The 144,179-nt window shown below is 32.2% G+C and overlaps 5 protein-coding genes and 1 non-coding gene across 6 annotated transcripts in view; 4 read left to right on the top strand and 2 right to left on the bottom strand.

The window, feature by feature from the left end:
- Window positions 1-6,627, bottom strand: part of LOC123708806 (cytochrome P450 9e2-like) — a 9,084-nt gene extending 2,457 nt beyond the window's left edge. The window contains exons 1-7 of the mRNA XM_045659702.1: window positions 6,427-6,627; window positions 5,238-5,440; window positions 4,539-4,702; window positions 4,103-4,240; window positions 2,119-2,321; window positions 1,774-1,909; window positions 49-141 (exon numbers count right to left, since the gene is read on the bottom strand). Coding sequence (XP_045515658.1) covers window positions 49-141; window positions 1,774-1,909; window positions 2,119-2,321; window positions 4,103-4,240; window positions 4,539-4,702; window positions 5,238-5,437 — 934 coding nt within the window. The 5' untranslated portion in view covers window positions 5,438-5,440; window positions 6,427-6,627. The remainder of the gene's footprint in view (window positions 1-48; window positions 142-1,773; window positions 1,910-2,118; window positions 2,322-4,102; window positions 4,241-4,538; window positions 4,703-5,237; window positions 5,441-6,426) is intronic.
- Window positions 6,628-11,228: 4,601 nt separating this feature from the next.
- On the bottom strand, window positions 11,229-11,300 carry Trnae-uuc. Its single transcript has one exon. It is a non-coding gene; the product is annotated as a tRNA-Glu (tRNA).
- Window positions 11,301-12,186: 886 nt separating this feature from the next.
- Window positions 12,187-12,986, top strand: LOC123708978 (15-hydroxyprostaglandin dehydrogenase [NAD(+)]-like). The gene has a single exon (XM_045660039.1). It carries the CDS (start codon window positions 12,229-12,231, stop codon window positions 12,979-12,981), a length of 753 nt encoding a protein of 250 aa, XP_045515995.1. The 5' UTR covers window positions 12,187-12,228; the 3' UTR covers window positions 12,982-12,986.
- Window positions 12,987-19,466: 6,480 nt separating this feature from the next.
- Window positions 19,467-20,304, top strand: LOC123708321 (15-hydroxyprostaglandin dehydrogenase [NAD(+)]-like). The gene has a single exon (XM_045658989.1). It carries the CDS (start codon window positions 19,499-19,501, stop codon window positions 20,240-20,242), a length of 744 nt encoding a protein of 247 aa, XP_045514945.1. The 5' UTR covers window positions 19,467-19,498; the 3' UTR covers window positions 20,243-20,304.
- An 819-nt stretch (window positions 20,305-21,123) lies between these two features.
- LOC123708497 (alcohol dehydrogenase 1-like) lies at window positions 21,124-21,972 on the top strand. The gene has a single exon (XM_045659242.1). It carries the CDS (start codon window positions 21,216-21,218, stop codon window positions 21,969-21,971), a length of 756 nt encoding a protein of 251 aa, XP_045515198.1. The 5' UTR covers window positions 21,124-21,215; the 3' UTR covers window position 21,972.
- A 38,216-nt stretch (window positions 21,973-60,188) lies between these two features.
- On the top strand, window positions 60,189-118,865 carry LOC123708583. Its single transcript, XM_045659363.1, has 6 exons — window positions 60,189-60,344; window positions 86,706-86,875; window positions 106,686-106,863; window positions 107,882-108,021; window positions 116,866-117,097; window positions 118,368-118,865. Exons 1-6 carry the CDS (start codon window positions 60,311-60,313, stop codon window positions 118,466-118,468), a joined length of 855 nt encoding a protein of 284 aa, XP_045515319.1. The 5' UTR covers window positions 60,189-60,310; the 3' UTR covers window positions 118,469-118,865.
- Window positions 118,866-144,179: the final 25,314 nt, after the last annotated feature.

Here is a 144,179-nt window from a genome sequence, read left to right as displayed (position 1 = left end):
AGTTTAGACGTTGCAATGAATTATGTTAAAAAAAAATCAAATACTTACTTCGATTGATATGTTTCTTTCCTACAGCAGATTCCTCAACAGTTGCAAAGCCTGCATCACGTTCCTTAGAGGTTTCGTCGTGATTTAAATGCCCTTAAATGAAAAACAATGTCAACCAGGCACGCAATGGAAATACTAATGTCAATAATATTTGTGTGTATTCATGTCAATGGAATCAGCTTGGAGATACGCATAATTCTAAAGTACATATTCAAGTTCACTTTGACCGCCTTTGTTGGAGTCAAACATACAATACATAGAAAATAAATATTTAATAATGGTGGAGCGAATACACATCGGACGGAGATGAGAGCAGTACTCCATGTGGGGCCGAATTTGCGCTTTATATAGTTGCAAGTGATGGCCCGGAGTGATGATGATGAGTCCCGCTTTGTTGGCACATACTGGAGCTGGTTTTCCTTCCCAAACACTGCGAAGCTGAACGTCATTCGATATGTCAACGCTTAGTATTCCAATGCTGGCTCTGGCTTTAAGGAAAGTGTCTTCGAGTAGCGACAAAGGATATCCATAAGCCTCCAGGCATTGCACGTGTCCATGATTGTCAGCATTTTATTTTATGTGACTAGCCCACCTGTTATATTGCTTCCACATCAAATAAACAAGATAAGCAATAATTATATCCGTGACTCATTGATCCATTGTGATAATTATGATTTTCACGTTTTAAGACATGGGTATGAAAAATTATATGTTTTAAACTCGAGCTAACAGTAGTTAAGTTACTGGCATATAAGTTAATAATTATGTAAACAAAATGTAAACAACTCTTAAATTGTAATTTTTCATTCTCGATTCCGATAATGTCCAATAACATAAGTGTCACTTAGATTAACGAACTCTTTTATTAGTCAAGTTGGTTTTTTGTTAGTGTTCTTAGTTATAAGCTTATGTTTTAAACAATTATCCAGCATAAAGCAAAGTGATTTATTTGAATATATCCATACAACAAACGCCTCCGAACTTAATTATCGTTAGGTTAGTTAAAAGGCCGGCAACCCACTCGCGAGCCCTCTGGCATTGAGAGTGTCCATGGGAGGCGGTATCACTTAACATTAGGTGAGTGTCCTGGCCGTCTGCCCCCTGTTCTATTAAAAAAAAATATTTTTCCAAGAAGGTAATATTTAAAATAGGGTTAAGAAGTGACACTAAGGTGATTTGTTTACTATTTATTGCGCAATGCTTTGAGTATTATTTATCGAGTACTCCACACGTTGTTAAGCTAATGGAACTATCTGCTATTGTATTAGATAAAAATGCACTTCATACTGACACCTTGTTCAAACAATGAATTTATGAGTTGCTTGATTGCATAGAAATTCACGTGTAAACATCATTTTCTACGCAGCCAGATGTGGCGAGAAAAGGTTCACGAATGTACATTTACTAGGAAAACTTCTACAATGACTTTTGCACATCAAATTTTAAACGTCCTGGGAGAACAAATTTAGCTAATTTGTGACATATATCATTCATCATAGAGATGAGGCCTTAAAGAAAAACATGGAGATACGTCTAATACGTCGTTGTAATAACATTATTTCTGTTTCAAAATCACTTTTGCAAATCAAATAAAATCAGGCAAAGATTTTATATTACCGACGATAACCTTATTTGAATGATAGCAAGTGTAATAATTATTGTTTTGTAGGTAATAGGCCACAACGGTGACTTAAACTATTAGGAAAAACTAGTCTGTGGCAATACCTTTCTTGGCTTCCATCAGTAGGTGTATCATGTCAGGTCGTAGTATATTGTGAGCTTCCCTGTTTCTCATTGTATCGATTACTAAACTTCTGAAGAATGAAGTTGTTTCTTTAGAAAATAGCGTCATTTTCATCCACTGAAACAAATAATGTTTCCTGTTACGATTTTTTAACAATATTAAGCTTACAAACATGAGAGCATTATAATTATAAACAAATTAAAAGATTTTTTTTGCGGGACATTTGCCGTAGGTTATATAGTTGTTCTTACAACTAACGTTAACATATACCGAAACCATTGAGCGTTGTCTACAGAACTACCTGCCTAAATGCCTTTCCCGCTTACCTTAACAAAGGTGGGAAACGCGCTATATGCAAAAAACATAATCATCTGTCGCATTTTGAACTCAGCAGCATTTCTTCCCATTTCAAAAAATTTTGTGTCACCATCTGCGTGAGAATCCACTTTGAGGCCAAAAGCACATGTAGCTATGACGTCATTCGCGTAACGGCGAGTCAGGTCCCTGCAGTCTATTTCTACTGGTTGACCTATAAAAGATTTCGTGGCTAAGATTTGACCATTACTAACTCGATGGCAACATAGTACTACAGCAATGAAATTAATATTGAATACATTCCTTAAAAAACTGACTCCAAAAAGCAAAATCGTAAAGAGTAAAATTTATTAATACTGTCAATAGTCTTTAAAATGTAATTTTATATTAAAACATTATGCAAATACGTTCGCCTACGGGTTACTTAAGTTTTATTATTAGTTGTAACTGCGCAGTTGTATTTTGTTTGCAAGATATATAATTATATTTACATAACAATATACAGTAATACGACGGAGAGGCCTAATTATGTTAGATATTGGATCTGACTTTGAACTTAAATTACCTGTAGATTTTTCGTAAGATGAATTGATACGACGGTATATATCTACAACGTTTAGTACGTTCTTGCAGTATTTTTTGTAAACGTGGAATAAAATTCGCACATTGTTTACCATGGTTATTATTTTGATGCACGCCGTTACCATGATAACAAACACGGTACTGATACCCGTTTTATATTATGAGGCACGTTTAACGATTCCAAAAGGCCTACCTATAATTAAAAACGATAAGGCTTACTACCGAAGTCTGAATTATCTTTTAAATAATACAATAAAAAAACAACTCGGTTCGCAACTATTCAAAATCGGAAATTATTGCTTGTGCCAAATTTGCACTTAACGTGTTTTATTAAAAGATCGTAGAGCAAACGTCCAATAAATATGTTAATATTTGTTAGAAATTACATACTTATTAATAACAAAATAATTGGTCCCAATAGATTGTTAAACAAAGGTCTTGTCTACCAATTAAATTTCCGACCCGATGAAGAAGTCAGCTTTATTTATAAAACATTTTTTTAAGTGAAGCTGACTTCTCCAGCAATTGAGTAAATTATACCATAATTGTGTTTTTATGTTTTATTTACGATATGTTGACCCTAGGATACCTGGCTACCTGGCATAATAACTGGGTAATTAATTTAATTTTTGTATAGGTCATGAGGCAGTCAAGCAGGCGGGTAACTAAAAGTTAAGTGTTTACCGCCAGCCATTGTATCTTCTATCTGTTCTAAGCGTCGTGAAACAATGTGTTTAAGAATGAATTACAAAACGCAAAAAACCGAAACAATATAATAACAAAATAAAAACAATAGCGATAAGTCCTGACAAAAACCTTAGTCGTAGTTTGTTCAAGTTCAAATCAAGTTTATCGCAATTTTGATTATAAGTGGGCAGATTAAATAACACTGCATATTTACGTGCTCTTAGTACAATAGTTACTAATTTTAACCAACTACATACTCCAAGGAAGAGTTATCACGTGTTATTTTTTATATTTTTGTAAGTTCATAAACGAAGGAAATAAAGATGCACAGTGTATTTTAGATGTTATGCGATCACTACATTTTATTTTTCATATTACTTGATCAACGGTTACGGCACATTAAGCAGTAACTCTTCTATAATGCGTATGGAATTCTTATGAACAGAGACTGATTTCCCGACGTATGTTGCTAAACCCAAGTAAATTAATATTCTTCTCGTTCTTCACAGTTCATAACTGGTTAAATGGAAATCAGAAGCAGTGATTTCAGTCGCCTTCAGCTACCAGCCATTTAATGGTAATAATGTAATCTTAAAACATGTAAACGTACAAAATTCCCTAATAACTCGAAGGATGGAAGGCTCTAAGGATTGCGTTAGAAATAAATATTAATCGACCTATATGGTTTCCAAATGCAGTTTTATACAATTGCTAATGTATTTTTACCTCCGTTCGCTTTGATTTGCTTCTTCAAGGCGGCCATCATCTGGTTTCCTACCTCCTCCATAAAAGGCACCATCACTCGAATCTTAGAGCTGGTAAAAGCTGGACTCAAAGTTGATCTCATGTCTTTCCATTCATCGCCTGTAATTGTAATAAGAAATATCTTTATATATTATTAACATATAATTCCTACATAAATATAGGTATATTTTTAAATGTTCAAGTGCAAAGTGAAAATATTAATACGTTGCGCATTTTTTTACTCCTACGAGCCGGAACGAAATGATGTTCGATTCTTACATAAAAAATACTACGACCTTACGATTAGAATACTACTTTTAATATGGGTACTATTTATTCAAAAATTTATTTTAATTAACTTAATGTTGATGAGGCAGGGGTTGCAGATTAATTTATTGTATTATTTAAAATGGCTGACCTCGCAATGAAAAAAGGTTCCTTGCAAATATGGGCTCCACCTTCTCATCTGTAAACGCTCGATGATCGAGAAAATACTCGAAATCTTTAATGGTTATCTTTTTAATAAGTTCCAAATCACGCACAATTATGACGGGATTTGTGAATTCGTATTTACCAATGAACCTAAAAAAAATATCTATTTAAGATTGTTGATATCCTAAATAGATATCCGATAAAAGTCGTATCCCAGAATGTTTTATAGTTTTGTTCCCCTCCAGCTGCGTTCAGTAATCTACATAACTACTAAAGGTCGACGTTGACACTTATAGCATAGCTTCAGTAATTTTCTTATTATTTCAGAATATTTTTGACGATGTTCACGCTTTTCAGTTATAAAGCTACCACATAAATATGAAAGTGAAGAATGTCTTCCAATTCTTCTCAATCTCTCTTCTTATTCATGATTTTATATTATAACACAGAAACATAACAATATAATTTTATATACCTTGACAGACTTCATTTAACGTAAATTTCCTACGTGACAATTATTATTAAACTTTCCGTCAAAATAACTTAAACATTTATATTCTTTGAGTTGAGCAACTAAAGCATGCATTATTTTTCTATGATATTTTATATAAGAGGTACGTTGGTAATATGTTAATCAATAATATTATTTCAACAATTTATTTGCTTGCGAATGATAGCAACCCACCGTTCTTCAGGAAAGCTATCGTAATAACGTGACAAATCCTCTACAAAGTGAATCTTGCGCAGGATCAGAGGTAATACATTTCCAATGAATGGCAAAGGTGGTAATTGCTTAACATCGTACGGTGTGAATCTTGAATGGGCTCGTCGAAGATAAATGTAAATAACACCTATGAGTACGCCTGTCCATATGAGGAAAAGCATAATCTAAAACAAAATATTATATTTATTGAAAATATTCTCTCCTCTCTTTACCAAAATTCTTGACTTCCAAAATATAAACGCGAATGTATAACATTGTTTTATATAAGTATGTGTTTCGAGTGATTTTCATGAGTTGTGCGAGAGAGCCAGTTGACAGACAATAACACAGGATAGATATATATTTACTTAAACTTTATTAGGAATAATTATATATTTTAAAAACACATAATAAGAAAATATATTTTTTTGTTTTGATTTTATGAAAACTATTAAAGTTCTTTGTTTATAGAATTACAATTTGTTATCGTTTTATAACCTTTTTAAAGCAAAATTAAGTATGTTATTAAATAGTTATTTTTTTCTTGTAATAGATATGCAGGGCGCGTTCTTGACCCTGCCTGTGAACGTAGGTGACAATCATGCAAATTATTATATATGATATTTTTCCGACGTATATTATACACATGTAGTTGCTAACAAATTAATGGTATAAAATAATTATTGCAATAAATCATTAATAATTAAAGTACTGTAAATTGCAAATTATGCTTTGAGCTCAATTAGCTTAAAGTTCATACCTATTAATTATACTTCGAATTAACAGCTTAAACTTAAAAGCTCATAGAAGGTTAAAATAAGCCCATAGAAAAAGGTCTACATCGTAAAATCAAAGCCTGCTTCTTCTTTCAAATTCCAATCGCTCTGACAGAATTCATGAAATCTTCAAAATTGCTTATTTTACAATATTTTTTTTGAAGTGATACTAGTATTACCATACCATATAGTAGTATAGTAACATTATACACAATAAACATTGTGTTCATGTAAAAATAAAATCGTAACTCCCCGTAGACTGATCATTTAATTTTCATGTTTCTAAATCGGGATTGAAAAAGAAACATTTTCGGTTGTAAAAATTTTACTTGTTACTGATTTTACCTAAACCTTCTGAATAAACAACTTACAAATGTAGTGTTAACATTACTCACCGTTTATTGTTTTTTACTTAAAAACTTTTCGGAATAAAGAACCAACTTCTTTGAATCAAAGACTATAAATGACTCAGAGTACTCATTGTGGAAACTGATCAAACATTTGTGATATCTTACTACACAATATGTATGTACAATATATAAAAACTATCCGTAATTCGTTAATATCAGGTAATATTTTATTATCAGGAAATAACGTTTGTATTATCAACCAGTAGCCTGCACAACTGCGTCGGTCGTATTATCATAGGTAATATAGGTAATTAATAATCACACAATTATTATTATAAATATCACAACCAAATACGATAAAATAATATAATATTTTAAAATAAAAATAAATAATATTTTAAAAAATTCAGACAATTTTGTAATAACGCAGCTCCAGGTTGTATAGTAAACTTCGGTTAAAATAAAATTAAACAGAGTATGTACAATCTAGATGATGCCGACTTTGCCTGCATGAAATTCAATGATAATTTAAATTATGATAATAAAGCCTAAAAATAAAGTTAGTTTCTATTAATTATATGCAATTTTACGTACTCCTATAAAGGTTGCAACCCTTGTCAGGGGTTAAAAGTACAAAAATACACTAAAAATGGTTCACAGTTGAAACAAAAGCGTCCTTCAAACTGCCTCGAGCAAGTCATACAAAGAAGTAGCAATTAGCTTATACACAATATGAGAATTATTGTTGACTTCAACAAAGACCTTTCTTGTTCTGAACTAATGAGCATGCCTTTTATTGAAAATGTCAATGCAAATCAATGATATGAGCTTATATTGTCTTTCAAAATATTATTTAGTGTACAAATTTACAAGAAATATACTGTCATTTACTTCAATGTTATCTAAAAGTTTTATTAAATACTTGGAGTTCGGGTTTATAATTAAACCCTTTGTATAAATCCATCGGGATGTAGTGTTACTCGAGGGAAATAGATGGCGCTGGTAAGGTTAAGTTCTGATATCACTGCAATGACAATGAACAACTCAGTCTAACTATTTTCTATAAAGCTCAGGTTGATATAACTTTTGTCAGTTTAAATAAATATTTATATAAATTTTTAACTATTTTTTTATTGCAATTGCTCACTCACGGATAATATACTACTTAAGAAGGTGTTGTGTGTATTTCTCGTCTATAAACAACTCCATGGCGATATATCTCTACCTGTATTGCTATATATGCTAATAATATTCACTTGAATTATGTGTCATTGTACCTACGTTTATAAGTGCTTGTAGATACTTCACCATTGTATCTTTGTTATATTTCATGGAATGGATTACTTGTTAATAAGGCAACTAATTGATTTTTTTTATTAAAGTTCACAGAACGCTTTGTAATATTGCAACAAAGTTTAAAATAAAAAAAGGTATTTAGTGTGAATGTGTTTGCGCCTGGCTTGGTAGACGTTGCAATGTGTTTTATTTCTTAGAGTAAAATTGAAGGTTTATAGAGGACTTAGCGTAAACGTAGCGTAGTAAAATAGCTGGGAAGATCATTTAATTTTTTTAAGTATAACTATATACTAATTAAATTATACATACATATAGTAGATAGATAGTTGGCTTTATTCTAACTTAAAGAAAGACATTAGGTTTTTGAAAATTTCTAAAATGATTAACACTTTCTTAATTGATATACTGGAAGGAGTCTTTATAGTTAGTCTTACAAGTTACGACACGTATGTGAAGTTTCTTTGTCACTTAGGCATACTCCAATACAGTTCCCGACAAATAAGTTGATCAGTAATTTTGAGCTTAGTCGTTTTTAGGTTTTTTCTTTAATACAGACAACTAACTGACTAAATACCTGCCGATACTAATTAATATACCGAAGTTTCTTTATTGATAAATTAATTAAATTTCCTTCGGATTCTATGACATAATTCCCTCGCAAATAGAATAGTGAACATCGGACTGACTGGCATACTAAATTATTTATGTAAATGCTGTTATCCCTGGATCGCTGTAATAATGTTCGTCCGAAATCTATTAAATGGTTGAAATTGAAACAGTTTCATTGGGAATTTAATTTATAGGTATAATAATTGATTTATTTTTTATATATATATAAATTATAAATACAATAAGTATTTATAATTTATATATTTCCGAAGGGGATAGCAGAGACGACGGATCTACACGTGCTATGGCCCTGACATACCACTCTCACTTAATTCACTTTCTTGACATGATTTTTAAGTATATAAGTAACTCGAATGTCAAGAGAAATGAAAAAAAATTGAGTTAACAAGTTCTCGAATAAACTATGATTTCGCTGAAATTACGACATACAGAGGCGCGATTTCTAAGTGTATTTTTTAGATTTGTAGAGTCGAATTTAAATAACAATTCAACTTAAGTTTTGTAGTATATAGCTTTTACATATTAAAAACGAATTACACATCAATGAAGTAAACTGTACACTCAAAAATAAAAAGCTGTGTTACGTAGAAAGTTTTATGAATGTATTAATTAATTGCAAGTAAATTCTTCTTCGGGGCTTCTAATTTTGGATTTTATTGCTATTATTTCGGGGAATTCCAAGTAAGACGTTATTATATTTAACTAACTACGACTTACGGAATGTCCTTTTTAAAATTCGAGTTAAAAATATGCTTCGTAGGGAAACAACATTTTGTTCGAGTTACAAAATCTAAATAATTCGAGATACCGAGGTGCGATGACGCTGAGGATAGCGAGGTCTAGTTTGTTAAACTTATTATGGTTATAATGAATGTGTCGTTGCACTGAAATTTACGGGAATGTACTTAACATATGATCATAGTACGTGTTCCAACTTACACGTTTTTACTGTTCATAATTAGCAGTGTTTCTAGCGCACACATGCACATGTAAATCTTGATATACTAACATTACATATACTATTTATAATGAAACTGGGAAAAGATCACTCCCCTGGCTCTGCGACCCAAAAAGTTTCGTTGTAAGGTGAAGGTAAAACGTTATAAACTTATAAAATCTAGCGCCTATGACAATATATAGATCAAGGTACTCTTGATTAATAAGGCACGTCTAAATTGTCTAAAGCATGAATTGTCAAAATTTAGGTTTGATAGATGGAGGAGTACAATCTAGATTAGACTTGTCTCTGAATGCTTTATAGATTCAACTTACAGTTAAGTTGGGATTATTACTCACACTTGGATTATAATCGTAGTTTTAGTTTGATGTTAAGGTAAAAGATTGCGACGCATCGGGCAAGATTACTGGCGGGATTACTGATGCGTCGGTCGTTTATCAACTTCATCTGGGAACGCGACCGAATCTAACGCCAGCATAGCTTAAGTCAAAAGCGGTATTCTTAGCTCGTAATTATTCATCATGAGGCTGATAATGATGTAAATGAATGGTTTATCCAGGATTATGTTTATTATCTCCCGGTGTCAGTAACAATGATCTAGCAGTAACACTGCAATGATCTAGCAAACTTGGAAATCTAAAGGGTTTGTTTATAAAACTGCCAACATCATAACGAATCTATTAATAATATGCTACGTTAATACTGTTTACTTTTCCTGAATTTTCACCTAATTATATTATAGAGCCAAACATTATACCATATCTTTCATTAAAGTTGTGCGTCTGTGCAAACTGACAGCAAATATAACGTATCTAATGTACGCTTATTATAACGTTTTGTGTTTAAACACAATAATTCATGAATCAATGATCTTGAGCATAGCTTGTCGTATAACAACCTAAAAGCTTATTTACATACTCGTATATTAAATTTATTTGCAAACGCGTGTTCGCTTAAGACATACGTTATAGTGTGTTATCCAAAGGCTATGTGTTATTAACGTTTTAAAGTTGTTAAAATTATAATATTCACTCTATTTTATTGAATGAAATTCATCTGAGGAAGACACAATGTTTTTAAATTTGAATTAGGAACCGATTAGTGATTTACGATTGCAGACGTTTAAAATTCTGTATTAGTTTAAATAAAAATAATGTTTGATTCAAACCTACGTGGGCTAGTTCATAGTTATATAATTAGTATATTATGATTTATTACCGTCGTAATACCTTGTAACTTGTACTACACCTGTATTTGTGAGTGACGTATTCCCAAGCCGATGTTCCAAGATTTTTTTACCAAAACCGATTTCTAATTTTTTATCGAAATATTTCATTATCGTTTCAATGTATTATCTCGCTATAATGGATCACAACGAGTTTCAAAGACGGACATAATTCTATGTCCGCTTTTTAACTTCAAAAATGGCAATACCTATTTGACAATTATTGATACAACTTTATGTTCTATTCGGTTTATCGAGATTATATTACAGACGTTGGTATGAACAATCAATACTAAACTATATTTCAAGCGTAAACACTTGCAACAAATATAAATTGGACTTTAGGCGTACTTATTTCTCTCTCTTACTCGCCTTTATGTTACTTTGCGTTTGCTTTAGAAGATAACCACTAATGATAAGATAACATTCAAGAGTTATCCATAATGTATATCTAAATGACGATAAAACGATCATAACAATTGCTTACACTTAAAAACTAAAGTATACACATCTCAAGTCAAAATCGTTTATTAACAACATTCTTTAACGTAAGACTGTTACCCCAGAAGTCGTAGGTTCGAAATAATCTGCCTAGATCTGAAAAGGTGCTACTGCTCTAGTAGACCAGCAAATTATAATTAATTATTTAAAAAAATCCCTGATAATAAATAGCAATGTAGAGCCGTGTTTTTTAGCGAATGAATTCGCTCAAATGAAATTAAAAGATTGTAAAACAATTTCCCGTACCGGGAATCGAACCCGAGCCTCCTGGGTGAAAGCCAGGTATCCTAGCCACTAGACCATACGGGAGTTGACTGAATCAAGAGAATTTTGACAGTAGTTCTTTACCTTGCAATTTGTAATGTTTAAATATAACCAAGGTTACAGTGTAGTTGTGATTCAAGGCAAACGAGACTTAAAACAAATAAATTACGTATAAATAAATATCACGATATCTCAGTAGCTTAGTAAATCTATTTTAAATTAAAACCGACTTCACAATACGTACAATACAGTAAAATTATTAAATTTAAATAGATTTAAATTGAGGTCAAATCAACTTTAACAAATTCTACTTGTGTAATTAATAGGTACTTATTTTTTCCAGTTATACTTGTGCTGAGAAATTACTAAATATACATGGTTATTATTATTTACAATCCATACGTTTACAAAAATATGTTTTTAAAAATAATAGTCCATCTGAATTAGCTAGCTTAATTCCTTTCAAAATATTGCGGGTTTGTAACTGTTTAGGTAATTTAATCATATTTTATTATGTGATAATTCTTTATCACTGAAACAAAACATTATTATTGTTCGTGGTAAATAACTAAAACTTGGTTCTGTTGAATTAATGCTAAAAGCAAAATTATAGTTACATATTTTTTATTAGAAATACTACAGTTACCAACTACAGTTATAAATCAGTCGCATTAAATTGAGTGTTGTGAGATTGTTGTTTTTAGAATAACTTTGTCGTGTCTAAATATATCTTTATTTATAGTTTATAATTATTAAAATGTCAATAATAAGTTATACGAAAATTATAACCCATTGATGACTATAGAACTTTCAATTAAGGTAATGTTATTTATAAACTACGTGTTTTAAACAATTACCTAATGAACCCTAACGAATAACTGATATTGTAAATACAGCTCAGCTTATGGAATATAAATGTTCAAGCGCAAGATAATTTCGTTTTAGTAGGTTCAAAGTAGTCAGTGCGGTAAAAATGGCTAGAGACGTTAAAGGTAAAGTGGTATTAATTACAGGCTCCGCAGATGGGCTTGGACTAGCAATGGTTGATAATTTTCTGAAAAATGACGCAAAACTTGCTATAATGCTTGATTATAACGAGAAAAAGGGATTGGAATCTGTAGCAGCCATGAAAGCTAAATATGGTAAGGATAGGGCTATATTCTATACGTGCAATGTTGTTAATGATCTTGAAAAGATTTTCGAAGAAGTAATTAAACTAGGATACATTGATGTTGTGATAAACAATGCTGGTATTCTCGACGAAAAAAACATAAAAAATACAATGAACGTCAACGCGATAGCTGTGATGGAATGGACGATGAAGTTCTTTGAATACATGAGAAACGATAAGGGAGGAAATGGAGGTACTATAATAAACATATCATCAATATATGGCTACAGAGTTACCGCGCACATACCTTATTATCATGGATCTAAATTTGCGGTGATCGGATTCTCTAAATCAATTGGACATGAATACAATTACAACAGAACAGGAGTGAGAGTGGTAACATTCTGTCCAGGGTTAACTAAAACCAACATGGCAAATTATCCTAATGTGAGAGAGGAAGAAACATTTGATGATTTTGCTCACGAATTGGAGACTTACGAGTGGCAAGCTGCAGATGATATTGGCAGAGGAATGGTGGAAACGTTTCAACAGGCTGATACTGGTTCTGTGTGGTTAGTGGAAGGTGGACGACCTGCGGAGAAAATAAATGTTTAGTTTTATCGAGTGTTTCATTTAATTTTGATAAATTAGTTTATCACTATATTGTATTATCTGAAATGTCCTTTGATTTATGCACTGATAAATATAAGTTATTAGATCTCTTATCATCATAAAATTTAAAATAAATACATATTTAAATTTGAATAAACACATATTATATAATAATACCAATATACCAACAATACAGTAGGTGTTGTTGGTATATTGGTATTAAAAATTCCTCGGTCTAATATAAACTATTTACGTACTCAGATTATAACACAAATTACCAACAAATAGATAGATATATTTAATGTAACTAAAAAATACGTAATACATAATTTAAAAATCCTCTGGTATCTTTTATTAATGATGGCTTTGTTATTTTTTTTTTAAATATATATATATTAATGATCAATGCATCTTGGAATTTATTATAAATATACATATGTTTTTATTTTTGTATAAATAAGTAGAATTGTTAACTTATGTTTGTGTTTCAATGTGTATTTATTTTTTGGCTTTTGTATTTAATGTAATAGTTAGGATATTGTTTACTGAGTAGTTGTAGGAATACTGATACCGATACACTGAGGAAACTAATAAATAAATAAAATAAAAAATGTTGTTTGTATGAAAATGGTCAATGCCCACCCGACGGATCAGTCACCAACAAACACGTTCGCGTGCTACGCGAGACTTTTTGAGTTGAGTTGACGAGAATATTTTGCGGGTACAATATAGACCGTGCATAGTGCGAAACTTTAAAATAGCGTACAACGAAGTAGTTAAATCGGTGTGCATGCAGGTAAGCAAAAATATACATGCGAGAGAAAGAAACATATGAACGACACGGGGAAGATACACTTATGATACATGGATCCTGCGGTCACTTAAACAGTTATACAATGTTTTGATACGCCGATGAAACGGATTATCGGAGCGGTAATCGTTTCTATGTGGTAAATTTTCGAGTTGCTGTTATGAATTTATAAAAATTATGTATCAAACCAATATGTTCGAAACGGACGTAGAAACTTCATACAATATTGATAACAAAGTCCACTTGTCCTATAAAACGCCAAACCTAAATACATTTATTTTTGTAGAACATCGAATTAAATAATGTGTAAAAATTTACTATTTTCTATTTCACAAGTACTATGCGATTCTATTGCACCTATGTTCGCGCAGCCTAGGGCGGGTGACCTATTTTTCTAAAAGTCTGTTCCTTTTTGCTTAGCTCGTTTCTCTTAATGTTGTTTACAACTGCTTCTGTTGTTTGTTGAATTCGACGGTTCGTTGGCGACCAGCGACTTTTATTTTTGATTTGAAAATTTAAAAGAGAGCAAATTGACTTTGAACGGCAGCAAGTTAACGAAATGTATGCCACTGCTATTGGAAAAATGAATTGGTTATAATTTTCAACCAACATTCCATAGGTCTGACAATTCATTTTAAAATTAATTTAAGATTGATAACTTTTTATTTAAATCCCTTGAGCTAAGTATTGTATTATAATTTATTTGATGTTCATAACTTATTATTCAATTCTTTTATTCATTAGAGTAAACTCTGAATAACATATTTATAAATATGAATGTACTTGCAATTTAACTGCAATAAGGACAAAGTATACTAGTTCCTTGAGGCTTTAGTATGTTTTTAGAATATATAACTTGTCTGGCCATAAATACTGTTACATAAACACTTTTTTTTTTTGAATTTGGAACACATATTATTTCAAAAACTTATTGCGATTTTGCACCATTTCACATATTTTTTCGTGTTCATTATCAATTACAATATCAATTGGGTTGTTAAAAAACTTAAGATTTCAATGGTCGCTTTGCACAAAGTGGGTATGAAGCCGTCGGTCATATTCCAGACACTTCAAAAGCTTGGTATCACCCGTACCGTTCGTAGGTATATCAACTGAGATATCAATACTTCCTCTGTCGAAGACCAGAAAAGATCAGGGCGGCCGTGTGCTGTTAAAACTACAAAGGCTGTCAATGCTGTTGAAGTCCGAATTCCTCGAAGCCTCATTAGGAAGCAAATAATCTGTTTGGCCATGAATCAATGGATTTACGCACTTTCTTGTGAATTCAGCCAAAAGATTATATGATCAAAGAAATCAAGATCAAGACCCGCTAAAACTATACTATACAACACAACTCCACAAGTAAAATATAAAAATAGTCTACTTGGTAAAACTAAACGGAACTTTACACTCGCCTTATGCTCGAAAACATACGGAAATATATTTGAGAAGTTTTTTGTGCCTAATTTTTTATACTAATTATGATGACCTTACGTTGATAATATATTCAGGAAATTCCAATTTTTTTTTATACCTAGTATGTGATGTGTTAGGTATATTAATATAGGTATATGTAATTACTAATCTGCAAAAGCAAATATATCCTCAGAGAAATAACGAAAAGTAGGTTAATCTTAGGTACATTCATTTGACTTTGGAAATGCTTTAGTTCGTTGGCATTAATCATCATCATCAATAATGAAATCTTATTAGCTGAGCTTAGCTCGGGTTGTATTAGCGAGCGTAGGTCTGCCGGAAATTCGATTAGCCCAAGGGCGTCTTTTGCGTGACTTTGACCTCGGCTTCTGTCGATGTGGAGTGATAATGTACTAAGTATGCTATAATGACAGTGACAGCTGATAGTAACGCCATTGTTCCGATATATATATATATGTTGTACCTCAGATAAGTGGCTAAATTAATATTAAGTAATGTCACTTAGTTTGAGGGGTTTACTTAGTTATATTATAGTTATTGACTATTTTTTTAGTTTTAACTATGTTAACATTGCCTCCCATCCACACCCATCACCCATGGATGGCACCCATTTACGAAAAATTTAAGTCTAGCTATGGAAACAATGTGCTTTTTCAAATTGCTAGGCTTTATATACTTTGTATTCGAAGCATTATATTAAAAGCAAGGACGATTTCTTCGTTATCTAATAAGATAAAATATATATTAAGTACTTTTTTTCTTATCACAACAAACAATCAATACGAAATAAAATATCAATAAAACAGAAATTCGTAATAACCAATTCATACTTAGTTCGATATCAGAATTATGGGTAACGTGGCTTTCAGCAAATACTTGACTTTACGTAGGTACTCAACCGTAGACGAGCGGGACTATTAAAACGCTAACAAATTATTTACTATTTTAAATTTATTCTAAGAAAATTACAATGGCCTTTTGAAATATTATTCGGTTATTCGGGATCTAAATTCTTTTGATTTTAAAAATATTCTTCAGTAAAGTAGTAATAAAATTGGTGACAAATTATATAAATTATAAAAATAATGATTAAAATAATGATTAAAAAAAGAACCTACATATATTTATAGACAATATGTTTTTACTTCACCTAGCCAAGGTGTTGTACTTTCCCGTATGTCCTCAATAAATTGATGGGAACTAATGTTACAAAGCTTTTAGCCCCTTAAACCTGGACAGTGGCTCATTTACTCCAAGTGAAATACACCAGACACCATTGCAAAAAACGGGGTGTATTTAATAAGTTACACCACATAATTTATATATGTCTTTTTATTATTCAGAATGTTGCAAATGCCAATTATCAGATATATCGTGATATTACGCTGCAGATAAAATAGTGAAAGATAAATAAAATAAAGTAGTACTGTACTGTTTTGAAAAATACAGAAGCGAAGCACTTTTAAATGTTAAAACCTTAACCTACATGTATGATCATCCTTACAGATTGATTCATATGATAAGATATTTTTAAACTTAATATATTTCCTTCTTAGGGCAGTGTTGGCCTAGTGGCGTCAGCGTGCGACTCTCATCCCTGAGGTCGTGGGTTCGACCCCCGGCAGTGTACCCATGGACTTTCTTTCTATGTGCGCATTAAACATTCGCTCGAACGGTGAAGGAAAACATCGTGAGGAAACCGGCTTGCCTTAGACCCAAAAGGTCGTCGGCTGATCACCTACTTGCCTATTAGATTAACAAATGATCATTTAACACATATAGAAATCTGAGGCCCAGACCTCAGAAGGCCATTGTTTTTTTTAATACAATTCCACTTCTATGTCCTAATTAAAGGATTTATTAAAATCATGCTCTATTACCTAACTGGGACAGTCTTACATTCACCACTACCATCTTTTAGCGTCAAATGTATTATTTTTAAGTATAAGCTAAGAGATTATTTTTAAGATAAAAATTAAAGGCCTGTATGAAAGCCATTTCGAATAGAATATTTTTTACTGAGACTTCAATAAATATGTAAGTATAATTTTTAATAATATTACATTACTTCATTTAAAAAAATGCATTTTCATTTGTAACAGAACTTATGGCTGAACTAGGTAAGTGTTGCCATCTAACAAGGGTGAAAAATTGTTCTTACTGCTAGTAAAATCCCGTAGTAGGCACGATCTTTATACGTTAATGTAGCCTAGATATTCTAGTTTCTATTTATAAGTAACAGGTTACAATCCTTAAGGAGTAATTGTTAGTATAGGTCGCAATAAGCGTTTTACATGCAAATTAGTTTTGCAGCTCGTTTTAACTGCATGGCTGCTTCAATATGTAAATCTATTGTGCTAACAATGCTGCTTAAGTCTATTATAATCTGTGATTATTTATTTTAGCTCACGTGTACTTGTTAACATAGAGAATATGATAGGAAATCGGAAATCATTATATGAGGGAAGTATTTTATTCTTTATTTAAATATTATTTATTATATATTGACGCGATCGCCTGCATCTCATGGGTGGAATATGTAGACGTAGCCATACCGTATCGTTTTATCTTGATTTCGATATTACCGAACCAATTCTACTTGGAGTCCTTCAAAATAACAGGGTACCAATTCTTAAAAGGCCGGCAACGCACTCACGAGCCCCCATTGAGAGTGTCCATAGACAGCGGTATCACTTGACATCAGGTTTACCCCATATTCTATAAAAAAATAGTAGTAGAGAATCACTCTTTACTTAAGGTATCGATATATATTACGTGGTTTATTTGTGAATTTGTGAACTTGACAAATGCCTTCTGCCTTTGTATTGCACATGCTTGACTAATAGACTGTAAGGAATGTTCAATACATTGGCAAAATAGTGCATAGACTGCCCAAAAACTACAGGGAATAAACGGTGAAAACCCTGGATAAACCTGCATTGAAATGTCATCTTCTAACATACTTTGTGTGACGTTTTTTGGTTAGTGTCCAATAATTATACCGTTCTGTATTAATTATGACTGCTGTTTAAAGGTGAAGGTTTTGTTCAAATTATATTAACTAATTTATATTCAATGTGAATATAAGTTAGGTAGGTTGCGTATTCATTTCGTATCTATTATACCGTGTTATCAATATCGATAGGTTAGGTTAGCTTAGGTTCAAATACTAAACATTTTAAACGGTTTGCACGTTTACTGCGACTTAAGGTCGACGGCGGCTGTTATATGGATATTTTCAAATAAAACACTTTACAACTGACTTTAATGTTTTAATAGTTTATTTTTGTTAGTTATAAAAAAAAACCTAACAAAAACTAACTTGGCTTATCTAAGTATTCATAACACTAAATGACATATGTGTTATTGAACATTATCGGAAACGAGCATGTAAAATACAATTTATGAGTGTGATTAAAACTAGAGGACTCATTTTGGCTTCAAGTGTGCGATGATTGTTTACATTTTGTTTACGCTTCTAATTATTGACTAAAATATATAAGAAACTTAACTAAAGTTAGGTTAAATAACTCGAGAAAGATACAATTAGCAGAGATTAAAAATGTGAGTCAAAACTAATTTCCATTCTCATCAAAATCGCTACAATGATATTAAATCACAGTTTTTATTATATGTTTGAGAGCCTAAGTGCAGATTCATAATTTATATCGTAGATCTTTAATGTAGGTTTTCAAAAAGTAAAGTTTGTCAAAAGATTGTCTACGTTTATGAAGTGTTTAGCTTCGTATGTTAGATATGTGTTGTTATATAAGATCTATTATTATTCTAATGGAAAATTATTAAGTATCATAGTTCCGCTTAATATACAAGTATTTTCCCTGTCTTTACGTGAAATATTGTTACATAAATAAATCAGTCTGTTTATTTTAACGATTCATTTAACCAGCTGCAATTCGCATCTCTCTACATTATAGATTTAAGTATTTGAATAATACATTTTAAAAACAAGCTACGCACTTGTGAATCCTTGGCCAGTTTCCATGTACGACGATATTATTTTAGATCAGATGAGCATCCGGCGGAGGAGGCAACAAATGGGAAACTGAATTATACCATGTATTTCATATGTATATTTTTAGCATTAGGGCATGCCTATTTAATTATATGTTTGTAAAAATGTAACCATTAGTATATGCATTAAACTATAATAATATTAGAACGTCACATAGCGATAACTTAATGACATTTGATTGTGATGATGATATATAAAGCTCGGTGCATCTAATTGCATTAAGTGAGGCGGAGAGCACGATGGATATTAAAAATAAAGTAGCTGTGATTACTGGAGGTGCTATAGGCATCGGCTATGAAATAGCCGATTTATTTCTTCAAAAAGGTGCATCCATAGTGATTTTGTTAGATATAAATGATAAACATGGCGATGCTGCTCTTAAGAAGCTGACTTCAAAGCATGGAAATAACAGAGCTGTGTTCTACAAATGCGATGTTACAACTGATTTAGAAGTCGTTTGGAAGAATGTCGTCAAGAAATACCCTTACATGGACATACTTGTAAATAACGCTGGAATTCTAAATGATAAACTAGCGAAAAAGACGATAGATATTAACGTAACCGCATTGATTGAATGGTCTTTGAAATATTGGGAGCATAGTCGCACAGACAAATCGGGTAAAGGTGGAACAATTATTAACCTGGCTTCCATATACGGGTATAGAGTGGACCAATTTTTGCCTGTGTATCAAGCATCAAAATTTGCTGTTATGGGCTTCACAAAGTCGTTGGGACACGTATACAACTTCAAGCGATCCGGAGTGCGAGTAATGGCAATATGTCCTGGATTTACGCACACTAACCTTGTCGAAGAAGTGCATACGTTTGATGAGGTTATCAAAAAAGACGTAAAGGCATTTCTGAAGGAACAACTCTGGCAAAATGTGGATTCTGTTGGAAATGCAGTCGTTGATGTGGTTGAGAAGGCAGCAAGTGGTACGGCTTGGTTAATAGAAGGCGGGAAACCTATAAAAGAGGTGTAAATGTTAGTTTTACTAAGTTTTTTTTTATACAACAATAATAATAAAATTAATAAATTATGTTATTAAATTGACTTTTTTTCGCAAACTATATATATACTAAATACATGGCAGTGCTTTAATGTCTATTAGCCTCAAATATATTATTATGACACAGCCAGCATTCCACGCATTTCTCAAACATTGTCAGTGGGCCCAAAATAAATTACACTATTACAATGTAGAAATATTAACAGGTCTATTTTTATCACATTGGATGCTTTTTTTTTGGTTGCGCTTAATAATAAATGGTTTCTGTATTGTCTGAAACAATGTGAATATTTAAAATTTTATGCAAATGTGCCTAACATGCCTCTCATTATATACCATCATTTTACTATAATTTTATATTTTTCCATGAAAAGGTAAAAATAATAATACAATAAACTGCTAATGAATGTTAAAAGCATATATGCTTACAACATTCATGGATGAATCCATCGAACAGCGAATAAGGCAGATGTAGGCGTGATGTGTATGTTCTTGTATTCTTGACCAATATACCAACCGTATATTATTACCGTCATTTCAGTTGTTTCTGCTTGTTAATAATATACATAATTAAATAAGTATAGATCTCGTCATCTTTTGTCACCTACAGAGGTATATTGCGTCTGTTATCAAGCAGATGATCCTAAATAATGAATTTCTTTGTTTTTAATATGTAGCCCAAAAATGGACCCCAATGTTTAAACACAAACATTGGGGTCCATTTTTTTATTTATCTATATATATATATATATATATATATAAATATGGATATCTACCCCGACATAATGGAGATAACTTCTTATCTTTTCAAGTATTATATATAGTTATGTCATGAAATAATTATTCAGATTAAATATATCTGTTATAAGTAAATCAGATTAAATGTATTTTAATTAATACCTCATTGCATTACAAAATTTTAACCTAAATACACATATTATTAAATATGTCTCGGGAAATAAAAAATAAAGTGATTCTTATAACGGGCGGAGCCTCCGGTATTGGGTACAGCGCAGCAGACACATTTCTTCAAAACAAAGCTTTACTTGTCATAATTCTAGACATTGACGAGATACAGGGCAATAAAGCTGTGAAAGAATTAAAATTTAAATACGGTCAAAACAAGGCAGTTTTCCTTAAATGTGATGTGACGAAAGATGTAGAAGTTGTCTGGGCCAAAGTCATTGCTACATACAATATCGATATTCTGGTAAATAGTGCTGGGATAGCTGATGAAAAAGTTCCAAAGCGACTTATTGATATAAATTTAACAGCGTTGATACAGTTTTCTCTAAAATTTATGGACCAATACCGAAAAGATAAATCAGGAGATGGTGGAACCATCATTAACGTGTCATCGATATATGGAACGTTCACAGACCCATACCTTCCTGTATATCAAGCCACAAAGTTTGGAGTGATGGCTTTTACAAAATCATTGGGAAACCAGGGCAATTTCCAAAGAACTGGAGTAAGAGTGTTAGCTATCTGTCCAGGTTTTACTAACACAAAACTAACAGAAGTTTTAAAAACATGGGATGTTAATTTAAATGAGGAATATGCTGAATATATAAACAACTTCACATGGCAAACAGTAGAGAAAGTGAGTGACGCAATTATCGAAGTATTTGAAAAAGCAGAGAGTGGTTCTGGGTGGGTAATCGACGGTGGAAAGCCGATACGGGAGGTGGCCAATTTTTAGTGTCATATAAAAGTAAAAAAATTGTATATATCATATCTATCATTATATATATATATATATATATATATATATATATATATATATATATATCATTTCATATTAAATGCCTTCTATGCATACCCCTCTCACATACTATAGTAAAAGTCGGCATATTTGCCGATTTCGGATAGTTTGTATTTGAACATGATTTTATATTATAATATTATTTGTTGTAGTACAGAGAATCGGCGTAAATATAACTCTTTCTAGGCGCGATATGATTTATTCACACATATTAAATACTTTTAATTTTTATATAATATCAAATATCACAATGATATCAATAATCACATCATTGATAATTTAGCACTGCAGTAATACTGTTTTCTCACAGACTAGTAAATTTTATGCCGTGGGCTATTGAACTGTGCTTGCCGCGATGCCCAATTACTCTGATAACGATAGGCGATTCTAATAAGTACTTTTAACACAAGTTTTTGCTGTCGAATAAAAACATCGGAAACGATATCGCTACCGCAATCTCAGGTTGGGTGGTTGGTTGGATGAATCACCTCAGGCGCATCCAGTTTTTGGCGCATCCAACAACAATATTATCCTTTTAAGAAATACCATTGAATGTTAAAAATACATTTAATTAATCTATATTGTAACATCAATTATAATACATCACATATACCTATAAGATACTAGCTGCCCCCGCGAACTTCGTTTCTCCTTAATGTGGTTTTAGTTAGCCTAGTTAAAAAAGTAGAAATAATTTAATTTCACGGTATTTCGTTAACTAAAAAATAAATTTAATTTATACTTTAGCCTCAATAACACGTGGTAATCATGATATTGAATTGTAGCTTATATGACACGTTTGTCGGTTTATCATAGCAGTGCCATCTATTGATTACTTAATCCAGTCGAAAAGTATCGACATCTGTTAGAATCTTTTGGAGTTAACAGATAATTGTGACTGTCAATTAATTATAGACAAGTAATTTGCAATAAAATAAAATTGCGACTATAATTAAAGATCTTAGCTATCCTATCTCTTATGTTGGACCAGACTGCTCACGGTGTGCCAATTTAAAATCGGTTAAGTAGTTTAGGAGTCCATCGCGGACAAACATCGTGACAGGAGATTTATATATATTAAGATGTAAAAATTAACATATCAATAACTAACCTTAAAATATAATAACTAAAATATATTAAAAGGAGTCCTTTTAGTCAAGGTTCCGATGATACTGGCACGTCCCCCCTTAGCATAGCTAGACTACTTTCTCCGAGGTAGCTGCCAGCTCTTCGGTCTCCCGTGCTGTCGACTAACCTATTTGTTATTTCCTTAAAAAGCCTCATAGCGCTAGGACCCCACGGACCAAGGGTCTCCACACCGAATGGGCCAAAATCAAATTCGGAGCCTAGACCCCTGTATTTGCATGCTTTAAAGTTAAATGGTCTGAACAGTTTTACATTTTCAGGATTTTGCGTTTTTTCACGTTAAGGAGAATTGTAGGCTTTTATACAAGTTGACTATGCCCATATACCTTCTTATATATTTGATATATGTATGCTGTTGTTGTAGTAACAAATTTATAAAAAATGGCCCGGCTTGTAAAAAAATTGAATTTTCCTTATCGTGTTCATAACGTGCTCTGCCGTTTTGTTTCTTTAAATAAAGATAAGTATTTTTCAAATTTATAATATAAAATAATAGGTATTTAAAATTTTTGAATTGAATTTCTTGTCATAAATGATCTGACGAAACAAGTTTGACAGTTATATTTCAAAACATACATAGACACACGGAACACCACAAACAAAAATATCGTTATTTCTTTCGGTCTTACGATCCAAACCGTTTCAGTTTATAAGAGGTCATAAGAATAAATGCGACTGAATTAAGGAACCTAAACTCATCAGCATCTTAAGTTGATCGTTTTAACTAAGCTCATGGTACACCCCGAATTAAGATGTAGCATTTAAAATCAATTATGCAAATCATCGTAAGACTTAATTGATTGACGAATGTATTGGATTCATTGTTATTAGCTTAAATCTCACCTCCTAACATGATAAATGAATAAATGTATGACTGATCGATTTTTTATCGAATCTTTTATTTTGATGAAACGACATTGAAGATATAAAGGTCAATAAACGTTGACATTGTCCTATACATTTTGTTATTGTTATTGTCACCATATATTGAATTTACTCGTTGATATGGTAAATAGTATTTTAATTTTGATATTATAACATACTAATGACTTAGAAGTAAGTAATGCTGTAGCAAACTACTAATGGTACTCGTATTTTCGAATATTAGGTCCTTACATATGAAATTGGAGTTTTGTTCTACTGGCCACTGTGAGCTCAAATATCTCCTCTTTGGTTGGGAATTCCAAATTAAATTTTTTATAGCTAATACTTATGCATTTGTTTTTAGAAAACCATGATTTATTTAATTTTCCCGATGATTTTTTTTCTTTGCGTCACTCTGTTTATAAAATGGAAATATGACATACCGCGTTATTTAAGCGATAAATGATGTGCATGGTGGTGGTGTCACAAAAGAAAACACAGTGCGTTTTTGGTTCCAATGTTTTCGTTCTTGAAATTTCGACCTGCAGAACAAGCCCCGTGGACGGCCGCAGACCAAAGTTGATGACGAAGAATTGAAGGCTATTGTGGAAGCGGATCCATTGAAAACTACGTCTGAGTTACCTGCAGGATACGGTGTTAGTGATAAAACTGTATTGTGGCTTGAAAGGTGGGTACCTCAGGAATTAAGTGAAGCAAATCGACAAACGCGCGTCGACTACAGCGTTACATTACTCAACCGACACAATAATGAAGGGATTTTAAATGGAAGTGGATCGATTCACGCCTAGATTCTAAATTCAAATGTAATACTTTGTTAATTTTCAATTGTATTTATGGCCAAACTATTTTATAAAAATCTACTTTTTGTTTCTACGATACAAACGCAAAACTATTTCATATAAGTAAGTAAAAGCTGTAAGGATCTAGTATTAACTTAATCCTGCAATTTTTATTAAAGTAAGACTATTATAATATGTATTCTGCTGTCAGCTGCAATTGTCATTATATGCCACATTGTTCATAAATTAACAATATCAAAAGTCAATTTACTTAAAAACTGTTAAAAGCTATAATGTTAATGCTAATAATGTTTATTCTATTCGCCAATATTAATAGGTGTACAATTAACGACTATTTGATAGTCAATATTATATTAGTTGTAAGTTATTATTGCTTGCATTAGAACCGAAAAGTCGTCGGCGTGTGTCAGGCACAAAAGGCTGATCACCTACTTGCCTATTCGATTTATAAATGATCTTGAAACAGATACAGAAATCTGAGGCCCAGACCTAAAAAAACCACCTGATTTATAATTTTATGCTTCTTTAGATACTTTTTAAATGATCATAATTTATATTAGGATTTCCGGTAAAATTATGTTAGAATTCCTATTTTATTTTAAGTTCATAATCTTAGTTGCTGCTGTCCGACTTTGTTTTTTAAAATTTGTCTGACGTATTTAGTCATAACAGATTGGAAAATAATAATCGCTTCAATTTGGGACATAAAAATGTTAGCTTCATTAAAAACTTAAAAACGAAACGAAATAACTTTTTTAATTCTATTTGACTGGATACCTACGCTTTCTATAGTCAACTGAAATAAACTTGATATTAAAATTTCCTGGCGCTCATTCATTTATCATCCAAAGGTTATTTTCTCATGGAAAAATATCTATTTCAGTCGGGAGAGAATGGAAATCAAACCCACATTTATAATAAATAAATTTGCCTTCACCATTTTAATTAAAGTACTGCCATGTCTAGTCTGTCTCTAAATATAAATTATACTGACATGTTTTGTTTTTATGAATAGGGTAGACTAGATTGCTTTCTCAAATAATTAAGGTGTTAATTAAGGCAAGTGAGATCACGTAAAAAATTTAAATCCATTAAATAAGTTTCATTAAATTGTGTACACAACTTAAGGCAAATCTAGACATTATCTGTTAGACAAAGTAAACAAACCCAACATAAAATTATTTGTACAACTAAATTTTGTAAGTTTATAGTCGTATAAAAGTATTTTTTACATTAAATTGAGTATAATTGGCCTTTAGAGTATACGTAATATAGCTTCCTCGTGCGTGCGTTATGGTTTAACGGGGATATGGTTCAAGTGGATAAACAATAAATTTACAGTAGTTGAAGTTGGACGTCGCAATTAAAAGTTTCAAACAAAAATTACCCTTTTTTTATCCAATCCGTTAAGCTTCTCCAATGCTTATTTATATCTATACAAAACTACTTTTTATTTAGGAAAAATGCTTTGGCATTTATAAAACTTAAGTTAGACACTTTAATGTTGCGAATAGGAGAAACAAGCGCGCATACAATGCACTATATTTTAATGCAATTCAATTAAGACAATGAAGTAATTTAAATTAAGCTGCAAAATTGTTTGAAAACAGCTAGATACTTTTTAATCAAGTTCCATTACCCAACTTTGAAAACAATTAGTGCTTAATGGGAGAACTCGGGGCTGCCAGACCTAATAAACATCAACTCCCTACTAATAGGGAAAGTCGGGAATATTTACCGGCAAAACGATGTAATAAAGTATTATTATCGGATGCCCTAATTAAATTTGCGATCGTATCCGCCTGGACTAGCCGTAAAAAAGTGCTTAGGCGAAGAAAAAACGTGAATTGAAGCCTGTAAATAACTTTAATTGGCTTAAATGTTACTTAATAGCAATTATACTCCCGAAATCGTCCGACTTTCGTCGTTTATTAGAGATTTTAAAATTAGACTCTCCCTGACCTGCGTTTTTGAGTTTACACTTTACCAATAACGCATCTTTAACTGCGTTGTGAAAAAAAGGTACTCGTGTGCGATATTGTTGGAATGGGTCAATATTTTAGTATAATATATATCGGATTTCAAATATGTATTATATAAGATTTTGTGTTTACCGACAAATTAAAAAAAAAGTCATATCCTTTTTAGTTTAAATAAGGTCTTAATTTTCCACTTGCGAGCCTTCTGGCAATGTATCATGGCGGTATCACTTAACTTCAGATGAACATTCCTAGTACGTAAAAAAAGGTGCAATCAAAATCGGTTCAGTAGAATTTGAGATATAAGCATGAAAGCATTTCATTATAGTATGGGTGTATGTCTAGGTAAATAACGTTGACAGGTATATGAAGTTGATAGGTAGTAATTTTTTTAAAATTCTGTTTCAAAAACTATATTGTGAAACTGAAACTTTAAGATATGTATCTTAAAGTACCTATAGCAGAGCAAAGGCATCAACTAGAAACCACCAGCTTATAGAAGCTGTATGTGAAGATTACTTCCTTGGCCAGATCACGAGTTACTATATAAAATATTAACGAAATATGCAAACGATGTTTGAATGAATTTGCTTAGAAAATCCCGTCAGACTGTGGGGACGCCAGGTTTTCGATTGGCGCCTGTACACTAACTTACGATTATAAAATACAATTTAGCTCCTAGTAGACGTACGTACGACCTTTATTTATTAAAAACAGATTCAATCTCCTCAAGAGTACGCCTACTATGGCTGATCAGGCTTACTATGTTTTAAACAACTAAGGGACAAGACAATACAGCGAGGAAATACTGTAATAAACGGGTACTCGAACGAGTACCATCATTAAAGTGACCAAACTTTAAAATAATATTCTAGTTATAATTAGTTGTTTTTTTAATAATTATATTAATTTAAATAATCACTTATTACGTAGTAATTCTGACAGACGTCCTTCTAAGTCTGACACACGTTGAAGATTTAACTTAAGGATCATTATTTAAATGCGATTTTCTGTTATATGCAATCGTAATTAGGACTGGATCTATTTTCAAAAATACAAGAGATAAGCTATTGTTACTACAAATGAGAAAAATAATATTATTTTTATGCCAATTATTACAGTCTATAAGGAGAAAGATATCGTAATATCATTTCATTTGCGTTTTTATTGTTATCTGTGCAGAGCGATGAAGTTCTCCAATTATTACTACAATCTATGTTATAAGTTTCTTTCTATTTGTGTTCTGCTAATATTTATGTATAAGTATTTTATATCATTTTCGATATTATATACAGGTGTAATTGTATATGCAAACAAAATTTGAGGTAAACATAAATACAGTATTGAATTCAATTACTCTTATGCTCTGTACTTTAGTCCTGAAATAAATATTAAATTGTTGGCCATACTTGTCTTCTTTTGGCGCCGATTAATCGATTAATGGAGTTTGGCCCCCCAGTCTCGTGAAGCGTGTCTTGTCCTGTGCTAGATGCAGCAACTCTGGTCGTCATTAAACGTTTACATAAACTGTCTTTGTTTGATTGAACACAATTATTACCAAGAAAATACCGTAAATTTATTTAAAATACCGATATTAATACCGATTTGCCATTAAGTTCCAAACTGAAACTCATGATCAAGTGTCCAAGAGAACTGAAGTAAATGTATTGAAGAAGGCTTTTCAATATGTGTTATGTTCGGGTTACAAACACAACTACAACTTATTACTATAACTTGCAATACAAAATAAACTTAATACTTATTATTTCATTTTTACCAATTAACAACGGCAAACTGTTATTTGCTAATATAAAATCTACTACTACTATAATTTACAGAATGACGCAACTGCTTCTCTATCATGGGGATTGAGCACAAAAAGTACATGCATATTTGGCGGTTGGATCCGGACATCATATTGGAGGATAATACATTATATTTTGGATGAATGGGTATCTAATAATCTCTTTTGACGTTAAACCGTAATTCAAGATATCAAAATCCAAGGAAATAATTAGCCTAATCAAAAATAAATCTTTACTCCACAAACGTTAAAAACAAACCAAAACAGTGTGGGATTACCAGGAGTTTCCACAATGTAGAAAAGTTGTAAAAAATAACGTACAAAGTGCATATATAATAAAATACAAGAGCAATTCTTGATTGATCCAAAGTCATTTAGGCGAAATGTTAAGGATCCCAGGCTACCATTAAAGAGGGAAAGCTATTGTTAAAGAATAACTTTAACGGAAAAGGGGAATGCTAACGAATTTGCTCAGTTTTTCAAAAGCGTTTACGGTAATGAGCCGCCACAATTTGATTTGAATGCGGCAGCAGCATATGGGGCGAGAAGCGCCGGTTTTCGCGTAGATGATAATACGTTGCGGGAAACCTTTAATGCGCGTCAAACTTAAGCGGACGGCCCGTCACTCACATTGCCAGTAGAATCGCAAGTACGCTGCCGGCCTTTTAAGAATTGATACGCTCTTTTCTTAAAGGACCCTAAATCTAATTAGTTCTACTGTTTGTTAGTTCCTTTAATAATGTATTTTATCAATATGTAATTTTTAGCTAGACTTTTTTAATCGTTTTCCTGTTTGTTTTTTATTTATTTCGTGTAACAATTTCTTATTGGATTGGAATTCTCGTTAACTTTCTGTCTTTTAAGACATGATTGTGATTTCCTAATAACTAATAAATATTTAAAGTATAAACCATCTTCAAAACAGTGTCGCAATGATTAGTCAACATAAAAATATATTTGAAAGGTTAGTTGCAAATCCGGTCTTTTTAAGCGTGGGTACAAATACCGGCAAACTTCTTGAGCATTAAATAAAGGAGTGGGGGAAAGTTTGCACATCGTACACAGCGCGGGACACAAACGTCAACTGATTTAACAATCACGCGATGGACACGTCACGCTCCCACCACCGCGTACCACCGCCCACCCCTCACAGTCATACCTAAAACTCGCTCCCAGTGATACCTAAAAATCGCTCCCAGTGATACCTTAAAGACAAGTACAAGGTTTCCACATAATTTTTAATTAACTCTTATCACTATATTAACCCTTGAATAAATTAATTTCCAGTTTTTATTAGGGTCTGGTCAGGATAGGTTAGTTTGTACTCCTGAGCTTGTGACATATACATTAAGTCATGTAAAGCTTACTTCAAAAAGTTTGTTATAGGATTTTCGACAAATCTGTCTTATGTATTCACGAAACATCAAGTCTGGCGTTAACACAATTCCGAGATCTTTACTTGCCTCACCCGTTTGATTGATTCTGATTCTATTATAGAATTGTATAGTATAGGCACGTTAGACCGGGTAAAACTCATAAAAGAACACTTTTCAGCGTTAATATTTATTTATTTAAAACACATTCAAAGATCTTTGTAAGAAGGTGAAGATGATTTTACCATGCTTCATCCGGATAAGATTCGCTCACAATGTTTTTAAAGTGAAACTTATTTATGGGCGTTGGAATTTTTTTACCGTCAAATTTTTCGGTTACTCATCACATTTTTCAGTTACGCGCCATCTTTTTCTTGTCCCTACCACGGTTGATTCGAAGAGATTCGAATCCATTAATAACAAATATGTATAATAACGATATCAATGATAGTAACAATTATATTGCAATTGATGAAATTCTGTAATAATATTAGTATACATACGTATAAGGTAAAATGAAATAATTGTATTATTTGTGTCTATGATAATAAAAGAATTTTGTTAAATTTTATCTAATGTAACTTTATTTAACCAATTTCTATAAGGTTGCATATAATAGATCATTTTTCGAATAAGGTTATAAAGAAGTTTCACTTCTTACGTGTGTACACTAGTACACGCAGACTTTTTGTATAAATTTATAAACACAGTAATCATATTTTATTTATATTATGTTAAGAATGTTTTAGATATTTAACGTAATGGAAGACAGGTGCATAATAATAAACATATTATTTGTCTTCACGTGTCAAGTGTAGTAAAAAATCGTATCAAAATGGAAATAATCGTGGAACGTTCGCAATATCACGATTGAATCCACTTGGGTTGGTATGCGCGATGTGTTCGGCATCACGCGTGGCTGGCGGCCTCCGCCTACCACGAGCCTCGCGGGCGTTTATGCAAAACAGACGATAGAAAGCAGTTCAAGTTACTAACTTTCCTACTTTATAATATAATATTGTAAATATTAAAATATTATTTAATATTCGATTAGCTAATATAGAATAGGTGACCCGCTATCAAAGCATTTTTCGTTATTTATTTCAATACAAGTAAATTTATGTAACAGTTAATTATTGTTTCCTCTATTCGCCTTCGCCTTAGATTTCAGCATAATTCATACATTTACCATAATATTGATTAAATTCTAAAAAGACAATTCTCTTGGAAAGGAGAGACTAGACACTCCACGGTATCTTAGCTTCTCAGCCACGGTCTTTCCAATGGCTAGTAGGGGTCTTAATAATATACTAGTTCTAAGACAGGACTCCAAATTACTAAATACGTACATAGTTTGATAGTTGGGACTTAAAAGCACGACCACTACGTGTAAGTTAACTATGTTGCTTAAAATTATTTATTAATTATTAAAAGATAATGGCAATATTTGTTTGTTTACGTTGCCAGGCTTGTTCCTTGTGGCTGTTTTTCTGGAGAATTATGAATTACCTAATATTTACAAACAAACAACGTGTTTCTTCATAAATCACATCATCATCATATGTGCACACAAAGGATAGATTTGAGGAGTTAAAACATCCCAACCTAAATGGGGAGATAAATATGACTAATATTTCAACCGTTTGTTTGATTCTATCTGTTGCTTCTCAAACAAAAGTCTCTCTTTGAATTGTACCAAACAGAAATTGTAGTCTCCAATGACGCGTCAGTCTGCAAGCGACATCATGCCTCGTGATTAATACACTGCCGTTTGACAATTCGAAAATTCTAAAATAGCCACATAGATAATGAACTCTCAGAAAATGGTTTAAGTTATTTCTGATGTAGTTTTGGCAACCCTTGGGATGGATTTCACATTGACCGTTTAATTAATATAAATATGATGTAACAGTTACGAATTGATAAAGAAAGGAAATTAAAAAATATAAAAAATAAGAAGAAAGTTAGATTTGTTTTGAACTATTCAATATTTAGATCAAGTTTAAAATAACAAATCTCTCAAATGTCTGATTAATATAGTATCTTTTTTTCATTATATAATCCTTGCAAGCCATTTTATTTAAAAATATGGAAAAATGTATTTAGTTTAAGCCAATTGTTTCATGTCAATTCAAAGTAATTAGGTCTCATAATAAAGTCATTTAGGATCTCCGCCATTAAGTCGTAGAACTCTTCTGCATAAACATTTCTTAACCTTATCCTATCCAATCGTGAATTATATTATTCTCGTTTTCCTTTTCGTATTGCATCGCCATTCATGAATCCGTGAGATTAGCTTTTTAGCTTTTAGTTTTTTAATCATATTTTTTGTATTACTTTAGATTAAGGTTCTATAATTTATTTATATAACATTTGGTTATGCACTTCTTGCACTTTACTCATCATTTTTTTTAGATTCAGTCTTACTAATGTTGCCTGGAAGAGATCGCTTGTTGGCGATAAGCCCGCCCGTTGCATCCCTTATAATATTTTGGTACTGTGTTATTTGTGTATTTTTTTAATGTAACCAAGTGTGAATAAATAAATAAGTCTTTTTTCGCACTACCTACGGTTTCATTTAAGAATAGGTTAAAATAACTATTAATGTCCTTAGCCTTGTAAATTTCATCTGTATTATATCTACTTGTGTGTTTGTTGTTCTCCTGATTTATAAGTTTTGTTGTTGTTGTGTTTTGTTTGCTTTATATCTAACTTTTTGTAGATATATCCAATGTGTTAATTTTATGTTTTACTTTTTATTGTATAGACATGTTCCTGTCTCCTAAATAAATAAGTAATTAAAACAAAATAAATAAATATAGTCATTCCCTAATGCGTATTGGTTTTTCAAATATCTGAAATGACAGTATCCGTGATACTGTCAGTATAAATCGTGATGATAATACCGCCCAAATTGTACTGCAAAGATTAACTGGAAGACAATATAATAAACTCGAAATTATAAGTTTGTCTTCTACGCCTAATCGCTACAAAAGAGCGGGGAAAACACGTAAATCCCCAAGTAATTATATTTGGATCTTGAGGGTAACCCAGCGAAATTGTCGACCAAACTTTTTGGAAACGACAGGGGTGTAATAAGAAATCTTAAGAAGATTAAACACAAATATAGTTATAATACTATTATATAAAAATGACGGGTTCTCGGGGTAATAAACATAGATTAATTAAAGGCCGACAACGCACTTGCAAGCCTCCTGATGTGGCATCCTCCTCCTCACGAATGGGCCCTATGCACAAGGGTTTATTCCGAATACATTATACATTCAGATTTTTAAGAAAACAAAAACAAAACGCTTTTAACCAATTCTAAATACAAAAATGTCGTCGTTGTATATGTACTGATCGTCAGATTGATAATTTCATGAAAGTGGACCACTTCAAGTGGCCAATAACGCCTAACCATATGATACTCATGGACACGATATAGCTCGTAATTGCTGATCAAATGGTTAAAAGTTAAATTATTCAGACCAAAAATCAACGAGAGATATTTAAATACTATTCGTGGTATGTTTTAATTAATGTAAGAAAACTGATTTATAATAAATAAAATAATAATAAAAAGTTACTAACAAACTTATCGTCGATTATACTGCGACGAATTGGCTGAGCGTTGATTACTAAATACCGTAATATCGTTACACATTGCCATTAAACGACCATCAGTTTCATGAAATGGAACAACTCAATTCTATGATGACATATAGATGTCACACACAATAGACTTATTAACTGAACTGAAAAAAGGGGTCTTTTCAATATTATTCTTAACTTGAAAGCATAAGTAAATTGTACCATTACCATTATGGAAATAGTAAATTGGTTAAAAAATCTTAGATAAGTATCATTTTGTTACGTAACTTGTATTACAAGTCCGTGTCTGTTCAGTGAAGGTCGATTAAGACAATAATAGAATAAAGAGTTTCGCTCTTATCTCGCAAGTCGGTAATAAGTTGTTAATGGACTCCGTGACGTGGAGTCTGCTCGGTCATCGCAATATCTTTCTCTATCTATAATCTCCCTAAACCGCTCATTCCTTATCTTGTTTATTTGTCTACCTGATTGTGATATTAAGGAAATGCTGAGGCTGCGGAAAAGTTACTTTTTCTGCTATTTTAAGCGGGAAAATCGTTTCGATCGTTTATCATCTTCACGTCATCTCCATGGTTTAACATACTGAATACAAAACACCCAAACTTGAAAATTGTCTTTTACACGAAGGTATTTTTTTACGGATGGTTTCTTGTCCATCCGTAAAATATATACATATTATAAATTTTAATTTATTTACTTTTATGGTTTCTCTAGTTAATGGATGAAAAATAAATATGAAATTTTATTCATTCCGTGTTATTAAAGTAAGCTAAAACTCACGTCGCCTCCCTATCTTATTTAACTTTCAATTCGCTCCAATAACTCTTGATTAATACCAAGTTACGATACGCCAATAAAATTTAAATAAAATTCTTCTCATATATCTGGCATTGATCCAGCTTTGACATGAGATTCCAACCTGAACCTGAAACCTCCAACAAACACACAAGCATCATGTCCTCTTTTATTTTTCAGTAATTAATTTGAAATAAAGGTATATTATACTATGTTAGATGTCTCTTTTACCGCACAATTAGATAGAGCTGGATGTCCTTAGTTGCCCCACTCAGAGATTGAAATCAATTGTCCTTTAAATATTATAATTTATGAATCGATGTATTTGTTGTTTGATTCACTGTTGAGTTTGATTCACTGTGTGATTTTGAATCACTTATATAAGTGTAACATTAAATGCTGTATTTCTCTATATAGCAATGTATCAATGTCAATGTGCCGTATGGGGAAAGCTTTACTACTTACCATAGCTTGTAAGTAAGTCGATTGGATCTAACCATATATAATTGATTTGTAAAAAGAAAATTGATCGAGGTAAATAAATTGCTAAAACAAACGTTCCATAAAAAACCATAAATTATTCTTATATACAAATATTCTTCTTGGGACTAAAGGTTAAAATAAAAACTTTTATTAAATATTTATAATAAATATGCTGTTGCGGTATTTCTGCGAAACGGTAAAAGCTTTCACTGAAGAAATATAAACTTTGCCTATCTGTAACCAGTTAAATAGACACAGAAAACGTCGCGGTTGCGAGGTTACGGATCTTCACGTACACAATGTAACCAAATCACTGAAGTAAACACGGTGCACAAAAATATCCACTTAATTGGATTGGATGCTTGTAGTTGTAACGAAAAAGGTTGAAGGGACGGGTAATTTATGAGAACATCGAATACTTTTTTAGTTAAATCTCAAGTTCATTCCCTTTACAAAAAATCGGACAAATAAGGTTACTTCAGTGAAAGGTCAATGAAGGACGAAGATTGAACAAAACACCTTCTTTTGTTAAATCTGAATCCAAGTAGTAAAAATACTATGATTATTATTGTCTTTGGTTAACATAGTTTTTATAACCGGATTTTTTAACGGACCGCACTCTGTAAAGCACGCGAAACGTCAGAAAAAAAAATTAATTTTGTAAAATAATTATAATTTTATAATAATACAAATAGCTTTAATCCTGTTAAAAACTTGTTTTCTTTCAACTATGATTATTGTAATTAAATACTGTATAGTTTCCGTCAGCGTTGTAACTATTGTCAATGGCGCTTCAACCATTTTAGTTCTGGGCCTCAGATTCCTGTATCTATTTCATGATTATGATCATTTGTTAATCTAATAGGCAAGTAGGTGATCAGCCTTCTGTCCTGTCGCACGCCGTCGACTTTCGGCGGCTTTCTAAGTCAAGCCGGTTTCCTCACGATTTTTTCTTTTAACGTCCCAGCGAATGTTAAATGCGCACATAGAAAGAAAGTCCATTGGTGCACAGCCGGTGATCGAATTTAAGACCACCGGAATGCGAGTCGCAGGCTGAAGCCACTAGGCCAACACTACTTAATCCATACTTTAGGATCCATTAACACATTTTATTGCACGAATTTAAATGACAACTTCCATTTCATTGGCTCCAATAACATTATCTATGCCTTGGTTCCATAGATACAACTTCCCCCCTCACCGTCACTGCCATTCAATTGTGGAATTCCTATAGCTGTGTAGTAAATATACGATTAATAAAAGATGAACATGAAACATCGATAAACCCATTTGTTATTTTTACTATTGCTTTGTTTATATTACGTACGTTATCTTCTTTTTTTGTCTGGAAGACATTGATTTAAATCACCCTTTTACATCCATTGTCCTCTTTACTTTTTGTATATTTATCTAATCACCATCACGTATACTAAAATGTTCTACACTTTAACTTTCAATGTAATGTTCTAAATTTGATTTGCAAATCACATACATGATAAGTGCCTAACTACGCTTTTTTATTAAATCGGCAGTCTACCAAATATATTAAGCTCTGAATGATGACTGTTTATTCTGTTGTATTCGTGAAGAATTCGAGTTATTGTTATATAAACAATGAGTTATTATTACCAATATTACATACCTAGCGTAACTTGAACCTTTGACTTGACTTGAAGAGGAGTTTACATATTACTTCATATGTCTCGTTTGGATTTATTCCAGCGCCCATGGGACGCCACACTATACTGCCAATGTCAGACAATGGCTAATAAAAAATATAGGGGCATAAAACTTTGCGGAAAATCTTAACTCTTAATTATACTGTTTGCCGTACGTAACCTTTTAACTAAATTTAAATTTTCGTGAACCATCTCGTGATACCTCAAATCATCCCATTTTGTTCATATGTAAATCATAAGCCTTCCGTCATTAATTTTTGGGTCTACAAAAATTTTTGGGACATGCTTGGAAAAAATTAAAAATTTAGAATTATGTAAATAACTATAAGTTTTAAAAATAACACATAGCTTTAATCCGTCCAAAAAGTGTTTTTCTTAATGTGTTAAAGGTATTTTAACAAAAGACAATACATGTAGTATTGTTTATCAAAATATTTATGTTAATAGAAAAAAAACGCAATGGACCATGACCAGGTTCAGAAATACGACGGGGTTGAGAAACGCACCCTTTACAAAAGGCTTTACAAAACTCTAACATTATCAGTCGTAATAGTTTTCAATTTGTGTATCTTTATGATTCAATTATTTGTCCTCGGGGTAACAGTATTAATTGCTTCGTTGAAATTGTGCACAAATATTTGTTACTGAGTGAACTACTAACAAATTTAGTTGATTGGGTGTTGCTAAGTTTCGTTGTTTAAAATGAATATATTTTCAAAGAGGAAATGTATTGCAATTTATTATCATCGCTTACGTTTGTTTTATTTATAAATATGGCTTACAAATAAACATTACAAATTTCAAAAAATATATCAGACCAAACTTTCTATATAATTCTTGTTCTTTTATTTATTTAAAAATTATAAGGGATGCAACGCGCGGCTTTATCGCTAACAAGCGATCTCTTCCAGGCAACCTTACAGGCTTCTTAGTAAGGGAAAAACTAAATAAAGTAAAATGATGAGTAAAGTGCAAGAAGTGCATAATCAGATGTTATATAAAAAAATTATAGAACCTTAATCTAAAGTAATATAAAACAATATTAATAACAAACTAAAAATCTAATCTCACGGATTCATGAGTGGCGATGCAATATAAAGGAAAAGGAAAAACAAGAATTACACAAGTCACAATTGATCAGAATAGGATAAGGTTAAAAAATGATTTTGCAAAAAAGTTTTAAAGATGATACGGAGGTAGCCAATCGTATGTAGTCGGACAGCCTATTCCATGACTTAATGGCGGAGATCCTAAATCAATGGTCTATGAAGGATGAGCTGTGGGATGGAATTCCCAATAAAATTATTTTAAACTATGTCTAACAAGCCAGCATGTTCTTGTGTAAGACACTACAAAAATAGCTAAGAATGTATGCTTGACACTCTTGGAATTATTCTTTACGCCGTATGAAAAGCCTCAGGCAAAAGGCACTTTGGTGCGGTATTCTCTTTGTCGAGTTCACTATAGAATGTTGTGTGATATAACACCAAAGAAAGATCTTACATTTAATGAATAAAGTTTGAAAATAAATAATTCACATTCAAACTTGAATTTCACAATAATATGCTTACGCTAAAATTTCTAAATCTAAGCATGACACTTTTAAAGTTTTCGTAGTAGCTTATTAAATAAAAAAACTTAAACTAGTACATCGAAATTGCAACAGCTCGTTTTTTTTATGTTCGTTCCTTATTTCCTGTCAGTTTCAAGCTTATAATATGGCAGGTCAAGTACAGGTTCACTTATTTTATATTCCTCATACAAGGTAGGTTTTTTGGTTATCGTGCATAAACACATGGCAGTAGTTTTAGACAGGACATAGATAAAAGCACTATCGATCTAGTGGTTTTACTTTAAGCTCCCTAAGGTCGTAGGTCCTATAAAGACCTATAATGGACTTTCTGTATAATTGCGTATCTAGCACTCGCTCGGACGGTGAAGGAAAATATAGTGAGTAAACCGGTATTTTTCAAATCCAAAAATTACGACATGTGAAGACAGACACTCGTCTATGAAATAGAAATGATCAAAGAAACTAATGCAACCGTATACGCCTAGGTATTATTATTATTACATCTTGTGTATGAATTGATTTTGAATTAAAATACACAAAGGAAAGAGTAGGAAAACAGATTGAAAACGGGCGAATATCCCGTATAGGGAGTAGAGAACTACCGAAATTGTTATTACATCAGCCTAGGGCTAGAACAACGAAAGATAATCACAAAAATTTATTCTTAAATAATTCTTGTACGAGTCTAACCACTTTAGTTCAATAATACGCGATTCTGTTGCTTAATTACTTACGTAAAAACACCATCGTTTCGTTTTTTGTTATGTAATCTCGCCCCCCCCCCCAATTTTCTCTTTATACATTCTACGAAATAATTTTATTCCAGGAAAAAGAATGTTACACGAGCCTTGTTAGTGAAAACATAATAGAAAATACTCTAAAATATTTCATCACGAATAATAAAAACCTCGGCGAAAATTGTAAGAGCACAATTCGCGCCACTAGAATATTCTATTTGTCACTACAATGAAAAATAATAAAGGTCTTTCAGACCATCCACTATACGTCACTTTACAGATTTTGTCTTAATTAATTCTATGGATAGATTGTTGAGCATTTCAAAAAACATACTAAACAAACATGTTTTTTCCCAAATTATTTAGATCATAGTTCCTAATTAGATAGTCTGACGCTTTCACGTGTCTCCAAAACTTTATAGCTTAAGGTATAAACCAATAGGATCCACAAGATACATTTTATTGTATATACTTGTGTAATTACAATACAATGTGTTGTACAATATTAGCAGTTATAAATAATATAACTATCTTATAATTAAATTAATTACTTCCTCTGTTTTCGTACGGGTACTTCTTAATTAATTAATTGCTAGTAACTTAGGGATTGATGTTCATTATCCAATAGGCCGGCACTCAGATTGTTTGAGACCCTTTCCATTAAACTTTTATGTCTCAAAAGATTCCAATGTTATTTCCAATACCTTAGTCTAAACTTGCAAAGTGTGACATTTTTCCCTGGAGGTGCCATTATTTTTGCGTTACGGCATTTCGATAAAGTCCCTCTGGATTTCGGCTTACTGTGCATTAGATAACCGATATTATAGCAATATATTATTGGCCGTTACTTGAATTTTATCAAGTATCTTTTTCCTAACAAATTCTCTTTAAAATTTGCTGTAACCTTGAGAACTAACAAATAAAGGACACTCAAATATAAACGTAATAAAACATTTATTTATTTCTTTATTATTTCCTATTTTTACAGTACCTTACTACTAATGTAATAGAAAACTTATTAATATAAAAAATAAACTAAAAATATAATATAAACAAAACGAGAACACATAAAACCTTTTTATAACTAATTATAAAAAATGCAATTCTTGTGAATTCAGCCAGTATGCAACAAAATATATATCCGTATCATATGCAATAATTCAGGGTGCGCAAGACACGCGTAAATGGCGCTTCTCTGATTAAATTTGGACGCGTGGAAAGCAATTGTGACTGCTCACCACGGCGGGATTATTTGGCACACGCAGGCCCAGTCTCTTCAACATTTCCGCATTTTAAATTCTACCTCTAAGGACCTTAAAAAGTAAAGTGAGATAGTAAGTTCTCCTTAATATCACTATTGTGGTACCCAAGACAAAAAAGTTGGATATATAACTGGGTAAAGTATGTATGTATGTAAGTGTATCTCGGGAATTTATTTTGAATACGCTCCACCATTAATTTTTTTTTCTTGTGGATCCCAAATCATAGTTACATTGCTAGTGGCTCCATGTGCATTAGTCAATGTCAAGACAATGTCATTATAGCTATAGAAAAATTAACCCTAAATTATTATTTGTTTTTACACACATTGTTTTTATGCTCCTTTGTGTCACGTTAGACCAGATATCTATCTGTCATGTGACTTGCTATAAACCGAATCCATGACGCGGTGAAGCTAACTTTAGCTAATTTCTGCAAGAGCACCTTGCCAACCAATATCCACAACTAGTACTATGCATACCATATTTAAGTCTCGTAATTGCAGACAGACGTTCATTTATATTTTTTTTCAATGCAATTATTGTTTCGACGGGAACCGAACTTCTACAGATTAAACCTGGAATATTAACACTTACCTAAAGATATGGAAACCTATTTGGCCATTTGTTTCAAAGGCAATGAACTATGCGATAGTTTTGTCATGTATCAGTGTTTGACAGCTTGAACCGTATTTTGTATACAATTTATAAAGTTTCCTATAATAATTTTAGTTGAAAGATACATGTTTTACCCTTTTTGTTTAAAGTTCCAGTAACGTTGTCTATATTTTCCGTACATAATCTATTTTCGCTATCATGTTACGTGAGATATTAAAAAGAGAGTATCAATAATTTAATATACGACGTAAAAGTATAGGTGTTGATTCAAGTTCAGATGTCAAAGTTAAAAGAAATTCTCATGATATTGATGTGATATTTTCAATAAAATTGTCATGAACAAAATATAAATTATTCACATTCATTACAACCATCTTGTTGTATATTTTGTAATGCGAACAAACATTTCACTTATTAAAGAAAACGTCGTTCCCAATAAAATGTACGCTCTAGAGATTTCCACAACATTCAGATTACCTTAATATCTTTCAATGTTACGAGCAGCTTATTTCTCGGTACAATTTTAAAGCCGCTTAAAATGGATTGGAAATGAATAAACAGTAAAAGATTTTTTAACGTGTCGAAGGGAAAAAATACAGATTAAACTAAGACTATTTGTTATTTGTAGATAAATTTTATATAAATAATTACCATCAGAATTAAGCAGCTTATAGAAAAGCAGAGGCAGAAGCCTACTTTAAATATTTGAAACAGGAAGTTTAATTTAAGTTTTTCTTAATAAAAGTTGGCTTTTACGACAACATTATTATTTTCGCCTAGCATGGGATTGGAAAAAATTAATTCCTTGAAAATATATTATATGAACACAATTCAAAATGCGCTAAAAAGTGTTAAACAATATTTAGTATTTGGATTAATTGACATAAGAGAATTCCATGCTTAAAGTGTTAATTAGTAATTTTGAGTACAAAAGATACTAATACCTTATTAAGCTAATTTTTGGTAGCCGGATAGAGGGATATACACAAAAACAACACGTATATCTATAATGTTGCCTTAGTTAAATGCAAGGTACATATCTATGTCAGATCTGAGTGCTAATAAAATCACCTGGTGTCGTTTTTTCTATCGCAAATGTTCTTTTACCACAACTTCGAAACACAATCACAATTTATTGTAGCTTCGACATACACTTGATTGTACTCTATATTTTCTTCAAAACATTTTATTTTACGACGTAAGTAATGTTTCTATTGTATTATTGTACGGCTAAATTGTGGTTTCCTAATACTTTGTTATATATGCTTTAAGAAGATATTTTCATTTTTTAAATTTAGATACTACTTGTGTAGTAAAAGCAATGTACAAATCATTCGTCTAGAAGAGATTTAATAGAATATTGTTTTCATAATGTTTTTAGAACCTAATTTCCTACATTTTTAATTGACATTAATATTATTAGTTACTGATTCCTAAATGTCAAGTTCAAAATGTTTTTGGCATACAGGAGTCATTACAGTTTTTCGACGCAGGGGACCTTGGTGATGGTTCCCCACAGATTTAGAGAATTTAGAGAAATATCAATGAATAAATTAAAGAACGTAAATTAATCAATAAAGAATTTTATAAATATGACGAATATTTAAATGATCATAAACCTTGGGGTTACTTTGATTGGTTATTAGTTAGTTTAGTTTGTTAAATATAGACTGCTCTGACTTACATAATTTGTGTGACTAAAAACTTGGCGATTCAATTTAGAATCAATTTAACACCTTTTCTGTTTACGTTCATAAGTGTGCATGGTTACCTATATGAAGAAAGTTATTTTGAGTTTATGAAATACATCAAGCTACTACTTGGCGTAGTAGTAGGTATTTTAAAAATTCAAAACAAAAGAACCGCTCCTGGTCCTGATGGATTGCATGGAACGGTTTTGGCGCAATCTCTTAATAATGGTTTATCTAACAGATTTCGAGATCTCCTTTCTGATCTTTTGAGGAACGGCATATTCCCTAGTAGCTGGAAAGTCGATCAATTGCTTCTTCTTAGGAAGTTCGGGAAACCGGTAGATTCACCTTCGGCGTATCGACCTATTGTTTTACTTCCTGAGGTGGGAAAACTGTTTGAGCGAATAATTGTCTCGCGCCTCGAGAAGCATCTTCTGATCGTTGGTCCAAATATGTCTGATTCTCAATTCGGTTTTCGGCGTGCTCGCTCTACAATTGACGCCTTAGCTAGGTTAAGGGACTTGTGCGAAGAAACTGTCTCTGGTGGTGGGGTTGTGTTGGCGGTTTCGCTAGATATTGCGAATGCATTCAATACTATTCCCTGGAGAGCGATTATGGACGGTCTCTTTTATCTTGGTGTGTCTGTTTACTTAGGACATGTAGTAGGAGCTTATCTCTCTGAACGATCGATCATATATCCAAGTCGGGAAGGTTGGAGATGTTATCAGGTTCGATGTGGAGTTCCCCAAGGGTCGGTTCTTGGGCCTCTTTTGTGGAACATTGGATTTGATGCAGTCCTTCGAAGTAGACTGATGCCAGGAGTAGGCTTAATATGTTATGCTGACGATACCCTTGTGACGGCCAAGGGATCTAATTATCAAGAGGTGAGTTTGTTAGCTGCTGCTGGAGTAGAACAAGTAGTGACTCGTATAAGGCGACTTGGTCTTCGAGTGGCTTTACAAAAATCTGAAGTCATTTGTTTTGCTAGGAGGTTTCCACCTAGAGGTGCTGAAATAATTGTAGATGGCGTTCATATGTCAGTAAAGTTGACTTTGAAATACCTCGGGTTGGTTCTCGATGCCCGTTGGACTTTCAAAGCTCATTTTGCAGCCCTGGCACCCAAGCTTGAGTCAACTGCAATGGCTTTGGGTCGTATAATGCCAAGTATCGGTGGGCCAGGCGAGAGCTGTAGGCTTCTTTATGCTGGTGTAGTACGTGCGAAAGCTCTTTATGGTTGTCCGATATGGGCGGATAAGTTGACATTTTACAACAAAGGTATACTGAGGCGGTCACAGCGTAAAGTTGCCATTAGAATTGCGAGGGCATACCGTACAGTATCCTGTGATGCAGCATGTGTCATAGCCGCCACTCCACCTTGGCACTTGGAAGCTCTGGCTTTGGGAGACATTTTTTGGAGAAGAGCTGAAGCCAGGAGTGGTGGTTTTGACCCACCTCTGGAGGTAGTCAAGGTGTGGAAGGAGGAGTATCGCCGCTTAATTTTGCAAGAATGGAGGGAAGAGTTAAGTGAATGTCGGTTTGGTTTACATACCGTTGATCTTATTCGTTGCTTTTTGAAACTCTGGGTGGACCGACGGTGGGGATCGCTTTCCTATCGGCTCGTGCAGGTTCTATCTGGCCATGGATGCTTCGGAAGTTATCTGCATCGAATCGTTGGAAGAGAGGCGACACCCGCTTCTCATCATTGTGACTGTATAGATGATACGGTGAGGCATACAGTGGAGGAGTGTCCGGCTTGGGACTACTTTCGCTCGGTGCTTGCTGATAGCATTGGTGGCAATCTGTCGCTTCCACTAATTATTCAAAGAATGGTGGAAGCTGACAGTGACTGTCCTTGGAATGCCTTCAAGGCTTTTTGTGAGGCCGTCATGAGTCAGAAAGAGAATGCGGAGCGTCAGCGTGAAAATGATTCAGATGCTCCGCCAGTAAGGAAACGACGACCGGGGCAGCGACGCCGTGTTTTCGCACGTATGCCCTAAGTTAAGATTTGGAAGATTTGTGTGTGAGAGGAGTCATGTGGCATTGTGGCATTCGCGTTTGGCGGGGGTAAAGATAGGGCTCAGCTGTTACCTGCCGTCGCCCTTTGGCGAGCTGAAGTCATCCGTCAGGTTTTAGTGGGTAGGGTTTATTAAGTCTGAGTCCCACATAATCCCTGCTGGTGTAAAATACCGTAGGGATATGCGTAAAAGCATTTCCTGACGAAAAAAAAAGAAATTCCTGCAAGCCGTGAATAATTGGATTCGTAATATTTTAACTATCATCGGTAGCACTGGAATTTTGCGCAAAGCTGTGGCACTATGATGTAAGGTAAGGTATGTAAGGTACTCAAAGTATTTCCGAACAAATTCGAGTTTATCTAGAAAAGAGCGTAACATTTCTGAAAAAGGCCGGCAGCGCGCTTGCGAGTGCGAGTGCCCGTGTGTGGTATCACTTAACATCAGATGATTGCACGTTTGCCTCCTGTAACCTTAGAATCCTGCAGATTATAATATTGTAATAGTTTTGGTACGTAAACCTGCAGGACACAGTGTCATATGGTCGGGCTTTGTGTTTAAGGCAAGTTTCGTCACTATGTAGTCCTGCGCCGTACAAGCAATAGTTACTTTGTTTATGTTGCGCATATAAAGAAATATCAATTGCTGTCCCAGCCCTACCTACCCTACCCCAGCGTGTAACAAGCACGACCTTGAAAAAAACAGTCACATGTATAGCTTGGATGCTTTGTAATGTTTTAATAATTGTAAATATTTTTGCTTTGTCATAAACACAAACATATCTTAAGTGTATTCCTTTGGGCCATGTTTCGTTTTCTAAAACCACATCAACCGCAAAAATATATCTAAAATAACATGTATTTAAGAATAGCCAAGTGTGTAATCTTGGATAAAATATTTTAAGCGAAAGCTCTTAAGAAATTATATTTATTTTTAAATTGTATCTTCAAACTCAAACATAGGTTCAAAACTTAAAATCTATATTGAATTCAACAATAATGGCAAATCACAGAGTTTTGCGCGTTTGAAGTGTTTACAAGTTTTGTATTAAATAAATAATGTTGTAATCGATCCAAACGGGCTGTAGTCGCGGTTTGGTTTCTAATCAATAATTTCCAATTAATTCTCCTTTGAAAACTTGGAAACATGATACCCGTTGAGGCTTTATTTACTTGGTCCTAAATGATATTTATTAATCATACAATTTTATAAGAAAGGCAGTCCCTTATATATATATATATAGTCCTTCATTTCTTTTTAATGGATACACACACATAGAGGAGTGCACACCCGCTACCGAACGATGACTTAGTAATGAACAACGAATTACATACTATATATACAGATTTTTTGAAGTAAATAATAGTAAAACAAGTTAAGTGAGAAAGAACATATCACATATAATATACATTTATCATAGGCTACACGACACATTAGATATAGTTCAGATTTTTTTTATATATTCATACGACACTTCTGATTTTGACATAACTGAGTTATAATATTTACGTCCCCGTTGTAGGTATTCTTTAGATCCTACCGAACTAGCAAGCCAATGCGCGGCGTTGCGGTTTTTACCGATGTCTAGTATGAATAAATTTGCAAGGGTGTTAAATTTATTGACCTGTTTTTGTTTTTGATATTTGAATGAATTAAAATGATATCATTATCAGTTATGGTAATAGTTCAGAAAATAGGGACACAGAGCATTCATTTTCATATTATAATTGGTTTATTGGCGATTACTATAAAAATATACTTCCAAATACCAAATATGTTTAATGTAACCCAACGTTTCTTAGCAATGGTGGTCTACGAGTCAAATGATAACTATATCAAAATATTACGTTTAGAGCCGAATCCACATTTTTTATTGCAAAGTTGGTGTTTCGTTATTGTCTTCTTACTACTCTTGTTCTACCTGTCTAAGCTGGTCTATATTTTTTTTCGAACTGATGTTTTAATCTTTAATGTGTTACTTAGCAATAAAAAACTAACGTTAATTATGTTCAGTGGCGGTTGTTGTATGGAGATGTTTAAATAAAACTCTTTGTTTGAAGCTGGGTAACAACTAACTTTAATGGCTTTAAGTAACACAAAATTAGTTGCGACGCAAAAAAAAATGGCTTATTGAAGGGTTCCTAAATCTAAATGACTCTTATGTTATTGGACATTACCGGAACCGAGAATGTTAAAATACAATTTGTGTGTAAAAACTAAAGGGCTCAATAGTAGCTTCAAGTGTGATGATTATTTATGTTTTATGTACGCTTCCAATTAGTAACTAAAATATTTATATGTAACTTAACTAATGTTCGGTTACATAACTCGCTTCAAGAGAAAAATCCAGACCTGAAACAAATGGTGTGTATCAGCCGATAAATCTCCTTAATTATAGCTTTCATTTATCGAGATTTCCTCTAATTCAGGTAAATACGCGATATATTAAGCGGATAAGATTCCGCTCAGTTGGTAATCGATTTTTAACGCTAATAAAAGTTTTTGCTATGGACCAGCTTCTTGTAATCCAAAAAGATTCTTAGAGGCCTTTATAAAGCCAGGCTTTTGTATTAGACATGTAGACTAACCCTATTTTTTTTACAAAATATTACACACATTAACTAAAGTGCCAAATTGTGTTTTTTATAGAACAGCAAAGATTAAACGGACGCTAATTACGGTCTTTTTATGATGGACTCTGGAATTGGTTCGGAAACACTTCAACGGTTAGCTGGTTCCACAAAGAAAAATAAGACTTTGCAGATAACACGTATCCGGAATATAATTTCAGGCATTGTAGTCTCATACCGCAATAACGTCGGTGATGCCTTACTTTGGTCATCCAAAGTGGAGTTTGACGCAAAGAGACAGCCTGAAAGATCAGCCTTCTTTGCGGTATGTGCCTAATATATCATCTTATTTACCTTCAATTTACTCGCATAACTTAACTAACTGTAAGTTTAGTGTATATTCTCGTTATACGAGATGACTCCAGTAAGTCATGATATTGTCCTGGTACTGTAAGGATAACGTATGTATTTTGTAAATAAATAAACATACAAGCCTACAGAATCTTACACTATTGCATGAACCTAGTAGTGTTAAAAGAAAGTGCACATATACAGAAAGCCCATATAGTGCACAACCGGGGTGCCAGGCAGGAATGAGAGTGACTCTCAGGGGTGAAAGTCGCTGAAACCACTAGGCCAACATTGCTCGTATTGTGATGTACGATGTTACCAATATTGGTAAATCACGTTTCACTATAAACATTCCAAATTTAAATTACAAACATTTTACTCGTTATTTACTTCCGTCCACTCAATTACACGGGATGCGCCGAACGAAATCAGTTACGAAAAACTTTTACGACGACATAAAAGGAATCGCGTCAGAATGGAATTTTTAAAAGAAATGTCTCTTGAAATCAAACGGCTGAGAACGTTTTACGTCTGATGTTAATTTGTTTTATGTGCGCTGTTTGAATCTTAAAGATATCAGTCTTTTATTTGATACATACTTTGTACATTTCACAAGTTGCTATTATTCTTATTTCTCATTATCTTGATTGATTATTATTTAATTTCAATATTACCCGAAAATTACTTAACATTAAAGATATCAGTATTTTATTTGATACATACTTTGTACATTTCACAAGTTGCTATTATTCTTATTTCTCATTATCTTGATTGATTATTATTTAATTTCAATATTACCCGAAAATTACTTAACATTAAAGATATCAGTCTTTTATTTGATACATACTTTGTACATTTCACAAGTTGCTATTATTCTTATTTCTCATTATCTTGATTGATTATTATTTAATTTCAATATTAACCGAAAATTACTTAACATTTACACACATGAAAGTTACGTAAAGATATGATAAAAACACTTAAACCAATTGAGCTTGATAAAATTACTAGTATTATACCGGTACATGCATAAATATCTATAAATAATTCTCGTAATATAACGTCCTTCTATATGAAATTGTCGTTTTGTAGTAGTAACCACCCTGACCTCTAACATGTCCTCTTTCGTTAGGAATTCCAAATTTAAATTTTTACACCTATTTACTCATGCATTTGTTTTTCGAAACCCCTGATTCATTTCATTTTCGTGTTTTCATTTTCTTTGACACAATAATGTGAGCAATGGCTAAACCAAGCAGAACCAGCCAAATAGTCCCCAATCGAAAATTGACTGCAAAAGATTTTATTGATTCCCGTCCAAATTGATTTTTTTAAAGGCAAAAGTGCATACATTCATACTTTGATAATTAAATATACTCTATTTAAAAAATCTACTTTTTGTTCCTCCCATACAAAACCCCAATTACATATGTAAATACCTAATATTATATAGATCTTTAACTAGTTAGGAGTGGAGAGTACAATTAGCCAAATCCGCCCCAGTTTAACAGATTAGGTGTAGTTTTAATTAACTGTTACGTTACAAGGTCATAAGTAGATGACCCCAAAGACGAGTAGTTTATATCCAATTAGGTTGGTGATAGAGCAGAAATACTAATCCTAAATCTTATAAGTGTAGTGTTATTTCACGCTTGTAATTGTGTTTTTCAAGATATTATCTATCTAAAATAATATACGTGTTGTACATGTTTATTGGCTTATTATACAAATAAAAAAATAAATCAATGGCGCTACAACCTTTTTAGGTCTGGGCCTCAAATTTCTGTATCTGTTTTATCATCATTTGATAATCTAATAGGCAAGTAGGTGATCAGCTTTCTGTGCCTGACGCACGCCGTAATTTTTCGTCTAAGGCAAGCTAGTTTCCTCCCGATGTTGTTCTGTTCATTAGAGCGAATGTTAAATGCGCAGAAAGAAAGTCCATTGGTGTACAGCTGAGGATCGAAACTACGAGCTCAGGGATGAAAGTCACACGCCGAAGCCACTACGCCAACACTGCTCTAATTTTTTATTATACTATTAGTTTTATGTAATCGATGTGTGAAAAAAATTTTTCACCTAAAGAGTTCTGAACGTTAGTAAATTTAAGAGCTGCGTTGGCGGAGTCGTGCTATTAAATCCCGGCTTTGCACAAGTCGATTTTTCTTCTACGTGCGCCATTTGTGACTCGTACGATGAAGGAAACCAACTAATTAAACGGGCATGTTCAAGAACTAAAAAATATTTGCCGTACGTCAGGCACATATCCCCTCTAAATAAATATCATCCAAGCCTTAGTGTATAATAATTATTGCAAGTTGGCATACATGCCTTTTGGACAAATTTACCCTATGCCATTTTGAGTTAAAGGCCTTAAAACGGTTACAACCATATATTCCTTATTTATTCAATTCCAAGAATTGATTTTTATATACGAAACAATTTCGTATTATATATCAAATGTAACAAGAAATAAAAACGAGTGATAAAATTAAATGGTCTGGTCTCGAGGCATATATCAGCGAGTTAATTACGGCGAGGAATTATTTCGGACTTAGCAACCTCTCGGGAGAGGAAAAATAACGAAATTCCAAGCTTATGTTGTGTGCCAACAACTCGGCTGAAATTATTTCAGAGTATGATATACGCGAGAATGTCCGTAACGCTATCTGATCGCTTGTTGACTTGTCTGTAGACCGTACTTGAATGGTATTATGTAGACGTATACTAGATTTAAACAAAAAAAGTCGTACATTCAACAAACGTATAAGTGTGAACGTAGAAATGGTTTATTTATTACTTTCATATTCATACACATATACTTCAAAATGAAATCAAACGATAAAACATTTATCTGCCTACGTCCTACTAAAAGTTAATAATAAAAGTTTCCTAATAAAAGCACAGTAGTAGTGTTTTATTAAAATTACATCGTAGTGAAAATTATTCTGAGCTACACTCATCTTGGAAAGTTGGTCAAAGGTGAGCGAATTTTTTGAATTCATTACAAGTCATTCCGTCTTTGTAAGGTCAACTCGCACTGGCACCAGTCATAAAGAGCCTGAATATAACACTGACACAAATCTTCGTTCTCAGAGGTTTCGAGTAGGTGAAATGCGATTATTTTCAATGTGAAATAGCTTAACACTGGCATTATAAAAAGCATATAGCCCAATATCAATATAAAAAGACATGTGGAGTTATAATGTAGAAGCCTAAAAAGTCTATGTAGCCGTCTATGGCAGAATAAATATATTTTCGGACAAAATATGAAATTTATTCGTTTTCATCGTGGGATCAACTTTCAAACTTAAACTTAGTTAAATGAATTTAATGGTTACGATTATATGCAGAATGCATATAATTAACAATTACACTATTTCCTACAAAACAATTGTGAATACGTGTTCGTTAAGAATTCACTTATTTACAGTAGTGTATGAGTCTTGTGCCTGTTTGGGAACGTGGGTGAGCTTCGAGGAAAATTTCCGATTCATGTAAACCTGCGACGTAAAATCTGGTGTTCGGAAATTGTTCATCGAAGTTCTTATTAGGCTAATGCGTCCTAAATTAATTGGGTGGTGGCTGTTGTAGTGCGCGAAGGCCTTTCTTTACCTTCGATATCTCATTTTCCTTATTCATTGCTGAGACATCAACTTTGCAGATGAGTCAGTGTGCAGCTGCAATGTGAACCAATGCTTTCATGTTATATTTGTGCAAAACTAAAGAGGAATATTTATATTAATATTACTTCTCAATTAATATCAGTTTAAGTTACCTAGAATAAGGTTCAAAAACCTCGTAATGGGGAGTTAAATTGGTTAATCATATTCGTCATCGTCCAGATTATTGCTATGGCTTCCAAATCTATTTTGTATTGTACATTGACTTAACAGAACTTACATATTTGTTTTTGCTTGTATTTTAATACCTAATGAAGCAACAATATATTTTAAAATAAGTCTTTGTGTAAAAAAAAAATATCTTAAAAAAACGCTCGTGTCACAGGCGTTGTATATATTTTTATCAAAACATGCTATAAATAATTGTATTACATTAAAATCTTAGACGCTGAGGCTTGCATTATCAGCTTTATTATGTGTATCAAAGCAATGCCAATTTATTAAATCATTATTAAAAGCTCTCACGACACACGGGCTACGTATTGGTTCGTACATCTGACAGTCATGCCACCGGCATTACTGTAATGACACCTATACTCATGAATATATAAAACAGTTTGCTTGCATTATGAAAATATATTGTACATATGAGCAGACAAAAACTTCGTCATGTTTATATAAGACCAAAGCACGTTCTTGTAGACGTAATTTAGTTTTTACGAAACGCAAAAAAGTATTATTATTTTTAAGTAGAGTATTAACACTAAAAAATTTGTTGACATATTTTATTATATTAGTCACTTTTTGACTACCACTTACCGTTCTTACCTATGTTGAGAAAAAACAGGGGTCGTCATAGCTTTTATTTGATATGTTTTAAAATTCTACTCTATAAAGTCATATGTTATCAGTGCACTGACATATAACTGACATTTTTGTACAATTTATATCACGCCTTGCTCCCAGTAGTGTACTTTGAGCGTTGTTCAAAATAAAATTGTATTTCCACTCAAAAGGGAATAAGCTCGATTATGAAACGAACCACTAGTAAGTTTTCTAGAATTCTTAAACAAATTTTAATTACAGTAATTTATAAATATTGTGGTATTAATTAATAAATTGAATTGAATTAAGACTAGCGTACCTAATTTTTTATACACGTAAAGTCTACCAAGGGCATCGTCACCCGATTTACAAGGCAAGGGTCCAGTGGAACAAAGGATTGAAAAATAATATGTTGCATAGAGCACAGGAAAACTTTAAAGTGAACTTGAGTGAGCATCAAATAAGACACGTAAGTTGTGTGTTCGAATCTACATGGATACATGGCCATGGTGACGCTCTTGCTACTTACAATTTTTATTCATATTAATAAGATAAACATTTACAAAAGTCGTTTTAAAATTATCGTTATATTCGCAGAATTAATGTTATAAAACAAAATCTTGCCTTTACTAAAGCCTAGTTTTGTCCTTTGATATTTTTAATTTTATTTATTTTGTCTAGATTATTTGCCCTCGGTAATCTAAATAAAATTACTTTTTATCTACGTCTACTCAAATAACGTCAAAAAACAAAAGATTCTTTGGATTAATTTTATTCAATGATTTAAAAACCACTTTCTTGACAAATTTTACAAATTCACATTTCTTTGTACAAACAAAGTAACGAAATATTCGCGTTCTGATGGGCAGTTCTAAGCTGGACTTTGGCATGTGGCAAGAAAAGTAATAAAAATATATATGACGGAGTGAGATAGGCGAACGGATTAAAGACTAAGGGTTACAGAAACGAGATTGGCACCTATATTATGGTGCAGGAAGGCCAAGAATTACGCGTGATGAGAGGAAGGTAGAAAGTGAAGGGCAGGAACTGATTATTAATAATCAAAATATATGTTTTTATATGTATCTTTCTTCTTATTTTGGCTACTAGTATATCTGTCGTTCTACCGATTTATAAACTTTGTATTGTATTGTCTACTTAAATATTTTGTTCTGCTGTCATGTCATGTTTTGTTTTGCTTTATATCTTACTTTTTTTTATCAGTGAAACTTTTTGTGGATATATCCAATGTATTAATTTTATGTTTATAATTCTTTTCTGACTTCTACTTTTAGAGATGTATCTGTTTGTTTCCCAAATGAATAAATAAAATAAAAATAAAATATCAGTCTAAAGATAGAAAGACAGAGACAGGACAGTACAGGACCGAATGTTGACAAAGCACAGCTTCAACAGTTACTAGAAAACTCGACCTGAATTTATACATATGACCTACGGATAAACGAAGATAATGACGTCAACATCGTCATGAATTAGATTGTTGGCATCAGCCGTTTAATTTTATGATTAGATCGGTCTATCGAACATTAGGCCGCAACTATCAGTACCTGTATTTATAGCAACCCGAACAAGATTCTATGATATGATCCGATGATAAACAAGATTCTTGACATTTCGTATACTCGTTCCGCGACAATACATGTTTTCACGTACGAGTCAAAGAACTATTTTATATAAGATTTAAAGGTTGTGATAAATAACTTTAAAAAACAATAATGACTATGGAATCACTATTATTATCGACCATCGTTAATTTATCGATCTATCAACATTAACAAATAAAATAAACCACTAGTATTAACGGTTTCGATCTATAGACTGTCAACTAGACTTTAATATGTAGATCTGGTTTATTGGCAAATAGAATAAACCAAGTATTATATATACTTGGGTTATAAAGTAATTAGACTTTGACGGAGTTTGAGGTTTACATTGAGTCCTGACACAAGCGCCATTGCTCATATGAAAATACCTCGAATATTTATTAAGTATGTTTTTCGTGAGTATGTGTTCGACACGAACAAATTACAACGACTTATTTTATTAACCAATTATAAATATTTTAAATTACATAAACATCAAAATAAAGAGCTTTTACTCGCATTTCTTAAGGTGCTTCAATAATAAGTAGGATTTTTGCACAATACACAAGAACCGATAAAATCTCCATACAAATAGCGCAATTTGGCAAAACCCTTGACAAAACTACGCTTATTACGTGAGAAAAAAACAAAATCTTGCGTCCCAATAAACATATGCTCAATATTTGGCATGTTTCTAATAATATACATGATTGTATTGACGACGTTTGTTTACTGTAGTTTACCCCAATTTGCGTAATTTGCCCTTTGCCCCAAATATCGTAATATTTACGACTTCGACTGATTGAACGAATGTTATACCATAGAGAGAAGTTGGTACATTTATAACTTTCCTTTTTCTCATCACAAATAAATAATTTCTTCTTCTATTTACTTAAACCTTTTTTAAATAATTAACTCAATTCTTGTTTTATTTACATTAATGAATGATTTTATTTTTTAATTCTATTATAAAATATTAATTCATTTTATAATATAATACGGCATAAGTCTATAAGGCTATTTTTGGGTTAATACTTTTACTAATATTATAAAGCTGAAAACAATAAAAAATAACTTTAATTTTTCTAATTATTTTAGTGTCGAGTATATTCCTATTTCGAGGAATAACAACCTCCCTACGACCAAATTACCGCAGGTAAAGCGGCGGGGTACAAATGAGGGTACTATAAGAAATTTGTATGTATTTAATAATTATTTACACTCACATTACATTTTTCAATTAAATTGTAAATTAGAGACGGAGCAATATTCCCCAATTACAGTTCGGGATCGATTCGAATAATTAGCCATTACCACTCAATCGACCATCGGGGTTATTGAAACGAGGCCTGACGTAATCGGCTTACTGACAGTTATCTACAATTACTGGCAGGTATTTAGGGTTAAGTCTACCGCACAGTATCAAATCTCATCTATGTGAATCGTATACGTAGTATTTTACGTGGTAATTTATATAATATATATGAAAGAAACAAATGAAAAAATTGTCATCTGCCTAGGTAACACTGATAATGTTTTAAAAATGAAAAACGGCTTAATATAGAAAGTTGCCAATACTTTTATTGTTTTTCGAAGTAATCTCCGTTCCTCTCTACACATCGTCGCATTCGATGAAACCACTGAGAAAAGCAGTGGGCCCATTCTTCCTTAGGGATCTCTTCTTTGGCATTTTCGTACGCTTTCACCGCATCTTTAGGGCTCGTAAAGCGAATACCTCGAATTTTATCGTTCTTGGGGATAAATAAAAGTCGCAGGGCGCCAGGTCAGGACTGTATGGCGGATGACTCTCTCGATGATTGTCGAGGTGTCGAGATACCTGCCATAGTCAAATATTCAATAGACCGTTTTTCGGAGTGCGCTGAAGCATTGTCGTGGTGAAGGAGGTTCCTGCTTCGAGGGTAAGTACCCTCACCCTCAGGGTGAAAAAATTCACACAGACAACAGGCAAACAGCGATTTACATACCAGTCTGCAATAACTGTCCTTCCATCTCCTAGCACAACTATCGCGAAATGACCTTCATTGCCCACCCAAGAATGAGGCAATCATCTTTTTTCCTTGACTTCTTCCTTTCTCTACCTTAGTTGGCCGATCCTTGAAAGCAAACACCCACTGAGCTCATTGTGTTTTGGTTTCGAGTTCGTAGCAATATATGCAGCTTTCATGACCCGTGATGAACTTATCTAACATTTGGCGACACCAGTCCATGCGAAGGTGTTTTTGATCGTCGGTACAAAGCTTCCTGACGCCTAAATGTTCGTATAATATTTTATGAACTTGACTCATTCCAATGCCTAGGCATGCCCGTATCTGCTGATAGGTCACTCTCTTATCTTCCCCTATCATGCGTCGAACAGCACTAATTTTATCTTCAGTAGTCGCTGTTAAAGGACGTCCCTCACGCGGATCATCATTGAGATTGCTACGTCCACGCTTAAACTCGTTAAATCTATTGTAAATAAGAAGCTTCATAAGGGCTTCATTAAGAAATGTCTATTGCAGCCTATCATAGCTTTGTTGCAGAATAAGCCCACAACGAGAGTCATAATAAATCATTGACCGAAATACTTTTTCGCATTAGGTTCAATTTCACGAGTAACAAGAGTTTTAGATTTGCCGTCAATTGACAAAAACAAATGACAAATGAATGCAATATACTATATTAGGTTACCAAAGAGTTCTAAAATTGAAATTCAAAAATGTTTTCATTAGCAATGGCCAGTTCTAATCATTTTCAGTCTTACCCACGTATTTTGAATAATAAATTAAAAAGTTATGCACAATCTAACATTTAAAAATAAATATTTGTTTTGAATTGAGAAAATCATAACTATAATGTGATTCACAATTGTTTGTATTGTGAATATTGTTTGTATGTAGTAACTAGTACACTCAAAAATTCTCCTGGGCCGAAATATTGTTTTACGCGTAGAATGCTACAAAAATTCCTAGGTAATATAGGCTGTAAGAGCCAAGGCTCACTCAGGTTTTTTAGTTTTCAAAGCGTCGCGATTACTTACATAAAACGTCGAAGTTCGCTCCAAGAGTATTGCGAGTCGCAGGCATTTCGGCATTTTATAAGCATATCATCCCATTTTATTTCATATTTAGCATTAAACAATTATTTTGTTGTACGCGAGTGATAATAAATAGTGTACATTATTTATATATTTAGATCCAAAATATTTTATAAATAAAAATAGCCGTACCAGTTTAATTACAATTTGACAATAAATCTCCAGGTATCACGGTCCCTTTATGAAACAGCCACAGTCGTTGTATTAGGATCAAAAGCTGCTCCACCACTAGGCTCAAATAATTAAATATATATATTTATAAAATTAACAGTGAGACAACTTTGCCATAATATATAAATTCAGAGCCCAGACAGTTTGGGCAACAGATGGCACGCTTACATTTGTTTTTTATAGTTACAGTTATCGTATCTGGCGATGGGGAATCAAAATAGTTATTAACTTTTATAATGTAGTAAAAAAATAGGAAAGGGATATTAACTAGAAATAGGTAAATAAGTAAGTAACTGTATCTCAATTTAAAACAATATAATTGAAAAACTATATTAATACAAACACAATGGACTGCATAAATAATATATTCTATCTATTATAATAATTTCGATTAAAAGGACTTTAGACCTTCCGCTGCTTATTTCTCTTAGCGTTTAATAATAATTATATTAGAGTATATGAATAAATAAATGAATCTGAAAAAATTATACCTAATGCGATATACAAAGTTCAGTATGCACAATTTCATATCTCTGTGGAGCAATAAGTAAGCGTCGAATAACTTTACTTCCAAAGTTCATATGACACTGGCTCTAAGATTTCCACATCGACATAGTTGATCCTAAATACTTAGAAACTATGCACGGTTGAGATTAAGCTCAAGTAATTGTTTTATGAAGTTATATTATGTATACGCTGCTTTCTGAATCGTAAAAATTTATGTTTTTGTTTGAATATATTTGCTAGACTGCTAGATTCTTTTTTGTTTCTTCTTCGTCGTCCATTCAATTCAAGTTCAAATTCTTTATAAAAGTAGTGGATACGTTAAGTAATTACCGCGTATATTAATAAAATACAAAGGACAAAACAAAGAAGAGGTTAGAAAACATAGAGAAAATGAACCGTCACAAGTGAACGATTGTGAGGAGGCAACGATTAAAAACTAGTGCCGCAGTACATATATATTGGTATTGTCAAATGATTTATTTCAATAAGGTTAATTTAAAATGCACATTTGGTTATCGAAATTACATGTTCATAATATTTAAAAAAATGACTCGTTTAATAACTACTAAAACGAATTTAACACCATAACAATTGTAGCCATATTTGCTACGTCTTAAATGTTGAAGAAAATGAAATGGTATGCTCTCTAAATAGTTAAATGTTTAATACTAAATTTTAAGTAAAAAAATAAGGTAAAAAGAAAAGGTATCTCATAATGAGATGAATGGGCGAGATACTCAATACTTACTCTTTTACAATAATAGATTGATATCATAATTGTAAGTGAAGGCCATATACCTAGAACAAAAACAACTACTATACTAAAATAAAATGGCAATATATATATATATATATATATATATATATATATCCTGCTCCACAGGACAGTTAAAATAGACAAAATCAACTGGTTGCTAATATATATATATATATTAGCAACCAGTTGATTTTGTCTATTTTAACTGTCCTGTGGAGCAGGATCGGCATATTTCTAAGCATTTTTATCTTTAATATAATTCATGCCTACATAGTGTATTTTTAATAACAGTAAAGTCATATACCAAAATATTAAAAGCTTTGAAACTGTATCGCTGCGGAGGAGATGCAAGTTACAAAGTTAGTGATATGACAGTATTATTCAATATTCCCAGAGAGCTTGCCACTACACTGTTTTGTTGAAAGCCAATATTCAAAGTGCCAAAGCGTAGTAAGTTTATTTTCATAATTTACTTGTTTTCTGATAAACTGAACGGTTTTAGTATTGCTTCCGTAACACTGGATTGGAAATTCTTTGTTTAGACTTAAATAATGTCTTAATTCTTGACTATCTATTTTTACTTCAAAAGTAGTATTAAACGATTAAACTATTTAGAAAGAGCGACATACCATTTGATTTTATTAACATACGTGTTAAATGTTTCATATATGGCTATAATTGTTATGGTGTTAAATTCGTTTCAGCTATTATTAAACTAAAATAATCTGATGGATATATATATATATATATTATAAGAAACATATACAGAGAAGTCTGTATCGACGGCCTTAACTATGTAGTAATAAAACAAAAGAGTGCGAGAAAACATCTTTTTTTTTAATTAGAATTATTATAAAAAGTTTGATAGTACGATATAAAATTTGATTTCGCAAATGCAGATGCACTATATCAAATAAAAGTTTTACATAAAAAATGCCAGAATAATCTAGATAAAAGTTAAAACCTAAATTGGTTTTGGTTGCATTCTATTTATATGCAGATGTGATGCAGTCTCTGCAATGCTAGATACGATTTCAATCTGCAATCAATCTTAACCTCCTGGGAATTTAATGCTCCTCATACAATTGATCTAACCAACAATTAAAAACAATAAAAGTGAATTATTACATATTTTGACATTTGGAATACATTTATACCAGACCATCAACTTGGCCTCAGATTTTCGCTTATCTGTTTTGTGATCTGAGACTGAATGAGCATAGAGACATAACGCACGCGGTCAATTTTCTCACGATGTTTTTCTTAACCTTTCGAGTAAGTGACCATGTCCAGAAAAGTGCATTAGGGCACAGCCGGACTTGGAACCTAAAACCTCAGGTAGGTGGCACTTGCAAAGTTTTGGTTGGCTAACAGTGCTCTTCGGTATTTACACAACCAGACAGATATTTTGAATATATCTGAACCCAATGCAGAGTATAACTAGAAAGACGTTTAACAACATATAACATAATATATCAAATATAATAGCAGAAAAACTAAACAAGTCAACGGTTTTAGCCGACCCCAAATAAATATGGATCTTAAGCTGACATCACATTTATAGGGGTCCGTGTAAATAAAACCTAAAATTATGACGAGTTGCCATCTCCTAAAGTAGAAAGAGGTTTATAACTATACATCTTTTATTCATTCTTCCGTTGCGATATATTTCGTAATAAAATGGAAAAATCTTACCGGGAATTCGGTAAGTGTACCCGTGTAGAGTTCATTGCAAAAAAGTAATATTTTTTTATGAAATACAAGGTAGGAGGCTGTATTTTTATTATTAATATAGCACATATAAGGTTCGGATTAGAGTTGTTCACCTTAAGCTATGGAGATATAGAATACGAGTAGAATACTTCCAACAAAATAGCTCCACCAACTAATAAAGTTTATATATTTGTATTGAAAGGCACACTAACCGTTGAGGTAAGTAAATAATATAATCAATCCATCTTTATATACATTAAAGTGGTTTTTATTATAAATATATATATATTAGGAAGGAAATAATTATGTAATTTCAAGTGCAAATATTACGAAATCAAAAAATTACATAGAATCGTGCTATCACCGCCTGAGTATAGTATCGAAAGGCTTCGTAAAGAAACAAATTATCTGCAAGTGTATACGAGCCCTAATGTAACTGGGTGTTATCAAATTTCAGTTTCGCTTGAACGCCGGCAGAGAGCGCCCGTGTTCCTGTGATCCGCGCCGAAATCTTTCGTGAGATGTGAATTGTTTATTTTAATGGAATGTTTCAAAGTGCTGCGTAAATAATGTGATTGGATTATGTATGTGTGAGTCGCGCCAGTAAAAATGGTCGTGTTATTTTTTATATCTATGTTTGTTGGTGAGTTGTATTTTTGTTAGTCTTAGTTTATATCCATCGCATACGAGAATAGACTAAATGTATAATTTATTATATGGTATTGATATGTTTATCACTCAGCCTCGTGAAATGGCTACAATTAAAATATGTGTAAAATTTTATAAAGGTTTGACCAAATAGCTAAGTACCATTAATTAAAAATAATTAATCGGTGGTTGTTGGTTCTATTTATATAACATTAGCAGGCCCTTGAACATGTTTAATTAACCCAATTTTAAAATTAAGATAAAAAAAATTCCTGATTTTTAATTCCAAGTACCATCATGTATACTTCACATTTATAAAAAGTCAGCCGCAATAGTTGAGCGAGATATTTTAAATTAAAAGTAGTAATTTTACTGAATATGATCGTTTGATACGTCCCTTAATTGTATGATATTTATTTAAAATTTCCTTCTTAACGAATTATCCTTTGTGTTATTAAGAACAGTGGAAATATTAGCAGTTTTCAAGTTGGTAATGGCCATATAAATACCACATGTTCTAGAAAAAGTCATTTTATATTTGTAATTTATATTGTGTAATAATAATAATTGGCTTTTTAGGCGTTTTGATTACGTATTGCGATTCGTTTCTTATATGATTACTTAGGCTAACGACGTAACGGCTACGGGCTACGTATTTTTTGGTTAAAGCTTTTAAAAGTTTTGTTTTACGTTTGCTACGATTTTTGTACCACATGTATTATTCCGCTCAAAGAGCGAAATATTCTCAAATGGTCGAAGTAACTAGGTTTTGTTCGGGTTTTAGTTTTTCAGCCAGCACAGTATGTTCAGCCGAGCACACTGTTCAGAACAATTGTTTGATTAATCATCATTACGATAACAAAGGGGTTTTTTTATTTTTCCATTTGATTGGTAGGAACATACAATTACTATTTTTTATTTATACATATAAAACAAATAAGCTTAATTTATTACTGTTACAAATTTTGTACCAAAGCTTTCATTTTAAAAGTCCGTCGTAATGCTTATGAGTCCATGTTTTTATTTTTCGTGGTTAGATTTCGTTATATGCTAGCACGAAACTTACACACGCTACGTAAGTCATTTTTGATTTATATCACTATTAATTCTAAACAGGAAAGTCTAGGTAAGTAAAAGGCGTGTACGTTTGAAGCCTTCAACATGATGAATTGAGGTTATACGGCAATTTATTTGAAATTTAATAACAGTAATGGCGTTGATAGAAAATGTATTATTACATATATCGACGTCAAATTAATCAGATAGTTTTTAAGTAATACTCGTCCCTAATTAATAAATGTAAAAAATACCCTCAGTCAGCATTTTAATGTTTATCATGTATCGTGTCACACTGGAAAACAAAACGTGAAAATCATTCTTTTACATTTTCCATAACAATGTACTTTTATAGCTTTTATAGCAAAATTCTAGTTACATAAAAAACTAGATTTTTTTTGGTGTATGTATATTTTTCTTTAGTGACACGGTCTTGCCAGAAGTCACATTTAACATAACACAATGATGATTAGACTCCAATAACCTTCTACTGCCCTCATGATGCAATTATGCAGTTAACCGTTTTATGCGTTTTTTGATCTGGGGGTGAGAAAAACAAAAAACGCAAGATGAAACGTTAAACGGATGTAGTGAAGTATCCTGTCGCGTCAGCGTATAGAGATGCTGTTAATTCAAACACAATCGAAAGCTTTTGTCTTATGTTTTACATTTGAGCTTAGGCCGAGAGACCTCATTGGTCTACCGCCAGATGGGGCCGCCTAAGTATAGAACAGTCGTTTTTTCTACATTTATTTACTTATTAAACTTTGTTCCTTTGTATAAAACATCTATAACTAGAGTTATGTAGGAGTAAATCTGAAGCGGGTCACCAGTCAATGTATAATTTTGATATCTAGTCTGGAAACTTGATAAACAAACACACTAACACTATGCAAATAACAAACACTCAAGGGTGCTTGAACAAATAAGATGAATATGATTAACAAGTTTGGTATAGTGTAGATTGAGTTGACAAAATTATAATTACGCCATTTCCAACTTTGCGCTTCTTTTATTATAGCAAGTATTCAGTGAGTGTAGTATATTCTGTACTTAATCAGGCAATTGAATCCGAGAGTAATAACAATTATTTGAATTTGGAACATATTACAGCCAAATCAAGTTCTTTTATTAAAATCTATATATATAAAAATGAATCCCTATTTTCCTTGGTCATGGTGAACGGCTGGACCGATTTCGCTAATTCTTTTTTTATTGTGTTTGTTATTGGCAGGAGAAGGTTCTTATGCTTATATTAAGAAAAAAATATGAACATTGCGCGGAAAATTTGATAGTTTAAGAATACTTAGCCATCATATTAAGTAATCCTGACTTTTGTTACATAACAGAAAAACAAACAAAGAATGTTGTATATCATAAAGCATTAAAATAATAAACACATTGTTTCTAATAAAAATATTTAGTATATTCGAATTCAATATTGTTAGTTAAGACTCCTGTCTTTTTAAGACAGGATAACGTCTGTCGGGTCCGCTAGTACTATATGAAAGTGTAATTTATTATTTAGCTTCCAAGCTAAGTAGAAAAAAAATTGGCGTAATTTTCTTTTAATGTCAAAAAGCGCGGCTAATTGTTTAATAACAAATACTGAAAAGGTTAAAGCGTTATTAATGGTAAGTGTCGCCTAACGTCATGTGATCGTAATGTAACATTAATTTTTCGAATGACCTTTGGACCCAATAAAAGTTGAACTTTGTCATAATACTCGGGACGTAACTCTAAACTTTAGGGTAAATAGTTTTTGCTTGCGGGTACAAAATAGTTTGAAGTGCACTTAAGTTGGCCTTTATACATAAGTATGTAGCTTTTTCCCGCATCTACCTTTGTGGATTTACAAACTTTTGAGCGGTAAAACTTTAAACTATATGATGTCCAACAATTGAGTTTATATAAAGCTATAAATCTATTATACTGATACAGAAATTGTATTGTTTTATATTCTCCTTAATTTAGGCGAGTATGTTAGATTTTAAAGGATTAAAGGACTTATTTTTAATTGAAACTAAACTGGTTTTTAAGCGTACTTTTTTATTACTCATTTAATTCCCCTTATAGAATTCACTTAACTGCATAGTCACGAGTTTGGTCGCATCCATTTCAATAGTGTTGGGCAAGTGGTTTCAGTGGGCACCTTTCAACCCTGAACATGCATAAACACATACTTATATTTAAATAACGTATCAAGTTTAGCGGACAGCAGTGTTGGCCCAGTGGCTTCAACGTGCGACTCTCATACCTGAGGTGGTAGGTTCGATACCCGGTTGTGCACTAATGGAATTTCTTTCTATCTGCGCATTTAACATTCACTCGAACGGTGAAGTAAAACATCTCGAGAAACCGGGTTGCCTTAGACCCGAACAGTCGAGGGCATGCGTCACATAATGCTGATCACCTACTTGCCTATTAAATTAACAAATGATCATGACACTGATACAGAAAAGTGAGGGCCAGATCTAAAAAGGTTGTAGCACCAATGATTTTTTTTAATGTTTACAGGATTGAGTACTTTATTTAAAATATTGTAATGATGCGTACGGATATATTTGCAATTAAGAAATATTTACTATAAAATATAAAAATGTAAGAAATATCATTAATGTCTCGTTTAACTGAAAATAAAATTTACAGTCGCTTTACAAGCGTAGTGTCGTGGAAATAAAATCGAAGGTTCGTTATAAAAACTGTGATTCGTTAGAACGCCTCATATTCTAGAAAAGACACGCTTGGATGGTTCCACTCATTTACTATGTATAGGAAAAAAAATATTGATTACTTTTTTTCATAATTTTTTATTTCTTTTTACAAACTGAAACTAGCCAGTTAAGCCAGTAAGGTGAACCTTTTTAGTATCTGACACGCGGCGTAAATTTTTGGATCTAAGGCATACGGAAACCTGCACAAATATCTATTGGTACATATTCGTGAGTTGGAATCGTTCGTTCACGAGAACGATGGTTCATGTGCACTGTGGTTCCTAAGAGTAGGTAAATTTCATCAAGTTTAAATTCTAAATTATCTATACATTGCAATATAAAAATGTATACCACCCAAAAACAAATATTTATAAAGAAAGATTCTACCCATGTTTGCTGTTGACGCGCGTCTTACTTTATAAATTCAATTGATAACATTCGTATTGAAACGTGTCTTCTAAAATTAAAAATACTATTTTACTGCAAAAATAAGCATTATTAAGATTTCGCGCTTAAATCACTATTGTTGTAAAAAGAGGTGTTATGCAGAAGGTATGGAACAGGCACATTTTTGCGTCACAATAAAATAAATGGTCATTAGAAGTATAGGTCTATCATCTATGCTTAACATACAATGACGATTGTCAGTCTATGGCATGCGAGTTTTATACCTTGTTAAATACCAGTGACACTTGACAAAAGTGATATTTGCGCAAGAGAAAGGAATTTTTTTTTATCAAATAATCCATTCATTGGAAATTATTAATACATAAATTCAAATCTACCATAATTATTTAAAGTACAGATTTAAATGCATTCATTCATAGGGATCGTGTTAAATAGACTGATAAAAATTTAAATACTGTTTAACTTTGACCTTTTATACAATCACCGAGGTCAATTGAATGTCAGCAACGCCTTTACCCTTTTTATTTACTTTTATTGACTAAGATTCTAAAAATATCTACGTGCAGAGGATTTAATATATCACTTTTCTGGGATTTCTGAGCGAAAGGATCGCTTGTGCGGCAAGATATCTTATTTAATTGAATATATTTTATTTTAACATCATATACCCAATAAGATAAATAATGCATATGATCTCACCATCTGTTATTAACTATATTCTTTTTGGTGAACAAATCGCCATGTCTTACTGTATCCCTAGTCTACAAATTCCATGCTTATAAAGTTGAATGAGTTAGTTTCACTATGATCGAACCTTTGATTCAGGATTCACGTCATATGCGTTAAACACTAAGCTATAAAGCTGGCTTTTATATATAGCTAACAATAAAAATGTTTGCTAAAGAACCACTCAATTCAATTCATGATTTTTAGCAGTTGCAAATTGTGTACGCTAATAAAAAACACATAATTCTCACAAAACTAAAACAAAGGCACAGCTTTCAATATACGGTGAAAATTTTAGCTCGGAACATATTTATTGTGTTATAGGTTCACATTCGATAGCACATATTGTGCTGTATTTTAAATAAAATCTTTTATGAATAATTTAATAAATTTCCTAACATTATTACGGTGGACGATTTTTGTATTTTTTCAAATTTCCAGATACTTAAAACGTATAAATTCATTTGTTTTTGTAATAGGTGGCAAGCGGATAGCAGGCTTATCTAATTATGGTGATACCACCGCTCATGGACACTCACATTGCCAGAAGGTTCGCAAGTGCGTTGCTGGCCTCTTAAGAATTGGTACCCTCTTTTCTTGAAGGTCCTAAGTCGAATTGGTACGGAAATAGTTCAGTGGGTAACTGGTTCCACATACTAATGGTGCGCGGCAATAACTGCATTAAGAAACGCGCAGTTGTAGAACGAGCGGACGTCGAGGTGATACGGATGGTATTTAATAGTTTAATGTATGAGAATAATTGATATGTGTTTCACAATTATTCAGTAAGAGCATCGTTAAGAAGCATTTCTTAGCCCTGAGGTCGAGCGTTCGAACAAAAGTATGAAAAGAAGATATGAACGTTTTTCGTAATACTTACATATATTTATCCTCAAATCTTTAGCAACAATTAAACATATTTGTTTTCCAATCTCAGGTTTTCCATCTAGCAATCACACACATGCATATTTCAAACGTATTCTGGTTCTGTAAACTATCTATTTGTGTGTATCAAAAACTGCTGTTGCGTTAAAGACATTATTGTGATACGATATCTCTTTAATTTCTTTACTGATGTTATGTCCCCAAATTTGGTTCAATACTGACGGATGAAACTTCATAAAAATATCCCTAATTTAATCGTGTTAATAGCGTAGTGTTAGTCAGAAAAATATTAAACACTATTTAACTTACAAGTTCTGGAACACAGTGAAACAGATTCGTAAATCAAAGTTCGAAATTCGAATATACTTACTAAAAATCTTTTGAAAATATTCGTATCATTGAAATATTCAAGTTAAGCCTTAACACGTATTTCGTCAAAGGAACTACTTTTCATATTACCTCCGCTCCGTATAAAACATTCAGTAAACTTCTCAATAGCAGTGTGACGTACATTGAACGGTACTGAGCTTTCGGAGCGAAACTCTTTGCATTATATCGTACTACTAGTCCTTCTAGTGGTGTAACTACTTCACTATTTTTGTTATAAAAATACTATGCATAGGTACTAAAATTATGAATATTCAGAGTACGGCGCTGACTAATACAATAAATATGCCAAAACATTCAAAAATAAGAGCTTCTTTAAACTATATTCTACTAAAAAGTACACAAATATACAAAAAAATATTTTGTAACTTGGTTTTAAATTTCTTTCTAAGCATAAATAATTCTAAAGCTTTTTACATCTTAATAAAGTCAGATGTTTAACATTTTTCAAACCAAATTTTTGAAAGACTTTTCTTATACGACCGTATTCCGCGTTGCATTTAGAAATAGCTACAACTAAATTGAATTAAAACTTAATTTATTTACCATATTGCGAAGATTCATATTCACCATCTTGCGCACTCGAATATATAACACAGAAGATTTCGTATGCGACGCAATCTAAAGAAAAGATGTGTATGTATACGCGTTAGAAGTTATACTTCTTTAGCGTAACGAGATAAAAATCATTTTATTTTTCGCTTTGTTTTACGTTTGTAGAATAAACGATACTAACAATAGAAAAAAGTTATTTAATACATTGAAAGTTTTATTACAACGCATTCTCTAGTTAAATAAAGTTGATTTAAATATAACAAAACAATTATTTCTACATAATTAATGAAATGGATATTTTTATTTAAAATGTTGACTGACTTGAGGTGATTTTTGTGGCGGTGTGCGGCTTTTGGTTTTTTTTGTTACGATATGCGGGTGTCGGTTTTTTGTGTCGGTGTGCGCGCGCATAAAAAATTTCCTCTCATCATTTTTCACTAACGCGCCAAAAGAGGTATAACTTCAAAAATCTATCCATTTGTTAAATTATTTATTAAAACCTAAATATATTTTGTCGTCCTATTAGGTTTTACAAAAAACTTGACTAACTCCGCTCTCTAATTCATTACATAAATCATCCAGGAGTTAAATCGCTATTATTGACTAGGTTATTTTAGTTAGATCCGGTCGCATACAGATCCAGGTTAAAACCGGTGCATGACTAGTATTTTTCTAGTCCTGTAAACTCAATTAACGGACATCCTGTTAAAAACAAACGTCTACTAAATTTAAACTCGACAACGTTAAATGAAAACGGTGACATTCAAACAGTGGACGTGTCGTAGCGGCAAACTGAAAACGAGGTGCAATCTGCTTGTTTGTGTGCTTTGAGAATTCAACTGTATTTTTACTTAGTTCAATTTCATTTTTTATCAGATAAATCGCGCCTTTTGTTTTTTTTTCTCTGTTCTTCTGTTCTTTGTGCTCGATAAAGAATAAATTAAATAAATCTATGGCGCTACAACCTACTTGGGTCTGGTCCTCAGATTTCTCTATCTGTTTCATTATCATTTGTTAATCTAATAGGCAAGAAGTTGAAGGCAAGTCGGTTTCCTGACGCTGTTTTCCTTCATCTACAACCTCAGGGATGAGTACGTTCCACGCTAAAGCCACTAGGCCAACACAGCTAGGTAAAGAAGCTTGCTTTTTTATAGTCTAAGCAGTGTATGGCTAGTGGTTTCAACTGGCGATTCTCATGCCAGTGGAGGTGATAGGTTCAATCCCCGGCTGTGCACCAATGCACTTTCTGTCTATGTGCACATTTAACACTCGCTTGTACGGTGAAGAAAAACATCCTAAAAAGAAGCGGTATTCCTTCGACCCAAACCGTTGACGGCATGTGTTAGACAAAAAAGTTATATTTGTCTATTAAGAAAAATAAATGTTTCCGACACCAACAGACCTAAAAGTTTGTAGCGCCATTGATTTTATTTCATTATAGTCTTGGTAGTGCTTTCAATAGATCTGGATTGTACTGTCGTGATAAGTTCTCAACAATACAAGTGAGATTATCTATGGCTAAATATAAAACTGAAAACATAATTTCTATAAAATTTCATTCAGATGGAATCAGTGATGTTAACCGAATAACTTGTGGAGATGTTTGCTTGAATATAATTTGGCACTGCATGTTGCTACTCAAAACATTCTAAATGAATACGAAATGAAAGCGCAGTCCCTATTTACTTAATGGAATTTTCATTGAAATTTATGAATTAGCACAGAAAACTCCATAGCTCTGTTCAGACTACTAGCTTCTAGTAAAGTAGACCTGAGGTCGACTCTTGAAATATTAAATATAATATTAACTTATGGCTACTAGGACTTACTTACTTTCTAGGACTTTTCTTATGGGACTAGGTATAGTGCCTGCTTAAGTTACTTTTGCATGACTATATTATTCGAACTTATCGAATCGAGAACTTCTTTTCGCCTTAATATGATTTTTTTACTTAGCCTAGCCTAGTAGCTACATAACATATGGAACATTTTGTTTTGCTAAGTACTAATACATTTTTTCTCTCTTAACCTTACTCAGAGATCAAGGTGTTGTACCTTGATCTCTGAGTAAGAAAAATAAATAAAGAAGAAAAGTAAATGAAAAATACTAGAATTGGTCCAGGCGTATGCGAGTTTCGAGCTTACCAACATATTTTGCTTCATTTTTATTTATATAAATTAAGCAAATTACTAATCACAGTACCTAGATCAGGCCATTGAGTTATTTAATAGTTAATTATCATATCATAAACGTACAATTTTGTTTACTAAAATCCCTTAAATAAATTTGTATTTTTACTCAAAAAAGCCTTATCTTTTTAATTTGTATTTTAAATTGGTAGGAATTAAAAGCACAAAAAATTCACACTGTAACGGTTGTCAAAAATATACAGAAGCTTTAACAAATATTTTATTTTGTATTTCGAGTCAATTTTCTCATACTGCCCATAACCAAATTTAATATATTTCACAAATTTGATTAGGAGACCAATATTTTGTTTGATGTTTATTTTACATAAAATATTTTAAAACTTCGTAATAAGTTATTAGTATTATTCAGATACATAGTTATTCTCGACTCATTACTGAAGGCAGTGCCCGGTCCTTTAGAAAGCTTACGTGGGGTCAAACGTGTCTCGCCAATTCGGTGGATGTGCCCTCGGAACAGCTGCCAGATATAGCAACAGAAGCCACCTAAATCAGCTAGGGGTGTAGGGCACCTTAGCGGCCTTAAAAAAGACCGGTGCGGATTTTCCCGCTATTACGCCACTAGGCACATACCGAGCGTAAGGCTCTAGCGCATTCTGGAAAGACAATTAAGTCAAGCCAGCAAGAGGCAGAGGTCTACTCCTCGTCAGATGTTACTCCAGTCGGGAAATGAAGCAAGTCGGAGGTATTGAAAGGTGTTTCCTCCAGGGGTACTCGGACCCGAAGTCGCCACTCCCTCGCCACGCCATCTCACTACCAGGTGATCTGCGGGCTTATTATAAAATAAAACCTTTAAGGTCCTATATTTTACATGTATTAATAAAAAAGCGCAGTAGAGACGGAAATAGATAACGGACCCCAAAGTCAAAGAATGCAGCAATGGCTTAATATAATATATCCCTTTTTAATTGAGAAAACAATTATTTTATATGAATATTATTATGTAAGCTATCTTTGAGAGTTTATCTGATAATCAAATAGTAATTATAATTTATTCATTCCCGTATGAATTTTTGATTCAAAGATAAACCTTTTAAAAATGTTATGTTACCTTTTATCATTTAGAGTTTCAGTATTCTACAGAGTAATTTAACGCTCCGAACTTTTGAAAGATAAAATCTGGTTCTTTCAAAAACTATGTTTCTTGAATGAACTCTCTTGAGGTTATCTATCTTAGTTTAAATAGAGCAGGCAAAATGAAGCGGAGTTGTTGGCAACCCGCGGGAGCCATAACTCACGGTTATGAAACTACCAATATGCTTACATTCAAAAAACATTTCGCTGTGTAATATAAACTGAGTACTCAGCACTCAATTCAGTTCTGTTTAACTGCTTATAAAATCTTCTCACTGTTAGAACAAATATTTCGTTGTGCAATTGATTGTAGTGATGTGTCATGTTATTACATTAAATATGGCAAACACTGTTCTGCTACTTAGTAAACGTATAGCGGCCAAGCTGAGCAAGCCTAATAGAACTAAAAAAAGTAGTGGTGCAATTTAGATCTGGGCCTCAAATTTTAATAGGCAAGTCGATCTGCCTTCTTTGACACACGCCGTCGAGTTTTTGGTTATATGGCATTCCCGTTTCGTCAGGAAGTTGCCTTCCCCGTAAAACCCAGTGTTACGTGCAAAGAAAGTTCATTGATGCACAGTCGGAGACCAAACTTACGATCTCAGAGATGAGAGTCGCACGCTGAAGCTAGACCAACACTGCTCCGCAATAGAACTTACCTAATAGCATTTACATAGCATTGGTCAATTACGTAATAATTGACTTTACAGGTCCAGATATAAGCGTTGTACGGCTAAAGTGGACGTAAAAGAGTTAAAAGCAATAGCGTATACGATATGAAAGTATAAAACCTAAAACCGCACGCCAATGTTTTTCTTTAATAACATTATACAGCGCGAATTTCGCTATGAGCATGAATATTTATTCAAAGTGTACACGTAAGTATGTTATAAATAATATAACATGTTTCTTATTTAAGTTTAGCCCTAATCGCGATTCAATTGGCTATTACGATTCCTTAACTTGTGTATAAAGAAAATTACGGTATAAAATCTTCAAAAATGTACAAAAACCCCGAGCTTATTCGTATTCTATCGAAAAGTCGGTAATATTTACTTTCGCCAGTCATTTGGGAATCGAGCAATATTTTCGTTTCACCGGAGGAAAGTAAATAGCCATGATAATCTTTAAATTAATCTACGGGGAGGCTTTGCAACGTTTTTCACAAAAATTTATTGTAACAAAAGTACTTTGTCGGACAAAACGTGTAGGCGGACTTGACAATAGGTAGCTTTGTGACTTGACATTATATACGTATATTTAACAATCATACTAAAAGATGTTTTCATTGACACGGGTAGATTGAATAACTTTTACAAAGAGAATAATTATAAAAAAATGTATTACATGTATACGTAACGTGAACAATAGATGTTCTATATTTATAGCTACAGAACACGAAATACAGTGGCGCTACGAACCGCTTTAACTTCCAATACCGACAGCAATGGTAAATCCCATATTTTTGTTTGCAAGTTCGATATCTCTATATCCGTAGCGCTGATGTCACCTTAGCGCCCTCGCGCGAAACAAAAGCTCTATTCCAGATCTAGAGCGCTGTTGGTATCACTTTTGTAAGTTACTGAGTAAGGATCCTGGCCTCGCCTTTGATTAAGTATCTTCCTAAATAAGATAATAGGTAGCTTTCCGTGATAAACACACGTAGATTTTTGAGTTCATGTGAGAACCATTAGAAAGAAAGTTTAAACTGACCACCTAATAAACTTTTTCATTTGTCTATAATTTTAGCATTCTTGTTGAATAGAAATTAAATAAGCTTTTTCTTTGAAGGTAGAAATCATTAAGTAGCTATCTAAATTTTATTCTAGTCGATTACGATTATATCATATAACAGAGAAATAGTAACATTTTTACACGGAACGTATTTAATTTCAACTTATCACTATATAATCTAACGTAGTAGTAGTACAAGAAAGCAGCATACAGTATTCTTTAATGCCGTTAAAGTACCAGCGATTCTAGTGTTATTGTAGATGTTCACGGCCGCTTTATATTACTTGAGGTTAGCTCCTGTTCTATAAAACTTAACGGCCTTATTCGACATTCAAGTTTCAGTATAATATAAATTGTGATTAAATGCTGTCATTAAAAATTGGTTTTGTTAGGGCAAGACAACCTTTTAATTTTTATATACAACTATCACATTACATAACACAATTTAATGTTTATGTAATATCAAAGCCGAATTAATCTTACTTCGAAAATATAATTGGTACCTAGATTTTTAGTACTTAAATATATACGTCTCCTAGGTCACAAGTAGACATAATAATACAGACTCTGTAGGGAGGCCGATGAAACATTACATCTGGGGCGCAAATCCCTTTATTAATCCCGGCAAAAATGAGGCTAAAATAAATTTTTGACGGCAATTACGCTGCTTATTGTTTCAGCAATGATTTATTTGTTAGTGCAGCCTGTGTTTTCAATAGTTCTGTTTATTGGGACAAATGAAAGCTTTTCGGAATTAACTATTTGTTTATACAGGCTTGTGATAAAATCTTTCAACAACCAACCGCTTGAACTTTATTTTAGTTTTACGGTTGTTTTAATATATTTACTAAATAGAGCGATTTTAATATTAAATTATTGTATGGCATTGAAATTTACAAGTCTACAAATATTGAAATAATTTACTGCCCTGGGTAATTTAAAACTCGTTTCGTTATAAATGTAATGATCATCATTGAAAAAATTAAATGTGTCTAACAGTTCTCAAATGAAGAACGGACGATAAAAACGGGTTCACATTTCCGCAACTGTTTCATGACTAACACACATCTTTATAGGCAAATAGTCAGCCTTCTGTATCATACACGACAGTATTTGGTGTACTTCATCACCGTTCAAGTGGTCATAGAAAGAAAAAAGAAAGAAAAACTTTATCACACACAATGTAATTAAAGTAAAGTGCGCTGGCATTAGGATTTCCTGTGTAGTGGGCAGAAAGTCCCTTCCTTTTAACATATAAACTGTATTTACCTTTAATAGTGAGTCGGGTGTCGAACGTATAACCTTCCAACGCTCATATAAGCTGGTATATGTTTGGTCTTATGTGACGAATTTGAGGTTTTATACAGGATTTTTTACGCAACTAGAATATAATAAAATCTTCGTCTAAACCGTTGTCTGTGGAATTTTCTTTGATCTTGAATTGAGCCAATGTCAACGGCGTGCCTTTGAAGCCTGTTTTGTTATGAAGGTTACCAGCTAAGTGCTTGTACACTCAAACTCAAATTAACTTTATTCATATAGGTAACAAGTTCACTTATGAACGTCAATAGAAAAGATGTTAAATTGACTCTAAATTTACATTTACTACCTGTTCGTAAGTCAAGGGCGTAGAGTGGGCAAGAAGATCTGGTAAGAAACTCTCCACTAACATTTTTGAGTCGATAAACTGTTTGAAGTGGATCATTCAAATATTAGTCAAATCTATAATATATTTATGTAACGATTTATTGAATTATTAACGTTTACGCGAGTTTTGAATTTATGTAGTACAACTTGTTATACCGAAGAATACAGTTTTGTCAACAAAGTTTAGTTCACTGTCCTTAACTTTCAGTTCAACAATATTTCGCTTTACGCTAGTAGTTGTAAATCTAATACATTTTGTTTTATTCTTTATAAACTTTAATTTTCATAAGTTTCATTACGCTTAAATTACAATAGAAAAATCTTAAATAGAAAAATAAATATCAAGAAAATTGTATTTAAATGTTTGAAAAAAAAATAGGTTTATTTTATCCTATAAAATCTAAATCACCTACACAATCAAAATATTATGATTATTATTTAGGCAGAACTTATGCTTATTGAATAATATAAAACAATTAATAAAACGCTATTTAATAAAAAACACATGAATTTAAAGGATGAATAAAAAATATATATTCGTCGAAAAATAAGAATACAATTCTGATATAAATAAGCCATTCGTCATATTTATGTAGTAAATTTGTGGTTTTCAGCTAATATTAGAACACTACTTATTTACATAGAGATTAGTATAAATTCTCGACGACATTACATATATAGCCACAAGACATGTAAGTTGGTTAACTGCACGTATAAATCTCAACTCTGAGACAATCTCAAGATCCACTTGGCTTATGCGGTGGTACAAAGCTACATTCTTGTTTATTTGTAATTGTCCTGATTGTTTTGTTTTCGAATGATTGTTTGAGTGACATGCCGATTTTACTGACTATTATTTAATGTAAATTCAGTCTTTTGTAACGTATTTTTTATCTTTGTGCGTGTCAACCAAGGTTTAACTTTTAAAAAAACCTTATATGTCTTTGTTCATATAGTTTGTAGGTTTTCAATTCCCGGTAAAACAATAATTGTTTCGACAATCGTGTATTTTCAATAATATAAATTAATATAAAAATTACGTATAACCGAAATTGGCACCGGTTTTATGTATAAGTGCAATATATATTAAGAAAACTTACTGAAATATAAAAGTATGAAGATAATATTACTTTTTGAACGTCGATCTCACATATAAGCATTTGACGCATTAATAATTCGTTTTGACAGAAAATGGAAGTCCATTATAATCCTTCCATGGGTTTTTATCGCTTAAAATTAATATTAAATCTGGTACCTTTGTATTGCTTTAAACCAGTGGTTGGCAAACATTTTTAATGGCGGGCCACAAAGTTTAAGAAATTCTAAAGGAAGGCCAGAATTATACAAAAAATGCATTATTGTTAAAGCTTTTAATTATATTATATTATAAAAACAATACAAATAGAATCTACTTTTTCTTCTCGACTGTCAAAACGTAATTATAACGGGCCACATACTATCCATGCTGATAGCTCTTCGGGCCGGATTAAATACTCTTTCCATCACTGCTTTAAACCATAAACTAAAGACTTTTCATTTAAAACATGAATACTTCATATTACGTACATACCTCTACGAGTATAACTACAATACAATTAAATATATTCCACATACATATGAACGCGTATTTCCGCAACAGTAAAATTAATAGTTCCCCATTCCAGTAAGTAGTAGTATCATAAATCTCAATGTCTGGAATGGAGGAACACTTACGTTTAAATATTGTTTTTATTTTTAAATGTTTGGTTGTTGATGATGATGATGCCTTAAATAACATTAATTTACACTATCTATATAACTCGAGTGCTTTTCAGCATTCGTGGTCACCAACTGTCACATCACTCATCAGTTTGACGGTTAACTTTTTGGTATTATGATTGATATTTAATGAAATGTTGCAATATACGCTATCTATTATCGTCGGATTTTTATGAATTGACTGATTTATTGATAATGTGTATAATAACAACAATTAGCACTACAATGTTTTAAGATTTGGACTTCTTTGCTCATATTTCTGTACCGGTTTCGTGATCACTTGTTTTTTTTTCTAGAAGCCAGAAGGTTACACTTCTGACATTTCATGTCGACTTATGCGTATTTCACCTCCCGCTGTTTTGCTTTTCCGTACGAACATGCGCACATAGAAACTCCATTAGTCGCACCTACGACCTTAGGGATGAGAGTCGCGCGATGACGCTACTAGGCCAACACTACTCGTTGAGTATAAGAAGTAAAATGACGGCGTCGTGACGGCACAACCCCATTGCCCACTGGTGAAATAACGTGTGACAGAGGTTACTTCACCAGCGCAATAAGTCAGCCCCCTCCTAATGGGAGTGTCATGCTGTGGCTTTCGGGCTTTAGCCAAATGGACAGGTACGACCGGGGCAGTACCACTCTCTCTCAGAAAAGCGGTGTATGCATGCATAGGTTCGCCTTATTGTAGTCGCGTTTCGTGCCACGAGAGATTCCCGGCCCTCCCCCCTTCTTCAAGGAATAAATATGAAGGTACAGGTTAGGAGGTTCAAATCCAGCCTGTCCACTTTCATCTAGAGACTGCGAAGCCGGCTGTGTCCTATCCCGACTGCTTATTCTGCATATCAATGATATGTTGCAATTAGCAACTCATTGCTATGCGGTCGACAGCACTGGGGATACTGTTTACACTGGCCGGGCAAATTTGTGTCTAAAGTTAACGCTCTGGTACGTCTAGTCTCGGTCTGGGGAATACTTTATCTAGTCCAATTTAACCCCAAGAAGACACAAGTTTGCACGTTTCCCGCAAAAAAAAACATCCTAGCATCGGGATACTAAGCGTTTACATATCGAATGATGTTCAGTTTCGCAGTCATTTGGAAGAGAAGGCTAAATTTGCATTTAAGAAGGTGTGCGCGAATTCGGCCCCACATGGAGTACTGTTCTCACCTCTCGGCGAGAGTTTCCCAGTATCAGCTCCTTCCCCTTGACCGTATTCAACGAAGAGCTATTTGAATTGTCTACGTCAACCAGTCACTTTCCGTGCGGCTCAACAAGGGAGGCGGCTCAATAAGGGATCAACCCTTAGCGTTGCGTAGATGTAGGGTCTCTCGGCAATTTCTCCCGTTTGACTCCTGTTTCTAAAAAAACCGTTTCCGTTCAAGTTATATTTCATAGTGTAATACTCACCCCGACCAATTATTTAAAGATATATTACAGTTTAGTTATCGTTACTCACGCATTTATTCGTCTATTTTACAAATTTATTCAACGAAAAGAGTGTCACCGCAAATGTATAAAATTGTATTATTGAAACATTTTAAAACCGCAAAATATATTAAAATTTAAATACACTATTATAATACTATTTCAATAATCACAAAACAATTGATTATGATATTACATCATTAATTAATTAATACACGATTGTTTTATCATTATACGTACAGTTTTTATTTGTATTCAATTCAAAATGTCACTCCGAATGAGCTTGTTAAAAGGTATGGTAGATAAAAATGTATATATTAATAGGCAAATTATGTAACCTATTTATTGTCTGGGACTGGAGCTTTTCAAAATCGATAACATTACAGGGCCGTGTTTATCCGTTTTCTTCTAGTTATTGTATGAATAAACCGGTGTATATGTCGCAGCCAACTAGCTTAATTAGCCGATCAATTAACAGCCTTACCTTTTAAGTAAACGGCGCCATTTAACTAATGGTCTGAAAGATATACAGCCGTAGCGTTTGTTACAACATTTAATAAACTGGCTGGTCATTCGTACGATAAAATCATTAATATATAAATTATATTAATGGCAGAAATAAAAAAGATGAAACATATGACATAAAAAAATTCTCTTTTAAAACTAAATTGCAGTCAAAAGACAAATTAAAAAACAGTAAAAGTTAAATTCACATTATTATTGTTACTACTCTCTTCCATTGTACTCTTTGTTTTTCATGAAACTTTGGACATCACCATGAAGGTTGTGGTTTACCGACGCCATATTGACAGTTTGAAGAGTTTCGTTTCAAGTTTGAAAGTAGCAGAAAGTAGAACTAAATTTAAATTAACAGTCAACAGGCTAGGCAAGTAATAATACGTCATTGATCCAAGCAATTTGCCTTGCTATTTGATTAACTGGCTGAACATTTTTTAGGCCGCTAGTTAAACGGCTAGGCTGTTAATTGAACGGCTAATTAAGCTAATTGGCTGCGACATATACACCGGTTTATTACACATACCAGGAATATTTCTAAAATAAGTTAAAAGTTTTTTTTGAATGATGATAATAACACAATTGGCACACTATATAATTAGACTTATAGTTCACAAAGCAGGTACTGGGAGAGGTTCTCCTTAGGTTTTCTATGCTAATAAATTGGAACTGTTCATAGGTGTGTGTGTGGAACCCACAATGTCCCAGTAATGTCCTTACAATATACAAACAATGGCAGCTAATATCTCATACATGACGCTTGACATTTGACGTCCATAGATTTGTCAACTGCAGGCTATCATATCTCGATCACACGATAACTATAAGGCTACAGGCTCAAAACTGCTATTTAACTTCACGAAAATATTACCATCACAAGATATTGCTGGAACTTCAATACGTCCCAGTTCTTAAACGATATCATACGAAAGTTTTAATTATAATCCAAATTACATAGGCCGAGAAAGGTTCATAGGGGCGAACGGTGTCCTAATTATGAAATTAAACTTACCCAATCAGCCTGTTTTAGAATAACATTACACTGATTTACACAAATTTATATTTTGATTTATGTCTTAATTTCATAAAGTCTGACTTCGGTCAATTTTTAATTATATTAAGATTTTGTTGTACGCAATAATTCAAACCTATTTAAAAATAAAGGTGAAATTATAAGACCCTAATGGGCGGGATATCTGCAATTTTATTTTGCTACATAAGATTTTATGAACAACAAAATCATTATTATTAATTTAATATGATACCTTTGATTCACGGAGCAACGAAATAAAAATAAATCAAAATAATTATTCGTAGGAAATAATGCTACAATATAGCATTTTTTTAGCATATAGCATATTAATTATGATCAAAAGTAATGTTGAATGTTTGCAATGTTTTCATTTTTAGTTTATGTTAGGATACATTATTAAAATATTATATAGCCATTTGTATATTCTATGTCACTTTCTATTTTATGTGCCATTAAAATTTTTGTTGTATTGATCTTTAGTTTAAGGTTAAATCTAAGGTAATTAAGATTTATTTCTGTTTGTATGAATAAACGTGAAAAATTGCGATCAAAATAGTATCAAACAACAAAAACTTATGATTAGTTTGTTCCAGTATTGTATGCTAACTTTATAAAATACCTATGTTATCCATTTGAGGAGTCATAACTGAAATATTGTCCCAGTTTCAGAACAATATAAAGTAGCATGTTATAATTTCCCTCAAGAACAGGGATTTAACCGCGCATTTTGTAAATATTTTTTCCAATGACACAGACAACAAGCTCCGTACCAACCACAGATTAACCTACAACAACAGAGTAAGTTTTTTATTATGTGTTTAATAGTCTGTCCGCAAGTTAAATTGTGTAGAATTAGGATGAAATATCACTAAGGAAATATAATATACTATTATCATATAGTTGGTTTTCATAATTGATCTTAGCAAATACACAAACATAGAAATTATAAGTCGGATAATGAATGATAAGGGCAATAGTACTTATAATTTTCAAGGGCATCTACTTATATTTACTTTAATTAAGATAAAAAAGTATTAAAAAATAATTCATTAAAAATTTAAAAGAATAAGTTTTACTGTAAACCGAAATATGGTATTGTTGATCGCATTGATCGCATTGATAAGTTATCTCTAAAAATTATACTCTGTGACAATTGCGTTGAGATTTTCATAAATTAGCATAGTCTGTGGAATGCTCGACGCTCCGCAATTTAGTTTTTGTTATGAAACATGTATACGTGTTATACTTGTATTATGACTTACGTTCTCATTTATGTGTCTTATAATTATTGCACATAAAAGTTGTGGTTAGAATAAAATATTTTTTTACATAGTACAATACTATATATATATATATATACCTAGTCCAGCCACAAGTTCTGTCAGAATTGAAAATGCATTTTTTTTAAATGTACGTATGTATAATGTTTTTTTACAAAGTCCAGAACGTTGGTTTCAAGCCAGGCTTAGGTAGTTCGTACCTTGTGACCAGGTGCAGAATCCTGCTAGAAACACCAAGGTCTATATTTAAAAAGTATATTGCTGAGAGTTATCATTTTGTGATACTGTATCTTGATACACTTTGGCTGAAGTTTTCACTCCTTTTTCATATAAATTTTGTCTTGTGACTCCTAGATAAGACACGCCCTTACCAACTTTATTATTTTTTCATCGGCCAAAGAGGATATTTCTGTGCTTTTCACCTACGTATCGCGGCAGAAGGCGTTTTGATCGATCCACTCTGTTTACGACGATAAACACCGAGCTTCAGGTCTTATTTTATAATACGCGACGGAGTCCTAGCGGGAATCTTCATTTCTCGCTATAAGATGTTTGATTCCTAATGGGGTTTTGACGAATTCTGTATTTAACAGCATGATAGTGCGATAAACGAACATACGGCTGATATCAAGCTTTTGAAATGTCTGGAATATGACCGACGGCTCCATACCCACTTTGTGCAAGGCGATCACTGCAAATCTATTTTATTGACCAAATTAAAATAGATTTGTAGTGATCCCCATGATGGGGTGTTCCCTATTCTATATTGTAATTTTATAATTAACACGAAAGGATATGGGAAATGAAATATTCATTTGTAACAGAACTTATGGCCAGACTAGTAATTAAGACTAGAAGTGTCAAGCGCAACAAAGTCACAACAATATCGGGTCCGCATATTTAATCGTTTTAAAATCTGTTTACTTGAGATTTATAGTTTAAAGTACAGTTATGTTTTAACCTAGCGTACGGGATGCTGTGAAAGTGTTATCCGCTCAAAAGCACGTGCATCTAAGCTTATGCTTTGAAGTGTAAAACGTTCGACATCTGAGTTAAACAAAAAACCTTATTTTAGGGTATTTTTAAGATAATTGAATGAGCTCTAATTAGTGATCTACAGCGTAATAATATTGTATTTCTACAGTGTTCGTGAGTAAATAAAAAAAAATTGGTGAATGTCGGTAAAACAGTAATTCAAAACAATTAGCCATAACTCGTAACGAACGTTTCTTGAACATTGTAGTGTCATTTAGTGATATACTCAAAAACTATGTCCTAAATGTTATTGAAAATCAATTAAGGATTTAGTGGTGACTATATATTTGCCATTTTTTGAATTGCTGGGTATATATATGGGTACAATTAATTTTAAAGTTATACTGCATATTAACCCTTATGTTCATTGTATAGTATACCATACCTACAACTTTATAAAAATATATTATCACTGTAAAATCATTTTTCACTTCGTTTTATTAAACACATGGCATTTATTTATACTTCAAAAAATAGTAGTTTATATGTCATCATTTTGAATCAGTTGTGAAAAATAACCGTCAAAATGCGCAGCTCAGGTTTATCTATGGTAAGTTTTATTTTATTTTTGTGTTTATGTTTTTACCCCTAAATATGCATGTTTATTAAAAATACACATGCCTAAATGTTTGTTCTTACATATTTTTATACGTAAGAAGTTTTGGTCGCTATGAAAATTAGCATGTTTTTCCCGTGTTTTTTTACTAACGTATATTATACTATACAATGCCGCAGTTGCAGTAATTTACCTTTCGTTGGTGGAAGTATAGAATAATATACATTGCTAACTTCACAGGAACAATATTTGGCTAAACTTTCCAATATGGACCGTCGATTTAAATGCGCATATTTTTTTGTTGATTTTTTTGTAGACTCACTGAAAGAAAGAGTTTTGCAAAGTTTTAGATTGCGCAAACTTATGGTTCAGGAGATACATTTTTTTAAACTTTTCATACAAATTGGTAATAACACTCTACCCTACTAAGTTCTTGATGGCGGTTTTAGGGTACAATGCATTAGAAATTCGTAGAGATTTAGCTATAATTAAAATACATTTGGATTAAGTGAATTACGCTTTTTAATTAAGAACAAGACGGAAAGTGCATACTTGCTGGGAGAGATCATGAGACTGTACGTTCCGGACAATTATTACCGCTGCCGGAAGCATAACCTTTTTGCTGTGCGTTCGGCTCGCACTGTCCAGCGTCAACAAGCTACCATTCCTCGGTTACTCTCGCTGCTTAATGGGTTTCTCGACTCTTCACCGGAGAGACCTATTTGTGAATCATTACATATTTCGTAAAAAAAATGTATGACGTGTCAATGGAAACAAAGATTTTAGGCTATAAATGCACGTTTATTAAACACGGTTTTAAAGTTACACTAAGATAGAGAGAACTATATTAAAACGTAGTCTCGGAGGTGATTATTTGCATGGTAAATATTGGCAAAATATGTTTCGACTTTTTTTGTAGTACGATTGCAAACCACAACCTTGGCACAAATATGAATAAATTTTATTGGACTTATCAGCATTTTACAATGCCCTAGTAAAGTGTTTGTCTATGTTTAAAATACAGTTTTAAATTAAACTAAGATAAGAGAGAACTAGATTTAAACGTAACCGCGGAGGTAGACTTGGTACCACCGGTTCAGAGTTTGTTTTATAGCAACTGCCAGAAGGAGCGCGAGTATATTACCGTCCTTGTTGAAATCGGTGAGCCGTTTTCATAAAAGACCCTAAGTCAAGTTGTGTTGGAAATATCTAGACGGGCTGATGATGACATATGTGATAGATGTGGTGTGCGTCACAAACTGCCATAGGACGCCTATTAAAATTTATGTACTTTATAGTAAATATTATCTTATATTATAATAAACATTATAGGATAAAATAAGATTAACGTGTTTATCGTACAGTAAAATTCAAGCTCAACACCCAAAAATCCTATTCATTTGTTATGCTGAAATGTGAGAGAAAAATCTTGAAAAATACAAGCGTATTCTCCATAGAATTACCGGTCTGCGTACATTAACTAATGTTTTTCACGCAGCACCATTTATAAACGGGTCTATATTAAAATTTATCACGTGAACCCGAGCGAATGTATTATAACGTCGGTGGGAATCATGAGCATCTAATTTTTCCTCTTTTATTAAGGTGTCAAGTTTGTATAATGGATATTTTTGAAAGAAATATTTTTGTTTTTATACCGCGATTCAGCTCCGATATTAAGATGAAAGGTGAGACTTAGATTGTTGTGTACGTTGGTTAAATTATCAGAAATAATAAGACGAATTTTCGATTGTAATACTTTTAAAGTTTTAAAATATTATCAGTAAATTCTGGTGTTATATTTGAGTAGTAAAATTTATATTTCTCACTTGTAGTTAATATTTATAATTATAGGTTTTGTGATGAGATAAGATTATTACTTCAACGTAAAGCTGCCCGTTTCCCTCAGATTTGATATTTATTGCCGCATTTTATATATATTAATTTCTTATCAAAAAAAGTAAACAAAATAATACAATATTATATTATTATATTGATTCTGTTTTATTATAAATCAAGTAACTACTAAACTAAATATATTGAAACCTTAGCGGGGTAACAAAATTCACAATGAAATTGCACAGTCATATTTCTGACAGTTTGTGACAATTTAAATGTCAAGAGTCTTGTCCCCGAATTATTAAGGATAAGGAGACATTTGTATGCTAATCGCGAGAGAGGCAAAAATAAGCTTATCGCTTATTTCAAATGTTATGCTGCGTTTGATTTTGCTACACAAAAATATAATAACACTTTAAAAGAAAACACTTTTTAACCGGATTGAAGCTATGAAAGTGATTTCTTTCAATGTGTAAAAGCTATGTTAACAAAAGATAATACTTTAGTCTAAAAATAATTTAAACCACGAGCTCTATGGGGTTGGCACATGAGATATGAGGTTGGTAGGGGTGGATGATCACGATGTACCAAAAGGAACAGAAATGAGCCTGACCTTTCCAAACAAATAATATAAATCGGCTGTGTTACGCGTTATTTTTACAATGTTAATGTGAACAATATACAATAATACTAATTAGAAAATATTTTTAAGTAGTAAACCTTAAGAGAAATACATCTGCTATCAAAACAACAGTTTTTAAACTCCATACTTCAGGAACCGATTCTTAATGTGAGCGGTTTGTTTCTTGGCGTTACTAGCGCTGGTCTATTATCCGTTGCACCCAAAAAATAACATTATGGATTTTTATGAACTTACCCTTTCTGGTGTATATACTGCTTCAGTTAATATAGATAAAAACACTTGAGCGAGTTACTGGTTGAATTGAAGTGAATTAGAAAACTCGCTAGATACGTGTTTTGTGTGAAAATGTGGGTCAACCATTGTCATCTTGTGCCTGCGGGGAACGGGCCGTAAAAACCACTCAGTTTCATAAGAAAGGTATTGCTCACTCTTTGTGATAATAAACTGCGCTTCTGTAATGAACACATTTCATAGAAAACCTTTCATAGAACTATTTTCATACGATAGACCGATGCATATTAGTTTATAATTAGTGTAAACATAAAGTATTAAACAAAAAAAATATTAAACACAGGCCAGGCAACAATTATTCAGATAAAATGCTATAGGACACGTTTGTTGTGGCCTATAGTTTATTATTTATCTGCAATATTTACATTTGCTATTAGTGACTATAAGTACTGAAAGCTTACAAATAAATTTCACTTTTCATTTAATTTTTACAAAAGTTTGCGTTCTGAGATATAGAACATAGTAGCACTGGACCTCCAGTAGTTCCAAATACGCCTGTTACGGTTTTAAGTATGGACTTTGAAGCACTATTAGCATACGACGGCTGCGTGATTTTACTTTTTATGTTTTTAATATTATTTCTTGTGTACTGTACGTTTTTAATTATCATAAACTTCATTTAACCTAAATATAACATTATTTCGTACAAATCATCATCATATATTACAAGTATAATATGGAACAGTAATTGTACAGCTTGCTAGCTAGTGGACTGTGAAATGTGTGTTTAATCTTTATATGTATTGAATGTCAGGAGTATCTGTTTTGTATATGTATTGTATGTATGAACAAGCTGCACTAGATAACTAAATATGTGAGAGTGTGAGATGTAAGAACCTAACAACCCTACGGATCCCTTAACCCTACAGATGTACCCTAACACATAAATAGTGAATATATAAATAAGTACGGGATGTATGCAACAAGAGACCTAAGGTAACAGACGGAGCCCTACGGGTAGGATCAAAGGTTCGAGGTGGTGGGATTATCTCAAAGCTATCGGGCAGGCTTACCACGATAATTAAGGGCTTGAGGTAGTCTACGCCACTTTGAGAGGAAGCGAGAAATGAATACGACAGAGCAATATTCAAATCTGATTTATTATTCAAAGACAATATCTTAAATACTACTTACACCTATTCACACATACATAATATTATTTAAAGGAGCTGTTGGTGTATTGCGCACCTTCAGCTATTAACATTTTGGAACACACGTGAGTCGTGTCAGCATTTGATCAATATTCGAATAAAATATAATTCAAAATTACTCTTCAGCTTCAATATTTGGAACATACGTGCGCCGTGTCAGCAGTTCATCAATGTCCAAATGAAAACTGAACAGTAATAAACAAGATAGCCTCAAAAGCGGTAGAATATACTTAGGCATATAGCCTATGTGTGTTTCAAGCTAAAGAATAATGTATAAAATCCTTTCTCCAAGATGATTACAGACACAAAACAGATACGCACGTTCGATAATCGCACCCTATTTCATACTGATTGGCAATCCCGATCCAACGAAGTTGCCAGCTCAATAAACAATTGCCATTCGATAAATCAAGTTTTGTATTCGGCAATATACTCGAGAATACGGCGAGATCCAAATTCCGTCTTGTTTGTCTTAAGCCCCTAATATTGTTTGTTCTTGCCTCAATCTTACGAATCTCGAACAACGGATTGAATCAACTGTTCTTTTATTGATGCGAGGAACGTATTCAAACAATTTATAGTGTGTATTTATGGGTTTATGTTTATGACATGTACGGGTTTGTATAGGTTAATACATATATCATAAACGTACGATTATAAGCGTACAGTCGTAAGATTCACTATTTAATGGACTATGGCCATAGACTATCTCTATTCAATCAACACTAGTAATTATCTATGTCTATGAACAATCTTCGGGTATAGGTATCTTGTATGACTTACAGATTTCTAGAAGATTCTATGTTTTATGAGAATATTTATAGAAGAAGAAGATTTATAGAAAATAATTCTCTTGGCGCTTTAGGGAAAATGATGAGAGTAATTTTGATAGTCACAAAAAAAAGACACCGCACACCATTACAAAACACCGACACCCTGAAGTTAGCATAGTCAAGATTATAAAATAAAAAAGTCAATTTATTTTATTATGTAGAAATAATTTTTATGTGATATTTAAATAAACTTTATTTAACTAGATAATGCGTTATAATAAAACTTTCAATTTTTTCTGTTGTTAGTGTCATTTTTTTAATAAACGTAGGCGAAAGATAAAACAATTTAAAAGATTTTTATTTTGTTACACCAAAAAAGTATAACATCTAACACACATGTTTTTTTACACATACCATAGCCTACTGATGTAAAATATAATATAAGAAATGATTTATAAATCTGCGTTTGGAAAATAAAAATTCATCTTACAACTATATCATAAACAATATATTTTGATAGTGTCGACAATATTAATGGCTGATATTAGCATTCATATGTATTACTGAATACAAAATGTTCTCTCTATTTATAAGTTTCTTAACTTTAATACAATTTTTATATAAACAATAAAAACAATTGAGAAATCTATTTATTTCAGCTCGTACCATGTGCCACACGATCACACAGCTCGACGTACCTCGCTGGGCAGACCCTAGGATAGACGCAGAACTACGCTGTCAATATATGCGACAGCCAGACGATCCAGCGCTGCATTCTGTGAAGTGGTACAGGGGAAAACATGAAATCTTTAGATATACGTTTCAAGAAGTAAGTAAATACATAACAGTTAAGTGTAACATATCGTGGATATATATATTTTCTATATGTGCTTAGGACACGTGCGACACTTACCGCAAATGTACAGTTGTATCTTCATAATTACAATTGATTTTAATTAGTGAATAAACTTTAAAATAGTTTGAAGGTAGGTCAAAGGTCTTTTTTGTCTCTAATAAAACCAAGCAAGCAACCGCGTCGATCTGGACATTTAAATTATTAAACGGTAAATATAGAATCTAAAACTTTGTAACATTTTATGCAGAAACTTGAAGGTAATATTACAAACTCAGAGAAATTTAAGTAGCTAGGGTCAGATGTATAAGTTTCTAATGAACTTGGTTAAGCTTCAAGTTTCAAACAAAAAGACGCCGGCAGTTGAAATTTCGAAGGAATTTCGACTAGTTGGTACGGTAAACGCTTTTCAAGAGTTTATTTACCAAGTTAGAAAAATAAAATAATCACAATCAAGCACTATATTATATCGCTTTGAACTCTTTAGGTATACCATATGTGTATTTTTATTTTATATTTGATGAGGATGATCCATAATATTAAACCAAACGCTGTTTTCGTTTGGGTTATGCTACGCACCTGAATTTGATTACATTTTTGCCAATTTTATTAATTAGTTACGCTATCGATTCTAAATTTTTTAGTGCCAGGGGATTGTGTATTATGAACTATTCAAACGCAAAGTATTACTTATTATATTATCAATCTAACCTTATTATTCCCTTACTAATTTATCCTTATCCTTACGACTGACAGTTGTAAGACTTTTTTCGTGTTAAGGATATATGAAGGCGAGATATGTAATCGGAGCTTATTATATTCTTTGTGCGAGGTAAACATTAATTTCCGTATAAATGAATATGAAACTTCTTTGTAAATTAATTATTACTAAGGTAAAATAGACTGTCATGTACTAGTATATGATCATTCCATGTATTTGTATATCTATATTCACACTGTTTACAAACTGTATACGTGCTATTGATGATATACAAAAAATCTGCGTTAATTTTATTTACTGCATAAGATGTTATGCGACAGAATTGACATCTAAAGTTCTAATATGTAACTACTAAGCATATACATCACCAATAGCATGTATTTTTTCTCGGTCTCCCTTTCTCACTCTCTCTCAATCGGTATTGATACCGATCTCTCCCTTTTCTTCGACAAAAACGCTGCACATCTTAATGTCATTTCCGTCAATATTTTACCTTCATGTGCCTAAAGAAGTTTCAATGCAATAATGAGCAAAAATCTGCAAAGTTTAGCAAAATGTTAGATTCACGAATGCGCCAGAAATAACATAATGACTTCGTTACTCTTTAATGGGGTGTGGGGTTGACAGATCTCTTCGACTATTTCATTGATAACGATTTATAGGACAAGTGAAATATTTTTCGTACCACGTTGTTACAAACCACGTTATAAACGTACCTGGCAATCAAAACTCGCTCAAACACTCATCCCACCTCTAACCCAACTAAATCTCCGAATGAAATTTTAACAAGTTTCTAAACTGAAGAACAATTACCTCATCTTTGTTAGTGTAACCCACGTGTAATTTATTTACTTTAAGGGGACTTTATAAATTAACATATTCAAGTCGTGTCAAAAAGTGTTTGCGATGTTTATGTAAATGTGAAAACACCTCTTTTGTACCTGACTCAGTTGGATTAGCATTACAATTATGTAAACAAGTGTCATTTGTATAATGTTCTTATTTAGCTTCGCAATATTTGTATTATATTTAATGTTTATTATTTTATTTACGTATGCCCCCGTAGTACTACAGCGACCTCGAGACCTAGCGATAAATATGGCCGAATGACAAAAGTGTATTGGTTATGACACACGGCATTCATATTTCATACCCTAAACAATTAGAACGACGTGCTATGCGTTTTGTTAATGACGCAATCAAGCTACGAAGGTCTACGGACTTCGTCCTTGTAGACGTCTCCGAGAGAATTTGCAATTAAACTCATTCGTATAAAACTTAAAGTTACATTCAAGTTTCCGTATAGTAAATTTAATTGATACATAAACAACCAACAAAAAGAAGTTTTCAGTTTAAATCAATAATTCCCGATTAGCACGTTCAACAGTAATAACCTCACTCGTAAGCTTATTAAATTAATAACATAATAGCCGTACACTACACAGACTAGTATTCACACTTTATATTGACACGACCTAACTCCCCCTTGTTTTATTATACTCTTTGCAAGTACAATACGAAAACAAAATCCAAATAATATACGGGAAAATAAGACCGCGTATTTACGAAAGTCGACAATTCCCGCGTCGTTGAAACGGATCATCGCCCGGTAAACAGTGTGTGAAAATCCCGCAAAAGCTAAGGCGCGTGCCTTTTTAATGATTTCTCAAACCTTCAAAAGTCGTGACTGGAGTGGAAAAGCATTTTTCTATCAATAAAAAGGGAAAATTATTTAAAAGTAACGCTTAATTTTGCTAAATTTGTGCTGTTTTTTTGTTAAATTTTTCACGGTTTTGTTATTTATTCAGCTCCAAATTATTAAAGTATTTTAAACTATGCGTTTTGCTAATGACGCAAGTAATATATTTATTTATATGTATTAAATTCCATGAATATTCCATGTATCAAGCTTGCAAAATATGAAAAATGATAGTATAGTCTTTGTTAACATAGCTTCTACTCTACTTACGCTTTATTATTTACATAATTTTAAATTTTAATTTTTACGACGTTTCGCGTGCTTTTCACCGTGACCACGCACGCATAATTATAAGTTTATAATAATACAAATAGCTTTAATCCGGTTAAAAAGTTGTTTTGTTTCAATGTAAAATGATGTTGTACTTATAGTCACTAATAAGGTAAGGTCACTGGTCACGAATTAGCATATATCAAATAACGATATTACTCATAGTTAATGCAAATTGAATTGCCTTAAGCAAGCAATAAATATGATTTAGAATGATTTTTTTCATATTCTAGAGCGAAATTTAATGTATTGGAACTATGATTAATACAAACGTTTGAGCTAGGAGAACAATCTTACAGAATCCTTTAGTAATTACACCTCAAGTACAATCTCGCAATTTCATTCATCATATTTGACGCAGTACTTAACTTCCGTTTGTTTGCAGTTCGCTTTCCCAGCACGCGGCACTTGCCTAATTAAATTTTTATTTAAACAAGATTTGTCGTGTAAAGGACGGAGCGTAATCCTACTGGTATGTGTTTTATTTGGTTTCTATTAAATAAAATTAAATTGTTATAATGAAAATGGAAAACGTGTTGAACAATTAAAACTTTTAAACGAAACATAAATGTGTGGTTAAATTTAAATATTAATTGATATTTCGTGTTCTATTTTTAAAAGTCAAATATAGCCTGTTTATTAAGAACGTAACTATCTAGGTACCTTAGAAGTAAATAAAAGCTCTTAAAGTTTAATGTAACATCTACTTCAGCAGAACGTTTGATGATTCCACATTTTTATTTTCTATTTCGACCTATATGCGGAAATGCATAAATATAAATTTTCACCTGAGGTCGGTGACGTAAGTTCATGGCGTAGAAAAGTTAACAGCACGAGAACTAAAACTAGGCGTGTAGTTGCGGAAGCACGTCATTATTTGAAACGTTGCGCGGCAGGGCTGCCCCCGGCAATTTGGTTAATGTACCGAAACAGGCTCGTTTCTCTGCGCTTGAAACTGAATAGTGTTCTACCTGGGAGTTGGTTGTATGTAATTAGGGTTGTCAAAATGTCAAATTGTTGTCGATGTTGCAAATTATTGATTGCATTGCAGTGTTATTGTCATTTCTCTACACAATGACAGTTGAGTACTGAAATTATCGAATGTAGAATCAGTCAGTTTCAATGGAAGAATATTCATAAATATAAGCTCCTAAAGCAATGTATGACATATGTTAGTAAACTGTTAAACAGAGATGTGTTACATGTATTTTATATAATTCTTCCTGTAATTAGCGGGTATGAAAATAAATGTATCTATACTAATATTATGAGGTATAGTTTGTGAAGTTGTATACGGTAATCATTGGATCTTCTGGACCGATATTAAAATCTTATACCAATGAGTCACGATATTTGTAAGTTTCATGTTAACCAAAAAATTAAGAGACTTTTCGTGGTAGTCGGACTTTCAAAGTAAAAACAATAGAACTAAAACTTTTTAAAAGAAAAGGTAAAGTTTTAGACTTTGAAAAATATTGTAAATAAATATGTCCTTCGTCGTATCAAATTTAAGCTGGGCACTTGCGAGCCTTTTGGCAGTGTGAGTGTTCGCGAGCGGTAGTATCACTTAACATCAGGTCAGCCTTCTGCCCGTGTGCCTCCTATTAAATAAAAACTTAAAGTTTTTACCTTTCCTTTTAACCTTTTTAGTACATACCAACATAGAATATTTTGCTATGCTACCCCAGAGACTGTTCGTTTTTCCGAGAACTTATTGGGTTTTTCTGTGTGTTATATATTTTTAAATAAAATATAGGGATTGATAGCAGAGGGGTGAAAATGAAGGGTTGTATGTATTTTTCTATGTCATGATTTTTTTTTAAATAAAATAATTCTTTAGATTGGACACCCCTTATCACTTAGGGGGTTGAAATATAGACAGTAGCCAATTCTCAGACTTACTGAATATGTATAAAAAAATCATAAGAATCGGTTGAGCCGTTTCGAAGGAGTATGGGAACGAACTGTGACACGAGTATTTTATACATTACTTGTGTATTTAAATTCTTATTCGAAAAAACACTTCCTGTATTTAACATATATGTGAAAATACCTTTACACGACGAAATGCCACACCTTAATTTTACATTAAAACAGGAATTTGAATTTAGAACTGCATCTATCTCCTCCGCAGAATAAATTAATTTAAAACGAAGCATTTCAAAAAACACAATCTTTTATTCACTTGTTATTCTGTGGTTTGGTATAAAAGTTTTTGTTATTCCAATGTTTTAAATGTAAAGCTCTGCTTTTGCGGTTGTTAAATTGACGAGTACGTCAACTTTGAAATAATTTTTTGCTGTTTTATTTAAAGTATTATTTTTTGTTTTAATAAGCTCTCCAGTTAATTAAATGGTTGAAATGAATTCAGAATCATTTTACCCAATTAACTTTTTTTTGTTATTAGTATTAATTGACCATATTCGCTTCGGATTTCACTTCTGTCGGTAGCTCATGTGTGCGCGTCAGCTAGAAAACATCTGGAGCGAACTATTGGTTTCCAGCGGTTTCTATCCAGCTTCTCTCTTATTAATCATCAGTTTCATTCATGAAAACCATCCATTTTGAGGACGATGAGTGTTTCATTCGGTCTATCTGGTTTGTGAACGGCCACGTGATCTTTTGCCATCTTTGTTAACCAGACAAGTTTCTCCATGTTCTTATCGCCTTTTTATTTAGAATACATACTGTTATATAAAGACGTTGGTTAAATATTCAATGATTATTTATATAGAGAGATGAGGGTTGATTGCTATCAGTCAGTATAAATTCAAGAACCCTATTACATTTCGCGATTGACGTTAAAATTCGCTGCGCTAAGCGAACTGATCTGCTGTCAGATACTTTGAAGGATTGTGTTTTTTTTTAGGGCAAGTAAGTGTGTGGAATAGTCTATAAGTGATTTATTTTAGTGAATGTTTTAGTTATAGAAAGTATATTTTACTGCTTGAAAACATACTTACTCGTTCCAACGTAAGAAAGGGATTAGAGATAAAGTCAGGCATAAAAGTAATATGAAAACGACTCCAGATTTACTGGTTAGGGAGCAGTGTACAACCAATTAAAATTCAGACTGTTTAACTATAGTGAATGAATAAAGAAATATTGTTTATAAAAAAGTTATACCAAGTTATTATATATTTGTCGCAGCCAACTAGCTTAATTAGCCGTTCAATTAACAGCCTAGCCTTTTAACTAAACGGCGCCGTTTAACTAACGGCCTGAAAGATATTCAGCCGTAGCGTTTGTTACAATATTTAATAAACTGCTTAGGCCATTAGTACCATAGAGTCATTATTTGACAGAAATAAAAAAGGTGAAACATATGACATAAAATACATTTTATATTAAAATTTAATTGTCAAGTCAAATTCACATTACTGTCACTACAGTCTTTCATTTTACTTGTTGTTTTTCATGAAACTTTGGAAAACACCTTCAAAGTTGTGGTTTGCCGACGCCACATTGACAGTGTAGAGAGTTTCATTTCTAGTTTGAGAGTGGCCGAAAGTGAAACGTGATCAATCCAAGTCATTTGCCTAGCTGTTTAATCAACTGGCTAAAAACATCTTTCAGGCCGCTAGTTAAACGGCTAGGCTGTTAATTGAACGGCTGATTAAGCTAGTTGGCTGCAAGATATATACGAGCAGGTCTACTGAGACTTAACGTGTATTGCTGCATAACGTGAGATAATTACTTCTCAGAGTCCCACGCTGTATTATCTCTGGGGTACGTGGCCAGTTGAGCCAGTTAATATAGATAAGCCACTGTAGCTAATTTGCCTGGATAACATTATAATAAAGTATTACATGTTAAGAAAGCTCACCCGAGCCATTTGGAATGTGAGTAATGTGGCTTTCCAACGAACAAAAATACACTAAATGTTAAACAAACATATATGTGGAACATTCGATTAATTGGTAGTATAATCAAAGAACACATTCGTATTTATAATACTTTGTTATGGTAAAAATATACTGCTATATAAAAGTCAGGGATACGATACGGTGTCATAAAAAAATTATGACGATTTCTCACTAGCACGAATTATAACTGTGACAGACTTAAATGTCTGAAGCCTGCAAAAAGTTTCTTTTAGAATTATTAAAGACATGTTGTTAACAATTTAAATATTTTTCTGAATTATTTACTTAAAGTATCTCATACTTTGTACCATACAAAATCACCTGAGGACTGTAAGCAGACTCTTGATATTCCACATCCTTTATCCTCAAAAATACTTACATTCCATCTTAGTTTGATGCTGATTCTGAGAGTGTAAAACCATCCAAACATCTGTACCTATGTCAATTGTATCTGTAGATACGGACCGCAGCTTTTCGCAGCTTAATGTATTTTTTGGTTTGTCTATTTATATAAATAGAGCTGTTATCGAATATTTAAATTATAAATATTACTTCTCATATGAAACCTTTTAAATAATTGTGAATCTTATAATTGTGTAGTTTTAATTCAATAATCAATTGAAGTTATTTTTTAAATAGAACCCCTAAAAAGAACATTTTTTTTAAATGTGCCCCTTTTATTCTTTAACCTTTTAGCTTATTGGCCATAACTTCATTAATAATTCAATTTTATAATTTTTTTTTAATTAAAACATCATGAAATTAACGCATAGTAAAATGGCCTTTAATCTGTTTGGCCAGGAATCTATGGATTTACGCACTGCTTTCAAGGGAAATTAAGCCACTGCTTGCTCCAAAGATTTTTAAAGAGACTCAATGACCCCATTCCATATTGTACTTTAATAATAAGTTGAAAAACTGATGTAACTGTTTTCATGTAACAGTATCAATGGCCAGACTAGTTACATATATTGAACAATGTAGAGACGCTACAATACACACACGTTGTTCCTATTTAATTATATGTCACATTAATAACATCTTCCATATTTTTTGAAAAGGTTTTAAATTACCAGTTTAGCTTAACTCTAGCACAAACGCTTCGTACCTATTACTGTAATCGTTGTTACAATGAAGATTTAAACAGACGCCATTGTGGTAAATGATACAATATATTTTTATCTCAAATGTTCACAAAGTGGATATAAGCGCGTATTTACGGAAAATGAACGGATAAAGTGCGTACTTAGATATGAAACTAAGATTAAACTGAATTATTGCGTTGTTTGCTTTTGCTAGGATTATTTTTCTAGTAAGGAACATTATAAAGGCATTATAATAAACCGTGGCAATTTTATTAAAATCCCTTAATGCAACTTTTAAAATATTTTATGAAGTAAACTATAACATCCTTATTAGTTAATTGAGATGAACATGATATGATTTAACGAATATTTGTATTGAGGTTCAGGTTAAATTGAGAGATGTTTTAAAAACTGGTAAGGAATGGGTAGAAAGGATAATCTATAGCATACATACGTTGCTTACCACACACAATGGGAAACAAGTGTTTACCAGCTACTACAGTGGCGCTGCTTTAGGATTTTAGTGAAGGTACCAGTGACCATATTACAAAAGGCAATTTTAATACACTGACTCTATACTTAATATTTCATACCATTAGTACCAATCTAAGTGATAGCTAAAATTCAATCATAATCATTGATGTGATGAACCTGAAAAAATTAAGATCGTAATTCGAATGGTAACTTTGCTAGAACTTTGATTTTTTGAAGTGAATTTTTTTATCAGGCGTTGTAAAAAATTTACCGTCACATTATACCGTTACGCGCCATATCTTTCTTGTCCCTACCACGGTTGATTCAAAGAGATTTGACGACATTAATAACAAAGATATATAATAAAGATAACGAGGATAGGAATATAATTCTATTATAGTATTACAATTAATGAAATTCTGTTATAATCTTAGTAGTATTAAGGTTAAATGAAATAATTGTATTATTTGTATTCATGTCTATGATAATAAAAGCCTTTTGTTGAACTTTATCTAATTTAACTTTATTTAACCAATTTCTGTAAAGTTGCATATAGTAGATAATTTTTCTAAAAATAAGGTCATAAAAAAGTTTCACTTATGTGAGTACACTAGTACACGCACAAGTTTTTTATTAAATGTAAAATATGATTACTATATAAGAATAAATATAATGTTATTATTGTTATACCCGTTGATTTATTACATTATTTACATAACTCGACATTTGGAATTATTAACAACAATTGTAGTTAGAAATTAAAACTAAAAAACAATTTGTAATTTTTAGAAAATCCAGAATTTTTTTCAAAGATCTATTTCCCGCAATAGATGGCGTTAACATGGCAACTTTTCAGTAATTATAATTTAATTGATACTTAAATAAGCTTTTAAGTGCTATAAAGACAAATTATCTATTAATTTAAATTAAATTGTGTCACACTGGATAGTAAATGCTGGCTTTGTATATAAATTAAAATACAATGTTTTATACAAAAGTTTATTCTAAAGCCAAAATTGGTATCGTAAAAGTTAGACGACAAATGGACGCCGAGCTTTGCCAGAGAAACAAATGATTAGGAGATTAATTCCGCTTGTCCTCATCAATTTCAGACGACCTCCTTCCTTAATAGTATTTTAATCTTTACACAGCTTTATTTTATCTTTAACCTGTTTCTGGCAATCTTTATTTTTAAATCTCCAAGTGTTGTAAACTTCCGTAGGGTTATTAAGGGAAATCTAATCAACTTTCATACGCTTTCATATTTCTACGCCACTATTATCTAATGCTGCAAAAATAAAAACTTTCTTTCTATAAAGATGAATCTTGTATCGGTTAGTTGAAGCTGTTATGTTACAGTTTCCGTTATATATAGTAGTGAAATTCAATACAAAAAGTACAAATTGTCGAAACATCTAATTTCTATAAATTATATATACATATATCCATGAGTAGCTAAGGTATGTGAAATGAATCAAATCTAGGCTAAACTAGGTTGTAATTAAATAACTTAAAATATATTAATTAACATTTTTATTAAGACCACATCACGTTCAAGATACGGAATGTACAGAAATAAAAATTAACGAATCCAATATTGAAGATACCACACCTGTGGCTTTCCCCAATTTTAAATTATAATTAAAGTTAAGAGAATAATTGGACAATATTTTCCAAAAGATAAGTCGTTAAGGACGGGACTTACGGAAGGATATAATTTGTATCGATATCTTGACAATTTATTTATGAATTATATAATATTAATTAGGTTAGTATTACTTCAATTAAGTTATATTTTCAATTATATAAAGTTTTAGGCTATTAGGTTTTTTAACTTGTAATACTTAGATATTGCAAATTAAGTTCTTAATGAGATATCAAGTATATTAATAAACGTAATTCTTAATGTTTCACAAATTGTACAATGCCCAATACGCGTCAGGTGAATTCTGGTATTTTTTAACTAAATTTTATTGAACTATTCGAAACCGAACCGGCCAAACAATAAGGAGTGCATGGAAATAAAAACGAGAACGTTATGTACTTTTTTAAATTAAATAAAGTTACAAATGTAAAAACCTGATAATGAGTGTGAGAGAAGAGAAGGTCTTGCCAAAATCACTGATTAAATCCTTCTGGGCATACTTCCCATAACGTTTTGAGGAAAAAGTTCCCACTCCTCTACAATTACTATTTTTAGCGTTAAAGAGTTTATTAGTATCGCCTCAAATTAACCCTTGAAACTTAATACACATAACTCCCAAAATCTATGAAAATTGCTCACTCAAGGGTGCCTAACAAGACCTCATTAATATGTATTAGGGCTCATTAATACACGCCCAGTTCCGACGGTAATGAGACCCAAAGACCGATTGCATTTTCCATGCTCTGAATATCTGGGCTCGTCAAGATTAAGGTGAGAGATTAGAGACAAATTGCTACCGAAGATCTTACAACCAATCCTTTTAGAACCCTTAACTGATTTTAAGCTTCCTTCAGGAGAGATCAAGCGGATATTTTTATATAATATTTCTCAAGAAAGTACTACGTTTTATTACTGTCTTTTCTATTTGGCTTTCCCGCCTTCTGTCATGTCTCGTCTATTGTTATAATTATTATTGAAAGAAAACAATTTTTAACCGGATTAAAGCTATTTGTATTATTATAAACTTATAATTATTGACATTATTGTAAATTTAATTTTTTCCGACGTTTCGCGTGCTTTACAGCGTGCGTGGGCACGGTGACTGAAGACAAAAGGTGTTGAATGTCAAAAGTATCCTAACTACTAAAAGATAGACTAAAGTAACGACTAAAAGATCACGGGTTTTTGCAGAAATGACTCACGGTGTCCTCTATTTTCGCGGAAACAATCCGTCTTGGGGTTTTAATTTGGATGTTATTGGATCCCAGGTTTGATAATTTTATACCGTCTTTTCTAACCAATCTTGGGTAGAATTATTTTTCTTTCGCAAGTTCTTTTACACATTGAAAGAAAAAATTGTTTTCTTTCAATGTTTAAAAATGTGTAAAAGCTATGTTAACCAAAGACAACCAACAATAATTATTATTTTCTGTGTAACTGTTGTATTTCCTGGTTCAACGGGTTCTTTTACTTTAATGAAGTGTTATGCTATATTAATCAGTGCTGATGAGACAACCTGTGTCTGGCTATACTCTCGGGGCGAAATTCCGACGATAGATAATCGCTTTTAAAACTTAGAAAGTCTTTGTGAGCAATATGCAATCGCATCCAATATTATAACTTTAAATATTATCTGTATTTCTTTCTATTTCCATTAAAGTGATCTATCTGTTTGTTTCCTGATTAATAAATTTATTGCCCAGTATAAATTACGATTTAATATGGTTAGTTTATTTATTTATTAATATATACTTAGTACCACTTCGTTGCAGAAACATTACAATTGAGAAAATTAAATATTAAGGATTGCTTGTCCCTGGTGATACTGCTTATATTATTTTTTGCGTCTTGGTCTTATCTATGTTTATATACATGCATTGTATTCTAGTATAGTTATTACTTATTTTTAATACAGCAATTTCTTACTTTATCGCAGGTCCAGACCTCAAACTATTTAAAATTGTAAAAAACAATCTAAACTTGTGTTAAATATTCCAAATTTAAATCTCATTCAATACTTCACTGCCTGTAATTAAAAAAGTCAAAAGTCAAGTTTAAACCTTTTTATAAACTAAAACGTAGGCTAAGTCAGTAAGATATCTATTACCGTGATTACTATAATTCTTTTCTAAGAATAAGAATGGTTATCTTTGGGTACCTTTTATATGGCAATAACTCTGAGACCGTAGAAAAATTACGATCCAAACTTGAACTTACGGTTCCTAACATGGCAAATCTCTAAATGTGGTGGTCCTAAAAATTACTATTATTAAAGACTTATTCTTTGTTTTTACGAAAACACAAAATTATGTTCTACTTAAAAGCATTCTTTTAAACATCAGCCCGACATTGGCAAAGAGCGGAATATCGTTTGTTATTAAGAAGCAAGGACAAACAATGGGTGACTGAAGATTAAAGGATATTTATGAATAATGAGTTAAGCGTCTGCCTCTTAATGTAATAATTTATTGGTATTGGTATATTGTAGTATTTTATTGGTATAATATTAAAGCAACATCGGTTAGACCTAATACGAGAAGTCTCAGGTGCTTTAAGGATATTCTCCTCACGAAACTCGTTACATTTTATTATCTCCTTAAAAATTCTCAACTGGCCCTCAAATAAAATGTTGATAGGCCATTACACAGGGGACTTAGTGCCAAGAAATTATTCATAGATCTGAAGTTTAATATTGGAGAAAATTTTTATATTGCGGTAAAATACTTAATGCGAAATAAAGTTTTCCAAAATGGGAATCGTTTAAAGATTTCAGGATGACTAATATTTATTATTATATTTCTAAACAGTTAAATTAAAACGCGATGATTGCCATGAGCCGTATTTCTATCTTACCATTAAAACCACGGCAGTATTATATGTATGCCGGTGGTACGAGTACAAAATAAAAAAACCTGCAATGTGTCTTCTCGTCAATTATATATTATCTATATTTCAAGGAAATAAAGATCCTTTGAAATTTTACATCGCATTACAACGTATGTAGTTTTAATATGTCTACAATATAAGATCTTACAGACGAAGAAATGTCGAGATATCAAATGAACTGTAGCGACTAAAGTGAACTCCCGTAATCCCCAGAGGGCTGCATGACTGGGTCTGTTTCACTCATAATTTGACTTTAGGCAGACAAGTAAATGTCAGGTGTCTCCTGGTAGTGGACTTATTTTAAACGACTTCAAAACTCAAAGGTACGACCACTATTTATTAACAAAAAGGTATGATACTATTAATTTTAATTAAGAATTATCCCAAACTAGTGTTACGTATTTTAACATATTGTCTAACTTGTTCTATTTTGTACCATATTAAAAAGGCTGATTAAAAATATCTCCGCAAAGTTCATAAAATAAAAATCAAACAAAACAATAATTTCCCTAAATAAATTAGTATTCACAAGGTATATTATAAACAATAAAAATGTCAAAAATCTACCATGTTTAAAAGTAATAAGCATTGTGTTTTAATCGAAACAAATACTTAGTCAATATGCATTTGCAAATAAAACACCAACTTTAATTACTTCTTGATAGTGTTTTTGGCATATTTGTGAATAAGAAGTCTTTATTTATTTTAAAAGTTTTAATGATATAATCAGTGAAAATATTATTTATTTAATACTAAAGATAATTATAATAACGAGTAGTTAACAGAATTTACTATATAAAGAAAGTGTAATAAAGCTTAACGGTACTCCGAGCTTCAAACTTCAAGCTAAACGTTGAATTTGAACATAAACAATTCATAATACAATGAAATTGTTTACGGAAAAACGTCGACAAACAAACCTAAAAACAATTCGCAGCGTTCCAGCGCAATTAATACTTGTTAGATCTACGAGAAATTTTAATGCTTCCTTTGTGTATGAATATTAATTTCGATGTTTAGCTTTGTATTACGTTTCTGAACGAGATAATATTGGTAACTTTATCCTAATCCTTAGGGCGTAAAGATTTACCTACGTCTCAGTCATCATTGCGATTTAATATTTGCTTGAGCGAGTGCAAATAACAATCTATCTCTTTTCATCACATCGAAAGCAAATTTGTCAGAAAGAGATAAGTACTAGGTATAATTGGGACAGCGCAGTTTTTTGAATGAGTAAATGTTCTCGGTTTTAATTTAGTCAAATCAAAATTGTTCACTACTAAGGCCCAGGCCTTATATTTTTATATCGTAACCATTTTTTATCTAATAGGCAGGTGATCAACCTTCAGTGCCTGATACAAGCCGTTGACTTTTTGCGTCTAAGGCATGACGGTTTCCACACGATGTTTTCCTTCACCGTACAAGTACACCGTACAGTGGTAATTACGCGTATAGAACGTCTATTGGCACACTGAGGCACACTGAGGATCCAACCTACGATAGTCACAGGCTTTATCCGCTAGGCCAACACTGCTCTTAGTATTCGTCTATACCAGCTAAAATAAACCACTTAGCTGTCCCGTTTCATCACAGCGTAAGCACAATGTAATAGAAAGCACTTTTATTGACAAGAGGTAATTTTTTTTATGTATTGTAGTTAAGTTTCGCGGTCTTTTCAGCCATTTGCTTGTTATTGCGGTGTATACACATTAACCTTATGATTTTATGCGTGTTCTGATCTTATAAAATTATGTTAGACTATAATGAAAGATAAAATAAGGTGTTGATTGCCGTAATCGAATATTATTGTAGCTTGATAGCAGATGTTTTACTGATTTAGTATAACGAAAAATGCATTTAAAAGCATTTAAATATGTATTACATATTAAAAATACATTATATATATATATATATATATAGCAAATATTAAATTTCAAATTCTATTATTATTTATCAGTATTTCATTATATATTTGATATAAGTATACAAAATAAAAATAATATAAAATAAGTATTTTGACTACTAAAACTAATGAAAGAAAACACTTCTTTACCGAATTGAAGCTATGTATTATTATAAACTTATATATGTGTTTTCTTTCAATGTGTAAAAGCTATATTAACAAAAGACAATATTACGAAAACTATTTTTTTGTAAATATTTGTAAAGAACATGTAGAGGCAAACTAAGCAACAAATTGTGTTATAAATATTTGTTTACATTTTCGCAATGATGAAAGCACTAAGTAAAATATATTTTAAATGACACAAATATAAAGTATGTACAATAAATATTATTATTGTTATTTTAATATAAATTTATATATAGTATACTATTAGTTATTTTTATAAATTCTCCCTACACTACCGATACAACACCTTTCAATTATTGTTAATGTTCGAAGAGTGGATGTTGATGCTTTTTGTTTTTTCTCTACAAAACAAATTATTACATTTATGTAGGTATTTTTTTTTTTGTCGTCAAGCAAGTTAAAAAAATAAACTTTCCCCGCGATGTTTGAATTATTACTTAGTCATCAAGTAGCGTGCGAAGTTTATTGTGTTGCCAAGTATAATTCTCTCTGAATATTTCACGTGCCAATAAATCTTGCGTTTATTATAGCATGCAACCTTTTATGGCTTGTGGTAGTTTCAAGTTAGCGACATATTTATTATTAGTCATTGTTCGATTAAAGAATTTTTCGTTTATTTATTTGTTTGTTTTGATAACATTATTACTTTCTGTGCTTGTATAAATAATAAGAACTCTTATTATCAGTGATATACTCATTTAAGTGTGTAATATTAAATATTATTTACACTAACTTGCATACAAGAAAACAATAAATCTAAATCCTCTATTTTTGGTAATAAATCTATGGTCGAGTGCTTCGAGCAGCCTTACCGCTTATAAGCGATATCGACCAGGCAGTCCATACTTAAAGTGTAACACAGAGAAGTGCAAAAGATATGTAAAATGCAGTAAGAATAATAATATTAATTATAATAATAAAATAGCCTTTTTTTAATAACACTGTTTATTTGGAAAAAAAAGAATAAAATTGATGTAGGCAGTCTACTAAATACTTAACTATCAATCAATCACTGATTATACATTTAATAAAATCGTTGGGCATGTGGGCATTTCTATCAAGTCAAACGCTTGTATATTTACACTGGTTACGCGTGTAATATGCGGGTCAAATTCAAATAGTTTGATTTGACCCAAACAGGGCATGCTAAAACCGTTTAAAAATATTGTAAATTTTGAGTTTTATAAATTACCCTACAGGAGGTAGAAGAAAATGATGTCCCTATTTATTATGTGCATATGAATATTAATAAATTCAATTCAACATTAAAACGATATAGTATCAGCTAATGATATTTTTATAAAGTCTATAGCATATATAGCTTAGAGCATGGCGAAGACTTATTTTTGCATCGATTTCTTATAATAAAAGTTAAATCAAGGATAGGAAATTAAATACTCCTTTTACCGCTTTAACTTCTTATACTTCACTGACTTTACATATAACTGTATCATGTCAGATTTACACTAACGAATATACCGTATCAGAATTGGTATTTTTAAGTAAAGTGTTTATCTCTCTTTTCACCACAGCATAAACACAATCTGATAAAAAGAGACAATAGAATTTATATAAATAAACAATTTTGCCGCAACGTAGCACTACAGCTGCTGTCGCTAAGTTTGAGAATCGCAGTGTAGTACATATTTTCACGCTAGTCTCTGACAAAGAAATTCTTTGTTTGAGAAATTCTCAGTAAATTTATTGCATATTTCTTCCCATGCCTATTTTTTTCAATTTTATTGCTGTACTTGTCGGACCTCAAATCCTATATCGCTGGACGACTCTCAACCTCAACGATAAATTCTTCAACCTTATTTTCGTTCATGTCCATGTTATAAGTCTATTGTACTAAAAAATACGTGCGCGCAAAACTAGTCGATCGATGAACTGATGCGTGGCCGCAGCGCTGCACGTTGCGGCAAATTTAATGGCGCCCTAAAAGCTAAATTTATGATCATTTTTAAGGCAAGGTGTGCATAACATTTGTCTGTAACGAAACCAAAGCGTTTATTGTTTTGCCTGAAATGGAACTCAGAAACTACTAATGTTATGTGCGGCATGGGGACGGTCTAAGCTATGAAATTTTACCTATTGTTAACGATAGGGCCTCAGTTGACAGCCGCCTAATAATGTACTTGAATTTTGAGCCGAAACGAGTATGCGACATACTTCCAACACATATTGGCATACCAAACCCGAGAGTAGCATTCACATTAGCAAATTCTTCGAAAAGCCCAAAATTGCTAATAGAAATTCCTAAAAAGCCACAACAGTTCTATTTCGAATAACATTTTTCCATTTGCATGCGATCCCGGTTCTGTTTTGGACAGTTGCGAATTCAATATCATACATTCTATAGTACTAGACAAGATGAGAATATAAATTTATAATTTTCATTTTGATTTTGATTTATGTAGTGACAATAGTGCTGAAGTGCGTACAACAAGGATAGCATACGTTTTTGGCCATCATAACAAAGGTGGAAATATATAAAACGTTCACTAGTTTCCTCCCCATATTCATAAAAACCAAAGCTTATTTCATATATCTGAAACATTCAACTATCTCATTTTATTACATTGTATTTTTCTATGGTGAAAAGAGAAAGAAACAATTTATGTACTTAAAATGTGTTAATAATTTAGTAATATACTCGCGTTCATATGCGCTAATTAAGCTTTTATTTAAAAATTAATCAGCCACATTATTAATAATGTAGACAAAAGATAGTCCCGTGATTACAACCGTGTTAGCTACGGTACTTTATGGAAATTATGGTCTGATTGAATTAAGTTTCACTCATGCATTCACTTTGTATAAAATTTTGATAAAAGTGTAATAAAAAATACATGATTTGGTTAAATATAAGCCTGATTATATTCATAACAGAGATACTATTTGTAATAAACCTTCACATAAATATTTTAGAGATAAACAAAAACAGAATGAAAATTTCTCAAATCCTTTGCTATTAACAATGCAAATAGCAATGTTTCCCTTTTTATCACATCGAAAACGAATTTGTCAGAAAGAGACAAATCCTTTGCTATTCCTATTTAATTATTTATATAAATTTGATGTTGCTTTCAAATGGTATTTTCGCGGATAAAATTCAAAATAATTAAATTCCATTTTAAAAGCGGCTAAAACAACGTTTCCGAATTTGTGAAATAGCTCGGATTCTGTAAATTCCAAGGAATGAGTCAAATCTTTATAATGGCTTATATAGGTAATAAGATTGTCCTTTATGTGATTGATATTCTTGGATTAGAGAACATTTAAGTATTCATTAAGTATTTCAACATGTGCGTAGTTTTTGAATTGTTTGTATGTTTGTGAGAAGTGTTGGCCTAGGCTTCACCGTGCGACTCATCGTTGAGGTCGTAGGTCACCCCGGCTAGCATATTAGAAAAAAATACAGATCTAATATATAGGTAGGGCCACTAGTTTATATATTTCATCGCCTTAATATATTTGTAAACAATTTGTGTTTACTAATCATTTACATAAAAGTGTTTGTTATTTGATTCATGCCTGGGATCGTAAAACGAATGATGAAAGGAAGTCGTATTTATAGTCTATAAAATACGCGAAACAATTCGTGTTATTATTTTATTGGATTTCCATTGGTAACTCATTCGTATTACCTTAGTTAACATTTTGAAATACAAATTTATAATAGGAAGGATCGGGAAATTTCGGAATTACACTCTGACCCGTTTACTTTACAAGTTTATTTCTAAAAGGTGACTCACCCATTAAAATGGGTGTCCATGGGCTGCTGTAACTGCTTTTTATTGCCCTCCCAGGGGTTTCTTTGCCCCAATATTATTTAAATCTTCTTAATCTGAAGGACGTAGTCTAGGTGACCTGGTTAATAGACTTTTAAAAACAACTTAGTGGATATTTTTAGAAATGACACGGAAGTAAACATATTTTTCACGTCAAATGTACGGAAATTAAATTCGCAGCTGCCTGCCGTAATACAAGCTTAGCGAACAGACATTTATTGAAAAATGTTACCGCAATATTAAGCCGAAGAAGCTATTACGATGAACTAAGTATTAGTTTTGTATAGAGTTACTGTCAAAGAAGGCTTTTAATAGTAAAGTTTCTAAAGTAAACGTTTGTTACGGTTTTAAAATGATTAAGATATTTATATTTCACTCTGAATGTATCTTAGAAGGTTAAGCTTTTAATGCATACGGCGAAGTTATGAGATGCATTAGTATAAGCACTACGTAATCCATTTTGTATTTAAAACAAGATACATACTTGTATACTTACATACTAGGTTTGCCTATTCTAGCTAATCTATGGTGATAAAATAAACAGCCAAGTGCTAAGCTGATTGAATTATAAACACACACATAGACATTTAATTACAGACTTTTGTAGGTATTTTTTAATATAATTGCAATACCATTGATTTTCCAATTTAATACCAATTTAATAGAAACATCGCTTTTTCTTTTTAGTAGCTTTGGTTTTTAGATTTTGTGTGGTGTTTTTAAACCGCTCTTTTACTTTTAACCAAACCTAAAATTCTGGGTTAAACATTCGCCAGAACGGAAAGGGAGACATCGTGAGGAAACCGGCTTAGACCGAAAACGTAAACGGCGTGTCAGTCACAGGAGGCTGATCACCAACTTGCGTATAAGATTAACAAATTATCATAAAACAGAAATCTGAAGTCCAGACCTTAAAGGTGGTATAGCGTCATTTTTTAATATCTAGCGTCAATGTCACTTGACATGTTATTGTCAATAGTTCAAGTGAGAATACAGTAAAGTGGTTTAGAATGCGTAAAAATGTGTTCAACCAACGTTACGGTATTTTATTTTTAATTCCAACATACATAGAACCAGTGCTTGATCATGACCCACGCCCAGCAAAGCTCATTAATTGAAAACAGTAATATCTATTAATATAAAGTCATCATTATTGTTTCTTTTAGTAAAAGATTTTTTTTATTTGCCCCTTAGTTTGAAACAAGATCCTTCAACAGCACAGGAGTATCAGTAATAAACAGTTCCTGTGACCCTCTTCTATGTGCAATCATGGTTAGACCTGAACCCGGAACTGCGAGTTACACGTGCGAGGTTTCCAGTGAGGGGCCACGGTTTGCTGTTGACAGACGATCAGCTAATATGACGCTTGCTGGTAAGAAATTAAAATATTTTAACCTTTTTAGGTACCATATAAAAATGTAATAAGTCAATAAACTTATTGTATGTCTATATAATAGTTGCTTGGAAGAGTTAAATCGGTTAAATTCGATGTCATAGATGTCACATATATTATCACACTACGAGTAAAAGTGGAAATAAACCAACAAAACACTTTTATATAAGCTTAAGAGTGAGTGTTTATTGCTTTCTATGTAAAACATATTAATTAAATTGTATTTAAAAGTGAACGTTTGGAACTGCTGTCTCAATCGTAAGCTGCCATCAGCTACTTTCAATATAAGAGAAATATTCAACATGAATTCCAATTTCTCACGATACTTTAAAAGTAATATAAAAGTATGCGAAAGTAAAAAAAAGTAATTATACAAACTGTACTAAGAATTCTTTTTTAATATCTCCAATAGAATGGGATATATCGAATGTCCGAGTTTATAAAGTATCCACTTCTGAAGAAAATTGTATCTTTTATAAAAGATGCTTAAGAAATACTGTCTGTTATTAAATCTAGTACTGTTGATTATTGAACTTACCTTATAATATATAATAATAATAATTTATCTTCACAGGTAAAGGTTTTGAACGTGCTTTTGTTTTTTTTGTCTTTGTAGGTGTAATGATTATATAGCACAATCATCATTGTGCTATTTAATCATTTCAATAAATTTATCAATACGATGACGGTGTTTGTTGGCAGCATCAGCACAGGTTTTTCATATATAATTTGGTACAATTTATACGAATAACTTATTTCTTTATGTATATTTTTGCTTCAATTTAATTTCAACGACGCTACGAGCGCACATTAACTTTTGGTTAACAGTTTGATTGTCGAGTTATTTATACATTATATTTGGCCAGTGTATAACAACAATGATGGTTTATATAGAGTTCTTAATACGTAGAAATCGTATTGAAGGCTCATTAAGATTATAAATAAAACTGTGTCGCTAGTTGTCGGTTGTTTTGTGAATGATAATGCATTTTTTTAGTGCTGCCGGAGTATGAGCCGTTAATAACGGGCTTACCCACCATAGTGCAAGCCGGTGAGCAAGCCTTTGTCAACTGTACATCAGACTACTCGCTACCTCCAGCCAGGATAGACTGGTTTGTCGACGGAGAAATCCAAGAGGTTTGTATGACAATTATTAAACAATTCTACATGAAGTTTAAAAGAGGTTACATTAAAACCTATATATATTTATTCCACTGCAATCTCTTTCGTTCAGTATAACGCCAAATTTTACTACTACCCAAACTGGTCGAGAATATTACAAATATAATATAACGAACATTTGGGTTAATATAATAACAACGCATTTATATAAAATTTCGACGTTGTATAAACGAATAATAATAATTAATTATGTTTATATAAATTAAGAAGATTTATATCAATGTGTAGTAAAGGATAAGAAGTAAATATTAATCTCTTCTGTAGTATAAACACTGTCAAACGGTTCAAATAAACGATCTTCTTTCCGGTAAAAGCAAGCGAATTTAACTTTATATACTTCTAGTAACTGAATGTCTGTGAAGTATATATTAAGCTATCTTGCGCAGTTTTATTTACTATGCCTCATGAATATCGGCTGGGAAAGGGTTTATATTGTCGCAAGTGTCATACATGGATTATCGTATCTTCGTCAAGTGAAACTTTATATTGACATTGGAGCAATTCAACAATACAATGCCGTTGTCTTGGATTTCATAGTATATATAATTTATAAAACAACTTACAATAACCGAAGTAGGAGTTTATCAATTGAACGTATCTATATATATATATTTATGTATATTTTTAACTATTAAAATGAAACAAATCAATTAATTTTTGATCCTTATAAGATTATAAGATAGATTTTATTAAGTAGAAGAATTTGAAGGTAGTGACTATATACAAGATAATATATATGCAGTGTAAAGTCCATGTAACGTCCCTCAATTTAATGACGAACTCCCTAAAGCGTCGAAATCATAGATTACATAGCCCATTCTCAATAACGACAACAATTGAGTAATAAAGTACTTTTTAAGTTGCAAAAAATTGTAAACTGCGTAGCTGTGTACGCTTTATTATCCTAGCCCGCAATAAACTCGACTGTCAGAATTATGAGTACGAACTTTCTAAAACAATAGTTTTTTGGGAATTGATAAATTGGGATTGTTAGCAGATGTAGACTGTTGTTGACTATTGTTGTTGTAATTGAGCTCAATTACAGTGTAAACTCTACATAACGACACTGAAGGACTGTACATTTTATGGCGTTAAAGAGTTGTCGATAAATGGAGAATGAATTATTACTTCTGGAATAAATCTGGATGATTAGTTATTGAGATATATTACAGATATTTTTGCTAAATAATAAAGGTATTTTTTTCTAATGCGAAATTTTATGACCAGGATACAAAACAAATGTTATTAAAAAATATATATTATTTATTCTTATAATATTTTAATGAACTTCGGTAAATTAATGCTTCTAAATTTATCAGTTCTCAAATCAATAGTGTAGAATAGACGAGAAGAACTAGCAACTCTCTGTCACTCTAAAATCGCCAAGTGTATTTTTTCGCAAAATGTTTGTGAAAAAAACATTGCTATTAAAAATAATTTTAGAACAAAGTAAATACAATGAAGAACGTTAACTTCAGACACCTTTATCTGTGTCGGTTTTTAGATCGGTATGAAGCTTTTATTAGTAACTGTCCACAGCATTGCTACAAAATAATAAGACTGACTTATATAGTACTCAAAAACAATGGTGCGAGTCAAATTCATTACACAAAAAACGTACAAGAAACGTATAATGTGAAAATGATGATCTCATTCTAGTTGGACACATATCGGACATACCACTAACTCAGGTCTCAGTATTTTTTAAACGGTCAGAATTCACACATCTTAATCAAATAGAAATGTCATTATTTTACTTAATATTGAAATATAATTATACGGTACTATCCGTTAACGTACTTCTAAATATCTGTTAAATGTGAATTATGCTAAATAATAAAAATATAACTAATACTTAATCATATAACATAAATTTTAGGCTTTCAGTTCGGAAAATAACGCTAGTACTACTAAAGTAGCCTGTATTGATTTTATATACGGTTTTAAATAAGTAAAATGAAGAATTGTCTTTTGTTAACATAGCTTTTACACATTGAAAGAAAACACTTTTTAAAATTTAAAATTATGTAACATAATTATAAGTTTTACATAGCTTCGATCCGGTTAAAAAGTGTTTTCTTTCAAAATGAAAAATGTTTTCTATTTCACTCACGTGCTATACGTTTATCTTATCAATACCGACAAGAAAACTTCCTTAACATATTTCAGACTACAAAGAACAATAACACATGGCGGGACTTTATCACGCACAAAACGCGTGTTAGCGCCGGAAGTGAGACGGTAGAACAGAAAGCATTTTGATTATTTCCGTCTGGGGGAAGGTGGAATTTTGCTCAAATCACTATGTGGCACGTGACGCCATAATGTTTGGGGAAATAAGAATGTTTTGGGGCATATAAAAAGCTTCCGTTTTAACTTCACACGCATGGTTTTTATGCGGTATTGGTATTTTAAAAATAATAAGTCTTATCATATCATACCTTAGAGGTATGTGAACGATATTGTCAAGGTAACTGAGTTGTATATTTATATTTTCCTGTTTTCTAGTTTTAACTTATACCTTATCATGTTCTTTTGTCTAATGATAGAAAGAAGAAAGAAAGGTTACATTATCTTCCTAATTAATAATAACAAGCAATGGCGCTCCAACCTTTTTAGGTCTGGGCCTCTGTATCTGTTTCATGATCATTTGTAAATTGAATAGGCAAGGAGGTGATCAGCCTTCTGTGCCTGGCACACACTGTCGACCTTTTGTGTCTAAGGCAAGTCCGTTTCCTCACGATGTTTTCCTTCACCGTTCGAACTAATGTTAAATGCGCACATAGAAAGAAAATCCATTGGTGCACAGCCGGGGATCGAACCTACGACCTCAGGGATGAGCGTCGCACTCTAAAGCCACTAGGACAACACTGCTCAATATTTCCGTAACTTAGAAATAGACTTCCTAAATTTTAGATTACATTATGTAGGTATCTCTAATTGTTCTTTATTTATATATCTTAAGAAATATTTATTGATATTAATCAAATCAATGAGTATTTAAACATGAATCAAAGAAAATCTCTTAGGACAATATCATTTTAATATTATCTTTCTGAACATGTCTCACATGTCATCTTTTATTCAATTTATCTGTTTATTTATCCGTTGTCGAGACGTGAGCGTTGAATTACATTAACTTATATCTTGGAGAGATGATGCGTGTTTTTCGAATTATTAAACAAGCAACTCAGTTCAGTTTCTCTATTGCCTCGGTGTCGTTCACAGTAAAGCCGTGTCCTATGAATAACGAAATTGCGAAGCGGTCCGGTACGGTGTGCCTTATAATCCACGCAACTCGCCAATATACACAACACCGCACAGCGTTTGATAAGTGTGATAATTTCAAACCTTCGAGACTTTTGACTTCCTTCGCGTACATATGTAACATGTGTCAGAGTTTATTAATATCATTATTATATTGTTAATTTAGAATATTTTTTCTAAAGAATTAATTTTATATTAAAAAGAGTGCTGAATATTTACATAATTTTCATTAGAAAACGCAGTTATTATAGTTTTATTAATATCGACACTTCTTCTATAGTTTGATGTTAAGTTTATGTGTTAATTCATTTTTAATTGATTAAACACGTGACTGACATCCATAGAGAAAATTTATTCGTATTAAAATTAATCTATGCTATAGTTTACCTATTTATGAAAGAGAAGAACCAGCAATGTACTCGCAAGCGTTGTGAGTGCCAATGGGCGGTGGTATCACATACAAATAATATAAGTTGAGCCTCTTATCCGTTTGCCACGTGTTCTATAAAAAACACTTATGTCCTCTTGAGCCTTAATATATATGTATTATTCACCAACACATATTTATAGCCAATATATTTATATAATATTTACAAAGTACAAAAACCCTAAAGAAAAAGAAAAACAGGTTTTAATACATTAAAAATTATATGACATTAACCATAAAGCCTTACTAAATTTAACGAACATTAAAGGAATCATAAATTAGCATTATAATTATTTCTAGAAGAAAATATAATTCTTCAAAGAAAGCTCTCTACGCTTTTATGTCAACACATATCATGAGTAGTTTATACATAGTACATAAAATATTTAAAGAGGTGAACGACCTCGGTTCAAAGTTTTAGGAACGAGTTTTATCAAGGTAAAATGTCTTTACGTAATTATTTTTGTATACATATGTCTCTGAACACGTCAGTAGGACAAGCACATTAATTTTCTTATGGCATGAAGACAACGCTTTGTGCCTGGTCGACTTTTGAGTCTAACGTGCTAAACATGCACGTTGCAACATCTTGCAATGTTTTCTGTCATATAAAGCAATAAACACATGAAAATCAATTTCCATTAATTTTTAGCCAAGGTTCAGACGGATACAGAACAGGTTAAGACAAGTTATATGTTATTACAAGCATTTTTATAATTGATATTTCAGATGCTTTCATATTCATACAGAAATTATCTTTGATAATTTAAAATACAGTCATAAACGTTACTTAGTAAAAAAAATCGATTAGCAGCCTATAAATCCAAGCTTGAGATCCTCACAGCAATAAATGTTGGACAGCACCGAATATAATTTTCCACTTCAAAAAAACCAATAGAGACTCAGAAATAGGTTATGTCACCAAATTATTTTCTTTCAGAACACTATCATTTTCGTTTTTCCCTAATGCTTTACAATTTTCCTTCAATTCCTTTTTCTTATTTTGGCGTATTAAGGAAATTAAAATGGCTGACAGTGCGGTTATTAATATCCGGTGTTGCAAAATATGAAGCAATATTTACTTTTGTCGCCTCAACCTTGCGTACTAAAATCATGTTATGGTTATACCATAGTTTACATATAATAAAATATAGTGTATGTATTTGGCGGGACATATAATGAACTTGTATAAAAAGAAAGTGCGATAAAATATAAGATAATATGGTTTAGATTGTTTGCATGTGCGTACAAAAACTATAATACTACTGTTTCTTAAATAATTATGCTTAGCTCGAAACAAACTTTAAGTTGTGCGATTCTTAAAGACAAATTTATAGCACTTCATTCAAATTTATAAAACTGCATATTTTTATACTGTATAATTTTTCGAGGTTCTTTGTTTTAATAAAACAAATTCAACAACGGCTGCATGCTGCTTACTGTAGATCAAAATTATATAACTATACAGTTTTCATTCATATTATCAAATCAAAAATTATCATCGTTTAAAAAGTGATAACTATTCAAAAAATTAAAATATTCAATCATCTAAAAGTCTTAATAGCTCTTAACATAATGGAAATAATGTTTTAATAATGAAAAGGGTTCTGCCCAATAAAGGAAATTAAAGCTCCTAAAACAATCATAAAGGCAGCCTTCATTTTCAAACCTTTAATAAATTATCTCAAATCATCATCGGATTACGAAAGTGTCAAAGTAACTCCGATTAATTAATTCTCGTATATTCAATTGTTTTATAGACTTTTATCATATCGATTTCAATTTCTATTTGCGTCTTTAATTCCAGTAAAGGTGTTTATATTAAATGTACTTACTCCTAAAGTATTTCAACAATAACAAATTGTAATACCAAATCATACAATTTTATATTTGGTTATCGAATTTTTATTTTTAATTAACTACTAAAATATTGTTTATATTGTATTAATTAATTACATAGATGATTATTGGGGATAAATGAACTTTATTTTAGGAATGAGCTTTTAATCGACCACGAAGCTTGGATAAGTTTCTACTATACATAAGCTTTGCCATCTTTTAGTAAGTTAAATGCTTTGTGTCATAGTTTTATCAATGCACACGACATTTATGGATAAGCTACGCACGTGTATTCTAAAGTATTGTAAAAAAGACATCACAACAACTCCAGTAGTACTACTACTATCTAGTAATTAAAAATGGTAGCGTTTACAGCTAATCGTTTTTAAAGTATACCCGTTTTGTATATAATATGTATTGTAGAAATCGATATTAACAAACAGACATTCCGAAGTAATTAGTTGGCATCGGTTAACTTGTGTATTAGGTAATTGATTATGTTTAGAGCACTTGTGAATTGAACGATTATATTAATACAACTAAAGCATTATAATTCTAGAATTCTCATAATGCATTATTATTTTGTACGAGATATTACAAATTTCAATTTTTTCATCACTGTCACTGTCTCTTTGGGTAATAAATAATTTATTTTCAAGTAACATAATACAAGTTCCGTTCAGTGTTACGATATACAAAATTAAACATTGCCAAATGAAAGCTTAGTAATATTAGGCTTTTAAAGTAAATTTTAATAGACGCCTCATAATAATTAACGCATTATATATTTACCAATTTATGTAAGTAGAACACGGAAAGGAAGCCTATATTCTTTGTTAACACATGATATGTAGTTTTATAACTGCATCATTTGGCAAAAAAATTGGGATTTTAAAATCATAATCGATCTCGTGTTTAAATCCCCGTGCCGAAAACGTGAAAGAAAATATTTCAATTGTTCTAAGTCAGAAAATTTGCGGTGTTTGCCGCGTATGAGCACATAGCACATAACACATAACCGCGTAGAGCCGAGTAAGTAGGTCCCCGTCCCCGTGTAGTTATATGAGTACATAATCAATCTCAATAAAGATCTCTTAATATATTGCTTACAATCAGTGCAATGGAATTAACAGAAAACCCAAGAAATAAAAACACAAAGCTCTATGTTAAATTTCAAGATTTCAAATCTTTCCCTATCTTAAATTACGCCTCCCAAAGTCTGTAGGAATTCTTATGGCTTCTCACCAAAGTACGGTATTCCATTAAGCGCATAGACGGACAATAGTACCAATGAACCGGACTTCCGTGTCTAATGGACCGGATATGCTTCGATTGAGAGTAATCACTCAAACACTGAGTGATTTGTGGGCAATTATAAAGAGTTATATTTTCTTATCTATATGATTGCGTTTGTTCTGTTCCAATAAATGTTCAGCTCTTCTGCTCAGTAAATGTAAGTCTGAAGTCTTCACAACCTCTTTGTATATTTATGACATAAAAAATAATGATCAAAGTAAATAATATATTCTATTTGACTCCGTGACTTAATAAGTTGTTTACGGCTCAACTACAGTTTATAGTATATACTTTAATGTTACAAGAGAATATTTTTTTCTCAACTTCAACCCAAACGTTTACAATTCGACACGTAAGTTCTACCTCTGTCGCATAGCTACCCCATTAAGAATCAATTTTGATACAATTTACGGAAAACATTTATTAAAATACGAACGGTGTAAGTATATATGTCTCACCAAACGCAGAGATTCTGGTATTATCAATACACCCTAGTACTGTCGGGGTCTTACGTAAATTAATTTCTACTTAAGATATGAAAAATAGTCTCGCGTTTTATTTCTAACATCCAATATTTGTTATATAGAAACAAAAATACATATGAATATATGTGTAACTATGATTTACACATGTATACTACAGAACTGGCATTTCGTTATTAGTCTCATTTCGAGCGTCATAACATTCGTGAATGTGTCAATATAACGTTAATGGTATTGCAACAACGATAAAGATAAAAATAAACAATATCGAGACAATATTGTTCAATCAGATTAACTTTCAATATCGTTAAACCTACGTAGAAATTGTTTATATATAATATTATTACTTTTAATCACAGACTCAGATAAATTTTATTCTACTCCGTTTGATACAAGCCTTTGTGTAAATATTTTTTAAAGGAAATATGTTTTACCTAAATTCTTTAGTTTTCTTCAAAGGAGAGTTACGTCTTTGAAATCCGACGATCACTGCCAATATTATAAATGTATTTGACCTATATTTTGATTATAGAACAGGTGGAAAACGGGTGAAGGCTCATCTGATGTTTAGTAATACCGCCACCCATGGACGCTCATTGTCAGAGGGCTCGCGAGTGTGTTGCCGGCCATTTAATAATCGTTACGCTCTTTTCTTAAAGGGAACGTATTGATTCGACAATATCTCAACATTCTAAAACGTAAGCCTTAGAAGTGTTTCACGTTTGAATTGCTAGTTTATAAATAATTTTAGCATTATACGATTCTGCATAAGACAATATGATACACGGCAAGATGTTTGACGCGATAAATTTATATTTATGTTACTATGCTAACGCAGGTTGTAAAGTGCGTGATGGTATGCTCTGTGTTGCAAAGTACTTCCACTATTCGTTATCTAAATATCTAAGAAATTCGTGGCCTACATAAGTTATGTTTATTCTTAATGTGTAAATTTTTTTGATTGCTACCAGAGTTTTGTATAGGAATTTCTTTACAGTCTGTGCGGAAAGAGAATCGTCGTGTGATTTCACGTTGCAGCACTGCTTCATTTTTGTAATGTTATCCACACTGTTACGTCATTATAGTTAGAACGTAATCATTTTGATATCAAGAAATTTAAAATATATTTTTTTGTGGATTAATGGAATGGAATCAGATAAAAATTATACTGACCAGACGCAAGTTCGCAAAACCGCCACAACAAATCTCTTTATACAAACTCTATCCGGAAATTACAGGGCAACTTCCAAAGGGTCCACAGAGTACAGAAATGTAACTTCAATATAACAAATTAAATTATTAAAATTGTTCTAATTTTAAAAATATCGTTTTAAAAAACACTAAGCGTAGTAATTAATAGTATTTTGGATACAGTCAACGTATATATAAATTGTTTAAGTGGAAGACTAGGACTATTGATCTAATGTATCAATGTATGTGTAGAAATTCTATAAAAAAATACATTATAACGCAATATCGTTCTTACAGGATCCCATAATAACTGGAAATACACACGTTTCGGGAGCTGATGGAGATGGCTTGCAGGCCTCGTGGCGCACACTTCACGTGTATCCAGATGACTACTCCACACATCGTGGCTTTCTGTCGCTTGAGTGCCGTGCGACGTTGCCGACCCGACCGCCAAACATACGTAGCATGGCCGTACGGCTATTTGTGGCCAGTCGACCTCACATATCCTCTTATATGTTAAGTAAAAATAGTAAGTATCTATTTCAAGAAGTATTGTTTTGGCGAAAATATCAAAAGTTCGCTAGTAATAAAATAAATATTAAGAGTACTTTCTCCTCATATGTCGCATTAGGCATAAAATTCTGTTTATGTGATCAGTTTTAGATTGTATTTACTATTTTATATTTTACAAATAGAATTTCATTTAGAGTGAATCGAATGCAATATACGCCGCCGATGTTACTTAATCAGCCTACTGCAACTTTGCCCCCTGTTCTGTACGAAATACAGGTAAATAAGCGCGTTAACGGCATCTCTTAAGCTAATTTTACCTAGACAAAAGAATTCGATTGTAACATGCAGGTCAAAGTAAGCTTATTAAAACAAACAACTAAACCTTTACACATAGTAATGGCAGACCATCTATAAGACTCATTTATCTATGATGTATGTTTATTAGTTCATAACAATCAAATAAACTGTATACGTAATACAGTATTTACAATTTTCTAAACCCACATAGTAATAATTAATGTAATATAAAGAAAATGAAATTATGATGTAAAATAAATGATGTAAAAATATTTAAGAGACATGTTATCGATAGTAAAGGTATAGGAAACTTGGGTGACATAATATTATTGTAGGGCAATGGGAATGTTCATGATATATTTCTGTTAGTATGTGACCTTGCACGATTTTCGTAACGGAAATAAAAGAAAATTATTAGGCTATTTTTAGATATCGAATATTACTTTCAGGACTTTTAATATTTTCGTTATTTATCACTAAATTACTCTTAGAGTGATCGTACAAAGGCTTCTGAAAACTGTGTCATCGGGTGTCAATAACAGGTAACTACTATCGCACTTTGTATCTACTATTCTACTATCGAACTACTATCCAGTGGATGGAAAAATTGTGAACAATTTATGTTCCACTGTCACATTTTTTTACTTATAGTTATATACATTACATTCACTTATAAATCATTTACGAAAGCACGACGCAAAAGTTACTCCAATAGAACACAATAAAAACAAGCATAGAAAATGTTTATTCGTTATTAGTTTTCTTTAATAAATCATAATCAGACCCGTATAACCTCGAGCGTTATTTTAGGTAGTTTTTGCCACGTATCACCACTATACCAATTATTAAAAGGCCACATTGAGTGTCTATGGGTGACCGACACTTAAGATCAGATGATCCCCCTGCCCCATTGCTGTTCTGTAAAAAAAAAGTTGTTCAAATTTACAAAAAATATATTTTACATTTATTTATATAATGTATATTTACAGGTGCTGTATCGAGAAGTACCGTGCATCAACTTCACTCTTGTTTAAGTATATGGACGATGTTATTATTGGTGACAAGAGAAGTGCCTTTGTTAGTAAAATGACTGTGACTCAAACGGATTATTATCAACTCTTGTGGCGTAATTTTCTGTTGCTATCGTCAATAACTTTTATTGTTTAGCCACTTATTACGTATATTGTAGTATTATAATGATTTTTCTTACTAATTTGTTTATTTGGCGAAATTTCGAGCCGTATTCCACAATTACAAAAGTTAGTGAGGAATACTGAGAATAAAATAATCCGATCTATAAAATTTTGTATTACGTCATTATTTTTGTAAAATAAGTCTTTCTAGGCCTTTCTATGCATTATAAATGCACATTTTTCTACTTTAATCGCGCACTATTGTACATAAATTAGTTTATTGGTTGTATAACAACGACTAATTATTGTATAATAAAATTGAATAAATGTTATTGAAATTCGGGTTAACGTCGAATAGGCAATTAAATAAACAATTTGTGTATTACATGTACTTTGTACAGTCGTTATTATTTTATTAGCTTATTTCTTCATGAGTAATGTAATAATTTTAAAAGAAGATTTAACACCAAATTTATTTGGCGAATATATGATAAAATAGTTAAGGTAAAATCTATTGTAAATAAATGTGCCAAATGTTAATCCTCCAAATAATAAGACTAAGAAGAAAACAGTAGGATAAATAACTGATGGTTAGAATTAGCAGTTGACAAATGCTGCATTCATAAACAAATCATCCCTTTTTTGCCCGCTTATGTCGTGGGTATCAAAAGTACGTTTGATTTTTTCCTAATTAATCTTGCCAGAGAAGCATATTCAGCAATGTTTGCCGAGCTTGGAGGCCGGTAAGAAACTCAAATAAATTGCAGTCTAGTATCTATATAATTGGGCAAAAGTCTTTTTAGACCATTCACAATCAAGCTCTATCACTGGCATCGTTCATCCACTGATTATCCGTATAAATTAAGGGAAGAGAACTTTAGTCTAAATGTTAAAAAGAGTAGGTCTCCAAATGCAAATTGTGTTGAGCCGCCGAGAAAAGAATTGTACACACTGTAATCTTGTTTTGTTCAATTAAAATTAAAATTAATGCTTACTAATTACAATAATATTATTATGAATCATTACGTATAAAGTATCAGTGCAGATCTAAATATGTACATTTATAATTGTTGGAACATTTTTCCAAAATTAAAAATTAAAATCACACTTATCATTTTATATAAATAAGGATTTACGTCTAAATTACTACGGTTTATTGGATTATAATATTGTTATTAATTAACGTATTTATTTTTCGTTAAAACATTCTTACATTATTATAATTATGATAAAACGTCCTATCATTTAAATCCCTTTAAAAATTGGAAACTTACAAATATTACCTATGTAATTATTTAATAAAATACCTTAAAATGTAAAGCTTATATAATAATATATGAGGGAAACATTATATAATAAAAGTAATTAGGAGGTAGAACACATCTCAACACAATTTTCAAATTAAGTGACGTTAGCCAACATTAAAATATAATTTTACCCGTTCACGCTAGCCAAAATTCCATTAAAAATTCCCTTTTTATACTCATTTTCCTTCAAGTTAACCCAGGGCTGGCTATAATCCAACTTAATTTTACTCGAAGAATACTTGCCATGTACAAGATTTATATTCACAAGTTTGATAATCTTTTAAAATTCCTGTTTTGTTTCTAAGCTCGGAACTTTTCTAATTTTAAATTTTTATTTTATAGTCATAGAATGACTGAATGATGTTATATATAACTATTGTCCATGTATATAAAGATATTATTTATATTATTTCAACAGGAATTAATATAATGTTTATAATGTGATTATCCAAGTAAACCGACGTAGTATAAATAATTCGAGCGTTAAATTTACAATTCACCATATCCTATTTTTTTAAATAAAATACAGTGTTGATTATACAAGTCAATATTGGTCTTAGGGACAATTCAAACAGCTGGCTGAGCATCTTATCCGATACTTTTATCTATAATTTTAATAGCATAGTGACGCAGTCGCGGCACTCGCTTTTCTATATTTCTGTCTCTAAGAGTTATCTTAGATGAAAAACTGCTAAAGTGAAGCATAGCGATTTCAACACAGTCTTTAATTTTTAATTTTCCGTTAGTGTATTTCTAATAAGACTTTCAGTAGCCATTAATTTTAATACAATTTACATTACGATACGGTAACGATAATAACAGTGTAATTAAAATACATGAAATTGCTTTACACAATACGCTCATGTTTTGAAACAAGTCTTGTAACAATGCAAAATTAGGCAAATATTAATCAAATGACACGTCATTGTATTCTGAGAATTAAAGATAAAATTGGTTTATACTAATGAAAGGCAGTGATCCTCGGGGATTAAGGAATTATCATTCATATTTCATTCATTGTTAACATAAAGCCTTGTTATACGTGATGCTTTTATTGGAAATGTTGATTTTAATATGCGTCTATTATCAAGGAGTAATGCTTTTAGTACTTGAATTTTTTTATATTCAGAGTAGGTTATTTTTTTAAATAATTCAATAAAATTAATCAATTATATTTGTATAAATCTTATTGTTACGTGGGTAACTCTGTAAATGTTTAGAACTGGCCAGTTAGACACATTTATTCGTAAAACTTTTTTAAATTTCAATTTTAGAGCTCTTTGGTAACCTAATGTAATTAGTCTAAAACTTCTTGTTACACGTGAAAATGAAACTAAGGCGAGAAAATTTTCGGTCAATGATTTATTATGACTTTCATTGTGGGCTTACTCAAGAACAAAGGTATGCTAGGCTGCGATTAGCATTTTTTAATGAAGCCTGATCACGTGCCGCTATTTACATTTGGTTTAACGTGTTTAAGCGTGGACGTAGCAATATCAATGATGATCCGCGTGAGGGACGTCATTTAACAGCGACTACTGATGATAACATCAGTGCTGTGGAACGCATGATAGAGGAAGATAAGAGAGCGACCTATCAGCAGATACGGGCATGCCTAGGCATTGGCATGAGTCAAGTACAAAAAATATTACACTAACATTTAGGCGTCAGGAAACTTTGTACCAGCTGGGTTCTCCATACTTTAACTGACGACCAGAAACACCTTCGCAAGGACTGGTGTCGCAAAATGTTAGATAAGTCAACGGTGGTGACTCAAATGTTGTATTTGACATCGTCACAGGTGATGAAAGCTGGATGCATTGCTCCGAACCCGAAACCAAAAGACAATCAGCTTAGTGGGTGCTTCCTTTCGAGGATCGGCCAACTAAGGTAAAGAAAGGAAGAAGTCAAGAAAAAAAAAGATGATTGCTTCATTCTTGAAAAAAAATCGACAGCAGCGCCCTCAACGCAGGATCCTCCTTCTCCACCGCAATGGTTCAGCGCACTCCGAAAAACGGACTGTTGAATATTTGACTATGGCCAGTGTCGAGAAAATAAGTCATCCGCCATACAGTCCTGACCTGGCGCCCTGCGACTTTCATTTATTCCCAGGAACTAAAGGTAAAATTCAAGGTATTCGCCTTGTGAGCCCTAAAAATGCGGTGAAACCGTACGTAAATGCCATAAAAGAGAGAGAGAGAGAGAAAGAAGAATGGGCCAGTAGGCCCAATGCAGTGGATTTTCTCAGTGGTTCCATTGAATGTACGATGTATAGAGAGGAATGGAGATTACTTCAAAAAACAATAAAAGTATCGGCAACTTTCAACATGAAGTTTTCATTTTCTAAACATTTTCAGTGTTACCTAAGTAAAATAAATTATGGCGTGTTTTTGAAATAATTTAATTTCGTTATTACAATTAGAGGTGGGTTAGCATTTGTGTATTTTAATGTTGTCGTCTAAAGTTTCAAAAAAGTTCGCTCATCCAAGTATAAAATTAGTTAATTAATATAAGGTAGTAAAGGTAAATATAACCCTCTGTTGAGAAAGTTTTGACAAGCGATAGCAAAACCAAACAGACCTATCTTCTATTTAGACAGTGGCTTAGTTGGACCGGCCACGCGAATGAATTTATTATGGCATTCTATTAAAGCTATGCTAAATATTTATTAATAAACCTAAATAAAACAATTAGACTTATTATATCATAAAAAAAATTGTTTCTGTATAAAAATGCCAATTACTGCTACGAGTCGTTTATGAAAACTCTGTTGATAGCTCTTTTTCTCAAAAGAAGATCGTAACGTATTTCTTTTTATGTTATTAGTTTCTTAAAAGCTACAAACAAACATTAACGAACACTACAAACTATATCCGGCCCAGGCCCCCATCAGATAAATTCAATTGTAATTTACGCTCTACTGACAAACTATTTTTTCTTAATAGAATCTATGTGAGCGTAGCTTGGTTGAAAATAGGCTTTATCCGACGACTAGCGCAAGGGCGTCTCTTGCGACACTCGGACCTCGGATTGGGCCGTTACAGGGTGGTCAATCGCCTGAAGGATAGGACGAAAGCTCACTGAAGTGAGCAAAGTACGTAATGGACCTCGCCTTCCCCGGTTAAGGCGGTTTTTTACCCTAACTTAAGTTTGTGTTGCATTGACGGCTTTTAATTTATCGTTAGCTATTGTGATGGGATCATCCGGATCCTTTAAAATGTATCGGGGGCAGATTCACACATTGACAATGTATAACTTGTGATGTTGCATGGTGTAGCCACTATAATAAAATGAATTAAATCGTGTTTTCTTAAAAGTTATTACAGTATCTCCAACATAAGTACATATAATACTGCCGCAATCAATAAACATCCCAAAATCGGGAAAAACGTCGCGTTACAAACGCAATATGCAATTACTTAGTCGTTCTCACATTTGCTTACTGGTTATGTACATTTTAATACAAAAAATATATAAACGAGAATCTAAATAACAAGAATATAGATCTGTACTGATATAAAACTCAATATTTTTTTGTAAAAGTGATATCTTTTCTTTTATTATTTAAACTGTGTATGTAAAGTTGTACAGTAAATTATCTAAATGTGAATAATAAAGTTTATTGAAAATAATTTTGTTTTTCTTCTGGTATTTTTTTTAAATTGAAATGGAATATTGGCAGCTTCAAAATCCTTTTCTTTTGAAACACTGTGCGTGTTTAGTTTGGCCATGTTTCGAAAATTACTTTTTCGTTCAACATGAAAATTACAATTTTTCATTTGGTATGATAAAATGGTAGATACAAATTGGAAAGTACTATTAAGGATAATCTAATAGGCACAACTAAATTTTTGTTTTAATTTGAATTAAAATTAAATTATATGGATTATTAATTCCATAATCCTGTAGCAAAAACGATGTATTGCAGCGTACAAACATGTACATAGATACATACATAGAACATGATTACATTCCTAATATATGAACTGTCATTGTCTGTGGTGATATCGTAGATTGAGATCTGTGATAGCCAGTCTGCTAAGGAAGAGCTTACAATGCGTTCCTTTGAGATAAAACAAGGTGCTTGAAGCAAGTAGCGAGTAGTAAAGGTAAGATCACACACTTGAATGTTTAGTCGTATTTGATGAGGAAAAAGGCGTAGGGCTAAATCATGAATATTTTTTATGTGAATTAAAAATATAGAGTACATATATTTGTTAGTACTAATACCTACTATATGCCTTGCCCTTTTTTATGCTTCAGTTGGTTATCTTTTTAGGCAACTTAATTAGATTAACAGTGTTCTGTTCAACCAAACATTGTCGACAAAACAAACAGGTTTTGCGATATTTTTCCTTCACGCGCTAAGTTCGGAAATAAAAAGTAAAGTCTGATCATGTAATTATGTTTATTCGATCGAAGAACAGTGTTCTTATATTGTTCGAGAAAACCGTTTAAACTTTATTTTATAATATATTGTTACATTATATTATATTATAATAGTACAGTGCAAGTGCTTAAAGTATAATATATTTTATTAGTATTGCAAACAATAACACCTTCCTATTTTTTGTAAAACCATTTTTACAATGTCAAGTTTTTCGTATTAGGCAAAGCTCAAGATAAATAAAATTGTGACCTAAGATAGGATTCCATTCCCATACGGGCCTTAAAATATATTATTTATAAAGTCTGAGTCTCAATAACAAATCCTATTGCTAAAGAATCATACAGCAGTGGCCATGCAGGCATGATGCCTTCTTCTTTACATATGAAACTCCCCTTAGTATTATAGTCACGTATTAAAAGCCTTACAAACTACAGGTAATCCAATGTTCGTACTTAGACAGGTTCTTCGAAATAAAGTTGAAACTTATTGTTAACTAAATAAAGTTAGCTATTCATGTTAACATAAGGTCAACGACATGCATGGAATTGTATAAACCTAAACCTATTCAATATTCTATACCATATGATCATGATTTCTACAAAGGGTTCATAAAGAAGGTAGATAACATAACGATTTCAATTATCATTATGATGTGTTCTTAAAGTATTAAATAGACAACATTTATGATATCTGCCTCTGTTCATCACGGCAAAAACACAATTTCACAGAAAGAGAAGAATGAGTACTAAAGTACAATAAATTGTGTAATAAGATTAAGTTAGTTTTTATAATAAAGGGTAATTTTAATACAAATAGGAATATAATTGTAAACTCCATATCATTTAAAATACCTAAATAAGAATTTATAAAATGCTACCACAATATGAAGAGCAAGTTAAATGAGAATAGTTTGTGATTAATTTTCAAGAAGCCGATGCAAGCAATGCAATTTAAATGTTTACTTTAAACGTTTCATTTTAATAGGTTTAAAATAGCAATACAAAAGCGTTGTATGTTTTATGTACATTTATTATTATTAGAGAATGTACTGTATAAACAAAAACAACATTAACGTTGAAAATCGAACCTTCAACCACTAAGCCAGGGGTATATCCTATATTTTATATTGACTTATTATTGTGGTTGGTGTAATGGTTGCAGCTTCTCACAAGAAAGACTCTAAAATTTGCAGAGAGTTTGAATGTGTAAAGTCTACATACTTTGTATTTTATTAAATAGTATCGCAAATAATAAAATAAAACAATTAAAAAAAATTCAGCAGTTCGTAGCAATAACGTCTGGTACTTTGAAAATTGAAATCAGACGTAATTAAATTGAAAAACAACTGTAAAAGTCTACATTTAAGCCAAAAATAGCACCTACTTATCTATAAACGTACTTTTAGCATAAAAATACATATTAATATGAGACTTATATTGCGTATCTGAAATACACAAATCACAATATTAGGTATGAAATATTATTTTGTATCATTTGGTATCATTAAAAGTTTAAATTATAAACAAGATAATTCCAAATTCAAATTAGGAAAATGTGTGATTTTCATTTATGTTATGTATACTAATTATTAATAATTATTAATGTATACTAATTTCTTCATGAGATTCACTCATCTTGTACGAAAAAAAAATTGCTATGTTTATAGACCTAGTGTCTGTGAGAGTAGCACAAATTTGGTTTATGCGTTTTCAATTCGGAAATATTGATGTCAAAGATGCACGTCGCAATATTACGGATAACATGGATGCCATTCTTGAAAAAGTGAATCAATATCGGCATTTCAATAGTGACGACGTCGCTGAAGAACTAGATATTGACCACAATACGCAAAAAAACACCATATTTGGCTACCTCACAAGCTCACTGAAAGACACCTAATGAACCGTGTACTCATTCGTGATTCTTTATTACAACGTAAAGAAACCGAACCATTTTTGAAGAAGCTAATAACTAGTGATAAAAAGTGGATCACGTTCTACAAGAACGTGCGAAAAAGGTCCTGGTCAAAGGCTGGTTAGGCTTCACAAACTGTAGTGAAACCCGGGTGTGTGTGCTGGGGTTGGAAGGGCATTATCCATTATGAACTGTTACCACCAGGCAGGACCAGGCAGGACAGAACAACTAATCTGATTAAAGCATAAAGTTAAGAGAAAGCGGCCGAAATTAATCAACAGAAGGGGTGTAGTTTTTCATCATGATAACGCTAGACATCACATATCATTAGCCACTCAACAAAAATTAAGTGAGCAAGGCTGGGAGGTGATAATGCATCCGCCGTATAGTCCTGACCTTGCACCTTCAGATTTCCATCTGTTTCGGTCCCTTGAGAATTCTTAAGGGTTAACATCACGTGAGGACTGCCAAAACCAATTGTCGAGGTATTTTGATCAGAAGCCCTAAAATTTCTATAGCAATGGGATCATGTCTCTACCTACAAGATAGCAAAAAGTTATAGAACAAAATGTTACCTACATATTTTAGTTAAATGTAAATATACTGTATTAAAAATGCGAAGAAACTTTTCCCCCAAAGTATTATGAAGAAAAATTGACAGAAACACCTAAAAAGTTTTCATTCCGGAAAACAGAACAGTCTCAAAAATGTAGGTAAGTAAAATCACATTAAGGAGAAACGAAGTTCGCGGGGGCAGCTAGTATATTTTAATAATCTCATCCATAACCAATGCTTAGAACCAGTATTTCTACATCAAACCGCAGTATACCAATACAATTATAATAATAATAAAAATCTAGCTATGTTATTATTTAGAATTAATTTTCATTTGTCTTTTAAGTTTATTGGTTCATAAAAGATAATAATGATTAAACTTCATTGAGGCTTTCTCGATTGTATAATGGAATCCTTAAAATTTCAATTAATATAATCTCAGACTGACATTTGCCGCGATTTCTTAGAAGTGATTAAAGCAAGAATGAAGACCTATACTATTAATGGCGCTGCGTACCAAACTTCGAATTCGAAAATAATATTATAGTTGAAGGTTGGATGCAAAGGGGGCAGACTGTCCTCTTTATATATTTTGTTTAGAAATGAAAACAATGGTGTAAATAAATGTAACAAGATATGCAAAAGAACCAGTGGTGCCATTAGGCCTCTTATTTTATATCTGATCATTTCGTGATTATTTATTATTCTTTTCAGGCAAGTAGATCTTCGGCCATCGTGCCAGACACACGACGTCGATGTTTCGGTCTAAGGCATGTTGTTTCCTCACGATGTCTACTTCCACCATACTAGCGAGTGTTAAGTACGAACTTGAACAGAAATATCTATTTACGCACAAATGTGATTCAAACGGTTGAAAGGCGCATGCTCACGCCACGAGACTAACACTGTTTCAAACTAGTATCTAAATGAAAAATACCTGGAATAATAATTTATACCCACGGCTTAGTTCCAAATTTAAAATCAAAAGACAAGTGTTCTCAACAATTAAAGCTGTCGGCGTCAAAAATACTTTGATATCCCCTTCAAGATAGATATCTACTTTGCGAACCACTGCCTTAACGTAATGACAGCGATTCGAGTGTCATAAGGAAGAGTGGGCTCGAATTGAAATGAAACCTCTCTTAAGGAAATTCAGCATTAATAAAATTCGTTTGTTTTTATTTAGAGTACGCCAAACTGATTATATTTTACTTAAATAATAAAGTAAACACCTTTTGTATTACACTGCTAATTATATTTTATTACAATCAAACACTAAATAAAATATTTAGTAATTAGTTAAACAGTCATTAAGATAGTCTGGAAGATAGATTTGCCTGGCAACCTTTTACATATTTTACGAATTCGAAATTAATATGTTTTAGGATGGTTTAAAAAAATATTAAGCAAGGGTGGTAAATAAACGCATGGGACATTGAATCAAAATGTATGTCTTTGAGATTAAGGTAAATTGAAATTATTAATGGTTTGCCGTATAAATTATTTATTTCTTTTAAATAATTTATTTAGTTTTTTCAAGTTCACAACATATTCTACCTCGGTGCCATCCGTACTAGTTAATTATTATTTCTTTAACTGTATGTGATATGAGCTATTGAATTGTTTTTATTTCTTTATTAAAAAACGAATTCTATTTCTTTGTTTTCTTAGTGTCATTTATTTTATGGATGAACGCGGAGAATATTATAACTACAATGGTACATTTTTTATTCTATAGTTAACACACACACAGTAGCATGATTATATACTATTGATCTTACATGGCACTTCATCATCAACTACCCATAGGACTTATTATTCAAAGCCATACTTGAAAACGTTCGATTTTTGAATTCACACCTAACAACCCTTTGATATTCATATAAACCGTAACTGCCTAAAATGTTCAAAATGTCGGCCAAATTCACAATGAAAGAGAATCGTTGCATATTCCTCGCTGACCCACGGTCCGGAATCAACGTTTTGCATAATACAAGACTTTGGTAACAAGAAAAGAAGGCTTTGGAGGTTTCTTCGTATCGACTTTACAGTTTACCAACGAGATATCTAGTAAGGAGGATACTCAGTAGTAGTATTTAAATGAGTTTCGCAAGTAAATAAGTATACAAAATAAGAATGTTGTTAGTATAATGTTGATATGAGATAAGGATCAGACAAATCTGATACAAACCAAAGTTTTTATACCGACTAGTTGAGAAACATTAAAAACACAACTCTGGCGTATCTAACAACTCTTGCTAATTTCAAGTTGTGTATTATGCTAGATTGATTTTATATTTTTGTAGATAAAGTAATATTACAAAACGAGTTTTAAAATTATCGCTATTACCATACAAAAGATGTATTTACAGATGATTGTATCCTAAACTTAAAACCTAATCAAAAAATACACCACTCGTGTATAAAAAGCCTAATCTTTGTAGTGACATCTATTGGGTGCAGTGGCGTGTAACAATGCTAATGTTATTTGAATAGAAATTGGATTTCTTCGCTTTCGTCTCGCTTTAACCCTTCATACAATAGTTATTAAGACAATGAAATTCTGTAGAACTGAAAGCTTATGTAATTCAAATGACGAATTCTTGAATAAAGATAATAATCAAAAAGACCTAACGACCTATTATATTAATATATTTCTTTGTTTCAACGTTTTGTTTTATATGCGAATATTTGTAGTTCAAAAAACTCAATGAAATTACGTAAAAGTTCCACTTCGAGCCGAACATCAGATCAGGAATCCATCTGTGTAACAAAAACGCTAAATCCAATTCGGATTTATTTTTATCCGCTCTTTAGAACAGTGTGTTTTTATAATACATCTCGATGCCACAGTAGAACGGAAATAACAGACCCACCTTTGACATAAAATATAACATAATTGACAAATTTCAGCAGCATTTGTCATGAAAGCTTCCGTACCTTTATATTGCCATACGCCTCCGTACCTCTAGAAATATTGAAATTTTTGCACATTGAAAGTTCTATTGCAATGTGGCACTGCAATTTCATATTTTATACGCTTTGACTTTTACGAATCTTTGAAATTCAAATTTTGATATCGATGTAGTAGTATTAATCTGCATAAATTTGTGCCATATAATGCAGCTTTGTTTCTTTCAGAAAAGTTTTTATATAACTTCTGTTATGCCTTATTATTTACGATTTAATTGAATTATATGGCTGGAATAGACGAAGAGACCACTTGTAGGTCTAACGAGGAATTGCTAGATGGTGACAAAAAAACCTTAAAATCACACCAAGTTTTTACAAGATCAAAGCCATCCAAGCCATGTCCAATTGGTCTGTACCTCTAAGATAGTGATGTATTCTAGACATAGTTGTTAAAGAACTAATAAAATATAAAATACAGTGTAGTATTTTATTTATCAAAAAATTTGAACTTTATCTATTACGTACGTCAACATTATGTTTATGTATATTATATACAGAACTTTATTCTTATATTCTTTCTAATCCTTAATCTAGTATAGAAGACCAAAATAAGTATTCTGAGCTAATACTTACGTTTTTGGTTTATTCACATTTTTTTTTAACTTTGGAGTGGACACTTTAATAACACCTCAAAAAATTGCTGAAAAGCATTTAAAACGTTGAGTTCTATAAACTATTTAGGTTTATTTAAAGAAGTTGTATTTTATCTATCAGCCTAACTGCCTACCTACCTGTAAAAAAATATAAGACACAAATTGTTAACATACTAAACATATAGTTAAATAATGCAAGAAATACAACAGAAAATTAAATTTTCTACGATTTTCCTTGTGTCCAACATTCAGATAATTTTTCCCGGTCACTACATTAGCACCCTATCGTGACGGATGTAAGTCTGAGTTATGTGACCACACTTCCCGTACGGAGTATCGCACATGAATGCTAACATTTTTTTATCCTCAAGCATAATTCTTCTTTTATCATATGCAAAATTATAAACTTTTGTACATTTTTACAAGCTTAGATTTGAAGGTAACTTACACTAATGATATTTTCTACGTATATATGAATTGAAACCTTGCAAAGAAATCATTGTAAGGTACTCATCTTACAAAAATTTTTACTCACGTCGGCATTCAAAACAATATCTTGCTTGTAAAGAGAAAATATCAAGGAAGCAGATACAGAAGACTTAAGATATGAAGCTGTAACTACCAATTTCACTGATATTGTAGATTCATTAAAGCGAAATAGGTTTCAGATACCACACATTACATTAACATAATCAGGAGCATTAATCTAGCGGCGATACTTGAGGTTTTCCCCCTATGTTATATGTTCAAACCCGAGCTGAGCTCCTATAGAATTTTGAAACAACTTCCTGAAGTTTAAATGAAAAACCAGGCTCCAAATATTGGCACCGTGAGTCATATGTCACTTCCGCAGCAGTTGATTATTATTAATATTATAGTACTAATTGCAGGTTCAGCCGCGACGACTGAAAAGTAGACCCCCTTGGTCTACTTTTACAAGTGGAATACGGCATAAAAATATGAAAACACTACTCACCGTTAGTCCTCTGTCTCTTCACTTGTCTGCGCAAGAGAAGACCACAAAACAAAAGCGTATTGATAAGCGTCAAAGCAACAAGAAGCGTGACCTCAAGTTGGCGGTTGCAAGTCTTCTCGGCAGCGTGGAACCATGTAGGTACTCCTACACTTGAGAATGGAAAGAGATACGATAAGAGATACGAGTGGTGTTTAAGGAATCGGTGCAGGGCAGAAAATGTGAATAGGGAGGACGATAAATACTTGGATGGCGTGAACAGCACGAAAATGGACTTTCTAACTAAAAGAAATGCATTTTGTTTACCTAGAAAAGCTTTTAGCTACGCAATATTCCAATCTTATAAAAGTATAATTCGCTACTGCGAGTTTCGTCAAAGTATAGCTGACATATCAGATAGTAATTGTATTAGTTGACCGATGAGGCTGCAGTGACCGATTACGTAGGAATTAGGTAGCAAAAAGAAAATGCTTCGTCACGCTTTTAATGATAAATTACTTCCAACATCTGGTCTTGAATGGGCTTGCTAATATTGGAAAATTTGTTTTTATGATTAATTTTGTAAATTAAGGTAAAAGTTGATGACAATCAAAAAAGATAATTTATTATTCTAGGGAGGCATTGTACCAGTAAATATCCCTTTATATTTGAAATTCCAATTACATTCGTAATGATAATCCCCAAAAGCGAGCGTTGTGCAATGCATGCTACGTAATCGTAGAACATTTACGAGATAAAACGATGTAATGCTACGGTGTAGCATTGCTTAACGAATTACTACAAGACATTTCCCCGAATCATTTGTCAACAAATTTACACACACTAACATTTGCTATTTGCATAATGATGCAATAGCTTCTTTCAATAATTGTTTGATAAATATAATTATTTTATAATCATCTTATGAATAATTAGAAAGTCGAAAGAGTAATTTCGTTAAAACAAAGCAATTAAGTTAAGTTTTTATAAATATGTAGGTATAACTTTGTAATTTAATAATAATGATCAACGAAATTATTATCGTTAATAAGTTTAAAACTTATTAGATTGTTTTCCCTTTTGTAATCAAATAAAAGATACTCAAGGTAGTTTATCTTTTTAGGACGACATTATTACATGTAAACATACATAATCAGTCCCGGATTATGCCGGTATTACTTAGAAATGCCACAATAAACCTTAAATTCGGAAAACAAATATCATTTTTCAATGTCTTACAGGAATCACGCTTTTGTAATTTGCCTAATTTCAAATCTAACACATTATCCACACATCTTTGTTTTTAAGATCAATAGCTCGGTATCACATCCATGGCTTTATTGGTTATGCAATTCCTTAAATTTTCAATGATAAATCTACTTACTGTCTTATGTTTCATTCATTCAGTTAACTAGGCGTTGCATTCCAATTAAGTTACAGATAATAATAAACTCTAAGTTGTAAATCAATATTTGACGGATTGGTGTTCACGACGAAACGCAGATTCATCATTTGCTGTCAAGAGCCATCTGAAGCTAAGCCTCATAGATGTTTGAACATCTCTGTAATGTCAGTACACTGTGTTGTGATTAATTAAGATTTATTACTTTAGCCTTGTTGACCGAACTGGCTGTTACAATTTCACATAACGCCTTCATTGACGCATCTTCATACCTTCAATGGATCACTCACTTTATTTTACGAGCTTAGATTACACCTGTGTCTTGCATGTTCAGCTTTGGTTTGTGTTTGTCTGGGTAAATTAAAAAATATAGAAGAAACAAATATACACACTAATATATACATATTACAGAGCGTCTACATACATAAAGTGAAACGTTTTAAAGTATGGAGTACAGTATTATTCAGAAAATTAAACGATTTACCAAAGCCATACGCAATTCTTTATGAGATTTATCTATACCAAACCTCTAAAAGTTTTAGTAGCCGATTTTCTTGACAAATTATTAATCCAAAATCAAATTTCTAAAGTTTTAAAGTGTTCCCTCTGCAAAGCATCGTCTTACACAATCGACAGTCTTCTAAAACGCTATCCTTGTTCGTAAATTGAGTTTCAACATCAACTTGATTGACCTAGAAAGGAACTTTGACGGCACTATTTTTGAAACAGCATACTCAGCTTGAAAGTTGAAAGGTAAGTATTAGCTATTGAAATAGTAATAAAAATCCCTTTATTTGACTCAAAAACATTACATTTCTTACATACATCAACTCAACTCATCTTTGAGATACAATATTTATTTTGGTTAACCTTAAATTTAATAAGAATAATTATTTTGGTCTTTCGTACAGGTTGAGCGTGAGACCCTTGAAACGCACAACCCCAGGGGTTGTGCGTTTAAATCACCGCTGGCACTAATGGAGTTTGTATGTGCGCAATCAATACCACTCGTACCGCGAAGGAAAACGTCATGGTGAAACCGCCCATAGTAACAAATTATGGTATCTGGGGCTAAATTCAAGGAATGCGCCATTTGTTTTTTTGTCCGTACAGGGTGTCTTTTGAGAAAAGCTTGCCCGTTTTAATGCAGTAGATGTTAATCCCATTTCTATAAAATGGTTTTATTCATAACAAAAAAAAACTTTTGAATTATTTGAACCAAACATTTGAGAAATATATGAATGACCTACGACCTCAGTTGTCAAATTCGCACGCTTAAGCCACAAACCCAAAAATATGACGAATAATAATAGATTTTAAATCAAATAATTTATTCGTATTAGCTTGTACGTCTTAAGAGAATAAAGAATATATTTAAAAAAATTATATTCAAACATTTTACATAATATAAATTAAATATCCGCTAATTTAATTCTACCAGTGATATAAACCAGAATAAATTAGACCAAGAAAGGCGTCCTTATCTTGCATATATAATGCATAGTTGAAATATGTACGCAATATTCCAATGCAGATTGTAAATAAGACCTGATATCATCTTCTGGGATACCGCCAAGATGCTTCTTAGCACCTGTGAGTCCACAATACTAAACACAGTATTCAAAATAAGCTATATCATACAAACTTAATTCATAGTTTTTGATATACGGTCAATTAAAAAAAAATATATAAGCTAAGATGGAACGTTAAACTAATAAGTGATGGATCCAATGTTTTTCGTTTACATTTAATAAAAAACGGGTTTAACGAACGATTGGGCAAGTTATACTGCTTTATATTTTTAAGTGTGTATTGACTTTATAGACTTGGCACTAAATATCGATTTTAAAAAGTATGTACTCGTTGGATTATTAACTAATAAAAATTTCTAGAAGAAAAGTATGCTGGCTTTTTGTATTGGCTAATGTTAAGTGGCACTACTGCCCATGTAACTATCAGAAGGCGCGGTATTTTATTTCCTTAAGCACCGTAAGTCATATTGTATATATAAATTATACATTTGGAGGGAAATAGCGGAAAATTGCGGAAATTATTTTGCGTCTCAAAATCGATTTCTAATCGTTTTTGGGTCTAATACTTACTTCATCTCTATTTGAGCATGTTAGATGCCTAATTATAAATACCCAGTGTTGCTGAGCCAGATATAGAATACACGACTCCAGGGTTGAACGCTGGTTACACGCTGCCCAAGGCACTTGTAAAGTACATGGTATTTTTCTAATATAAGCCAAGTGACCCTCAAATTATAATAATTTTTCGTTTTAATCGCAAACTTTGAACAGTAATTTTCTCACTAATGAGCCTCACCTCGTTTCGCCCGTTACCACATAATTGAAAGTCGGCCTGGTTTGTCGAAACTGTGTTTAGTTAATTAATATTTAATTATGTTGTCCTTTCATTTATTATAGTTTGAATATCCATTACTAAAGCTACGGTTATTCATGAAAATTACGTAAATAACGTTCCAATTTAGAGACAACTATCAACTTTATAAACTAGATTAATTAGCTACTGTAGAAACTAATTGGCGTTAAAAAATGTTACTAGGCCTTTTGTAAAAAGATTATACGTTTATATATATACATTTCCGTTATAGCTCGCTGGAACCCATAACAACACTTAATTCGCAGGAACCAGCAATATATACGACCTTCACAATACCGTATTTAGTAAATAATGTACACAGCATAAAAATTATTCTGATTGGGCATTACTGTGTATACCACGACATCGTTCGCGGAAAATATATTTTTATTCAATTTATATATATAATCAGTAAATGTCGATATTTTATTATTATTTTGAGAATGAAAAAAAATCAATGGCGCTACAACCTTTTTAGGTCTGGGCCTCAGATTTATGTATCTGTTTCATGATCATTTTTTTAAACGAATAGGCAAGTAGGTGATCAGCCTTCTGTGCCTGACTCGCACCGTCGCCTTTTTGGGTCTAAGGCAAGCCGGTTTCTTCACGATGTTTTCCTTCACCGTTCGAGCGAATGTCAAATGCGCACATAGAAAGAAAATTGGTGCACAGCCGGGGATCAAACCTACGACCTCAAGGATGAGAGTTGCACGCTGAAGCCACTAGGCCAACACTGCTTCAATTAATTTTGGTAATAAATCAAAGCTTAAATGTGACTAGCAGTTAATTTTAGTAATACCTACTATAGAACATATAACTATATGAAAGTGCTACGCGTTCCTTCAACAAATTTATTAAATATATACCTACTTCAGAACAACATTATATTTGTGACTAACAGACATCTTTGTATCTTACTGCTAGTCTGTGACCTTTGAATTAAAATGTGTCTGGTTTCAACATCCCATTTGCATTAATGTCTCGAGATCTCCCTAGAAATTATTAACATACACCGTCTTAGCTTCAAGAAAATTGCTTTATGGCTGTTAACCACTTTTCGAGTTGCTTATTATCATAACCTAAATGTTTGCTGAGTTTTATTTTGAATTGTAACACAAACATAGCTAATTTTATAGAAAATATTAGTTGTTCTTAAAATTTACATAAGCTCATTTGACATTGGAGTCTTAAGCAGACTACAAGAGGTTTTAAAGTCTCCCTTACATTCAGGGAGTGGAATAAGATTACAGTATCTTTTAATGTGATGTTTTATAACACTTTATTGTGAAAACAATAAATGAGAAAAAGTTAATAAATTGAGAAATTAAATTACCAAACGCTCAAATATTAAAAATAATAAATATATATTTACATTACGCAGTTTAAACAGACTGTTTAATTATCTTTGTAATCAATAATCTGAAAATGGGTTTATATCCTACTACTAAGCTTTTTCATTTCGAAATTCTAGCTGACGTCAATCCCATTAAATAAATTGAGTTTGATATTTTCAAAAGCTTCTTCAGTATTTGTCCTATCTTTTCATAGTATAATTTGTTTTGAATTAATTCGAGGAACCAGTTGTCCTAAAATAACAAACTTTGAAGATCTAAGGAAAGATTTGTTAAACAATTTGTGAATGATATTTTTTCATTTATTTATACACTTAAAAACTTAGAAAAAAGTTTTGCCTGAAAAAAATCACTGAGTCAAAAAATAAAAACTGCGGTTGGAATTCAAGAAAATTAATAAATTTGTAAGATATAAATAAAAATTATTTTTATCTTAAATTATTAATATAACAGACATATAAATATGTCTGTCCCGTGGGTTACGGAACTTCCAATACCGTAGAACTGTTAACACTTATTGTGCATCACAAGAATTACCTGTATACGGATGGAGAAAAAAAACTGCGAAGTACAAATATCAGAACTTCTTTGTAAATTATTTATTACTAAGGTAAAAGCCCCAATAAATGATCATGTCAGTATATGATCACTCCATGTATTTGCAAATCTATATTCACACTGTATACGTACGAATGATAATATAAATAAATAACAAAACTACGTTTACTGCACAAGACCTTATGCGACAGATTTGCCATCTAAAGTTCTAATATACATATTATATCTACTAAACGAATACATCAACCAATAGCGTGTATTTTTTCTCGATCTCCCTTTCTCACTCTCTCTCAATCGGTCTCAGTCGCTCTCTCTCCCTTTTCTTCGACAAAAACGCTGCACATCTTCGTGACGTTTCATTCGTAAAAATCTCTACCTACCTATCCTAATCCCTATACCTACCTACCCTCATGCGCCTAAAGAAGTTTCAATGAGAAGTTTCAAGAAGTCCAGCGGACGATTTTATCACTAATATTCATATTTCATTTTATCTTAAGTAACACAAGTTAAGTATAACATAACTTTTATTTATTATTGTGTTTGCTTATACGATCAAGTTGTGGGTGGTCAAAGACAAAAGCTTATAAATAATATAAAAAGCTTTAATTTTGGGGTCAGCAGTAGGTAAGCATCTTCTGGCGGGTATTGCAACCGCAGTGCTACGTGACCTGATGTATTGAGTGGGGGCCAACCACTTTATAATGCACTCAATTCACAGGAGCAAGCTTTGGGTATTAAGTTCTAGACAGCTTTTTTTGTTCATTACTACAGGACTTTTGAAAAACTGTAACGAGTTAATTAAGAAACTATTCTCAAGCACATATATGTTGTGTATAGGATGTTCAGTTACATGAAGAAGAAACAAGAATAAAGTTGTTTGTAACATTTGTGAAAATATTTTCTTTATGAAGTGAAACTTCTTTATTGGCGTTGAAAAAAATTGCCGTCACATTTCGGTTGAGCGTCACATTTTTCGGTTACGCGCCATCTTTTTTTGTCCCTACCACGGTTGATGCGAAGAGATTCAAAGCCATTAATAACAAAAATATATGCTGATGATAACATGATGGTAATAATTCTATTACAATTAATGAAATTATGTAATAATTTTAGTAGTATTAAGATAGAATGAAATAATTGTATTATTTGTATTTATGTCTATGGTAATAAGCCTTTTGTTAAACTTTATCTAACATATCGGCGCAAATCAAAATGCAACACTAGCAAAACAAGTATGAGTCATCGTGTACGTGTTCCGAACGATTTAAACAAGTGACGCACGGCGCCCGTCCCGCAACATCGCCTATACAACGGGTTCGCACCGAAGCGAATGGGGGCTCACCGGTGAAGGCGAGGACCTTTACTACGCACTTCGCTCACTCCAGTGAGCTTCCGACCTGCCCATCAGGCGATTGACCACCACGCGACGGTCCTAGCCGAGGTTCGAGTCTCACAGGAGACGCCCATGCGCTAACCGCGGGATAAAACGCCATTCTGGCCGAGCAACGCTCGCCAAAACAGCCCGAGTTGAGCTGTAAAGGTCCTTAAAGCCAACAGCGAGATTCCATTAAAAAAAAAGTGAATGGGGGATTTGTTTGCCACTGGTCGTACTGTTGACATCTCTTTAAATTACTTGAATAAAGTGTTGTGTTATTGGAGTTTATTGTTTTGAATTATCTTCGCTATGGATTATACAAATACCAATTAAGTTAATGACGTTATAGTTTTTAAAAACAATACGGAGCCAGTTATTCCGTCAAAATTTAATTACCCAATTTCTGGAAAGTTGCATATAGTACATCATTTTTCGAAAAATAAGGTCATAAAGAAGTTTTACTCCTTACGTGTGTACACTAGAATAAACGATACGTCTACGATAAAGCCATAAAAGGCAACTGTCACAGCCCATTGACACCCATGTTAGTGTGCGTTGTTAAGAGAGAAATGTCTACATGTATATAATATTATCATTTGAAGCTTATAAACTTTTGCATCTTTCCGATCCTTTATTCACTAATTTGCTGAAGTAACCTAAGGACACTACGATATATGGATACAGTTTTGAACAATAATTCGAATTCGAACGTATAGAAGATTTATCATCTAGCATTAGGTATTTATACATTTCTTCTTCACTGAAGCGACGGAATGTAATTTACTCTTATTGTAAATTGTATATTAATAAATATAACATAAGAAACAAGATAAAGTCCCAAACTATTTTCACATTTTGGATATGTATTAATTAATTCACTTGACAAATATACGTATCATCTTGTGTAAAAATGGGATTTTGTCATAATTATGGAGGTTGTAAATGAATATTTAAATTTCGCGCCTTTTGCTCCATTGGTTTCAGTTGTCTCTTATGTCAAGTCTGTTGACTAGGGTAAAGACAAACAAGATGTTTCTCTACTGTGAACATTTATTATGTATTGTTTTTTAAACTAAATAAACTCTAAGCTATTTCCACATATACTACTTCTTTCCATTAAATCTCATTTTATATCAAAGGAGAGATTTAAGGATTATCTTATTGTAAAAAGCGTAACGAAAAGTTCACAAAAGGTATTCGTTACAATTCGTTACTAAAGGCAGAGTACAATAGATAAAAGGTAGTTACGGCCTTTGTCGCAACTATTGATTCACCAAAGCTTTACACTTTCCTAGCAATTGTTAAAATTTTGAATACTAGAAGGCTCAGAGGCATTTATATATCCGATATACCGTTATTGATGCAGAAAATAAAATACCAATTTCCGTAGCTAAAATTGTAAACTTCATTATAATTTTTCATTATTGTAATTTATTTAATTATAATGTTTCATCCATTGAAGAATTACCTTTCGAAATACGATTTCTTAATATCTCCAGCATTTAATGGAGTGTAGGGCTAGTGGTGAAAGCGTGGGCTTTTTCACCAATCCTTACGTTCTGCATTCAAATCCCGATGCATCAATTGAGTTATTTTCTTTGTGCACTTTTAACCTTGAGCTTAAGCGTGCGATGGTCATCCCTGAGGTCGTAGCTTCGAACCTCGGTTGTACACCAATGGACTTTTTTGAGGGAAAACATCGTAAGGAAACAGGCTTTCCTTAGACCTAATCGACGGCGTGCGATTATCTACATTCCTAATAAAAAAAACTGTTATTGCCTCGTTGCAATGGTTGTCACACCACTGGTTTGTTTTTTTATCTTTACCAAATTAACAAACTTTTCACTCTATATGTCTACAGATACACAATAAATGTCAATAGAGTTTATTTTGTGTTCCAACGCTTCCTGTAAGCTTCTAGCGTATTCTAACCCCGTAAATTCTGTTGAGTCACGCGCTGCGGTGCCAATATCCGTCACAAGGGACTCAAGGGGAGTAATCAATTGAATACTCCTCTAGCCTTTGTTTATAATAGCAACATGATGGAATAGGTTAAACATTTTGGTGACTAGTTCACTTGATGAAGGATTTGTGGACCACAATAGTAACATGTAAGTCACGTATATAACAAAAGCGTAGTAGCTAATGCAGCCTTTGTGTATTACAATGTTTTACTAGGTATCTGAAAACGGCTGTGTATTATATTACAATTAATAGATCAGACTAATTTCCTTTGTAATTATAGTTGTTTCCGTCTATGGCTAGATTCAGCCAAATGATTTAATTCTTGCATTACTTCATATTGTTTACAAAGTGAGAAATTTTCTTTAAGTAATACAAAGAGCGAATATATATACAGTATATATTATTATCATAGTTTCACAGACAACAATTATAATAAAAAAAAAATTATCACAGCACGAACAAATGATATTGGTACATATAAGATATTGAAATGAACTAGTCAGATGTTGGTAATGTGGGACCCGTGACGTCACGATCGTGCATGCCCCTGCGAAGTGGTTATTTGTCACGAAATCCCTGTTAGTACTCCAACGTAGATACCATAGTTTATAGAAATGTAGTGACCCTTTTAACCACAATTCAAGCTATAACAAATCTCAATACAAAGTGTAGTTCGCATTCTTTATGGCCCCTTTTGCCGAGCACTACCACTATTGTGGGTATCAGCTGCTCATTGTATTATTTCAGAACCAATTCAACTAAGGTAGTTCAATAAAGGAGCGTACCTATTGTAAAAAGGCCCGCAATGCATGAGTGTCCATAAGTTTAAGGGCGGTATCAGTTAACACCGGCTCACTTTTTGCCTCTTGCACGACTCTTTTTGTCCATATAATATGTTTACGACGTAACAAACTTCAGGCGACATCGTTGAGAACAACATACCAGTTATATTGACCCAAATCAAAGGTTCCGGGTAAAAGTATGTATTAGGTACTTAATAACAACGTCATCGGCTGTTACGACTATCGGTTTTTACGACCAAATCTGAGTAGTCCTTTCGATGTCGTTTCAATTCGTAACACTTCCGAATTCAAAACTAAGAAGAAATACTTTTCATTATAATTCTAGAGAAATATGGATTCTAGGAAATTTGTCACAAGTAATTACACTGTGGTAACTACCGATAGTGTATGACTATTCTCCTATCTAATGGAGGCACGAAGACGTTAGAATTTGTCTAGATATCAATTTGACGTAATATATGCATTGAGATTCTATGCTTTATTACTGGAAATATTTGATGTTTATATAAAAAACATTATTAACGGAATTCTTATAAGAGTTGTTCAGAGATAATGAATAATAAGAAAATAAAAATGAAAAAGCCTTTTATATTTCTTGCAAAAGAACAAAGTAAACTTAATTCTATTACATTTATTTTTTTAAGTAAACAAATTGCACATTTTTTCGTATATTTTCAAAGATAATAAATAATATTAATAAAATAAAACAGCCTATTTATTTCTTGCAAAAGACAAAGTAAACTTAATACTATTTTGTTACATATATATTTTTTAAGAAAAGTAAATTATACTCATTATTTTTCCTATATTTTTTTAAATATCTATTTCCCAATTATTTTGCAAGAACCCTTCCACATGTGAAGGCCTACTCCAAGGAACTCAAGGTATCTCGCTTTTGGGTGATTTGCATCCAGCGGGAGTGGTCTTCCTTTATTTCGTTTCCCAATAGGGCCATCCCACCAGGTCACCCTTATGGTCCATCAATCGTCAGAGAGTCTTGCTACATGCCCGATCGATAAAATCGAGACTTGTCAAAGGCAGGACACTCAAAAATAACAAGCGTTACTAAGGCTACTGATGCGCTAAACTACGCCCTAAAGCTTAAATGGAGATAGGCAGTGCATGTAGCATGTTCAAGGATACCATACTAAAATTACGATGAAAAGAAACTTCGTAAGTATAAAAGTCTCGTGGGGTTCTTAGAAGTATTTTTGACCAAACTGACCATTTTTTTAAATATATTTGTAGGTCGTAGGTCAGATCAGAATATGTATAAACTTTTTATTTTACTTAAATAACACTTATTGAATATAACACTGTGTAGGTTAAGAATATTGTAAATGCTGTATATTTGTGTGTTGGAATTAAATATATATTGAGTATTAAAACAACTTTTTATCTCACTACTTCTTAGTCACAAAAATTAAATTCTTAACAAGTTTATCTAAAAATGCAACGTTATATATAATGTATCTTTGTCCAATAAAAAGAAATCTTTATTTTAATATTCTACATAAATTACACAAAATATTAGTCTCAGGGTTAAAGGGTCGGTGAAATATTTGCTATTTTACTGAATTAGATTGTTATTATTTGAGAATTAAAACCATCATGTTACGGTGTAGATTTTACCATCGTACAACGCTTTTTGTATTCACGGTAATGCCATACCATATTTACTGCTTATAGCTTGAATGGGTGACCCTATTCAAGCTATAAGCATTCAATTCAAGTTATACAAGCCAATACGAAGCGTCGTTAGTCAGACTTTGTTGCTCAGCCTGTCTACATAGATCAACAAAAACAGTTGACAACTAAAAAAGTTGTGTCCCTGATAGGCTAGTTTCTAAACATTCGATCTCTAATAATGAAAATGATTTTAGGTGAAATAACTGAATTTACTTTCCAATTAACTTTGTGTAAAAGAAATTATGACCAAGAACATCGTCATATGTTTCAGAATATACATGATCCCAAATGGATCATACATGGTACCCTAATCTAAAAGATTTATTTCGCACCCGAGTATTGACACGTACGGTCCACGCTGATTTATGTCACGTTTTTACATTGTATAGGGATTATAATCTAATATTTATGGGGTCACTTTTTTCTGGAAAACCCAAGAACGTATGTATTAAACAGATGGGTTCTTCGTTTTACAAAATACTATAATTAAGAGTTCGGTACTATGTTTCGTGCTGTGATCACAGCGGGACTTTTATTTATCACCGTTTTTTCCTCAACCATAACACGCGATTAACACCTAAATTGGTTTTCACCTTATATGTAGGTGATATATTCTAGCATATTGCACGAGTTCTAGGCGAATTATATTAAAAAATCCCAGCATTGAAAATATAGTACCATTCTTATTCTCTACCTCTTTCTCTATCTACAAACATAAGGTGTAAATATTCACAGACACTGATGCATCGTCCAACATGACTTCAAACTTCAAAAAATTTTATGACTCAAATACGGCCGGATCGAAGTATAGACAAATTAGGCGCAAGTCTAACCTTTATAATACGTATTCAAAAACATCTCAATATAAAACATTTTGTTCAAACTCAGTTTATCTAATAGAAAATCCTGTCGCTTTTTAGCCATCGATTTTCGTACGTCAAGGTAAGTCGGATTTAAAGATTAGATCGACGGAGTAAAAATGTATCTGTTGTATGAAACAAGTAAGTATGTTACAATAATCCGTGAGCTTATCGTATTGCAAGTTTTGTTAGTTGTTTGCGGACACATATTGTGAAGATTTAAAAAAAAATGGTTTGTTTTAATGTTTATTGTAAATTAATCATTCGTTTAATACTTTGTTTAAGTCATCAATTAACCATTTCTGTTAATACGATATTTTGAATTTAAAATAATTGAACGTATTAACATCAGTTGAATATTAATTAGTAAGATATTAAGCGCTATTGTACACTTAATAGTGCTTTAAACATTTCCAATTTTGTTTATGTATTTAAATAATTTTACATTGATTGTGGTTTTCTTATTAAGTGGAATCAGAGGCACTTTGAAGGACAAAATTTATTAATAAAATACCTAGTCAGTTAAAGCTCCTTAATTAACCACTCTTTGTCCCTCTTGAATAAAAACAGAATTGCGGCAAACCATTCCTCCCTT

The sequence above is a fragment of the Pieris brassicae genome, chromosome 4, assembly GCF_905147105.1.
Source record: "Pieris brassicae chromosome 4, ilPieBrab1.1, whole genome shotgun sequence".
NCBI lineage: Eukaryota > Metazoa > Arthropoda > Insecta > Lepidoptera > Pieridae > Pieris > Pieris brassicae.
This window is presented reverse-complemented; position numbering and strand designations above follow the sequence as displayed.

Coding starts and splice junctions, on each gene's coding strand:
- LOC123708321 (XM_045658989.1), top strand. CDS start 19,499: ATGGATATTAAAAATAAAGTAGCTGTGATTACTGGAGGTGCTATAGGC.
- LOC123708583 (XM_045659363.1), top strand. CDS start 60,311: ATGGTCGTGTTATTTTTTATATCTATGTTTGTTG. Junction 106,864..107,881: donor AGCTAATATGACGCTTGCTG/GTAAGAAATTAA, acceptor GCATTTTTTTAG/TGCTGCCGGAGTATGAGCCG. Junction 117,098..118,367: donor TTATATGTTAAGTAAAAATA/GTAAGTATCTAT, acceptor GTATATTTACAG/GTGCTGTATCGAGAAGTACC.
- LOC123708497 (XM_045659242.1), top strand. CDS start 21,216: ATGTCTCGGGAAATAAAAAATAAAGTGATTCTTATAACGGGCGGAGCC.
- LOC123708978 (XM_045660039.1), top strand. CDS start 12,229: ATGGCTAGAGACGTTAAAGGTAAAGTGGTATTAATTACAGGCTCCGCA.